Source organism: Apteryx rowi, unplaced genomic scaffold, assembly GCF_003343035.1.
Source record: "Apteryx rowi isolate R43461 unplaced genomic scaffold, aptRow1 scaffold_74, whole genome shotgun sequence".
Classification (NCBI taxonomy): Eukaryota; Metazoa; Chordata; class Aves; order Apterygiformes; family Apterygidae; genus Apteryx; species Apteryx rowi.
This window is the reverse complement of record NW_020451027.1, coordinates 2,336,308-2,471,744: the sequence shown is the minus strand read 5'-3', so window position 1 is coordinate 2,471,744 and position 135,437 is coordinate 2,336,308. Positions and strand designations below refer to the sequence as shown.

Below are 135,437 nucleotides of genomic sequence, written 5' to 3'. Positions count from 1 at the left end.
TTCCAAGTTTTGGTCACCATAAAGCCCTTCTAGCTATTTCATGTAGTAAATAAAGAGCTTAGTACAGATACTTAATGTAAGACTGTGGAAACAGATACTGGTCACGCTTTTAGGAATAACTGTGAATGTTTCTCAAATAAGAGGACACTTAGGCCTAAATTTTCATCTTATGTAAGTCTGAGGACACACATACTCTTACTCCTTAAAAAGTGGTTCCGTATTCTTTTAAGTTCCTGCAACACCTCGGCTGTAAAAATCTAGAGGATTTTATTTTCCTTGAATTGTTTCCTAGAGTGACTTTAATGTTCTCTTGACTATGTATTTTTTAAGAAGTGCATGTCAGGTTGACAGCTGTTTTGTGTACACATTTTCAAACAAAAATTCTGAACTGTATTAAATTTTGCCTAATGCCCATCTCCACCATTAGCCTAATCAGAGAAACAGAGCCTTACATTAAAACTCTGCTCAGGTGCCTAGTGTAAACCACTTTTGGAGTGATGTCCCTTATAGTCACAAAGGGATAAGCTGAGCTCTTGGTTTTTGATTATTTTCAAATTAAATAACACTTTGTCCAATTAAATCTCATTAAATCCCTGTGTGACAATTTAGGGAGTCTGCCTTAACACAGTCTAGAAATTCTGACTGCTTTGGGGAACTCCCTAGCGTAGCCGGGTAGCGGGGAGTTTTTGCCTTCTCTATTGTCATTTGAATGTCAAAAAATCCGAGAGGTGCTGACGCAGGGTTTGTAGCAAAGGGACAGGGGAGCGGGTTTGGAGGAGGGACGGCGGTGTGCTGTGGGGCCAGGGGTGGGAAGGGAGGGGAGAAGGAGCCGCCGAGCGCCGCTCGCCGCTCCCGCTAACGGCCGGCTAACGGCCGCCGCCGTGTGGAGAAGGCGGCGGGGGGAGGGGCGCGGAGCAACAAAACGGGAAACCTAATCGAAATCGAAGCACAAGCGTCGCTGGATAGCGAGCCTGTGACTGAGAAGTAAAATATTAACAATGTGAAGCATTTGTCTGTTTGGGAAAGCAAGGAATGTAAGCGTGAATAGTGGCTCAAGACAAGAGTTTTGTTTAAGCTGGAAGCTATAGCCTTTAAATATTCCTCAGGAAAACTCTCCAGTAGCAATGCTTATCTTTTAGACAAGGCAGCTTGCGTTTGTACAGGCCCAAATTTTTCAACTTTGAACATTCTCCAGATCACCTCTAAAATAGTACCTGCAATTCCCTGGGGGCTCCCTACAGCTATACTACAGCTATTTTTCCATACGTAAAAACAACTGTTTTGCCAAGAACCAGGAGGCTCTATTTTAGGCCAGGGAAAACCAAACTGGAAGAAAAGGAGCAGTTCAGTTACAGGGTACAGCGCATTTCTATATGCATCAGGTCTACTTCAGAAAAATGGTAAGTGTCTGAAGAAGAATGGGCTGCAATATATTTTAAAGACACAGCAAAGTAGCTAAAGCAAACTAAAAAGATTTATAACAGCCGTATAAGTCAATCTTTCATTTCAATGCAATTGAAGATAATTGCAAAAGTACTAAGCAAGTTTATACTAAAAGATCTCTTTATTAGGTTGAAAAAAATAACTGTTTAGGGAGGAAACTTGATATAAAAAGGTATTGTAAGGTAATAGCCTCATTGTATTAACCCTAATACAACAGGGTGTTACTAGGTAATTATGTATTCAGATTCAGAATCATTAGCATCAGCAATACATCATGTTAGTGGATTTGTGAAACTAACAGGATAAACATTTTTCAGAGGAATAGGCAGATAACTGTTTACAGCTGGGTTGTCTCTTGAATCCTACAGGTGCACACTAGTTTGGCTTGTGGTGCTAATGTAGTCCTAAGCATGACTGTCTAATATGCAGAGAAAAATACAAAGTTTAATTTGGACTATTTTAGAATTTTTAGCAGTCGGGGGCTCAAGTTCTTCTTTTTGGAGACCAAACTTTAAGATATCCTGACCCTGCCTGGAAGTTTACTGAGATCCCAGCGCCACCCAAACTTGCCCTGGTCGATTGCAGTCCGTGGGAGACTTGGTGTATTTGCACAGTTTACCCGCCAGGCTGTGCTGAGACTCTTCAGATACCTTCATTCTTTTCAGAGCCACACTGCAATGCGTTCGGCTGGCTCCATTTATGTAACGTGGAGCCATCAGCGGTGAGGAGGATGACATTTGTTTTTACAACACTGCACAGATCGTGTCTATAACTATCCAAGACCAAGCACTCGTCTGTCTGTCTGTGTGTATTTTAGCCAAACTATACATATTTAGCATTAATAGTTTATTTGTGTGCATCATTCATAGTCCTAACCCTGAACTCACATTCCCAGCCCTAAATCGATGGATCCTTGACTTGGCAGGTGCCAAGGATAAAAATATAGGGGGAAAAAAGGGATGAAGTGAAGTGCCCATGCTGACTTTTCTGTGAGGCAATACAGCATTGAAACAATGCTGACTTGTGTGGCTGATGGGCTTTCTAAGAGGTGGTTTTCAAAAATGAATTTGCAAAAAATAAACTGCAGATGAGGTACAGTAGATTGCATACAATGCAGGGTGCCTGTGTTGTCACAGAATAAATCAGTGCTGGCATCAGTGTCTACTAGAAAGTTGTTTGTCAGCTCTCCTTCTGCTGCAATAAAAATCAGTGTTGATGTTCTTCAACTGCAGAGAAAGATGGTAAAAAAGTGACAACACAAAGTTATCACTGGAAAATGCAGTTTTGTCCAAATGCAGACATTTGGTAAGAAGTGTCAGTTTTGATTTTTTTTGTTTTAAAATAAAAGATGACTCACTTTTCGCTGTCTTTTGCTAATATTAATGCAACATTCTGAGAAGGTAACACTGTCTAGTTCTAAGTTTAGCACTGCATTTATTTTTATTTCTGTTCTTTTATGAAATATTTAAATACTGCATATTTTTTAATATTGTTTTGTCATTGACACCACTTCAAAACTGAACCAATTCAATATCATTAACAGTATTTCCTTTTTCCATACTGTTTTTTAAATAATTTCTGTTCAGCAATAAAATGAAATTCTGATTTCATTTATTGATTTAGCGTAAATAAATGAATTCTTACAGAACAGGAATTCAGTTTCTTAAATGACACTAATAAATTATTCCATAAAGAGTTAGGTCTCCCCAAAAGAAAGCCAGAGATTTCCACTATCAAATAATACTTTGCCCCTGTTCCAGTCGCAATGGAAGGACACTTTCTGATGGCATGAAAGGCAGGCAAAGTTCGCATCTCTCTCCCCAGCAAATAGCCCTAGTCTCATCTCCACAGTCCAAACAGTGGAAGTCTCAGCTTTTTTCTTTTGCTGCTCTTGCCTCAGTTACTGAATGGTGGCCTCTTCCTACTTGAATAGTTGTAACAACTTTCTAAATTTTCTCCCTGTTTTGGATATCAGCATTTCATTGACTTGAACAGCTCTGTCTGCTTTCTGCTGGTGGTGTCGTCCTCTCTCACCCACCATGCACAATGGGTGTCAGGGAGCAGCAAGTTTGGACTGCCCTGCAAGTGAAGGGGAGCCTGGACCGCAACGCACGCAGGGCAGGAACATGACTGACATGGGCGCAGGCCCACAGCACCCAAATAAGGTGAACAGAGCAGGTCTGGTGACAGTAACCAGTGTCAGACAACAGTCCAATTCTTGCCAGGCAAAGTGATGAGGCAGGTTTGAGGTCAAGCCAAGAAGTTGAGCTGGTGAGCCAGGAGCAGCCAGGAATGAGGCCAGGTGTAGGCAGGCCGACTGCACAGCACAACAAGTCTAGGCAATGCTCATTACCTAAATGCCTCTAGTTTCCCAGAAACTGGAGAAATATGTCAAGAAACATGTTTCTGTTAGGTCTTCACTTCTGATGGTCTTAGGCCATTCTGGAGTCACTAGTTGTGCAAAGTGCACATGCCACTTGGCTAGACATTGTGTGTGTGTGTGGGGGGGGGTCGATTACTTGTCATAACATGGCATTTGTTGGAGCCTGTGAAGTGTGGACTCAGCAAAGCCACTTACCTGATTAGTTTTGGGGCATTCTGACCTTTGACTGTTAAGCCATCACACTATCAATTACTGGCCCAATTCAGAGAATAATATGCTCTAATGTTACATATGACATCGGTTTGTCAGGTTTCTGTTTTCAGCACCTCTATGGAGCTGACACCACCACACGGTTTGGTAAAGTAGGAGATGTCAGCACTATACCTCAGCAGCTGAGCTGTTGTATCATGGTGCACAATTCCTTGGTATCTGTTTTAGCATTTCTGAAGGTTGCTGAGATTTTAGGTTTTACATGTTTAGCTGATGGGAAAACCACTGACTCTTGTAAAATCAATGCTTCAGGCAGAGTGCTGACTGAATGTTTTTCCTAAAACTTGAAACTTATTGATAAAAAAGGATTAGTTTGTCATGATCTAAAGAAAATCTAGAGTTAAGAGTTAACCATATAGTAATGAGAGGAAAAAAAAAAAAGCTGAATTCATTGACATATAGAATGCTCATACAGATTTTCATTCATGCCCCATATCTACTCTGAGTTGCATCTGCATTCTGGATGAATCCTCCCATCACCTGGCTGTTGAGATTTTATTTTAAAAATTCCTAGTGTTCTCCTCACCTTAGAACAGATATGAAAGAAATTGCCACAAACTAGGTATCTTGTTCTCAACATTTCTGTGTTGCAGGAATAGCTTCTTGAACCCCTGTTTTGTAAGAGTCACAGTTTCAAAAGTGCTGGTTTGGACTTCCTAATTCAGTTCTCCTTAAAATCATGAGTTATGGGTTTTGCGTTGCTACGCAGAAGTTAAACTACAAGTCTATTAAAAATCATCACATCTCATTTTCTGTTCTCTTGTCAAGGGACAAAGCTATATAATGTTGTATAAAATTGCCATTGCTTTCTGTGAGAGAGAAATCTCTCTTCTTTTTTTTTTAACAAGTGAGAGAGCTGGGATACTACTTACTTGTTTTTCTCTCACCTTCGACAAAACAAGGAGGAAAAGGTTCCCCCCAATAGATTTAYGTATCCAGACAACATCAGAACTCACAACAGGCTGTGGTACAAATTAGCATTTACATTTTGATTACAAATGTTATTGTTTGGTCTTAGCCATTTTAAGCCTTGGTTACTGTTCCAGTCTAATACAAAGATGATTATGAAATGATGGTGTTTGGGAAATGATGGCCTCAGTCCCATTCATACTGCAAAAGTCTGTTTCACTGTTATGGCTATAGCAGTGCTCTCTGAATTAAATTGTTTGCCATAAATGCAAACGGACAAAATGAATGTAGATGGGCTTCAAGAATATTGGGGCTCATTGAGTACGTTTCACACCCTGTACAAATCTCCTTTGGTGCATTGTCAATAGTCTTCCATTAGGCTCCTCTTCAGGGTGAGGAGTTTTGTTAAGTATAGGCATAGTATAGGCATGGAGGCAGCAGTGGCGCTAGCTGCATGGCAGGGGGATTGTAGCAGGACGCACGCTGTTGGAGGAGTGAGGAAGCTTGAACTGGGATTGCCCTGCAGCCATTTGCTCTTTAGACAAAGAAYTGCTCGGGCGTCACCAAATGGATGTCCCTCAATAGCCAGTTCAATCTTTTCTCCCTTCTCTCCTTCAAAGCTCTCAGATGGGACAGGTGGGTATGTTTTCCCTCATACCTATGGAATTTTCTCTTGCTTTGGTTCCCTACTGTATTGCATTTTTTTTTTTAATTGCATCTAGCACTCTGTTCCTTAACTTCAAGCTTTTGCTTGCAGATAAAAATATGAATAAATCAAGAGTTTGTTTAGTTTAATTCCTGGTGCTACAATTTCTTTTTCATCCTGTCATTATGAATTAGTCATTTCTTTGCTCAAAATCATCAAACACAACAGCATCCAAGATAAATACTTCAATAAATCAAATTCAATAAATTATATCGTTATAACTTCAAATATCTAAGATAAATAGGAAGGGGAGAATATTTTTGCAAGGTTTATTCAGGTTTCTTTGGCAAGAGCTTGATGTACGGTAGACATCCCAGCCAGTACTTCCCCCCTGCAATCTGACACTCTCGGCTCAGAGACATCAAAAACACCAATGAGTGACCGTGTGATGGCAACTGCTCTGAACAGCCATAGCTGTGTGCTGATGGGGCTCCTCTGAAGTGGCTCCCAGGCCAAGATCATGTATAAAAGGCTGCTAGAAGGCAGCATGAGTTACGCAGCACAGCAGCTACAACAGGATGTGCCTCCACGTCAAGGAAGTTGGCTGTGTGCAAGAAATAAATGCAGGTGTCTTGCTGTTCTGCTGGACTTCTATATGGGAAATGGGTGTACCAGATTTAGTGACACAGAGTTTTTAGCTAATTATCTCATTCTATGGCAGCATTTAAGGGAAAAATTGCAGAGTGCATTAACCATCTTGAGGGCAAAGTGAGTAACATCATGTGATAGGAAGGAACTCATTCACTCCCTTAGCCCTCTGGTACTGGTTTCCTAATTGTTGTCCTGTAAATCTGAAGCACGCATAGCCTGTAAGGCTGCTTCTTGACCCTCAGAGGATGAAAGCAGCTTCCTCACAGAGGACTGAACTGATACCCTGAGTTGCAGGGGTAGCAGTACATGCTGTAATAAATGCCTGAATATCTATTGTTTATCAAAGGCTAGGGAGAGCAAAATATACTATTCAAGCAGAAAAGACCAAATTTTCCTGCTGTGATTAGTTTGAGGTAAAGGATGAACTCAAAGTGTCAGAGTCCAGCACTGGAAAGGAGAGATCTGGAAACTGAGGACTCCTTTTTCTCAAGACTGTCCAAAGCGGTGGGGTTCTTTGACGGTGTGTCACCCTGGTCTTCTGTTAGGGAGCATTTCTGATGATGCTAACCAGACTTTGGAGGGCAGCTGTTATGAAGCACAGCTTAAGAAACTGTGCTGCCTCAAGACCCTAGAGCAGCCTTTTTACTTTTATGTCTTGGCTAATGAATAGACTGCCCTTTGGCATCTGTTACATAAGCCAAGAGCTTTTTAAGCCCAATGCATTTCACATGCTCTTGAAAAAACAAAATTTTTGACCTGATAGGATAATGCATAAGCAATTCCTTGAGTTACAGCCTTCCCTGAGTTTTCCCAGTCTGCGTTTTTGCTCCACAAAGCATATTATGTGCATGGGGGGAAGCAGTTCCATGGACAAACTGCTTTTGCAATGTTGCTTAAAATTGTCCACTGATGTCACCATGATCACACTATTTGGCTGAGCCAGGACTCTGTCCTGTATCAACTAAAATTAGTGGGATTTTTTCCAATGATTTTCCTGTGCAGGAAGTTGGGGCTTAAATTTGAGAAACAAGTATAAATGGATTACATTCAACTTTTTTTTGTGTCCTAAGGTACCAGAGACACTAATACTCACAAATACTGTCTCTATGCAGAAAGTTTCCCTCCTGTAATAAGCTTGCTCTTCTCCCCCTCCAAAACAAGGGGAAAACAGAGGTCAACTACATAAAGTACGCATTTGGCACACCACTGTGCCTTGAAACAATTCATTTCTTGGATCCTGCTGCCCTGAAAGTGGAGATCAGCATCAGGCAGGTTTGTGGTGGACTCTGGATGTTAACCTTAAAAAGGTACAATTAAGAATCAATATTAAGTTTTATCTATAGACCACTGTTAAATTGGTCCCCAGCCAAGGGCAATGTGAGAGTAAGCTTTCATGCTAATTTGGTTCAGTGATAAGATCCCTGCTAGCACTACGATAGTGGGGAAACTGTGTGTGGTTAGCCTTGATTTCTTGGCAAACAGGCACAGAATTTGAACAGCAAGAGGGAAATTCCTGTTGACCTGGTTATACTGTTGTTTGGAGTCTCACACCTGTTTCTTTTGCAAAGCCTGTCTTCCTTTGCATCAGTTTTTCTGTGTGAAAGATCAAAGCAGGAGGCATCAGAAATTTGCTTCTTGAAGTGGCTTCTGTTATATCAAAATTCAGCCCAATAGACTAAAAATCAGCATTTAATAAAAAATATAATCCGTCATCACTGATATTGTTTCTGGCACCTCATGGTTTATTTTTGGATATGGCCAATTACATGAACATAGTTGGAGGATACACGAGAACCTGTTGCAGTCTTGGAGTTAAGCAAGGGGGAAGTGTAATTAAATGTGCTGTTCTGGTGGGCTTGAAATGTATTTACAATCAAGCAAACCACTGAGCTTTTCAGCAGATTTGGCACGCTCCCCTCAGAAGAGGTCCAATACTGGGACAGCAGCCATGTTTCACTGCTACTCCTGACTGAGGTGCATTGATGGAGAAGTGTGGGAGTTTACACAGGGTCCGTCTGCACCAAAACTTGATCTAGCCAGGATTAATCTCTCACTTTTATGAGCACTAAATTTCACCAACATTTACCCCCAAATTTAAAAACTAACAAAACTATATTACTAAAGCAAATAAACTTTGTTTTTTTGCATAAATAAAGCAGAGTCTTATTTAATCTTTGTTGCCTTGGATGAGAAGAACATGGTATTAGGTGCCAAACCCTTCACAACCTCCTGGATATACCTGAAATTAACTCTTTGAGAGGAAAGTGGAAGTGACAAGTCACATGTTTGTTTGCAGTTTCTTTTTATTTCCCATATAACTAGAGCAAAATTGTCCAAAGCTTGAACTTTGTTAGAGGCTAACTGTAAAGGTTGTTTGCTGAAGCTCTGGTAGCTGAAGGTGTCATACAGTGGAGCGCACTGTAGGGATTCCTCAGCTAATGGTGAACCAGTGAGCTTGGAGCCGCGAACCCGATGCAGTGTAGCAGTGCTATTCCAGCACTCTCGTCAGAATTAACTAGCCTGGCCAAGAGGCAGGACAGATTTGCTTGAGCAGACTGCAGAGATAGAGCAGCTATAGTGCTCGGTACCTCAGTGAGTTTATTCGGAGCGAAATGTAAGTGCTGAGAAAACTGTCAGGCTGACCACTGACTTACATAGGTGCCAGATCACACTGTCTATTAGATCGGTTATCTCAAAGACACATGCACAAGACTATATTTAAAACAAATAGTTTTCCTCCTGTGCTTTTTCTTTTTGGTATAACTTCAAGAGAAGCAATAGGTTCTCTTGTTTGCTTGAAAAGCTGAAGCCAGAAAAAGGGTTAACTTGTAGTGAAATAGTTCCCTTTCCCATGCAAGTACAAATATTAAGAAAGGAAATTAAAGTAGGAACACATCAGTGTATATCAAAATAGACATCTCTAAGACTGATCTTTACACTCACCACTGTAGAATAATTAGATTTTACTTTAGCATAATCCTTTAAATGAAYATTTGGCAAATAGTGTGTCTGTATTTTAAGTCCAAATAGCTAAGTAATAGTTAGGTATATAAACCCCCATGCATTAGTTTCCAGGAGAGAGGAATTTGCGAACACAGGCTAATCTCCAGACCTTTCTAGATAATTGGAGCCTTTCATCTAATGGGGTTCCCTTGGATCAGAGCTGTTATTGCAAGGCACAGTAACTCTGGCTTTGAGGAAAGAAGACTAACCTAGAGAGGTGGATACCAGCCATGGTAAACTGACTGAGATATAACTCCTTCCTCTGCCATAGTCTTCCTGTGTGATTCTGGGAAAGTCACTGTGGGAAATAGACACAAAGGCTATTTGCAAAGTGAGGAATATAGTACTTTATAATAGTGATAAGTTATTGTCAGATAAAAAGCATTAAAAGACTCTGAAGTGATCTTCAGTAATGGGAGATGAAAATACCTGAATATCTATTGTTTAGAAACATTTGGCATTTTAGAAAAAAAAATCTATTGTTACATGGCTTGTTTTGATAAAAATCAAAGATGAAGTAGGAGAAAAATGTGAGGAAGAGAGAATGCTTTATACACACATATCTTGAACTGATGGAACCAATAAGAGGTGTTACTGCGGTGGGCTAATCCCTGCTCACATCCTTCATCTTGTATAGTTACATCCTGATCCTGCAACAAACTGTGCTTCATAGGTGAGGCTTCAGTGTAGTTGTATAATATGCAGCTACTTTAGAGTGAAACATAACTGCTGCTCTATAAAGTATGCTAGTGCTAGATACCATAGTAGTTTGGAAAACTGAGGTCAGAATAGGAATTAGGATCTTCAGAGTTAGCTATTGAATTTACATGTCCATTTCAGTTCAGTTAATGGACTTAAAATTCAAGGCTTTGAAGATCTGAGCCAGGAATCTCTGGGGAAATAAAAGGTAAGATTTAGGTAGCCCTATATTTTGCCCTATCTGCAGAATATAGCAGATAATGCCCATATTTTTTGTCCAATGCCATTCTGAAAATAAGTGAGAAAGAATTCAGGAGAAACTTTTATACAGGAATAATTAAACTTCAGTTTGTCTAGGGATATCATGTCTTTTCCCATCTTTGCTGTTTTTGTGTGCTGAATGTCTGTCTAAATTATATGCTAAAGCTCAAAAAGAAGCTTAAGAGTTTGAGAAGAAATTACTAGGGGATGTTCTGTAGCTTGCTGTGCAGGAGGTCAGACTAGAAAAATGTGTGTTTTTTTATGGCTTTAAAAGCATGGAGCCTGAATATCATTTTCCATATGAATGATGGTTCTTTTACTTTACAATTCATGTTCATTATGAATTGTATGTTCATTATGGATGTTCATTACTATGCGCTTTGTCATGAAATAGAATCTTACCCTGTTTTATCTGTATGAATTGGTTTTGTCTTGTGAAGACAGGAACATCCCTTAGAACCTAATAATTGTAATTCTATGAAAAAAAACCCAAACACTTTTATGAGAAGTAACACTAAGGGGGGACATGTTAACAGGAGYGCTGATTCATATCATTAATGCAGACAGGCAGGAACTGTGGAGAATGAAAGAGCTGTTGGAACATGCCTTTTTTGAGAGCACACCTAAATTAAGAGGCTGTCAGACACATGTGTTTCATAATGTTGGCAACCCAGGTGTAACAAATTTCCAAGACAACTATTAGTGAGTACTACCAGCTAAAAAAACCATTTCTAATTTCTTGCAGAATATGGAGGCCTACATGTCAAGTGGGATAGGGAACTGTGAGTGCAAGTGAGGGTCAGTTGGGATATGTGAGCAAAGTAATGCCCATTAGCAGGGAAAACATCCATACATGAAAGGGTTCAAATCAACTGGTTTGATTTAAGAAAAAGAACCAGGGATTGAGGGAATGGAAAGATCATCTCATGCTTTCCTAGTGCAGAATTTTTTTGCCTTCCCTGTCATGCTTTTTGTCTCGGACAGTGGATCTTGGATCTGGTTTGGCATGGCAATACCTATCTTCCTGTATTTGCTTTTCTGTTGATACATTTTAGAATAAGGTTTACTGCACTGGGAAAAAACATTCTCCTTCCATTATTTTTCTTTTCTGAGTGCTACATTATTTTTGACTCACAGATCAGTTTCTTATTGTAATGAAACCAAAGAGATAATAAGATTTTCACTTTCCTGGATGTGATTGATAACTGCCTGGAAAAATTAATTTTTCTTTCAATGGAGCTACTTTGCAGGACGGAAGCAGGAATTAAGCATGACTTCAAAGAATTTTTTTTCAACTTTACTACTCTGCTCCTCTCAGATAGTGGCCAATGATCCACAAGGGTAGAAAGTCTGGGCACATGACGTAAAGCAAGCTAGATGTTTGTGTATTTCTTATATTTTTTAAGTATCTTGCTATTAAAATGTTCGTCTGTTTCACATATGATTTTTTTCTCATTTTTTTCATCTGGAAGGTATCTCTGAATTTTAAATAAGGGTTGAAGAGAAGAGGTAGAACTTTTGATGCTAAAACATTTTGACAGGCTCGGAGGATCTGTATTTTATCTGTGCACTTGTTAGTGACTGTTAATTATGAAAAAGTTAAAATGACCCTCAGTTTCAGCACTTTCTTTTCAACAGTCAGACCCACTGCACCTCCAGCTACGGCAGTTTAAAGATGTGAAGATTCATGCTATTGATTTTGAAAAATATTTTCTTGCACATTAAAGTTTTGATGCTGATAATTATTAAGTGCTGGCCCTTTCACAAAGCAGGGCTGGCAGTGGGCTAGATCTTGCATTCACTGAATCAATGGGAACTTCAAGGCCAGTGAAAATGGTGATATTCAGACCTCAGAAATGGAAGGTCCCCAAATCAYATCTGAAATGCTTGAGGTGTTTTATCCAGAAAATGCTCTGTAAATCATATATGCTGGTACCAGAACTCTGGCCAGTCAGGCAGATCAGATAATGATGGCTATCTGTAAGTCTTGTACTCAGGCTTGAACACTGGCTTTTTACAATCATTGTGTACTTCACACATATAATTCTGCAAGTTTTATTGATTTATGAATCTGATTCATAGTGTTAATTAAAATTGTGCCTAGGAACACTTTGGAAGTGCATGTTATTTAGGCCCTGTGTGAAAACACTGAGGGACAAAGGAATGTTCATTCCCATGAATTTTCCACCTCTTTCAGATCATGGCCTGCAATGTGCAGTGAGTTTCAGTAAGTAGTTGAGCTGTACTTGGAATCTGCATCTGTGGTGTTTTCTGGAGAAGAGGTGGTACCGGAAATGAAATTATGATCTACTATGTGTCTCTGACCACTTAAATAAAAAGCATTTGCAAATATCGTCTCAGCTAGACAGACGGTAGAGGCCCTCTGAGTCCTAATCGTTCCTCTAATATACATTATAGATAATGCTTGTCATGTGTGACCATTTCAGGTGTCCATTCCAGGCTGGTTATTTCTTTGGGAGATGAATGCACAAATCATGGTGTGACCTTGTTTTCTGTGTTAGAGTGGAACCCTAGGATATAGTTTTAGGCTGTGCCTGCCCTGCCCATCTCACAGCAGTTCTCTTCAAACCAAATACCTTTGCTGTTTGTGATGTGTTCAGCTTGAACTGCCTTCAGGCACAATGAGAGTAACCTAACTGGAAAATGAGGGAAAAGGCAGGCAGAGTTTGTAATAGCTGCACTGTGTCCTCTCAAGCAGCCTGGACAGCMCAGAACGAAGGAGAGTCCTCACCCGCTTGTGAGTAAGGAAAACAGAATTACATGTCCCTAGACTAAAGTAAAAGCTTTTCACTTTTGGCAGGAAGTTTATATCCCTTGACATCTGTGTTTTGTCTGTTGACTGTTTGCCCTAGGGCCTTAGCTGCAGGATTCATCCTCCACACGCCATACCAGCCACTGCAGTGCTCCCACTGCTACAGCACAGGAGATTCTGGGAGGGGACTGGCAGCTCCAGGACGTGCAGGCCCTGTCTTCCCCCAGCCCTTGTTCCTGGGCTGAAAGGGATCAGCAGGACACATGAAGAGTCAGGCAGGGGTCAGGAGATGAGTCAGGATCAGGTCAAAGACTAGAAAAACCTTATGCAGGCTGACTGTGGTGCGAACACATGCCCGATGTTCCCAGTGTGGATGAGTTTAGGAGGTCTTAAGGCTCTTGAATCAAAGTATTTTATGTATGGATATAGTGCTTTATGAAGCTATTTATAATACTTGCATGTCAGGAGCTTGGGGTATTATTTTAATCAATGCTRTTATAGAAGTAGCCTTTTCTTCTCCAGTCTTGTGTTTTTATGGCAGATGGATGACATGGGGTAGTCATTCTACTATTTTAAGTTGTCATGTTCTATTAAAAATGGTCAGGAGCTACACTGGAATGACTCAGCTGAGTCCAGCAGAGCTAGCACACATTTACACTAGCATTTCTGAGAGTGGAAAACGGCCGTTTTTGAACATTAACATTTTTCTGGACAAAGGCATATGTTGCATCTTCAATAAGGATTCATAACCCCTCATTAATGGGATTTATGGAACTTGAAGAGTSAAAGGACCATTAGGCAACAACTTTGTTCTTTGCAATCTGTTACAGCTAGTGATGCATACCCTGTATATTTAATAACAAAATGCCTGTCTTTTTTACACTTTTGGTGGTGTGTGCATTGTGTCACAAGTATTTTATTTCTATTTATGTGAGAGAACTATGCTGTTTATATTATAGTATGTTATACATGAACAGTTTTTACAGTGCTTAGAAAAGTTTTGTCTCCCTAAAATTGGATTTTAGAATTCTTAAGTAGGGCATTCTTTGCAATAACTTTCCATCATCTGTTCCAACATTCTTTGTCTTTTTTGAAAATCACATCTGATTAAAAGTCTAATGCAACAGCTGTTTATGATCATATGATTGATATGTTTTGTAGACAGATGCTGAGTATTAGAAGCAGAACCATTCTGAATTCTTTGCAGGGCTCAGAAACTTTTAAATTGGTATTTTTTAAAGTCACATTAGGACAGAGCTGCCAGGCAAAGCAAATTCTTTACATATTTAATTAAGAATTGGTGCAACTCAAAAGACTGATCATACAACACACACACACACACACTCACACACAAAACTTATACATGACTTCAGGAGGTGAAATTCCGTTTGTGTGCATAAATCAAAAAGTACTCTGAAAACTTTTACCTGCTCACTATACTCCTAGAATACTGTGGTTTCTTTTTTTTTTTTTTTTTTTTTGGCTACTTAATATTTGAAGTGAAGTCCCCTTGTGGTAAAGCATACTCATTAGTTTATATTAGTATGTAACAGCTAGGGCTAACAGCTGAAGGGTGTTGAAGCCAACAGAAGTTCAGGAAGAATGCAGGTAGGGACAAGGCATTTAGGCAATTTGCAGTATGGAAGATGCTAGGTTTTGTAATCACTCTTAAAAAATGAAAACCCTTGAGGTCAATCAAGGGCAGAAACATTCCTGATGTGTGTTTTATCTGATTTCTGAAAAGCAAGACTAGAAACGCAGAGCACTACTCCCCTCCCTTCAGTGATCCTTTCCTAGTTACATAACATGAACAAATTTTTCCGGAAGGTTGAATGAACAAGCAGCTTGTTCTTAGGCCTATTCTAGACATTTCCAGAAAGGCTCCTGTGAGAATTACTCAGCAAGTATAAGCAAGAGGTGGATTTTAAGCAGAGCACAAAGAATACCCATGTGCTGGGGTAAAAAAAACCCAAAAAACTCCGTACAGTTGTTAATCAGACAGGTTCATTCATTGGAATGCCATTTTACTAAAATGGGTAACTGCYACTTGATAGCACACGCCTACATGTATGAATGCTTCTTAAATACTTTGGGCTGTGGCTATCTCTTTGGTCAATGCCTACAGGATGATCAGGTATGTGATGCCAATGGCTGCTTTGTTTTGAGCTGATACCGCATTGATGGAATATGCTTATTCTGTTTTCTTGGAAAAGAAACATGACATAAACATATTAAAGCATGTTTATTCAGTTTGAATCTATCCAAACTCCTGCAAATATTCAACACTTGCTAATTGTACTCTGAGATTTACACAGACAACAGCAGTATCCTTCCCATACTGAAACACATCGTATTCTATAATCACACTCACATGTACAACTTTGTGAATATCCTGACTGTGATGACTTTATTTTTCTTTTCATTTGTTTGGTAAGGTGTGGGAAGCCTGCCCTTTGAATGGTGGTAACACACTGAAATAAAGAAGCCAGGATGCTGCAGAATCTGCAGGCTTCCCTTGGGTGCAGGAAGGGTTGAGAGCTGCAGGTGAGGACTGGCTGCTCCAGCAGACTTCGATTGATGGGGTATTGCCTCCCTGTTGGACTGGGGCATCTCCCTGGTGAGTAAACCACTAGCTATGACCACCTTTTCCGAGAGGTCAGTGTTTTGAGCAGTCACCTAGGTTTTGAGAAGACTGTATCCCTGCCACCCCAGGTGGAGGTAGTAACCACCATTTTAGGGGACAGTTAAGGTGAAGGGGGGATAAGCTACATTTCTGCTGAAGCTGTTCCATTTTCCATGAAGAGATGAGAGTGTGTTGATATGACTCTTGCTGTTAGGGAGAAGATGAACCAGGGGGTGAGGGCTTGGGGCTCCCTCAGGCCTCTTGGCAGAAGAGGAGCCCTGCCACCTCTGCTGCTGAGGCTCAGCTTCTGCTGGCCCTCTCGGAGGGGAACAGTCATGTCCCTGTGCAGGGCACACACTGATGGATGCCTAGGTCACAGCACCTTGTAGGATGTAAGCGCCTGGGTGTCTGCTTTTCCTCAGTGTTCCTTACTGCCCTTCCCAGTGAGGTTTTTGATCCTAGTGGCTGTCTATTTAGGAGCCGGTTTGCCAAACTGGTGCTGAGGATTCTTTTAGACACTTCAGATTTAGGCACTTGAGGCAAATTGCTTAATTCCACTTTCTGTATTCCATCTTGGCAACAGCCCCTTGGCCAGGTGCTGATGATTGATCTCCCAGCAGCTGCTGGGGGGGAGGGAAGGGGTTAACGAGACAGGCTCTGGCTGCCTGTTGCTTTGATTGCTCTGGGCTGGGGGAGCATTTCAGTGCACAGATCCTCMTCCAAACCCACACCTGTAGCTGAGCACTGAGGGACTCCCCACTGCTGAGAGCAATGCCTTAGAGACTCCAGAATAACACTGACCAAGCAGCCTTGTTTTGACTTCTGTTCACACTTCTACAAGTTTTCTTCTTCACTCATGGGACACTCTGGGTGGCCCCATGGTATAGTTTACACATCATCTGAGGCTCACAGAATAATTCCCTGGAGTCCTTATCATAAATGCTAGAAAGCCAGAGAAGTAGTTTTAGCAAAGGTTCCCACTGCTGTGTGGCCGTGAAGGGGCAGCTGCTCTGGGGGCCTCCAGCATGGTGTGGGCTGAGGGACAGCAGCTGTACTTCTGGGCCTGGCCTGGGCAGCCCCTTCCCCTCAGCAGAAGCTATAAGGGCTGGGCTCCTGCTGTGGTGGGAAGTGAAGTGCTATATGGGTGATGCTTGGGCTGCAACTGGGGAAGGTGCTCAGGAGTTCAGGTGAGTATGTTCCATTAAAATCAGCTTACAGTTCAGATAGATGTTACTGGGTGTATATAATAGCTGTGTGATGGGAAGTGAAGGGAAACAAAGTTTTGCTTGTTGTCCAGAGGTGACTTTGGTTCTGAGTTTTTAAAGGATTGCACTTCACATTTATGGTATGGTTGCTGTCACCACAGTCTTGTGTATGTGAAAGCTTAAATATGTAAATGTGTTATTTGCTTTGTTGTTCCCAGGCTCTGTATTTCACCTAGTCTCCCTTGTAGTTTCAGGATGCCTGAACACTTGTGTGGCTATGCATGTGTACCACAATATAGATGGAAGGCTTGGACCTGCAAATGATGTGTATAGGGCAGTTAGTGAATGTCTTTGATGAAGTATTGCTCTAATGGCACTGTGATATGATTTCTAACAAATATTAGTAAGGGAGGCTTAGGATGGTGTCCTTATCTCTTATATGTGCTGTTGGAGTCTCTGGCTGTCTTGCAAGAGCTTGTTTTTTTAGCACTGTCAGATCTCCTGGGGATATCATGAGCCTGGATCAGATGTTCTTTCTATATCAAACTGGCTTCAGAAATGTGGCTGAAGGTATTTAATGCTTTTAGGGAGGAGAAATCTTCAGCAGCACTRCTTTTGTTCTAGAAGAAATATGTTGACAGTCAGACTGCGTATACAATTTGTCTTTCTTGGTACTAGGAAGGCTTTCCTTTTTCTTTCCTCACTGGTAGAAACAGGAGTTCTACTTGTATTACAAAATTGTTATCATTTACCACTATAGAATAGCTGAAAAAGTGTAAAGGAAGCTATGAAAGCTGTTCCTTAGGTCATTTTTTTAGCAATTGCTTTGGATTAAAAGAAAAGAGAGGGAATGGCAAATTTATTCCATTTTGTGCAGTTAAATTCTATCTTTATGTTAACCTCATGTTTTGGCCTACAAAATTGCTAAAAGAGAAGTTTGGGATCCCAGTCTTACAAGTAATCATAAACTTAAAGTGGTGTTTAAAATGAAGGGTGTTTGGGGGTGTTTTTTATTTTTAAATAGAACTTGAAGTCAATCTCTGTTAGTGAGGATCCACTTGGTGGTGGTGGTGTGGGACCCAGTTTGGCAGTGATGGCTCTGGAAGTCTGACTCAAATGCAAAAATAGATTGATTCATTTGCTGTTTAGGAGAAATTAAAGGAAGAGAACAGGAGCTAGCCCAAGGAGAGGAATAAAAAAGGGCCCTGAGGAAAGGAGGGGACAGAAGTCATAATTAATTCAATCTACATATTTGTTTTTTTTTTATCTTCTGTTTGCACAGGCGTGCTTTTGGGACAGGAAGGGTTGTTTCTTCCGCAAATAATGCATGTTTTCCTTCAGCTAGACATTGGATATAAATGCAAACATACAAAATCTGTGGTGATAAAACAGCATGCATAAAGCTTGTCTCAGTGTTACAGCGTTCCTCCATTATAGTAAAGGAGGGTCAAAAACACTTATCCAGGAAATCGAATGAATATATGTAGAATACAGAAATATCCTAAACCAAATACAAATTAGACATGTCATATTTTCATTTCCTACAAAGGAAAGCAGTAGACTTGGGCTGATTCAAATGATCCCAACTACAAGCTAGTAAGTGTGTATGGACTCCTCAAATACTTGTATCAACTGACTCTTGCTATATCTGATTTTTAAGTAGCCTATTTCATTATACAGAGAGGAAGTACTTGTATAGATTCCTAACCTACAAAATGTTCTTAAACTTGGGATTAAGTGATGTCTTAATGGAAGTACTTGCAGTAAACCTAAGTGTATGCATTTAAGATTTGTCTGGTTGATCTTTCTTTTTTGGATTTTTTTGAGGTATTTCTATACACATTAATAGAGATAACATGCCACAGCTGTCACTTCATGGTATCACGCACTTAGTTTGCCTTTAATTCCGTTCCGTAAAGTCCATTTTCTTCCTTCCTGCTATGTGACCTGAATAAGATCACTGAATTCAGGCTGTGTGCCTAGAATAACATGYAATATGCAATTATAGTCCCTGTAAAGCCAACAGTGCTGCCTTGCTTGGTGTCAAGAAACCTCTTTGGAAAGAGAAGGCCAAGCTGTTTAGTAGCTTACATAAAGGATAGCTTCTCTGAAAGAGTTTCAATAGCTTTGCTTTACAGTTTGCTGGCTTCTTCTATGCTTCTGAGCTTCTTCTATGCTCCATCAGGATAATTTATTTTATTGCAGTTGGAAGAATAATCATTGAAGAAACTTAGGTCTTTTAACAGCCTTAAGATTTACTATAGATTGGTGGAACTACTGTGGATAGATGAAATACAAAAAAATTTGGGGGGTTGTTTTTCATGTGGAGTATCCATTAATTGTAAAATTCTTGTAACACAATCAGGGTTGATTAGCTGGTTGATTACTTATCTTTTAAAGGAGTGTTAATGTAAACATCTGGGGAAACAGGTGGTGCCTCTCTTGAACGCCATCTGCAAGAAGTGGAAAGCTGTGTTGAATATCTGCCCTGCTTGAATCCAGAGACTTTGTCTTTGACTGCCCGTTAGTGTTTTCCCAGTCCCAGCTTGTAGCTCAAATGGGAATGTGCGCATATCTGGCACTGTAACTATTTAATATGCCACCCGCATTCCTGGTTCCGTGGTAAAAGCGCCAAATGGTTAGGGCACAAAAGGCTTCTTCCATAGAGCATTCCGGGCTCCTAGTGGATTGGATTCAAAACAATTTAAAACAGATACAGACCTTAAACATGATAAAGCTTAAAGGAAATGAGAGGTTCACAGCTATTTTCCCATAGATGAGATAACTAAATTGATATGAAATTTAACGTGGTATCACAGGACATCCTTGTAAATATGCATTTACAGCAGTCTATAATTTATATATGTATATTCTGGTAATAAGGGTACAAATGTAGTTTGCCACATAGCTTTCTTTATTAAGCAGATGTATTTTTTGAGGGAGAGTTAACATTATGTTGATAAAGACAGCTTTGCTATAAAGCTGACTCTGGGAATTCAAGGCATATGTTTGTTTATTAACGGTGTACTTTGTACTATGTATCGAAAGAAAGACCATCAAAAAGTCCATTTCTGATTTGTAACTTGAAATCCAGGTCTTTATTAAAGTTTGTTTCTGTGCCAAATATTTTCCCATAAAGATATATGGGTTTGTGTGCAGCTTAGATATTCTGAGATTAAACTGGTGAAAAAAGGCAAGCTTGACTGCTTTGTTTATTAATAGACAAAGGCACTGTCTGAAAATTTTACAGTAGAAGAGTAGTTTTAGACAGACAGGCACCACTGTGGGAGCTGATTGCTCATTATATTTATAGATAAGCATAGAAGCAGTGTGTGAAAGATTGCTTTAAGGGGTGAGGTTTTCTAGTATATGATATGAAATACCAGTTGCTGTTTCTGAGAGCTGTTGAGAATACTGATTTGGAAATGGGACCTTGTCTTTAGCAGCTGCTTAAAGATACCAAGTGAGAATTCTTTCTTTTAAAGACATTTTTTGAAGCTGTAACAGCTCTTGTTGCGTGAGTGAGGACTTTCTTAATTAGCACCTAACTCTGCATGCCTGATGAGTGATGAGGAACTTCTGAGTCCTTGAGTAAAGGTTTATAGGAGTATTGCATAATCTAATATCTGGAGTTGATAATCCTCACCAGTACTTTGACTTAAAATGGACATGGTTTAGATTAAATCAAAGAATAAGTCAGGTTAAGCCTGGTGAACAATTCAGTAAAAAACTGGCTTCCCAAACAACCAGGCCAAGCCACCGCATATTTAGATAATACTTTAAAGTTGAGTGATCAGTATTATACCTGTGTTTTAGCAGGGTTGACTTCTGCACTTGAAGTTCTCTGACTTACCAGAGTAGTAACTTTATTTTTAAGATATGTGTAGTAGTATGATTTTGAGACTTCAGACTTTAATTTGCATGCTCTAGTGAACCTAGCATTATAGTTAATTCAACTTAAATTTTTTTCTGAATCTTGCAGAGGATTAAAATCACTGTAGCTGATACTAAAAGACTTTTTTTCTTTCTTTTTTTTTTTCCTTCTTGTCTTCTCTCTTATTGACTTTGCTTCATGTGTGCATTTTCCAGCCATTTTTGCAGGGAAAGTTTATGCAGGAATCTTTCTCCTCCAGTAACGCATTAAAATATAAAGGCTTAGGAATAGTATATGGCACAGTCACTTTGTTTCTCAGATTAACATTCTGAATTTGATATTTGTTTTTTTCAATACATCTGCTTTATGTCTATGAAGTTAGTAACAGTATTGTCTGTGTTAAGAGGTTGTCTTGTATGTAAAAATAGCTTTGAGATTCTCTCTGGAAATGCAAGCTGGTAGCTTGCATCACTTTTTACAGTTTGTTAGCTGACTGTAGAACTGGCAAACCTGAATGTGTTCAATGCTAGTAGTATTACTGATGGACAGGAATGGAGGTCTTTCAGCAGTGAATCTGAGCAACCCTTTCCTGCTGTCACTTCGGACTGTGATGAATGTAACAAAAAGGATGCCAGTCAGTAGCAATATCAGGTTCTTTTGATCTCCACTTTCATAAAGTCACCTCTTGCTGTGGTTTGCTAGTGTCCTCCCCCCCAACCCTTGCAATTTAAATAAGTTTAACATGGAGAAGAGGGCTTCAACTGCAAACTCATGTCCTTAACTTTCCTGAATGCCCAGGGTGTTGGGTGCTGGCTTGCTTGGATGCTAAGGGCAAACTTCCAGGTGATGCCATCAGTTCCACTGAAACCAGTACAGACATGCTCACTTGTACCGGGGCCACCCTTACACCTCAGCAATGAATAAAAACAATGTTGTAAGATAATAATCTCATTCTGTGCAAGTTTGGAGAACTTTACAGCTACTGTAGTGTGATAATACACATGGAAGCATGCATGATAAATTACACATTGCAACCCAAGATCCAGAAAATCTTCTAATACCTGACTTTTGTCAGTTCTTACACACCTTCTTTTCAGAATGTCCAGGTTTCTCTCACCAGTCCATGCTCTCTTCTGTTTTCTGCTAGGCAGATCTATGTTCCTATGCACTATCGCTGTGGCGTTTTCATATCAAAAGCGTTTAGGTGGAATACTGAGTTGGATATTGCACATTGGGGGGAGGGGGCTGGGGGGGAAGCATTTTCCAGAAGCAGTGATGAAAAGAAGTACTACTGGTTTCATTTCAGTTTCCATTTTTAGAGTAAGGGTAATAGCTCTGGAATGAGACTGAATAGGGTTTTTGCTTTATAATGGAAAGCAAGCAGGTCACCTTGCCAGGAATACCTGAGCAATTACCTGGGTGGAACAAAGCAAATAGTGGATCCTCTGAGCTAGAATAATGGATTGCATTTATCTGCAAATTATGCCTTTTTTGCATGTAATCAGTGCTTTATTATTTGATTTTCAAAGGTGACTGTTAACCATATATTCAGTTTTCCTTCTGAGAAATATTGAAGATTCCAGCCTAGAAAGTAACTGGACAAACTAACAGCAAGTTTTCTGTGTCTCATGGAGACCACCATGGTAAATGAAGCTGTTATCCTGTAAACTATTTCTTAACTTTTCCACCTTAATTAACACACCTGGCTACTAATTTGATTTCATTCCTTATCTGAAACAATTTAAATGTACTGTAGAACCCTGATTGCCTGCAGATGTTTTCATGACAGAGCCTGTGAATGATAACAAGTTAGCTCACTCCTATAAGGGCTTGCTTTTTCTAACTTTTAAAAACTATTAAACTCAGGAATCCAATTGATTTTAGACAAGCCACCCTCACACTATGCCCATCAAACTTTTTTTTAACTTAAAAAAAAAAATTAAGTGAATAATCATGCTGCTSTATTCCACGTATGCTCTGCCATCTCCCCTCTCCCTTCAAAATTCACATTTAGCATGCACTCTATAGTTTGAACAGGCTCCTCTTAGATTTTGAATAAAGATTTGTGCAGGAAGAAGAGACATCTTTCTCAAAAGGCTAGGCAATTCTTTGGAAAGGAAAAGGAAAGAGTGGTAGTGGGAGGTTATTCATTTTAAGAGTGCCATATTTTATCATTATTTCTTCACATTCTGGTTGCCATTGCCTTCCYTGCACATTTTTATTGGACTCTATTATAAATAAATACTCTCTGTGTGTGTACACCAAAACCACACAAATTCTAGTAATGTCTCAGTAGGAAGGGAAAATAGAAACACTGTAGGAAATTCTCCCTGCATTGGCATCATCTTTTGCTCATGCTTTTGTGTTAATAGATGTAATGGTTGTATATGTTTATAAAGCAAGTGGTAATCTAGTGCTTGTAGCCTTTGGGTCCAGTGAAATAGCTTTTGCTATAAAATGTTTAAATGGTCTAGGTAAGAACAGTTCTGCCTTTAACATGGATCTTGCTTCTGATGCTTTTAGAGGTACTGTACTTCCCTTTGGGGTGAAACAGAGAATTTGGGGCCTAGAAGTTTTTTGGTGACAGTGAGGGTCCTTTCCTGACAGTGGCAGTAAAGCCTACTGGAGTGGAAGTGGTGTAAAGGGAGTAAGAAGGTGACTCAGTTTTGCACAAATTTTATTGTGCAGCAGGCTCCTCAGCGAGTGATGATTCCTCCATTGCCAAATTTGCTCTTTAGTGGTGCCCAGAGAAAATCAGTATGGATTCCCTGGCTGATCAGTTCAGTGTATGATCTGTGGCCACCTCTAAAAGAAAATGTAACAAATTTAAAGCTGTTCCTTGCAGTGTAGTTAAATACTGCTTAGCAAAAGGCTATTGCAATCTTCCAGTTATGATATATGTGCATCAAAGCACAGATGTTAAGTAAAGCTGGACTTGTTCAGTGACTAAATTAATGCGTTTGAAAGGAAGAGAGGGGAAATGGTTTCAGGACAAATCAAACCAGATGGGAGAAAGTGGGGGTTAAATTTTTCAGTTTCTTTTGGGTTAACCCACATATTTGGTCTAAATAAGTGTTTTAAGTTAGAAATTATTAAATATTTGTTTTTTACCCTGTGTTAAAAGAGAGGTTAATTTCATCAAAGAAAAGTGTTCTGTGTTTTTGTTTGGAAATGCTGAAACAAGCCACTCAGACCCCCCAGTTATTCCTCCTGCTTTGGTTGATACTGATCACTGAATTTGACTGGAGATCGGAAAAGCCTTCCATGAAAATGTATTTTATGGTTAATTATTTGACGGGGGGGTGGGAGGAAGTCCAGTTGTCATATTAAATGTTTTGGCTGTTTATTTTATATTTGACTTCTGCTTATGTGCCTCAAGCCTGAGACCTGAGAGAACTGTTTCTGAGTTCATATGAGTTGCACTGAATGTCAGATCTGTCCATATCAAATGATACAAGAAATGAACCTGTCATACATCCTTATTTTAATTTTCCCTAATGTCTCATTGGTGGGAATTGGCTTTTTGCCTCAATATTCTTAAATTTATTGAGATACCAAATTACTGTCTCTTCCTACATTGTGTACAGTAATACTAGATTTGGAAGCATTCATTTTTTATTTCAAATAGAATTTTTGATGAGAAAAGAGATGTTAAATCTTTCAGATCAGCAGAAATACCCACTCTAATTCTAATTCTGGAAAATCTCTTGGTTAGATGATAAAGGCAATATTCACACATGCTAGTGAAGGAGCTATTTTGATCCCACACTCATAAGTCTCCACAGACTGCTATATATTACTCCTTTTACCTAGAGGATGATGCCTATGGACAGTTGCAAGGGCTAATACAGTGGTTTCTGTACTGAATTTTGTAAGGGACTCTGCAAACAGGGATGTAAAAGAGCTACACAGATTGTTTCAAATAGCAATACTGTGGTTTTGGCTGAGCACATTTATGCCTTTCTAGATGAAAGTGGAACATAAGTTTGCTGGAAGCCAGAAGTTCTTTTCGATGAACTCCAACAATCTGGAGAGGAAAAAAATTGGCTCAAAGAAAAGGAGAAAAAAAATCGACTTCTCTGGAGAACAGTTTTAGCCACTTGTGAGAATATCACACATGCCTTCGTGGTTCATGTGTTCCCACGTCTTGCTAAGTTTTCAAGTTGAAAATAACAGTAATCAGGGACTTGTGATGTCATAGCACAAACTAACTACAAAATAATATTTCAAGATGCTGAAAGAATTTAGCCAGGTATTGCTGCCACTTATTGTCTAAAGCCAATGGGGTTTCACAGGCTATACTTTTTGAATGTGGTTGATCCTCTAGTATTTCTAAAAGCATCACAAAGTTAAGAGTTGCTAGAAGTCTTTAATATGTGAACATCAATAACTACTGCAGTCATAGTCCAAAAGAGATATTTATTTCTTAAAAGAAGCGAGAACATATTGATTAACCAAATCGAGGAGAAAAAACCTGGGTATTGGTCCTACAGTTACATGTGGCAGTGCAAACAATTGCACCGTGAGACTTTGAAGCACCAGCTGGGCATGGGCATACCTGTCCAACCATGCTGGCAGAAATGGGATGCTGATCTTCAAAAATCCACCCAGAAACAAAACATTACAATAAATAGAAAGAACAATGAAATGTTTAAGGATTTTCATCTTGGGTCTGGCTTCAGAAGGACTAGTATTTATTTGCCAGGATTCACAATGCACTTCTGAGACACTGTTTTCCTTCAAAACAAATAAATCCTTCAATCTGAAAAAGACCCACAAAGTGGAAGAAACAGTGGTTATCCAAGCAAGCTTTAATTGTATTTGTGACTTTTCTAACTCACAATTCCTACTGCAATATTAGAAATAGTAAAGCTTATTTTGAAAGTGAGCTAGCAAAGATTCTTCCATGAAAGAATACCTCTCTCATGGTGCACTCTTTTTTTTTTTGAATACTTTTTATAGAACCTCCCCAAATTCTTCCTCACTTGAGCTTGTCTACCAAGCACTCTTCTTTCTGATCGTGCCTCCTCCTTTTACCATTGCTACCTGATCTAATCCCCACTGTCATCCAACATCCTGAGATACTCTGTCATCTCCGTGCTGTCCCTATGCAGGGCTACCTAGGATCCCACAACAATGCCTTCCCCATAGCTTGCATGATCCTTAACTTCACTTACTCAATTTTAACCATTGGGCTGTAGTGAGGACTTGAGTTGTATATTTTTGTCTACAAGTTTTGCCTTAATGCTGGTATATTTTTGCTTGAATAACTTATCTCCTTTATCACCAAGTGTACTATGCTTATGGTGTCAATCATCTGCAAAACACCTTGGTTTCCCTCCCAAAATTTTTCCTATGCCTGCAAGTTGTGCTTCCAAGGGAGGATCTAAAACTTACAGCTTTGTGGGGGACAGATGGGGTAAGAGGAGACGCATAATTTTAGGTTTACTGGCTCAAGTTAAAGTCCTGAATAAATACTGGAACAAATGTTCCAACTTCTTGTAARTTCTTCAAATATGAGGAGAATAAGAGTCACCATAGATTTGTAAGGAGCTAATTATGTCAAATTAATTTCTTTTATAATAGGATAACAGAGGAGCAATAACTGTTCTCTTTGTGTTAGTAAGATTGAAGGTAACTGTCAGTTCACTGCCAAAGGAAGAACTACTGAATGGTGTTATGCAAGGGTCCGAGTCCAGTACTATTCAACAGCTTCCCTAACAACCTGGTGTTGGACTTGAGAGTTCCTTCACTAGTTTTACAAATACCGTTTAAGTTGGGAAGGGGGAGCTGCAAGTATACTGGGGAAATTGAGGAAATGGTGTCAAAATTTTCCTGCTATATTCAGCAGTGGCAAAGCATCATCTCAATTACTGGATAAAATATTGGGTGTGCTGCTTTCAAAACATGGCCTCATTGTAGGCAGATCCTAAAGAGATCAATAAAAATGATCAGATATCTAGACTAAAAGATTTGTAGTGCTTTGGTCTAAGACAAGGAGACTGAGGGGAATGTCTTCAGATGTGTAAAATCTCTAAACAAGAAGAGAAAAATTTGTTGTCCTTGCCTGAGCAGTCAGAAGAAGAAATAATGAGCTTAATTATAGCATGAACAATTTAGTTTAGATGCTGGGTAGATGGCCAAAGAAGGCAGGGTAGACAATGAAGTCTGTGGACTTTCAGCACTGTAGGCCTTTAAGAAGACCCTGGGCAAATGTCTGTCAGATGTGACTCGCTTATAGCTGATTCTGCCTGGGAGCAGGTAGATGGACTTAATGTGACCTCTCAAATTCCTTCCTGGCCTTGTGGTTTCATAATTCCATATGCTATTAAAGTGTAGGGAAAAGCTATTTTAGATGAAAATAAAGTTTTATATATATATGCAGAATAAAGCAGGAGAAAATGCAATCTTTTTTGTTGCTGATATTATCATATTGGACCACCTTGTCAACACTGTTGAACCCGTGTGAATTAGGAGTCTACATCTAGGTATTGTAGATGGTGATCTGCAGTTTAGAGGTTTTAGGCAAATGGCTTTGTCAGGCAGCTGAATCCATGTTTTAAGTACCCTCCCATCCTCATGTTCTAATGTAGCATCCTGAGGTTTTGTGGCTCTGAAAAGAGAAGTTAACTGTATAGTTGCAATCTCTCTCTTTTCCACTGAAAAAAAATACATGCTTACATATTCTAACAGAGGTGGATCAATCCAAACCTGAAGTTTGAATACCTCCAAAGTTTGGAGTGGAACAGCAAACTGTTATGGTTTTCCTTATTGTTCATGGGCTAACATTAAAGCCTTTTGAACTTTCAGATGCATATTTAAACTTGTAATTCTATCTTGGGCCAATCCCATGCAATTAAACATCATAAATCTGATGCTGCTGACTTATGCGTCATATAACTATAACCATTTCATTTCATATTACTGTAAAATGAATACAACTAAAGATGATTATTCCTTCATATGAGCCCATGAAGATCTGCTAGTTTTAATTACCCTGAACTAATATTATCTTAATACTATAATGGTATTTTTTTCTCTGAAGTTAACACAAGAAACATCCTAAAGAGCAATGAGGTGATGTAGTTGTTAAAGACATAGCATAAGAAGAATTGATACTAGTGCTTGTCCCAACAGAAGTACATTTCACATCTGTTATTTATGATGTGCGGTGTCATTGGGGACTGATTCAATAACTATGTACATAGTAATATCTTTAATTAGACTAAGAATAAATATTGCACACAGGCTTTAGGGATCTCATAAAAGCTTTACCCCGGTGAAGAGGAAATTGGTGCAATTGGAGAGTGATAACTCCAACAAGAACTGTAAACTGGGAAAATCAATACCTCCTAACTTCTCTTGCGCGTTGATTCTTGCAGCATTTATGGATAAACTTATGATTCCTCTCTGACCTTTTAGGAAAAACCTTCATGTGAACTCAGAAAACTTAAGTATAAAACTTACTTGTCAGTCAAATGACAAATGTCAGATGACCTTCTGTTATTACTGTGCCTATACCAGGATTTTTTTTTTTTTTTTAATTCTCATCTCTTTTGTAAATACTGCAGAGATTACGTTACTGGAGCAGAAAATACCTTTACTTGGGGTGCTGCTGCCTCTTTCCTGGTCTGCACTGCCTGAGGTGCAGAGCTGAAGCTGGGGGTATGCGGGCTTTGAAGTTAAAGCATAACAGCCTCTTTGTTTTCTCCGTTTTCCTTGCCGTAAAGAGCACGCAACCGAAGCGGTAGAATTCAGTGAATAGAAGCTTTAGGTGGTTGCCCACTGCAACACCTGCTGGCAGCTGTGTGTGACACAACTGCAGACCTCTACCCCATGGCACAGGAACAGCCACTGAAACCTCTTTTTCAACTTCGTGTTTTATAATAGTGAGAAATATACATAGTCTGAGTTGCATTTTCCTCATTCCTGAAACCAGTTTTTCCTTGTATTTCAGCCAAAGCAATACCTGCAAAAGCTGAGGCTTGTTTTCCAGCTCAGCACTTTACAAATGACTATGACAATACTACAATCATAGCATGTCTTCTCTAGTAGAGCTGGTTTCCACATCTTTGCAGTGGTCTGGAGGTATGGTTAGATGGACAGGATGTTTTAATAATCTATTGCTGTTGATTTTTGCCTTCTTGCTCATTACTAGCTTTAAATAAAAGGGCAACAGGTCAGGCTCCAGAAGAAAAGACAAAATGAGGTTTTAACACTGGACATTTTTGCATTGCTATCACAAAATGAAGACTTCCTCTTGTATGCTGCTTGTGTGCAAAGTGAGGGGAATTAACCAAAAAAACCCAACCCTGAGCTGAACCTTGTGGGCAGGCTGAAGAAAGTGCACCCTGAATTGTGGAACCCTAATAACTTCAGCTGGGAAACTGCTTGCATGTCTTCTACTTACCAGACTATAGCTTGTTAAGTTGGGATAAATTCTTTCTGTGCCCTGTTATCACTTCCATGCCTTGATCCATCAACATCACTCCTTAAACACACAGAATGAAGACCAAGTGATTTCCCCCCCCGCCCCCGAACCTTTCTAAAGTGCGTAGGTGGTTGTTGTTGTTGTTGTTTTAGTCTGGCTTACTTCTCCCTTGAAGAGTTACCAAAAAACCCTGCTCTTCTAAAGAATGATAGTACTTACCAGATTTCTTTTCCTGATTGTTTTCTTAATGTTCATTTCTAATGCAAGGCTTGAAAAATTAACTAACCTAAAACTTGAATTTTAAAAACTACATTTCATAGCAAACATGGCTCTACTGTGTAGAAAGTTATAAGCCTTGTCTTGAGACTTAATATCTTAGTGTATCCACAACAGATTCTTAGAGTGAAGTGGAAATTTGTATCTTTGTTTTGCTGTCAAAAGTGATTTGAAACAGCACTAGTGGCTGTTTGCATGAGATGCAGGCCAAAATCTCATTAAAAATGAAAGCTGAGCACCCATTGCAGTATTTTGTTCTTTATGATTTGTTTTTATTAATATTTGCATGAGCGTTCTTGGTAAGAACAATTATTTTGGTAATTGTAAGAAAAAAATTCTATACGTGTATCAATAAAGCTTGACTATAGGGAAGAACTGATGAAAAGTAGGTCAGTCCTTCAGTCTGGCTTTTAGCTACATCTTAAAGATTTTTCTCTGCAGTGATTTGCTGATCCACTTATTCTTAATATCATAATCCTAAAATTTATAATCCTCAATGACAATTGATGATTGCTAATGTGTAACTTTCCTCATCCAGTGTCAACAGCATCAGTGATATACTTGGTCATGTGTTTTTAAATGGCTGTCTGTTTCAGAATCTGGTTATTTAAAGTGTATCTAATTTAATTACCAAACAGTGAATATACTGTCTGTAAAAGTCACTGACCTAGAATGTTGCCTTTAAGCTTTCTAGTGTGGTTGATAGTGAAATGATGTAAAATGACATGAAAGCCGAAGACATAATTGCTCATTGTGAATCTTTTTTTTTTTTTGGTAGCTAATATTATTCTAAAAATGAAAAGTAACAGTTATATACTTTTGGCATCCTTTCCCTGTAGGAAAGGAACAGGCAACCTACTTATTTTTGCTGCTGCTAGGGCTGACTCAAATTATATTCTTAAAAAGTTTATTTACTAACATTATGGACTGAATTTTCAAAGTGGTCTCTTCCCAAGTACTAATTTAGGGCTCCTATAGTCTAGGTAGTTCATGCAAAATGAGCTGTTAGAGGTTTATCCGCAAAATATCACAAGAGTTATTTCTAGGAGCAAATGCTGTGTTTTGGGAGTGTCCAAAATCAAAAATAGTTAAGCATCCAAAATTCAGAGGCTGCTTCTGAATATTTGGCTCCACAAGACTCAGATGCCATCTGGTGACAGTTTTACCTTTTATGCAACTCCCATCAGATTGTGTGTGTGTGTTCCCATTGCTTGTAAATTTACACTTGTAGCTGAAGGAAATGTTGCATATGTGAAGGCTTGGAAAGCAGCTAGTGAGCAACCGTCTTTTAAAAAGAGCTGATTAAAATGTATCAGATTTCTTAAAGGGAACAAAAAGCCTATTGGTGCTTTTAAGCACATATTGCAATATTATGTGGTTTTAAGCATATAGGCTCTGTGTTCACTTTAAGATTGTTGGCTGCTACRTTTTTCTAATAATAATGAAGCTGTATAAACTGAAACCAGCTCAGGAACCTACCAGTGTCATCTGTGTGCAGTGCAGAGATACCCACATTATTGCCCAACAAGCTAGGAGGGCCTGTTACAGCTGTGACCATTCCTGTTGAAGGAGGATAGTTGCAGCAGTGCACTATGAGCCCAAGCACAACAGGGTGTTAATGTGGCATTACTGATTTTTGGGACCTGAGTCAGAATCTGATGGCTGACCTGTGACATCTGCTAGTTCTTTTGTGGAAGAAAGATGGCAAAAGAATGATCTATGTATGTTTATTTAATGTTAATAACTACTAAAAGTACTCAAAATATGGTTTGTTATTTTTGGACCCCTTATTAGTTTACCTTTCAGTTTCAGCAAAAGCTAGTCTTTATCCTCCTGGCAAATAATGTTATCACTGGTATTCTGACACTGTCAGATTAGCTACTTGTATAAACTGAAGAACAAAGATAGATTTTTTCCCTTTTAGGAAAATATAGCTTGGATACCTCATCTGAGTAGAGAGGAACCACCGCAGCTAGACATTACTACTTGTCAAAACCAGCTACAAAGCTATGCATGTAGATTCTAGCCAAAAATATCTCTGCAGGTATGCATGTCTTTAGACTAGGATTATTCCTGAGCAACTGCTCCTGACTCATTAGCATTAGAGGCAGTAGTGCCCCAAAAATATCAATAAAAGATCTAAAGCAGAAGTGATGTTCCCACACAGCTAACAGGCTTTCAGGGAGGAAGGAACCCTAACTTATTATTATTATTTTTTTCCTTTAATTATGGAGTGTCTTAGGTGCCTGTCTGCACACAATAAAGATACCAATGGGACTGGTGGTGTAAGGTTTCCTCTGGAGCCTTAACAAGGGTAGAATATATTGAAGGAAGACTGTTCCTTATAGGCTTACAAACCAAAGCGGTTGGAAAGGAAGAGGATGGTTCAGTATTGTTCAATATTAAGTGGTGTGGGTTGTGTGTGTGTGTTTTTCTTGTTTGTTTGTTTGGTTTTTTTTTTTTTTTTGAGAATTGACTCCTAACAGTCAGTTTGTGGTATTCACTTTGAACAGACCTGTGGTTTGGTTGTCTTAATCTTGATGCATGTTATCTGATTCCAGAAGGCACTTCCAGTCAGCAGTTTGAAGTCTTTGTATGTGTACCTGCAATGCTGGAAATTTTGCTGCACATAAATCATCTCTTGTAAAGACCAATACAAAGCTTAAGTCAGTGAAAAAGATTGTAATGACTTCAACAGTACTTAGTTCCAGGTCAGAGAAGGGTGCTGGAAGGCATCCTGAATTAAGAAGCTCCTGTGTATTCTTACAGAAGGCATTTTAAAGACCCAGGTGATGAAGTTTGGCTTTATTTATTTATTTAGCTCAAGTATACCAAATGAATAACTTATTTGTACACAAAACTAAAAATTAATGGAAAATGATGTGAAATAAGCAATGTGAGGGGAGAGAGAGGAAACAAACTGCGATCATTTCAAGTATGTGCACTGGTGCTGTGGGAGCCATTGTCAGGCATAAATGTGCTGTGAGCTCTTTCCCACCCACGTACCTCCATCTTCATAAAGCTGGAGAGACTGTCATGTGGTGATGAAGACCAGATTATCATAATGTGGGTGTAAAGTTTCTACCCCAAAATACTCTCCTGCTTGTTGTGTTCTGAAGCTACTTATGGGTACCTGCAAAGCAGTAATCTGTATAGAGTAGTTAGGCGTCCAAGTACTGTGCATCCAGGGCCACCCACAACTTGTCTGTGGGCAGAAATGCTCTCTCTGTAGTTGGGAACGTGTTTTTCAGAGTACACATTCTTTTGCCCCCTCCTCCCCCTGCCCAAGAGTGACGTCTACCTCTGAATGCATTTTTATTTAGTGTAGGGTGTGCAGGACCATGTTTCTTTTACATTTGTTTTGTGTGTTGGCTTGCCAAGTCCTCAGCTTGTATAAATTGGCATAATTCCACTGAATTCAATAAAATTATGTTGACTAAACCCAGCAGAGAATCTGAATTCATTAGTTAGCAGATCATCATCCACTTGAACTTCTGGAATGATCTCCTGTGATTGTTTTGGGGATACACAGAGATCTTTCTGGAGGGGCTATGAAGTCCTTCTTACTGATATTCTCCAGACTGCAACTGGCTGCTGTCTTTAAAGTACTATTTTTTTTTTTCCTGTCTTCTATAGTTATATCCTGAATATCTGTCATAAAATTAGTTCTGTTATCTCTGCAGCAGTTCATGGCCTTTGTAGTCTGAGGGAGGGAAAGGGCAGCAGACACAGAAATTTCACCGTGTCTGTCAGTATGGTAACCGGCAGTGTATTGATACTGAGACACTTAAACTGGATGGCATTTAAATGTAAATCTATCGCCATGAACTCTAGGCTTTTCATGGCTCATTATTTTGAGGCAAATACAGTAATTAGTACGGGGTGTACTTTATGATAATTAGGAATGTTTTACACATCAGATGGTGATGTTGACTTTTGAGGGCAACCACCTGGACTCAACTCTTGCTAGCTAATGTTAATATTTTGTATTTCTTTTTGTTTCAATGGTACAAAATGCCTATGATAGAATATTTTAACTGTTTAACCACTAAATAATAGAGCCATGTAGTCAAATAGCTTAACAGCATGATTTTTGGTATAACTTGCTGTCACCCATATGTCATACTGCAGTTTGTTATACTGCAGTTTCTGCAGTCTAGATATAAAGTGTATGTATATAGTTGCTTATCCTGAGTGCAAAATGGACTATCATAATGTCTAGGTGAATGTTACTTTTCAGCCTCTTTTCCTGACTTAATCTGAACACTGGTATCCTAGAATTGTGATATTTGTCCATTTTAGATTTGTCTTTCCTCATGAAGACCTAGAGTGAAATTTTTAATAATGAGAATCATTAAACAAGCAAACAAAAAACCTTATACCTTCAGGTCTTGCGATGCTCTATTTACAAGTTTATGATAGGTTAAAGTGTTTTTGTTTTAAAAAAAAAAAAAATCAAAAATCAAAATTTTTAGTGCCAGCTTGCATGCAGCTGTATCTTATGAAACAAAATCAGAAAAGATCAGCATGTGTATCCTTGCTGTATATTCTAGCTGCAGAGCTAGGGGCTTGTTTCTGATTGCTTTGCAGTTTATGACAAAGTTCTGTTGTAATCTGTGGCTTGTGCAGATTAGAGTTCCTATATTTGAAGTTTTCTCTGAATTTTTGGTATCATTTCTGTTCCATACCTGGAGGAGGAGACTATTTGATATTCCAGTGACAATATGAAGGCAATCTCTTAATCAACAGATGTTGTAGAAGTGGTACTATTTTCTATCAGTTTTCTGATAAGAGCCATATTTGAAAGTAGTGCAACTTGAATATTGGTCCTGTTTTCTCCTCAGGAAAATACTTCTTAATCTCAAACATAAGCCTCATCATACATATATTCATGCTAAGCATATCTGTATTTTCAATTTGTGATTAGCAGTTGTTATGAAGTGAAGAATCTAATACTGCACTGAAAAATACTGGGCTTGTAAATACATTTTCAATGCAGACTACAGAATGGGTTTTATAAGAAAATGATCTTGCAGTGACATAAACTTGTCATTCATCTTAGAGGAGCAGTTATCCATTAGGCCTACTGCATGAACAAAGAATGAGGCTGCAATAATATGAAATAGTTCTACCTCTTTACATTTAATAAACTTCTTATTGGACAGTTGCTAACTTTTTTATAATTCTAAAAAATCTTTACTTAAGTTATAATAAGACAGCATCTGTAGTATTGCCTAACTGTGTGTGTGTGTTTAAAAAAAAAAATGTTTTAAGAGTTCTCTTATGTCTGTGCACCTTGAAAACACACCTCACTTATGTATGGGATGGAACTTTTCTTTAGCTTATGAAAAACTTGCTGGTTTTGTGTTCATTCTTTCCATTGCCCTTTTTGTAGTCTTTTATTTTAATTAAAGTATAAAAAGGGGGGGGGGAGGAAAAAAGAAAATGAAACACAATGTCAAGCTTAAATATTTTTTTACCAAATTATGAGACACTTCTGCTTATATTCAAAGTTCATGCCTACTAATACATGCTGTGATGGATTTTAAGTTTCCAAACCTTAGCGAAATGTATGTTTTATTTTTGGGATAAACTATATTTTGTAGTAATTGCTCTATGATCAATAAATGGCAAGTGCTGCTTTTCAGGGGGATGAAATATTGGATGAAATATTTCAAACTAGGAAAGAACTTGTGGACACCCATATATCTATGGAATAATGTTAGATAAATTTAAATGTGTTAATTGTGTGGTGTCATTACAAATGCTATTTTTGGTTCAAAAGGATCAGTACTTGCCTGTAAAATAAGGAGACATCAGACTGTTTCAGCTAGCCTTGGCTGGACTGCATGGAATGCAGTCTGCATTTCTTGCGTTTGCACTTAAGGAGGATGCAAAGGAAGACTAGAAAAATGAAAAGTTAGACAAAATTATACAACGTTTTAAAAGGATGGGCAAGATGTACAAATTAACCTGAAGAAAAAATGCTATAATTTAGTGGATGTCATTGTATAAATCCTTAAATTGAGTCTGCTCAGTAATTCTGGAAAGTAACAAAGATAGACATCAAATACAACAGAAAAAAGGGGATGGTCTGCAAGAAAAAAATTGTGGTGGTCACATGAGGGGAAAAGTCTGGATTACAAGTTTATCCATTTTTTTCCAGAAAGACACATGATTGGGATGCAAGCTCTAGATACTGCTTCCAGTTTAACTATAGGCTGTTTCTGTATTTTACTCTTACCGAGTATCACTTCACCATCTGTAAAGCAAGAAATGTTAGTGCTTTTTTTCCCGCTTGGAGGTGCGAGACTATACCAAAAAGCGAGTTTAACGTATTCTTCATACCATGATCCTGTATATCACAGACAATTTCTGTTGTAGAGATCCTTATGATTTGTAGTTTTAAAGGCAGGACCAGGTGTCTTTATACTTCCTAAACAGAAGTTATAGGCTTGATGCAGAAAGTGTTGGGTTATATGCTTTGAATTTTGTCGTATTCCAGAAGTTGAGGAAGAATGCATGAACGCTTATAGGTAACTAAAAGAGCCCCCAAACTTTATAGCAGCCCCTTAGTACCACCTGTCCTGTTTTCAAGCACAGGGGTGGGGCCACTTCCTGGGGAAGAGCAGCTGTGCTCTCATGTATGGCAAGTGTATTCCTTCTCCCCCTCCTCCACTGCTGTAAAACTGGTGCTTTTGTTGTGTCAAGGTCCATTGCATTCACTAACTTTGATGTGCTTGACCTGAAAATATTGTTGTGAGTGAATTATTTACAATGACACTGAGGGCAATTTTATGGAATGTCTCTCTGGCCCATACGTATGTATACTACTAACAAAAAATATCAAAATGATCATGAAACCTCTCCTTAGTATTTCACAGCCATGATTACTTAATGGGGATCATACTGTGGCCTTATAGTGTAAGGAAAGGCATGTGCAAGGCAGTGCCCGCTGTGGGGTGTAGAATAACAGTGTCTTGTTCTGCAAATGAGCACTCTGTCTGGAGAAGCAGACTTCTAGGTATTAAGCTGTATGAAGTGTGCTAAGCAGATCCTAGTTCTCTATCTTGATATGAAAAGATGGTGTCACTAAAAATTACTAAAAAATTTTATACGAGGCATGTTAAAATTTCAGATACCATTTCAACTGAGAGCCTGTTCTTTAGGAATGCATTAAAAACTTACAGTCCAGGTGAAAATACTTGTTTTATCTGTGCAATGGGTGTGGACTGATTATTTGTGCCCAGGTTGGTGCTGATGGAGGCTCCTGTGCCTCTCTCTACTAGGTTTTGAATTGTTGCTATTTAATATTTAGTGAGTGTAGGAAACAAATTAAGATGGAAATCCTTTAACAGGGAAAACACTTGTGTATTCTGAGAAGTATTATCTTAGGAAAGGATATAACCAACTTTATTTATTTTTCCCCCTGCACTGGAATTGGTATGTCTATGCCAATTCTCATCATTCAGCTATTCTCAGTTACAGCTGGAATGGTTTTTGTTGTCCCCCCTGTGCCTGAAGGTGATCATGTGCCAGGATGCTGGTTCTTTCCTGTGTTGTCAAATTCCAGAATCTTGTATTTTGATAAGCCTCTTGTCTGTTATAAATGCATAACACATCTATAACTAGCATTAACAAATGCATTGCAGAAACAGAATTTGATCTATTTTAGCTTGTAACATCCAATCTTGATGAATGCTCTTGTCAGAACATCCTAGCTACAACTTAATTTGAAAGTTACTCCTAAATAGAATACAAAACTTTGAGTCCTGCTTTTAATATGGGCTTTATCTATTTGCAATATGCATTTCAGTAGTAATCCCAGTCCCCATTTCTGTAGAAATGAGTAAACATAAAGATACAGGCTTATCTCTGAACAGTGTTGCTGGGAATTCATACATCCATAACGCCCTTCCTGTTAATATTTAACTCTGCCCCCTCTGACAGCAGTAGTACCCTGCAAGCAAYAGAACCCTGTGGGTTCTTTTCTAGAAAACTTTGGAGTAAAAAAATCTTCCCARTCATGAATTTTAAATAATGTCCAAAAACTTACAGGATTAATTCAATTTCTTGTTAGTGTGGTTATCTCTTTGAGGAACTGATCTCCYTTTCCTCCCCCTCCTCCCCAACCCCAAATAAATATCAGTCTCGTGTGGTATTCAGGGGAGAGCTCTGTCATGACTGAAATATTTTTGTCATTTAATTAAACTGTTAATACAAAGTTGAAGAAGCAAATATGGGTGTATCTTTCTGTGATAGACTTGATGTTTGTATGCCTGTTTAGTTGCTACATGGACAAAACCTGGATAAAACAAGCAAGTACAGTGAGTAAGAGAACCATTGCGTAACTGAGAAAAGTCTGAAAATCTCATATAAATAATCAAAATAGATTATTGCTGATGGACCTCCCTATTATGAGGAGAAACAATAAGAATGACATGTGGTTACTTAGCTTTTGGAAGTAGTGCCTACTCCAGAATATTTGACTTACAACTAAGCCTAAAAGCTGAACTTACCTTGGAGAACTGCATGATGTTAGAAACTTAGAATTGCCCTTGTATGTGTGTGTGATCAGGTCATAAGGAAATCGGGACAGAGTTGTGTGCTTTACTTAAACTTTTATTTTCATATTACTATCAAAAATTCTGAGAATGTGACATAGGTACCCAAAGCTTACAGTAAGTTTTACAACTTAACTACTGTTCAATTACTGTTACTACCAAATAGACAGCTCTTTATTCCTGGTTTATCTTGGAACAAAAAGAGGAGGCAAGTCCGATAAGGTTTGTTGTTTGATAGTGTTTATTAGGTGCTTAAAATAAGCTTAATGTAAAACTAATCCCTTACTTGATGTAATATTTTATCCATATCTTTGAATTCTGGCTCCCATTTGTACTTTTGTCTTGACAAGTACAGCAGAGTTTTTTGTGTACTAAGCTGTAATCTTAGTTAAGATGAGGCTTAAATATCTTTCCTTCCTGTGCTCAGTCTTTAGGAGCGCGCATACACAAAAAGTTCCCCATACTAGCATTTATTTCCATGTACTTACTGAATATGAATTCTTATGGCTTGAATGAGTCTGAACTCTGAGGAGGACACTGTTCCAGAAAAACAGTGGTGTGTGGGGTGTGTGTGTGGCTTTTTTTTTTTTTTTCTTCCTCCATCCCCCAGTCAGTTGACTTAAGCACACTTAAAAACAACAGGCAAAAAAGTGAATATCCTCAACTACTTTTTAACCAGAAAATCTTAGGATATAAGAAGAACTTGCTTCTTGCTACCGCTTTCAGAGATGATGTTCCTCTTAACAGCAACTGTAAAATGTGGGGCCACAGTTGCATTCATTGTTCAGTGAGCTTGTCCACATAGTTAAACCCACCGACAGCAATGAATGTTGATTGTGACCTTTTTTGTAAAGCTTGGCAGGGTGGGGGAGAAACCTGGTGTGCTGGTTAGGTTGCTATCTTCGGTGCTAAGGCCTGAAAGCATGAAGTAAGGAGGAGGATGGTTAGCTGGAGGGTACAATCAACGGTCGATGGTTTTCACTTTAATTCCAAACTCACCGACAGCGTTGAATGTTCACTGAAGCAACCACTACAAGAGATCTCCATTGACTTGGCAGCATCCTTAAATGTCTGAAAGGAGGGAGGAAAATCAAAATTGACACAGTGATTTTAATCATACAGATGATGCAATTTCTATCATTGTTCTCTTACCGACACCAATACCCTTCTCTGCCCATCCTATTTCAATCTTCAGGCAAGGAGCTGGCAGTTTTCCAAGCTTCTTTTCTATGAAAAGAAAGGTATTTCATTTATTCAGGTTTTAACTGTATAGGTTGGGCATTCTGGCAGAAATGGATGAATGTGGTCTGTTATATCAGAACTGAATTTCTTGGCAAATCAAAACACAAAATCCCCTAATTTATGAAAGTTGGCTAAGAATTTTATGAATTGATGTTGCCAATTATAGATTGCCCAATTGAGTAAAATGTCTTTTGCTGACATGGTTCAATTGGATTTAAGCTTGTTTAGGATTGATGAAAAACTACATTTGCTTTTAACACTTATTTTCTTAATAARCTTCTTAAAGACAGAAGACCTTTATTGTCTTACAAATTGTCACACATGCAGGACCTGTTACAATAGTTTTCAGAAGGGAGAAAGATGAATTTATGTCAAGGTTTGACATAAATTTATTTTCATTATTTTCATTATTTCATTCTTTCATTTTAAGTGGCAGCTGTTTATATCAAGAAATTGATCATCACAAAGTAAAGTGCTCATTCTTAAACTTCCACAATAGCACAACACACATTTCTAATTTTTTGAACTTTCCAATTAATTTGCCCTTTTCTAAAAGGGGAAGAAAAAAAAAAAGTAGATGTAGTGCTGTAGTTCTCATGTTATAGAGAGGATGTCTCTTTGGGGGGGGGGGGGATTTTAGAGGACAGATCAGAGCAGGTGTGGTAACCTGGGAACTTTACCTTCCTGATTATGTGCAATCATGAGCTGACTTCTCTCACAGATGATCAGTCTCTTGAAGCCAGTTGGTCTGAACGCTTTTCCTTGGGGCCATGCATAGCTTGCTGCACTGAAACTGACTGATTCATTGGCTTCTGTGAATTGCTGTTTATTAAATATTTTTACCAAAGGACAAGGTAGTTTTATACTCTGTTTTTTATTAATGTGTGATTATTTTAAAAATATTTATGCTCTTTGTTAAAGAGCATAAAAGGAACCAGCACCAAAAGACTGCAATTCATAACTGTGCTGCCTGCATAAGTTCTGTAAAGAAATGCCATGACAAGCACTTTCACCTAGCTGTTTCTTTCAACTAATTGCTCTGCCTGTACAGGCTTTTATTGCTCTTTATCATTTAACTCAACTGTATTTTCTGTCAAATGAATCTAAAGGACAGCAAGTCATTAATAAATCCTGCTGGAGAACTAGACATGAATGGGACAAAACACATCTCTCCTTTATGGTAGATTAGACATATTTTGTTTAGGAATGCCACTGTGATTATGAATGTATCGGACTTCAAAGCAATGTGGCAGTGAACCCCTTTTTGCTAACACAGCAGCATGGGATATCTGCTGCCGATGAATACTTTAGCCCTGAAGCTGGATTTTCCATTTGTTTGTACTGGCTTTATCACAGTAACTCCATGGATGTTAGGGAAGGAGTTCTGGTTTACACCAGCATGAGCAATGAGAGAACAAGGCTTTTCAGCTCAATAGTCTTTTGTACTTATCTGCATGTGTTCAACATTGTTCTAGCCAAATGAATAGACTTTATGGTTTAAGGTCACTCATGTTTACCATCCTCCCTGTTATGAACTTGCTTTTTGTATGACATTTCTTTCAGTATTTATTCCTATGTTCTTATTCCCTGCTTCCCTCTGTCACCTAATACTTCAATATTAGGTCTTGCCTGTCTGAAACCTGGCACTTAGGATGGGGTGTAGGGAAGGAGAGGAGCTATGTAGATGTTATGTTTGGGTAAAACGCATTAAAAGTTATTTTCACTGTTTACTGCTATGTTCCCGTCCCCTTGCTCCTAGTGGAAAAACCTCAGTACTTCTTGGTTACCTAGCCTATATTGAAGAGGACTAAGACTTGTTCAAAGTACAAAATAAGTAACCCTGTGTTTACAGCCCTGATGCCCGATGTGTGCAGGTTATGCAGGGTAAAAATGCTTTCACCTTCTGTCATCTGGTTTTCATTTTTTTTATCCCCTACTGGGCTTTGCTAGCTGTGTTACAAATGCCAGCTTTATTTTAAGTTTTATTTCAGATCTGCAGGCTTATGAGAACATTCAGACTGGAGATTTTACACACACACACACACACACACACACACACACACAAAAAAAAACCCACCACCTTTATTTAAGGTTAGTAGGTCCTAAATAAACCAGAGCACTTCCAGGAACCTAATGTGAATTGACAGAGGTACATGAGGAAATAGTTCATTGTTGTTGCAAAGGCCATAGGGATTTGGACTGCTGGAGTTGCATGTCTTAGGAATAGATGAGATACCTTGTCTGATGACCTGTACCTAATTTAAGTGACTGCCTTTGCCAGCCCTTCCAGAGGGCAACTGTGTGAAACGGAGCATCTTGTCTGCAGTCCTTTTCCTCTTCTTGATGGCCTGACCTGAGTTGAAGGTATGGATGTTGTTCTGCACAAACAAACAATTACCTCAATACTATGTGAGCTGCATCTTTAGTTCTAATTAACTAGCTCTTGCACTTTGATTTTTATATCTTGAATCAAAAGGCAAATGTTCAACTTCATTATACTGGTTAATACTGGCAACTAGATTTTGTCATATGGTGCACTCATGTTTAACAGCTGCTGTATGTAAAACAATAATAACAGCTCCCTTTCCCTACTTACAGATGGTGGCTGGAGCCATAAGGCACTACTCTGCCCTGTGTATTGCCCCACTTCTTCCTTCCTTCTCTCTCCCTTCCCCACACGAGTGCTCACAGAAATATAGATGACAGATGTCACACAGGTCTGGCTTTGCTCGTTGTGTCAAGCTGTGTGTGTCTGTTAACCAATCTTGCTAATTCTCCAGCAGTGAGATCCTTTGGGAACAAATCTTTAGGTGAATAAACAAATCTTAGACTGGGGTTTCTTAAAAGTTGTAAACTTCAGATAATTTCCCAATGATGCATTAAAAACTGTACAAATTGTACATTGATTAGAACAGTATTTTAGCATACTTCTGTGGTAGGTGCTCTGCATGACTTGCAACATCTTTTTCCTTTGTTGGCATTACATTTTTACGGGGAGGTGGAGTAAGACTTTTTGAAGGCAAATGCTTTTTTCTAAAAGAAAGAAATGACAGAACAATAGTATTAATACTCATATTGCCAAGATATCTTGGGGATAGAGTTCTAGGCTACTTCCATTAATTCCATCTCCCACTTGCCCTCTCCCACAGTCTGTTGGCAGGCTTCCAGTTATACACTTGGGGCAGGAAGAAATGCAATGAGGTTGGATGTATTTTTAATTTTTCCACAAAAGTGAATTCCAGTGGCAGTGTCTAAAAATGGCACTAACACACTTGGGATCAGATTCTCAGCTAGTGTAAACTGACACAGCTCCACTGACATCAGTGGAATCTGCATTTACACCAGCTGGCACCTGGAGATTCATCTAGAAAAAAGTGAAGTAGAATGATCAGTCATTAGTTGTTTTAGTACCTTTTCTATTTTTTTCCCACCTTTTTGATTATTCTCAAATGCCAAATCTTCATGTACCTGCAGTAAATCAACAGCAATAATAAGTCTCGTTAAGCACTGACATTGTGTTGTGCTTCCACTAAAAGGAATTAAATCCAGCTGACTGTTGTTAGAGCTTCAACTTATTCTTGCATGTCTGAGTTATATGCTGAAAGTAGAACTTCTGTGCAGCCGTGGAGAGGAAGGCCTTTCTCTGACAGAATGAAGAGTGTTCACTTTTCAGTGAATGCTTGGCGGTAGTGGTGGTAGAAATTGCAAGAACAGAATACTGTTCTTGCAGGGCTGCCTGCACCGTGATCTGAGACTCCCTGTGTTCCACAAACACTAACTCCAGTCGTTTGTGCAGTGTAGTGGAGTACAGGATCGACTCCTAGTTACTAATGCGGTAATTCTAAGACCAATGTTTCTAGAGAAACCAACTAGACGAATCACAATGTTTCATCTTGCCTACAACCTGTGGAAACATGGTAACATCTTTGTAAACCTCTGCTGGAAAAAAGATACATTAGGGAATATTTCACCATTTACTGGAGTACAGCCATCTCTGGAGAAGAGTAGCAGCTGTGTAACATCTTGAAGTGCTAGTGCATGCCAGCCTGAGACAGGAGGGGAAAATTGTGATTGCCTTGTTTAAATTCTGCATTCTGCTGGGTTGCTTTTTCTTACATTGTGGTGTGAAGAAATCTAAAGTTATGCAGAATTATTTTCATTATTGCTAATGAAAGAAGACTGGGAAATATCTTGGCATACCAGAAAAGCATTTTGAAGTGAAACAGTAAYCACAAGATCATTTTTAAACCAAATCAAAACTTGGGTGACATGCATGCGTATCACAATCTGCAATTTGTTGAGTCTTCTCAAAGTTCTGCTTGCCCAAAACCAAGCACATCCCCAAATGCCAAATGTGCTAGTTCGTATGTTTGTAGCCTTTGACAGCAGACTTGCTCAAAAACTTTGTCAAAAAATTGACTGTGCTTTTGAAACTAAACCCATCAGATAATGTTACATGCCTATAACACAGTCAAAGAGACGGGATGCTGATTAGGCGAGCTAATTTAGGAGCAGTGCAAATGTAAGGAGTAGCAGTGATATCAATTCAATCAAATATTTGATTGCACCTCCAAAAATAATTTAATTGCAGAGTTTGAAGGTATGCTTTGCCCATTAGAATTTTACCTGGCTAGTGTGTTCTTAAATTTTGATATTAAAGACACTTCCAAAACAAAACTTAAAGTAAAAATACCCAAGGTAGTACTGGCTTTTTGCTTACTGCGTTAAACTTATTGTGCCTCATTCAGTATAAATTATTACTTTTATTTAACAAATCACAATTGCTTTTTTTAAGCAGACTTGTATCTGAGCTATTGTGCCTGACTGTGCAATTTGTGTATTACTTCATGTTGTTAGTCCTGCTTGAAATTGTAAGGGCTTTTCCAGTATACAGGATTGTAGCACTGGACCTGTAAACTTTGTCCTTTTATTTAAAGACAAGAAATTGAAAAATAAATTCTAATACTGCCTGCAGTTTCCCAGCCTTTTTGGACTACGGTTCCACTTTTTGTTACTGGAACACATTACTATTTATGGAAGATATGCACATATTTCAGTGTCCATAAATCATATGCAAACATCTGTTCTTTAGATCAGTAGATGGAGTATGGTAACTGCTTTTTACATTAATATCCATGAAGCAATGCTCACCTACTGACATTATGCTTAGAATTTAATATTTTAGCAAACATTTTGGTAATCTAACTTTTCAGGCAATGGAAGTCAAAATAGTAGAAACTGCAAACAGTCTGGCATGTAGTTCTGTGTGGCCTGTACCCAGAAAAGGTCTAATGGATGTTATGCAACAGCCAGGGTGACTATTAAGAGCACCATGACCAACTTGGCTAAAGCACAAGAGGTTCTGTTAGTAATTCTCTGTAGTCGTTACTTCCTTTGAAGGTAATTTCTTACCCTCCCCTTTCTTGTGATAGCCTTAAACAGGCACCCTTTCCTTATTTGATGAACCTGGATTATGTGTGGAGATCTGCATTTTTGTCTTAGTGCTGCCCTGTTTCCTGTGCGATCATGTGGATTTTAAGGCCAATAACTGTAAAACATATTCCTTGGTATGCAATTTGTTTAGCTTTTATTTCAAGCTTGTATTTGGCTGTCCTACGTACCAAGACTGTTGGTTGTCTTTCAATATCTGCTCCTTTGTCTTATAAATCTTATTTGAAAAATATGACTAAATGTTSATCTCATGGAAAGGGAGACTTAATATTTTGAGGCTGGATTATAAATGTTAGCAAAACACCTGAATTTTGATGGGATGGAAGTCAGCATAAAAATGGAAAGAAAAATATTCTTTATGACTAAGAGGTATTAGTTTGAATTCTACCATAATCAGATCTTAGACAATAGTTTGCGGTTCTTTAGCTGCAGAAAAGGGGATGATTACTTTTGACTTGCCTGGTCTTTGGCACCTGCTAATCCTCTTGGTTTAAAATAAAACAAACAAAAAAAACTTTTAAAACTATTATTTCAGAATAAATGAATGAGGTTCTCCATCTTATTTGGGACCTGTGGACTATTTCCATATAGTTTGTATGTTCTTTGTGCTTTGAGACCTGATGGCAGAGCACAGTGCAGTAACAACTGGCTTTAATATCCTATCCTCCCCTTTCTGAGACACCATAGGAATGGACTGCAAGAATTACCAAATTCAAATAATTATGGTCTTGCCACACACAGTTACTTTTGATTAATGGCAAGTCATTTCACCCTGAAGTTTAGTGGGTAATACTTATAGCCTCGTAAAAGTGTGGTGATGGCTGATATCTCAGATAGTGCTTTGAACATGTGAAGTGCTATATAAACAATATAGGGCTATTGCACACAACTCAAGCTATTAGCATCTGAGGTGCACTGCCCCAGGTCCTCAAAGGGGAGGCATGTTTTCACGGGAAAGGAGGTGATGCTTGAGCTCTGTGTCTCTGTTTCCAGGTTAAGCATCAAGAACTTGTATCTACATGCTACCTAGAAAGATGGGGGGTGGGGGAGGGCAGGGGGAGGAAGGCATTTGAAATGCTGTTTATTACATAGTGCTGGATACCAACTAAAGGCAGACTGCATTCAGTTAGAATTGATTTCTGAAGACTTAAGGAGGTAAATCACTGTTTGATCACATTGTCTCCTTTGTGAGTGCATTTTGGTATTCCTGCATTTTCTTTCCTCTGTGAAAATTCTGCATACAAAACTATCATGCATACAAATCTATGACAGTCACTAACAAATACTTGGTAATTCTCATGTGTAGTTTGACATAGATGAGAGATTGTGCTGCTGCTTTATTCCTAAAAATATCACTATTACTTTACAGAAGTTGCACAAATGCAATTTGAAAATATGTTGAGCATTTCATGGCTGTCTGTGTAAATGTTGGGTGAAGTAGTCTTAAGTATTAGTATTAGTAGTTTAAAGTTAAGAAGGTAGTAGGGGGGCACTTGCTAAACAGCAAGTGTAACAGCTCCCTAGTAGAGCTGAAAGTACTGCTCAAATGAGAATAAGGTTTTCATAGGGACTGGTGGAATTGCCTAATTTGCCTCATTCCTGCTATCTGTCACACTCTCCATGCTCTGATAAATAAAGGCTATTGCTTAGGACTCGCAAGACATGCCTATCTTACAATCACTATAGCATGCAGTCTGGGGCAGTCGAAAGGCTCATGGCTGCCTTCAGGGAGAAGATGAAATTCCCTGAAACCCTTTTATGCCTGTCACTGCTCCAGGCTAAAAATAAAATTGTTTTTGGTTCAGAGTTGGCAAAGCATTCTTTTTGCCTTCTGATAGTGTAACTTCTTATTTTCAAAAATAGAGATCATTCTTAAATATTTTATGCTTGTTTTTTTTATTGTTGTTGTTATTTTTAGTGTCTTCAGCTAAGCCTTTAGGCATGTTAAATGATGTAAACAGAAGTTTTGGATTTTTGTTACTGTTATCTGGGAACAACCACTCAGAACAAATATGCCATTGACCCAACCCTATAAAGCTCTGAACACAGCATAAACTGAGACTTTGAAGAATTGGGTACATGGTTTAAATGTTTAGTATAGCAAAAACCATTCTAGTACAAAGTTACTTGTACTGGATCTAATGATTTACAGTGCAGGCTAAGCATAATCCCATGTGCTCATAGAGCAAATGCCTAGTTCATTTAATACTTACGTTTAAAACAAAACAAACGAACAAAAAAACCCCAAAACCACACACATGCAAAATACCCTTGCAAGGGTATTTGTAAGTAGTATGTATTTGTCTTAAAAAAAAACAAAACTCACAACAAAGAGGATTGCAGAAAAAGTTATAAAAGCCTTATCTTTATTGTTGAAAATAGATGCACCCTTGATGTTTTTAATCTGTCTGTACTCTCTCGGCTGTCCCAACATCCTCCTCGTTGTCCCTGTTGAGCTTAGCTGCCCTTTGAAAAGCACTTTGTGCTCCAGTGACCACTTTAAACTCTCTATGATAAAATTAAACTGGACTCCTAATTTATTTTTCCAGCAGAAAGTGCAAGTTGAAAGTGGTCATCAGCCCACAAACTTGTGGTGAGAGCAAAGATGATTTTAGTGGGAAAGGGGGAGTGAGGTTTAGTCTCCTTTTCTGTCCTTCTCAATCCCGTTCTCCTGCAAATTTCTTATATTCCTTTTGCTTTCTCCCCCTTCTGAGTCCCAGGAAATTGCAGTTAAGTTCCTACATCCCTTTCTCCAGCTTCCCTCTAAGTCATACTTTGGCTTAGATTGTGCTCAGCTGTCTCTCTAGCCCAGCAGCAGTGAGGCTTCCCTTCTTGCAGCCATTTGCTGCAGTAAGGAAGGGTAGGTCAGAGTATAAACCAATGTCTGGGACATCAAATGAAACTGGTTTAAAAATCCAGATCCTGTCCCTTAAAACCATAGGAGATGGACTAGGAGTTTGGCAAAGAAGTAAATGAGTAAATGGGCTGAGAGAGAGAATATGTAGCCACTGCAAGCAGGGCTGAAGGAAAGAATGCGTAGCCACTGAAAGCAGGGTTTATTAAGCTGCTCCCCTTCCTTTGCATATGCTTATGTATATTTTAAAAATACGATAAACATGTGCACACTATTTAATGTAATGGAAGAAAGGGAAATCTCTCTTACTCTTGGTATTTTAAGGACCAGATATTATACATCTGAAGCATCTAAAAAGCTCATCAAAATCAAAATTTATTTCTAGACAACTGGGTTTTACTCTTCTGCAGTAACTAKTGTGTTTAAACTCGTCGCCCGTAATGAACGAACCCTTTTTAGAATGAGCGGGTGACATTTTCTGCAACTAGCACCTTTAAAAACGTTTCTGGTTGAGAGATCAGCTATTGCCATCTCAGTAACCACTCTTAATCACCACAACATAACCTAAACCCTGATAGGGGAGACAGGTTGTTCTGAGAAGCTTTGTTTCTGAGGAGTTCTGCTTCTGCTTCAAGACCTTTGGGATTTCTGAAACCTTTCCTACTCACCTACAAATTTTATTGCTGATGGTAACTGGGAATTTGTGGTTCACAGATTCAGATTCCTGTGTTGCTTAAAGGTGTTTTATTGGTATTTTTCTTTAGAGAAATTCCCTTTAGTGAGAGGGCTGCACCGCTTAAGTCTTGTATAAACTCTATACTGTTGAACACCTAATGCAAAGACATTATGTTGGCTTTCAGCAGATAGGGTGAATTTCATTCTTAGTGAATATGACCCAGGTGCTAAAAAGCTGTAGCTGAAAGTGCCAGGTTAAAAGCACAAGTCAGCTAGGTACATAAATATTACATGGCTACATCTTTAATGGGTTCCTGTCGTAGACTTGCTTTGTTTAAATATTTCCATAACCCTGCTGATTTATTGCGTCTTTCCTAGGAGTATGCCGTTAGCAGGAAACTCAGTTGAAGCACTTTCAATCATGTTGGAGGATCATTATACTTTTACTTGAATAACTAATTAGTTGCAAGAAATTAACCACTGCTGTTTAGCACAAAAACACTTCTAAGAAGGCTTTCATTTTTGTTGTGGAAAATGACCTCAGGCGCTTGAGGAGGGGGCAGAAAGGAGAAATAATGATCCTGCTGTCTCTTAATATAACTTTTGTTTTCAATTCAACCTGATAACTAGCAGGCAGCAAAGCTGTCTAAATAGGGCTCTGCACTTGGGCTCAGGATAAATACATTTTAATCTTGCCTGTCCCATGGATCTGATGGCTGACCTCATTCTATTGACTGGAACTGGCTTAAGATTCCAAATTCAGTCCCTTAAGGCTATAGGAGGCAGAGTATGAGACTGACAAAGAAGTGAATTAGTGAATGGGATGGAGGGACAGGTATAACCAAAGAAAAGATGTCACCAGTCTGTTTGTCTCTGGTCTTATTTTTCCTGTTGTAAAGTGTGGATCATGCTTAGCTGAAACAGGGGGGTCTTGAGTATATTGCTCAAGAGCTCAGTATTATTGTCATATGCCATTAGCAGCACCATTAATGTAAGACAGTGAAGTGAGGAAGGAGAACAAAGAATAGCCACAATATTTAGCAATCTACCCCTCTTCTAGCAAAAAAAATTGAAGGGAAATTGAGGACAAATGGCTTCCAAGATCTAGACTCTTCTCTAATATATAAAAACAGCTTAACAGGGCTGAGTGTGAAATCCTGGTCACTGGTTTTTCTGGAGCTGCAATTTCATCCCAACTATTTGAGAAATATATGTATTTTTCTAAACTTATAAATACGTTGTAACCAAAGTATATAAAAGTCAGTCTTCTCATCTTCTTTCAGTTTTCTCCTCTCTCTTGCAGAGGAAGTGAATTCCTCAAATATTTGGAGAGGAAGGGAGAGAAGTATTATGCAGTAATGTAAGGGCAAAGAGGTTGTGAAGTTTATTGGTATTTCTTGTTCTCCCCTTCCTTCTGCTTACCCCCACTTACAAGGTTAGAAAGCTAAATCTTCAATATGTGTACATCAGCTGCAGTGACACAGAAATGCTGGGAATTATTCAGCGTAAAAAGGCTTCTGTGGTCATGACAAACTCCTGCTGAATATCAAAAATAAGGAGCTGGAGCCAAAGGGTTTTAAAACACACAGTACCCCATTCCTTTAATACCTTTATCACTTCTCCCCTTCCTCTTCCTTTGCCTTTCTTCCAGTGCTTGCTCTTGAGCACCTGTTTTGGGGAGTGTACCTGAAGGTTAGGATCAGAATCCCATTCAGGTCTTTATGATTATATTGGAATAACTGCATAATGTAAGTACCTTCTGAAAATATTGACATACATCTTTTTTTTTAATTTTGCTTAATTGCAAAATTGCAGCTTTATTGGCACATGGGAATACAGTAGAGAGGAAGGTCAGGGCTAACTTTTTGTGTGGGGAGGTTTGATGTATGTGTCAGGAAATCTAACTTAATGTGGAAGTAACCAGCAGAGCTGCCTTCTGGAAAAATGACACAACAGCTTCATTCAAACCCATGATAGCATTTTTCTTGAAGAGCTATGGAGCAAGCAATTCCAGACTGGCCACACTGCACTAACACAAACTGGCACAAACACAGGCAGCCAAGGGTGTGTGTGTGTGTGCTTGCACATGCAAGGCACTCTGTTTCAGGAGCATGTCTGTACACAGCAGCTCATTGGGAAAAAGAAAGGGGAAAGGGACTAGTGAAAGTTCTTCTCTGCTGAAAATCACCTATTGGTCTCTTAAAACTCTGTATTACCCTGAAACTGCATGCTCCCTTGACACTCAGTGGAATTTCCAGACCTTTTTTTGTTTCACTGAAAAGCACACTCTGAGTGCAAGAATAGCACAGAAATTTGTTAAATTCACTGCAATGTCTCTTTCAAATAATGAATGTTATAAAACAGAGTAATGTAAAATTCTTTAGTTCTAGTACCTGTGACTCGCTTAAACTGTGTAGACATGCCTTGCAGTAATTACAACTGAATAATGTACTGAATAACATTGAATATAAAATCATTAACAAACATCCAAGTTATAGGCTGTTGACAGATGCCTCAGCTTTCCTTTCCCCTTATGAAGATGTTCTGATTTGCTTCCATCACCTCTTTTAGTTTCAGCTGCTCCTTCATTTTGATCTGTGACTGCCCGATGAGCTTAATGTGTCTTCAAATTACAGGTACTGCATACAAGAGCAGCTTCGAGCTCCACTTTGGACTTCTGCCTGTGGTTCAGATTGGGTTCATTTATGAAATATGAATGCCTAATCGGATCTAAATCTTGAAGCTCCTTCCTACTCTAATTCATGCCAGACTCCAGTTATTGACTTGCTAATGTTCAGATATCAGCTGTCTCTCTGCTGTGAAAATCCACGGTCCTTTGTAATCTTGCATATTCAAAAGAGGTAGAGAACGTGTAGTCTAAAAAGAAGTATCTTGGGAGAAGAGAATGCAAGACTGCTTTAAGAGGAACTTTGAAATACAATTAAAACATAGGCAACTAAGTTTGCTTTACATTCAAACTTTGGTAATTGGATGAAATCATGAAATGTGGATCACTTGTTTAGATAGTGTTGTGCAGCTTTCACAAATGAGTCAATAGCAGAGCAAACCCTAGACCTCTTTACTGAGAAAATGCATTTATATGGGCTGCGTGCACTGGGCCAAGATATTGATGAGGGACAGGCAGAGAAATATCATCTTAAGTGGATTATAGGAAAAAGCATGTAATTATGTTCATTCTTTTCATTAGGAAAACTCATTTGTATTAGTTGCATGTAAACATAGCTAATTTTCTATTTCATTAGCTATGCATGCATGCAGTGAAAAAGACCAAGTAAATGAGAAGGTGGGTTAGTCGCACATTTGAGACTCTGCCCTACACTTGGGCCTGTGCTGTGTAGATCAGATATGAAGGAATTAGCTAGAAGAGCGTAATCCAGACACTTGATTACTTCAGAGAAATGGAAAGAAAGGTTCACTGTGCAAACTGAAAGAGGCTCTGAATTAGAGAAAGAATGGTTGCTTACCTGGTATGTGTGTCCAGTCTGAATCTTGTCCTCTTTCTTCACCCTTCTCCGCCCCCTGAGGACATTGAACCAACCTTATTTGTCTTCCTTTCCAGTCTTCGCAAGCTGTAGGTCTATAAACATGGTTTTATGTGTATGATTAAAAATTTCTCTAATGTTTCAGATGCGCAAGTGTTTCAAGCTTTTATGTCTTACCAATTAATTCCACTTTCACATTCAGCAACAAAACATGGCCACTTTTTTCAAACAGTAACTGATTTCCACACACACTTGGTGGTAGTGAGTTGRGGGTTCTGTAGTTCAAAACTCCTTGTAAGTGTAGTGGATGCATATGAATTCACCATCTTTATAATTGCAAAGACTTGCTGGAGTATTATACCTCGGAATAATTTTTTTTTTTAACGGAATGGAAATAGGGATAGTTTTATTGGTCAAAAATAAGAACAAAATCTGGACTTTGTAGCATATGCTCTGTCTCATGAAAATTAAGGAAAGAGCTAGCAGTCTGTCTTGGCTTATGGCTTCTTTGTGCCTAAAATGTTTGATTATAAGTTATAGATTTTTGTCAAAGGTACACAGAAGCTGGACAATGCATTTGGTCAACATTGCCTTGGCTTTGGCATTCAGCCCAGGATTTCTTTTTCCCCCCTGCCCCGTCTTTCAAAAAAAAAAAAAAAAAATTAATGGAGTCTAGGGGCTTAGGACCAACTCTCTCATGCTTTCCTTTTTGAGTCTTTGTGTAATACTAGTATCAACTATTCAATCAGCATCTTTGAAAAGAACCTACCAGGTTGCCAGATTCATGATGCGGAGAAGCTAAATGGTGCCAGAAATCAGTCACTTCGTGCTAAATATGGCTGCTGGCTCCTTTCCCTGTCTGTCAGAGCCTGTAAAAAGTCTAATGCTCTGCTTTTCAGTGAAAAGAGGGTAGTATTTAAAGAAAATGACATCTGAAGTTGCTGTTATGTAATACTCTTCTGGCCAGCCTGTATGGTTAAGGAGTAAAACTGGCCTCAAATGATAGCAAGGTCCTATATAGATTCCTTTTTTGTATCTTATATTGCATGGGATGCATTTATGTTCAGCTGCTGTATTTGCCATTGAGCTCTTCACTTGCCATGAGTTGTGTTTAGGAATTTTTAAAATTCTTCTATTTTAAACAAACTTTAAAACTTAATTTTGAAAATGCAAGCCAGTTGTACTTTGTTCTGTTTGAAGACAACCTTAAAACAGTGGTTTAGAATGAATGAAAAGGAATAGATTCATTCACCACAATGGATCACTTTGGTTCTTTTATTAAGAAAAGGTGGGGGGAAAATTTTTTTCAACTATTTTGCTGCCAAACTGCCTTGCACATGCACAGAACTTCAGCCAGCAGAATACCTATAAAGCTGTTCAGCTACCCTCTTTTTTCATCAACCAGATGATGTCTATACGGACTTGGCATGCTGAAAGCTAAAATGGTGTAATGTTAAAATTAAAATGAAAAAAGTAATGCTGAATCTACAATGCAAACAAATCTTTTTCATCATTAACTATAAATGCCATTAGAGGGGAGGAAAAAAAAAACTTAATTCCAGTTTTTGTAGAATCCAGGGACCTTCCCAAAAATACTGATAGCCAGTTTCTTTTATGAGACACAATAGAGTGAATTTTTTTCATTCACGTTAAGTGTATTTAGTCTTTATATATAAAAATATAAAAATATTTTAAATAAATATTTATTTATATATACATAAAATATATAAATAAATATTTATTGCTCACCTAGCTTAGGTGCTTAACCATCATCAAGTGCATAAACCCCAAACTGAAATCCTCAACCCCCCTATTCAGCGGTTGTCCCTCTATGGAGGTGCCCAAAGCCGTTAGCCACGGACCTATCTGCTGGCAGAACTGGTCATTGCCTAGGCCTGGGCCTTGCCAAGGAGATGCGTACCGAGCGTCCCGCTGCAGGAGCAGCCTGCGGGGCTTGCTCCAGCACCTCTGTGCTGGTCCTGGGATGAAAGGTGGGCGAGTGTGGGGTCCCCTGCTCATAGGAGCAGAATGTGAAACGCAAGGTCTCTCCCTCAGAGGTTGGTGTCTCGGCTAATGAGCTGTAGCTTAACATACTCTCTGTAGCCAGCTGAATATTTAAGTGCTCCTTGCAAAGTGTAAAAGCTTATTGAGGAGGTGTTTGAGAGCACTCCTCACATCAGAACACCTGGTATCAGGGTAGGGGAAGATTTGGGTCACGATCATGTTGACAAAGCTGGAATTTGAATCCAGGCCCTCCATGCCTGGATGTTCCTGGAGAGGGAGGCAGCAAAGCACCTCTCCCTAGTCAGCTGCAAAAGGAGTGTTTGGAGTGCCAAACTCCAGAGGGAGGTCCTGGGATTGTTGCTGTAATGGCAGGAGGGAGCAGCATGAAATCCAGAGTTTCAAGGCTGCAGTTTTAGACTCATGACTCTCCTCATTATTCCCCTGCCTAATTTAGGAGCTCTTTTCACTGCGCTGACTTCTGAGAGTCCTTTTACATACAGAGTTCTCTGAGCACTATATATAGTTGACTAGATCTCTACAGGTATTTTCAGGATAGATGTTTGAAATATAACTGCAACATTTATCACCTCTGTAACTCTAATTCTTTTTGTTGATCTGATCTATCTTTTGGAGGTTTTCTTTCTTCTTTTTCTTTTTTCTCTCCTCCCCTCCTTCCCACCCCCSCAATTAAAAAATGGGTTTAAATAATTGTGGTTTTGGTTGACTCTACTTGCCCTCAACTAAAAGGCTAATATTTCTTTGCTGGATATTCTGTTTTCTTCCTAGGCCTAACTTGATATCAGCCCTTATCACTCAGGAGCTCTCCCTTCAGCATGTATGACACAACACAGTCAAGCAATCTGCACTCGGGATACATCTTCTCCAGCTGGATTGTCYTCCAGGAAGAGGTTTAGCAGGTAAATTGGAGCCACCAAGAGCATACTTTTAAAACTGATTTGTTATGAAAACTTTACACTGATATTTTTGGCACTTTCCACTCCTTCAAAAGATCTAGTCATCAAAAACAATCTAGTTACTCCTCTCCAGATGCCTTTGGGGATACTTGGGAATACGGATTKTAAAAATGTGTGCAAATAATATGAGCCTTGCTGCCTCTTGTTTGATTTCTTATTTGTTAATTTGAGACAATRAAGGAGAACATATGTTGCTTATGTAAAATGAGACTGAGTGCACAAACATGGAAAACGTGTCTGTTCTTGTGAGAGGTGTGGTGTGCAGTAGCTAATGATGAGGCACAGTTGAAGAGTTATTTTGACTAAAGTGGATGCTCTCTGCAGCAGTTCTGGTAGAGCTACTCCTTCAGACTGTGCGGTTCTTCCCTCCACCTTCCATGCCTCTTTTCTTCCCATCACCACAGTGCTGTGTCCTGCATTTTCTCTTCATGGCGGGAGAAGAGGGTTTATGGGGGAATGCTGCCTGACAATAAGCATGTACTTCCAGCTGGGGTCTAATGATAAAATTCAGAAATACATTGCAAAAATACACAGCAAGATGGGTAGAGGGGAAATAATACCTCAGGAGCTATCCTTCTGTTGTGAACTGTGGCGATATAGATTGCAGTGCAAGGTGTTACGTGTCTGTGGCTCATGACAAGTTGGTAATTATACACTGAAGACAATTCAATGCACCGTTTACAAGTTAGTGGTGAACTTGTCATGGATACTCACTTGAGACCTGATTATATTTAGGTTTGTTTGGCTTTTTCATCATACAATATTCACATCTTTTTCTGATTTTTCTTGTATGACGGGGAGGGGTGGGGAGAACAAAACAAAAACCTAGAAAGCTTGTCCTAGGTTGGGCAATAGGGGCATTAAGTTATGGAGCAGAATGCAGACAGATGTTTCTATGGGTTTTGATTCTCTTTTGGATCATGTTAATTCACTTTCACTCTAGTGAACATTTATGGCAAATGTCTGATTATAAAAGTAATTATTGATCAGGAGACTCCTACTGTGGTAGCTTAAATAGTTTTATTTTAACTTGTATAATTTTTGTAACATTAAATCTACTTTTTTTTTTTTTTTTTTTTTTTTTTTTTTTTAAAGCATAGCAACAGCATCCCTTCCATAACTTTCTTCACAGCCCCGTGCATCTGAGTGGTGGTAATCAGTGAAAAATCCAGAATGGACAGATTGTTTCTATTTCATTGTCCCATTGAGTCCCACCACAGATCTCTGAATATAGGTATTTGCTACTTGATTATGCAAGTCAAATAAATTAAAAACTATATTAAAACTAAATTCTGCATTGCTGGATTTAATAATATACAAATTAGGTGTTGCAGACAGTTGCGCTACTGTTGTGTGTTAGTTTAAAAGATGGAAGAAAGCAAAATGCTTGTTTAGAGAAGACAGCCACACCTGTCTTAGGTACCTAAAGCAAATTAACACATAGAGGTATTTATCAGATAATTCAAAATTTGGTCATTGTGAACATGACTGAATGTAAACAGGTCTGAATAAAGGGAGATCTCAGATGCTAGCAAAATAGACTTTCTTTTCTTTTTGCCAGTAAAGAGTGAAGAATTCTTACTATATGTCGAATCTTGTTGTCTATTTGATGGAACTGCCAGGGCAGGTCTATGCAGCTGAGAAGCGAAGCAAAATTTATTTTTGCATTGGTTTTTGTAAAGGCCTGTTTCCATTAACATTCTACAACCAAAACCTTCCTGAAAATGGACCAATTTAAGCATTTAATTGTGTGTCTTCCTATATGAATATAGAAGAATAGATTTATTGGAAAAGTAGTATATCTGTTTTATTTTGATACATTCAAATTGAATAATACACTTTTTTTACTATATTTAGAAAGGAAGAAGATATGAAAATAATTATATAACACGATATAAATGGAATGTATTTAATTTCCTGAGAATCATGGAAATATGTAGTCTAACTTGAGACTTCTTGTCTGTTCTTAAGGGGATTCCAAGGGGAGTTTGTTTTTCAAGAAAGGAGCAAAAAATCAGCATCTACAACAGTAGATCAGAATAAAATGAAGATATATATTTTAAGTCATAATAAATAAAGTTTGCAAGAAAGCATTGAAAGTTGTGTTTGTCATATCATCATGACTGTTCATGAAGAACATAATTACTTTAATTCCAATTGTGCACAAATGTGGAAATGATGGTCAGGTGCTTTCAGTAGAAGACTGAAATGGAACAAATACATATTATTCTCATTTGGTTTTGCTTCTTGTTTAAATGCAGTCCTCTCCTGTAGCATTCTTCTGCTACAATAATCGGTGAAGCTCTTTGAGGTCAGCAGGACCATATCAGTAAATTCAAAAATGGACTAGAGATACAGGGAAAGGTATTCTAGTATCCATTTCCCCCCCCAGCTGTTTCATTTTACCCCTGAAACACAAATTACATCCAGTTATGGTCAAACATGAATTAAATTCCTGTGCTTTTTCTTTAGTATATAATACCACTTTTTCTCAAGCAAATGTCTGAAGAGACTATGTAGTATTTTTATCATTACTTGAAGGCTAGCAATCCACACCTTTATCAAACCAACTGAAGGAGGCAAACTCTATGCAGAAGATCTCCAGTGGTAAGAAATCAAACCTAGTATCTTTTAATAGATACTTCTCAGAGTCTGTCATATTCACTTAAAAGCAGTGAATTGTTCCAGGGGTAGCTTTGGGCTAAACAGTAAGTCTTTGGAGTAAGTTTTTCAGAAGGGCCTATTGTTACTTTACTTTGCTCTCAATGAAGTTAAGTGAGAATTTTATGCTGACTTTTAATTAGAGTTGAATTTAGGGAAGGCTAATTACTTCTCTGCAAGGAGGATTTTTTTTCAGATCAAATCATCAGAACAAACCATCAGTACTTGGAATGAATCCAGCCCAGGCTGACTGCACCAACTTCTGAATAGCCTTTTAAACAGTTCTAATGAATGACATTAATTTAAAAGAAACTAAATATTATTAAGGCGTTGATGAATGTGGTCAGATTAAAATGATGAAATACTAAAAGTATCTTCAAAGAATCGTTCGTGGCTAGATTCAGTGACTGTTAGTAAGTCATTTAATACACTGTTAACATAGTGGTCTCGACTAAATTTAGAGCATTTACTGGCAGTTGCCACAGGATAGTATCTGGCATACCACAGTTATTTCTTAGTACAAAGACAAGTAAATAATGTACAGAAATTAAATGCTATAGCTAAAATGTAGATATTCTCAACTTTAGTCATTGGCTGATGATGCAGGCTTCTGTATAGACTTGACTACGTTTACTACATGTTTAAAGTTTGTCTCACAATATTATTGACATGCCAGCAGAGGCTGAAGGAGACAGAGAAAATAAGGGGGGGGACTAACAGTGCTGTTCAACAACCTAATGAAGGGGTTATAGAAAAGACGGAGCCAGACTCTTCTCAGAGGTGCACAGTGAAATTATAAAATGGGGAAACAAGTTACAGCAAGGGAAATTCTGACTAGGTATAAGAAAAAAGTGAGGTGGCAAAGCACAAGAATATGCCCAAAGAGATGTTGGTAATTATACACTGAAGATGCTTAAAAATCAATTGGACAAGGCCCTGCACAGGGTAATGCCAAAGCTAGCTCTGGTTTGAGCAGGACATTAGACTAGATAAGCTCTTGAGGTCCCTTCCAACCTCAGTTATTCCAGGAGTCTCTTTGCCAGTCATGTTGGGTGTACATMGGGGAGGCTTGATGGAACTGTCCAGAGACACTTTTGTTAGTGAAAATGTTTCAGACTTTGGTACATAAACCCTTAAATAAAGGTACAATATTTAAGGATTCACTTTGTCCCAGGAGTAGTAATGGCTATATTTCCAAAGTTTATCTGTATGGAACCACTGACAGCTGTTTGCAATCTAATGTAAAAGCTGATACTGAAACAAAGGGGGTATGCAAGTGGCCATCTATCTAACTGCTAGCTGTATTTTGCTTACCACTCGGAAAAATATTAAGTATTCCTGACCTTTTTTGCTTCAAATTCCTTTTCTGGTCTAATAATGGATTTTTGATATGCTCTAGAGAGCAATAAACCTCACAAGACTTTAAAAAGCAGATATATTTCTACATGTTTTGTCTGTCAGCTGCTTGACAAAAACTTGTATCTGAAGGACACTAAGCTTTCTGTTCTAAAGGTCGGGAGTAATAAATGTATCTTTTTGACTATTGACACTTTAAATTTTCAAGAGAACCTTATATTATTTGGGCTTTTCATATGTGTGGATAACTTCAGTGCCTGTTTAATGTTTTGTTTGAATGGTGAGGAGGACTGAGTGAATGGCTGAGGGTTTTTTTGTTTTGCTTTTATACTTGGCTATCCAATGCCAAATCATTGTAGTTCTAGATGAAGTTTAAAATAGAATGCTTCACCATTAGATTGCAGGAGAAAAAATAAACAAGCTAGGTCACTTTTGAAAGTATAAAATACAATTTTGTTTGCAATGGAAAGCATACGTTTTTCATTTTGGACAAAAATGAAGACAATATTGCAATGCTTGCGGGGGGAAGTTGCATGCTAATTTTTTTGGTGGAAACAATTTTAAAAGTTGAGTTGAACTGTTGAATATATTCTGTTGCTTTAGATAATCTTGGTAGCTTTAGTGTTTGCTCTAAAGCTTCGTGGATTTCTGATATTTAGCTTTTCTGAGTTGAGACTATGCCTTTAATAAGCAAAAATCATTAGTACTTTGTATATGATCTTAGAAATAAGCCAGTATTGAAAAAGCTGGCTTACTGTAGTTTAATAAACGTTTTTTCTTAGTGTGAATATTATGAAACACTAGTTTGAGGTCTTAGCGTTCAGAGTGATGAACATAACCTTCTTTAAATTATACAGAATCCTAATCTGAAAATAAGAAGCGTCATGAAAATTTGAAAATTCTTCTTTAGATAAATAAACCTTTTTCAACTTAAGTACAGCTGGCTGTTTGAGGGCTTCCAGCAGCACACCAGCTTTTAGGAACAGACCTCCCCCCAAATCACTTTTGTGACCTTGAAACAGCTTGCTTTTAGGTTTTGATTGGGGGAGGGGGGATTAAACCCAGACCAAAAACCTGGATTTGTTACCTAGCTTTGTTAATGACTTTATATGACCAGAGGTTCCTGCTATTTAACTTCTCAGGATCATCTAGGGAAAAAAAAAAAAAACCTCAGATCTTTGTCATATAATAGTTTAGAAATTGAATGTATTCTTGTTTGAGATGCTGTCAAAGTACAAAGTGCTATTTGATCAGTATTTGTTACTGTGAATAACTTTTTGTTATTGTGAATAATATGTGCAAGTAAATGTCTGACTCCAGAAAACAGTGTTTCAGTATATCTGGGATATATTACTGAAACTGGAAACAAAAAACCCTGTAACATTAAATTAAACTAAACTAGATCAGGTATATATTTTTAATTATGCTAACTTCTATCTATGACTTCCTAACCATATCCTGTATTTTCAGTTTAAATTCTCACATGATGTTTTCTCTTGGGCCCTGTATTATTTGTACCTCTAAAATTTCATTAATGTAAATGGGAGTCTTGGCTACATGATGAATGAACTATTACGGCTGTCTGTGTAAGAAGTTTGTGGCATCTAAAGATAGAATTGTCTCTCATGCCTATTCATTGGCAGAGAAAGAGGGTGATTGACAACAAGTGGTACAGTATATGAAAGAACAGTTAAAGCACAGACACGCTGGCATTATAATACAGTGCCTCATTGGGTGATGTGGTGTTTTGACTACATGGCTGCCGCAGGTCTGTAATTTAAATGCCATTAATGGCACAGAAAAGCAATAGGGTGGCGGCTGGAACGCTGTAAAATTTCTGGGTCTGTAGCTGCAGTGCAGATAAACTGGCCCTTTGAGCTTGTGGTGCCAAATGTCTAAAGCTGCTGTCCTTCCATGAGGACAGCAGGTTTTGGTTTTGTGGGCTTTTCTTCTTTTCCTTCTTGTAGCACAGGCAAACACTTTCTATTTAGATTGCTTGGCTCATATCATTACGAAGATCTAAGGTGAAGGGAGGCTGCTTATATTTTTGACTAACGCATGGCCAGTTCACAATAACTATTCACACATTCAGTATAGAATTTGCTATGACTGTTTTCTTTGTGCTTGTGGCCTTTTGAATATGCTGCTTTATACTTTCATTAAAGTAGCACACAGAACTAATTTTACCAGAACCTATTGGTGTTTAGCTGTAACAGAGTTACGCATAGTCCTGTGACTGCATCCCAGTTATAATATATCATTTGTTTCTAACAGGCTGTTGTAATGTTCTGTTTTTTAGGCTTGTTGTCTTTTCCCTCACTCGTGCGTGCTCTCGTGCGCTTGCTTGCGTGCGTGCTCTCTCTCTCTTTTTATATGTTTTTTTTTTTAAGTTATAACTGACTGCTTAGCTTATTGGACTTAACCGTGGGTAAGCACGTTTCCTTACCCGTGCAGAAGCCAGACACTTAACGCACCTTAGCATAATGTATGCTGTAATTGTTTGCCGAATTTGGAGCAAGTCTTTCCAGAAACAGTTCCTGATCTCTGAGAACCTTGYAAAATGTGAATGGTGTTAATTATGAAGCTTTTTAAGTATGTATTTCAAAGCAGGAGAAGAAGAAATGCTGTGCAAGTGAAACTTGTTTAAAGTGCACCAGCATTTCTAGCAGGAGATTTTGGTAATAGATGTATTATTCTTCATACTGTTAGAATCCAAACAAAAGAATGGGGTCTTTGTAAGCTGTACTAAATCATATGGGTCGTTCCCCCCCCCCCCCCCCAGCCTTTTTTCTTTTCCTTCCCCCTCTTTACACTAATTCACTGTATACAGGTCTGGTACTAGGTATATGCTAGTTGTTACCAATTTTGGTTAAGCCCATGTACTTTTTTCAAAATATTCAGTGCTAACAGCTTTTAAATCCAGCTTCTGTTCTGTGAATATGTTGAAACTAAACATTAATAGCTGTTAAAGAGATAAGTGGCTTCAGAAAAGAAAAGCTATTTTTATTAGAAAAAAACCTCAAATTCGGAGTGTGATAAGTGTGTGCATATATGTATGCCTTTCTCCTCTCGCTTAAAAATAAATGACAAATTCAAAGCATATTTTTCTGCTGGAAAAAAATATATGAAATAGGTCTACTTTATACCTAAGGTAAAGAGAAGCGAAGAAAAATAAGGCTGTTATATTAATCCCAAAACTTTGGCTCTTAGAAGGAGTTGCTTAGAGAGATTTGTTTTATCTGGTATGTATCAGTCATCTGTAGCTACCTCTTCTAAGCAGAGCCTTTGAAACATAGGATAAGCTGACTATCACAATGGCTTTTTATTTATCCTGTGCACACATTTATATAACAGCTCAAGTTCTTTCAGAATCTAGTACTAGAATGTGCATAAAAAGCATCTCATGACTGCTTTGGTTTTGTAAAGAATCTTGATCAGTAGTCAGTAAAATACAAAGAGTCCACCGGCCAAATGAAAGCAGCTGTCTGTGCTTTTCCCCTTCTGAATATTAGTGAAGAAAGATCTCTGCTAAAGAAAGATCTCATCATGCACAACTACTTTCTAGCTTTTTTTTTTTTTTTTCCTTTCAAATAAATGTTTAGTGGCTTTAAATAAGGTCTATTTGTCAGGAAGTCCAAAAAACTTTACCTAGAAAGTAATAAATCTGGGAAGTTTCAACTTTGGTATAAAGGTCTAACAGCAAATGCAAATTAACTGGTATAAGCTTGGAACATGTTGGGGAACTGCACTGCTTCTGTCTTGTGGAGGTCATTGTTTTCTTTGTCATCATTTTTCAGAACTGTCATGAGTAAATATCCACATTTCGGCTCTTTGGGTGCAAGTATTGAGAAAATCTTTTTTTCCCCTTCCTTTCCCTTCCCTATATTTTTTCAAATTTTTTCTTTTACTGCCCTACCAATGTTCTTATACCTCACTTTTATTACAGTATGTCTTTCTGCTTGATTATGCAAGAGAAGTCATAATACAAGCAAGTGAGTTTTCCTGTACTCTTAGTTCCTACTGTAGATTTTTTTTTTTTCTTGCTATCTCATAGGAATCATTACTTATGAAACCTTTGGTTCAGCGTGATTGCGCTTTCTTACTCTGGCTAGTCACAGTGATTAAAACAGCCTGTTGCATACTTAGTACTGAAAAATCTAGTATCTCGAATTATTAGATCAGCTGATTTTTTGCATACTGAACTTCCCAAATTCTGTATTTTGCAAATACATGCAAGTGTAATGTAGTTTACAGTTCACCATATATTACATACATAGGTGTGCAATCTGTGGATGTGAAATTTCAGTAATTATTTGCTTGTTTAATTTCTATGACTTGTATTTCATGTAAGATTAAAAATGAGCTGAAGCACATTTACAGTAAAGGTAGAATTTACATATGCCACATGTGGAAAATAGTCAAAGGGGACTATGGACTGTCAAAATTCTTGCAATTTACTGTGACTTCTGGAAAAAAGGATATGATTTCTTCCATAAAGCCCTTGTTGTCACAAAAGGCTTGGCTGGCAGGCTGGTAATTCCTTACTCTTTCTTGAAACTCATGGAAAACTAGAATTTACCTAGAGCTTAATCACCTATGCTAGCATCTTGTTCAAGTTAGTGGAAGTGTTTGCAAGAATAGTAGAGTCTGGAAGAGCTTACGGATATTGTAACAGATGTTCTCAAACCAAATTGCTAATACCTGTGAGGGGTCACAGACTTTCAGAGAAGTCCAGTTTGAAGAGAAATAAGTGTTTTTTGTTTTGTTTGTTTTTTTCCTTGTGTTTGCTGCCACGAAGCCTCTGTCCTTTGGTTTCATGTTATTCCTCACAACTCGAAAGAAGTAATGGCTAGTATTTTCCCAAGCTGTTTTTTAATTTCATGAAATTTTAATTCCATGACTTTATACTGGACCTGTTGGAATAACTTCTGAAATGGAAGGAAGCTATTCTTCATTCTTAAGTCAATTTAAATATAGAGTGAATGTGCACAATGTTTCCATGTTATACAAGCGTCTCATGCACTTACATAACTTTATTAAGAAGTGTTTTGTACACGAGTAATTTTTTCAGTAACTAGAACAGTTGTTACTTTTCTGCTAAGAGCCCTGAGTGCGTTCTGTAACAATTAAAACCCTGAGGAGAGCACAGTTCACTTCCTGATTTAGCAGCACAGTCCCAGCTGCTAGCGGGATAGTAGAATTCCAGATGTTAATTTTCTGCCATATGGAATGAACGGGGCTGCAATTGTTAGGAAGCAGGGATATGATTTGGCTATCTAATAACCCTGTATGCCTTGAAATCCCTTCGATGTGGCTGCGGTGATGTGGATATAGAATATTCAACAAACTATATTATGGGGCACAGTCTTTCAAAGGCCTTCATACTGCTCAAGTGCAAACTGCTTAGGTTGGAGGACATAATAATGGAATCTTTAATTTCATGTAAGGGGGAAATTAGCTAGTGCTTAAAGCAGCATARAAGATAACATATCCAGTGATCAAAAGCTTCTATTCATTACTTTACTGGCTATCTTAGCATGAGCTGTAATTGCAGTGTGAATACAGAGGGAAAGAAGGAAACCTGTCTGTGGAAGTATTTCTAGATGTTCAACACCAGTGTTCCTCTCACTGCTAAGTGGGGCTATTCTTACAGCACACTAAAAGCTTAAAGCTTGGATTCAGTAAAAGCAAAGAACATGAGAGCAACTTTAGTCCTTGATATTCCTGGCTTTTTGCTTATTTCAGAATATATTCTACCATGATTCAATGCACATGTGCTCAAATTCCTTTAACATGTTCATGACAGGATTGGGGGCTGACCCTGGATTCCTTCCACACCTAATTATTCTAGTAAATGCTATGGATGTTCTGGTTGTGGGTTCTTTTGTTTTATATTATCTCTGCAGATCATCTAAATAATTTAAATGTGCTAGTAGGCAGCTGATCAAGGGCAGAAAGTTTCTCAGGTGCTAGCTAATCATCACTTATGACAGAAGAGGAACACTGAACACTAATTTTCTACAGGACTGCTAATTGCTAATAACATGTAGATGAAGAGTAGCTTCCTATGACCTGCCTGTGGACCCACAACTCCAAATGGGGGGGAAAAATTAGCCCTAACTTTCTCTCAAGGAGTCACCTGTGATATTGTTAGCAGTGCTGCGTGCAGGAAACTGAACATTATTGCTGCGAAAGGAAGCTTTACCTTACTTTTAATGAAATATTTGCAACACTTTCTATTTACTGCTTAGTGAGCCATAATAGTGTTGCATGAGGCTCCAGCTTTTGTTGGCCAACCCAACATGCTGTTGGCATGTTGTTCAAAAAGTTCAAGTTGTGGTTGGAGTATGCATGTGTGGAGGAGAGGGGGGACAACCTCTCCAATAGAAGTGTTTCTAGAAAATCCACCTAAAAGGTCTGGCTGCAGGTGTTTTATTTGTATCCCACAAATAGTACAGTCACTATAGTGTAGTTAACATACAAAGATTGCATGAAACTCAGCATGGATAAATTACTTGAGAACTGAATCTGCAGTTTTTATTGTAGTTCATGCTCTGTTGGTACCTGAAGGAGCTAGCTTAAAGGCTGGAACTGCACACTGAGGAGACAGCCTTAGATCTTCTCTTTACCCCTTTTCTTTAAAGGTGAATAATAAGAGTTACACTTCTTTATTTTCATTTTATGTACATACAGCAAGCAAAGCTTCAGAATGGCTGTACTGCTAGGCTAATAAAATTTCCGTCTGCCTCTCCCTTGAGGAGAAATGTCTAATATGTAAACAAACACTTTTTTTAAACTTAATAGCTTAAAGGCAGGAGGAAGAGGCATCCATATACTTATGTTCCCCAAGCTCAGCCTTTTAAATTCAGTGTTGTCAGTTCCTCCCACTTCATGCTGGTTGCACATAATCTTCCAGTGTAGAGCAATCATCATACTGTACAGGAAACATGGCTAGGGCTTACTCACCTGGGACTCAAACTTTTTTTTTCCTGCTCCTAAACTCTGTGGCTATTTCTCTTTTACCTTCCTAACCTGCTTAGCCTGAAAATTTCAAAAAAAAAAAAAAAAAAAAAAAAAAAAAAAAAAGGGGGGGGGGGTGCCTAGAAAGGCAGGACCTTGATTTTGGCTGATGATGCTAATATAGTATTTAATAGAAATTTGTAAATAAGATGATAGTTGGTATCTGTCAACAGTATACAGCTTGGCTGTCAGGAAAGAAAAATCAAGATGGTGGTTCTCAAATTCCTGGAAGCATACTTTGTTTCACAGAGGTAGAGGCTGGTACAGGGTTAGGAGTAGGGAGAAAAGCATCTTCTCTCCCTTCTGGGTCTGTGGAATTGGACATCCCCTCTGTCTGTGGTCTAGGCTTATTAGTAAATGTTCAAGCAAACCTGGAGGCATCTCCTAGATGAAGCTGCATCTGTGTAGCTTTTAAACTCAATTAGCCCTCTCTGTTTTTTTTGCATCCTGCAGCAATTATAGTGGAGTTTAAGTGGCTGTGTGAGAAACAGAAGATGTCGGGGTCCCCATAACCAGTCCTCTTTCTCCCTCTTGTGCAGTGGACTACAGCTGCATTTTATGTGGCTCTTTTGCAGCAGGTATCTTTTCAGAATATTAAGAYGTAAATGACACTATAAGAGAGGATGCTGAAAAAGTCACTCAGCAGCAAAGAAATAAGTGATTTAGCTTTCACTACCTGACATGAAACTCCTTTAAAGTACGAAGAATGTCCAATTGTGCTGTGCTTTGTGTAATATTGACATGATTGTGTGGCTGAAATACCTGCTGGGCAAAACTGATCTTCTGAGGTTTGTGGTCTTCTGTAAAATGCAAACTTGTGATTGCTTTTTCTCTCAACTATTACTAATGCAAAGAAAAAGTGGCCTAACAAAATCCCTATATCCTTTTTTTTCTTTTTCTTTTTTTTTAAAAAAACCCCCTAATATCTGCCTTAAAGAAGAAAGCTTTGTTAGGGTTCAAGCACAAGAAAATACTTGGCATGGTTTGAACGGCAGTATTTTTATACTCTATAATATGCTTTTGTTGGATCAAAATCTTCACTCCTTCTCCTGTTTGATCTAAAGGTCCAACTGTGTTACATTGATTTGTTAAGTTAACGCATTATGCTTGTAATATGATTAAAGGCGGTATTAGAACTTTGTAGAAGGTATGTTTTTCTCATTCTGTTAGTATTTCCTTGCATTTCCAGAAGTATGCAAAGCTAACTACATCTGGTTGACAATTTATTCCCCCTCCCTGCCCCCCTCCCCCCCAAGGGGGGAAAACCTTAGATGTTTTTAAGAAATATATTTTTCCATGGACACTCTTCTGGGGAGGCTTTTTGCATGAGGAGAAGAAAAAAGCCCCTTGCTGCCCCAGAGTGGTTGATAGCCTGGTGTTTATGGTGTGCCTCCGGAATGTCAGAGTTCTGTTTGTTTTGGAGTAGGGCCTGGAAACCTGGGTTTCCAATATTCTGTGTGAACGTCTTAACTGTCAGACTACTATCCATCTGGGAAGAGATCAGGCTGCTAGGTTTTCTATTTCACCCTTTCTTTTGCCATGACCTCCTTTGCCCAAAAGAAAAATAAAATAATTTAGAAGTACCTCTTTTYAATCTGATGCAAAACAAAAACTTTTCAAACTTCTCTATCATTCTGTGAAATAGAAATTTTCCTTTCTAATCAGCCCTAACAGTAATACACAGCTCTGTTGCTTATGGTGTCTTGTAAAGAACAGACCTGGACCTGGACTTTTCTCTTAGCAATGAAGTGATGCAGTGGTCTATGTGCAGAGAGGAAGGCATTGTAGTTGTGGCTGAAGAGCTCTGTTTGGAGCAGTGGAAAATTCTTGCACTTATTGCATTGAGTCTTGCATAAAAGCATCATCTTGCTGTCCTGCACACTTAAATGTATACTTGATATTTTGCTCTTTTTGCACATAGTGAACACTAGAATTAATGTTGTCAACATGAAAGCTGCTCTGAAAAAAACAAAAACCGCAGTATAAGGGAAAAATTCCTGTTTGTAAGGCCAAAGTGACCCTTTCTGGAGGAGAAAAAATATTCAATATGACATGTCTAAATCCTTCCTCTTAATTCATACAAAAATATACAAAGCCTTAATTTTATTATTGAATATTACATCATCTCTCCAAGTAGAAATTCTGAATGGAATTGGTGAGGTCTATTCCAAAAGGTGCAGCATGCATGCTAGGACATTAGATAACTTTTTTTTAAATGTACTTGAGCACAGGTATGTCTGATTTCTGTAAAGCTTGTGTCAGTGTGCAAGAAGGCTTATGGTTGGATTATGCTCTGTTAGGATGCCCCTGTCTTTTAATGTTTTTCTTCTCAACACTTATCAGTAAAATATGTCTTCATGGATTTCTGAATAATTACATTGCAAAAAGAAATGGACTCTGTCATCCAACTCGAGGGATTTCCACCTAGTTTAAAGACTGGTGCTTTTTTTCTTTTATTCTTTAGAACAGATCACTTCTTAATTAGATCCTACCTACTTTCCACATAAGCTGTTCTTCATTTTTAATTCAGAGGAACAAGAGGATGTAGCATTAGATATATTTGATCTTTTAAAAAATTTCAGTCTGTCTTTAAATACTCACAGCACTGAAACTTTCCCTTGAAAGGCTGCTGTGACATTCAGATGTTTGTTTGGCTGGACTTGAAAGTGTGCTTTGGATACTGTTTAGAAAAATCTAGTGCCCCATAAGTGCAATACACAATAAAAGGAAATAATGTTCAAGACCTATTGTGTGTGGATTGCAGCAGACTGCTTTTCTCTTAATGCTTTCAGCTTGCTGGAGAACAGATTGTTTTCAAGGTCTGTTCGAGTTACCTATGTGAAAGTCTTCATTTTGGGTGGTTCTTGGTTTTGCTTTGACCTGTTTTTACAGTTCTTAGTGTTGCTTGCCTAACATGTGCAATGAACAGCTGCACCACCAGGTTCCTGCAGATGGTGTGAGCTGGTATGATTTTTTTATAACTGCCTAGTCTATGATGTGCAATCATAGACGCTTGATTTAGGAAGAAAGAATCATATTCAACCATGCATGTCTTCAAATGTCTTAACCTAGACCTAGGAAAGAAACCTGGCATGGTATTTTCTGACATACTCTGTACTGAGCCACCTAGGATGGCTTTCTCTGGGGCTCCTGAGAACATCAGAAAGTTCAGAGCCTTTGAATAATTGCACATTCCAAGTTCCTTGTAACATCTACAGCAATTCTGTTAGTGTTACCCCTTTTAGGGCTCTTTGGTAGTAAACATCATCAGATAAAAGGCTACATACTCTGGATTTCTATTCTATGAAAGTCCATTATATGCACAGAGTGGTGCCAACTGACTGACTTTTGAGCCCAGCTTCTCACTGAAGTTTGTGGCCTGTTAACTACACTACTTCTCGCTCCCTGATTTTTGGGGGAATTTTGTTCATTAGATCACTTCTGTCTCTCTCATTTTCCTGATTTCTTCATGTATGAACTTGTTTTATAGGAAATATATTTCTAACTTTTTTTTGCTTAGGCGTTCAAAATAACTGTTGAAATAGTAGCCATGACACCACTGTACTGTATCTGCATTTTGGTATCTGCACTTTCATATATTTAAAATTCATAACTGAGTTTCTTTTCAAGATAAAAATTTCAGAAAGACAAAAGAAACTTTAAACAGACCTGTATCAGTATGCTTATTTGTGAACAGAGTTAGATATCAGGACTGTAACATAGTGTGTATGGGTGGCTGTCTGCTTTTTTTCCCTCTCTCTTCCCCCTTCTCCCCCCCCCCCCCTTTAAACTGTAGCTCTTACTTGGCAGTGTTTGTGGACACAGTATGCAGTTGTTTGCAGGATTTGATACCTTAGTTTGCTTAGATTTCAGTTTGGTTTGTTCTCCTTGCTCTGTGAGAGTGAAGTGTTTTGTGATGTCCTCCGGGAGCTCTCCTCCTCATTTCTCCTGTCTTTGCTGTCAAACGACCGTATCATGGGTATATATGCAGGACTGTGTGTGCGCGCTCGTGGCATTTGCTAAAGAAACACCGCCAAGTTTGTCGAGTCATAAATGTAATCATCACTCTAAACTGCATTCTTTAGAGATTGAGATTGAAAGGGAAAACAACAAAATCAGTGCTGCTACTCTTGAGTTGCRGCAAAGTGTTGTCCAGTGACCAGGCTGCTAAGAGTAAAGCTAGGACTCCTGGGTCCTCTTCTTGATCCTGGTGCACCAAATTGTCCTCTTGTCCCATGCTTATGCCCCACCACAAAACCTTGGCTGCAGCCCCCTCCAATTTGGGGGAAGTAGAAATATAAAGATATAATCTCCACTCTTAAAGAGTAAATTTCTAGCCCTTTTCCTTGTTAAGATAGAATGGAAAACATAAACTAACGATAAATGTCAGCTAACCGCTAGACTTGAAAGAACCAGCAGCTGGCTTCTGCTTACGAAGCAGAGCAACTGTGTGGGAGGAGATGTAAAGAACCACCTCAAATACCCACTCTTGCTGTTAAAAAAGGACTACACTGAATATGGGGTTTAACCTTCAGAATTCTTTTGCTGTTCTCTCATATTCTTAATTTAAACTTGTATGAAAATGCAAAATGGCAATTGATTAGTTTCAGGCAAAAGCTTCAGACAGAGGCCCATGTGCCCACCTAAAATGATAACTTCTACTAATTCCTTGCATGAAACAGGGCACTTAATTTTTCTAGATCAGTTTTGTATCTGTTAAACAGTTATATGCATCTCCTTAAGATTTGTGAAACTTCTTTAGAGAAGCATTGTTTGCAGAGATTGAGAGCTCCTCAAATCAGATGCAATGTTTCAATGCAGCAACATTATTAACAACACTGTTAGAGAAGTATTGAAATAGCAGCACTTAAAATGCATCAGCAGCAAACCTGAGCTGATAGTTTTGCTTTGACTACAAATACACACAAAGAAATGATCGGGTGATGCGCATTCATGATGCATAATCTGAGATCAGAAATAGTCCACAGGTTTATAATAATGCAAACTGAGGGAAATTCTAGGTTGGTAACACCAGTTGACCTAAAAGCTGTCCAAGCAAGGTAACAAAGGTTTCTACTAATTGTGAGAAGTCCATACCTAGTGTGGAAGAAAGGGTTAAGGCTGAAGTAATTTTTTTAGTGTTTTCCATTTGTTTTGTTGCACTAGTTCATAGAACCTCCATCACTTTCAGACATAGAAAGTAATACACAGTCCCATTAGTTCATGGCACAGAGTGTCCCCCCCATTCCCCCCCCCCCCCCAAAAAAAAATCCTATGGAAACTGGATCAACAAGCAGAAAAAGGTCCTGTTTTTTGTCAAAACATAGTCAAATAAAAGATTCACTTAACCAATGTATCTGAAAAATGGGGTAGTGATTTTCTTTATCTGAAAACTTAAAAATTCTTTTATCTACGCACCGAATGTATCAGGCAGATGACACTGCTCTCATCAAGTCTGGTAAATATTGTTCAGTATGGGAAGTTTGTTTTTTACATGTTTGAACAACTTGCATATGCAAAGAAGAGCTGAATTGAAACTCTGTTATTTCACCTGCTCTTCTTTTAGAAGTGTCCTTTTTTGTTTGCTGACAACTCCCACTCTGGAACAGTTGTCCAAAGATCCAGGAATTACTATTAACTCACCAAGATGGGGTTAGGAAACTAGAACTGGTGAGCAAGGGCTGGAAGGGTACCTGGAGGGTATTTGTGACAGATAAGAGTAATAGAGAGAGAGAGGGCAAAAGAAATGATCAGCACTTCTGGCTTTTTAAAAAGTGGGGTGCAGATGACTTGCTGTTATGTTTTGCAATGTCTTGTTCCCGGACTGCGGGCTTAGACAGCCACATCTTTAATTTGCCTGGTCTGTAACAGCTGCTTCTGCTGCTACCACAGAAAGAAAAATTATAGTTTCCAAGCCTTCATTTCATCCTTCTTACCTATAATCCTCTAGTTCCAGTCTGTCTGACCACTTGACAAGGCTTTTTTAATTAGCAGATCCTTTTGGGGGCCCTTAAATATGCTTTGCATATACAGAAATACTAAACAGCATTGGAAACTTTTGATGAGATGGAAAAACATCCTGCTGGAAATATAAAATGGCACAAGTGCCTAAAAATAATGATTTCTATAATTGAGATTTTCATGTGCTTTATTAGAAGGCATCATTTACCTGTGGTCCTGATCTAACAACAAAAACATAGCCTTTTAAAAACTCTAGTCTGTTATTTCAGTCTCTACACTGTTTTGTTAATTCCCCTGAAAAAGGCTTACAAGCTTGGGTTGGAACAAAAACAAAAAAAGACCCTAAGATGAAAACTTTCATTCAGATACTCTTGTGTGTTYTGTGACATGGATGTGCTTGCTTTATTTGCCCAGATGAGACAGGTGGGGTTGTTAACCATCGCTTCCCTTACAGCTGAGACCACTGTACTGCCTGATCATTTGGCTGAGGTGACACATTGTTAATGAAACGCTAGTAAACAACATCAGTTAGGGAAGATGCGCTCCACTGCAGAGGGTAATAGCTCTCACTACTGCAAGTATTTTAATGTAATCAAAGAAAACAGCTTGTTTTAATCACTTACTAATTGTATAGCAGAACCAACTAATCTCTAGGACATACCTTGGAGACCTGATAACATGCTTTGACTGCTGGGGAACTGACACAGAAGACATTGGTCAAATTGCCCTCACTTAGCTTCGTTTGCTGGTCTGCAGCTTTGTTGTGATGCCTCTAGAAGACAAAGAAATAAAAGATTTTTGTTTGATAGCTCAGGATATGCTCAACAGATCAGCCAATAATTGGTCTTCCCTTGGATTACCCAAGGGAAAGTCTGTCAGTGGTTTTGTACTAATTCTTTTCTTTGGAATTTCAAGTAAAGTATACTGTGCTTCAAGTTTGCTCTGAATGAAATTGGATTCTTCAGAATATTAAACTGAGAGACAATATTGTGGGGGGAAAAAGAAACCTTGTTTTCCCTACCTTTAAAAATCACAAGTAGGGCTGTGGTATTTTGTTTCTTGCTCTTCTGGTTTGCTGTTCTGGTGAGATTATTCAGACATGCAAAACAAAGAATTCTCCAGAAAGGAAGCTGTAGGCTTACTTTTCAGTAAGTGTTATTACTTATCAGTGCTGTAGATAATGGTATTAATAATCCTCTGAAAAATCAAGTATTGAACCTGTAAACACAGTTCTCTTACCATAGTGCAGCTTTCAGTTTATTTTGTCTTAAAACATGCACACACGCATGTGTGTGTGCACACACACCCCAACTCCACCTCCCCCCCCCCCTTACTTAGATACTCTAAATACTCAGAAGTCTTGTTCGGAAAGAAATACAGCTCTAGGTAATAGTCTGATCTTTATTGGTACCATGCACTAATCCTGCTGAAATCTGCCCTGGAAAAAAAAACCCAAACCCACCACCCTGCAGGTTTTCAATAGCTCTGCAAATTGGTCTATCCTTGGCTGCGACATTCAAAGGCCATGGGGGACTACATAATCGACTGTCCCCTTTACCCTGAAGTACAAAGCATTAGGTGATGGGGTCCCTAAGGCCTTCTAGTCCCTGGCATTCAGGGTTGAAAATGCCAGCACCCCCCTAACAAATGCTTGAGTTTCTTTATTAAAGTTGCTTTGTTAAACCGGATTTGTGAATTAAGTCTAGTATCAAGCAAGTATGGTATGTTAAATCTAAAAAGACATTTTTTCAAATCTATTTTTTTCAGTGGTCCTGTGATGACACTTTGAAGAGTTTGTGGTCTGCAGAATATTATAATTACAAAGCATATGCTTAATAAGACTGTTCTGTGGAGTTAATCTTCATGCAGATTCATAGGAGACATTTTGAGATTTTCAGATCCATCTTGTAAGTGCAGCTACACCTTCTCCATTACAAGTAATGGAGGAACATGAAAGGCTGAATTCTCTGGATAGCCTTGAAAATCTCACATTAGTTATTTCTCTATTTTATAGGACATAGGGGGAAAAAGCCCTCAGGAATTAAATCACCCTAAACATCAATGCTTAAATGATGTTAAAACTGAATGTTCATTGCAAGGCACGGTGCTTTAATTACATAATGGCCATTAATGCTAATAAATTTTATGCTAAATACCTACACTGTACCAAAGCCAAATAAAACACAAGCCTCCTTGCTTTTCACACTCTGTGCCACATATTGCCAGGACACGTGGTCATTAAAATGAACTCAGTTGCAATGATGGGCATTAGATGAAGAGGCAAGATTTTGTTTTGGCTTTTGTAGGTTGAAATAATTCTAGGATTTGATCTTCCTCAAGTAATCTTTAAAAGTATTCAAATAGAAATGGTGTTAGCAGAGCGAGGGAAGAGGCAGGTATTTATGTGAATTTAAGTGATAGTATTTTTCAACTGCTGTAGTGTTTCTACAATCTGATGCTACTTTTCCTCACCAGAAGACTCTTTTGGTAGTCTGTAGAATGAGTTTACCAGCTGTATTAAAGCATGTTTGTTACTCCCTGTTCATAAACCTGGTCTTGTTTCTTATTTCATTCTCTGTTCTGTGTCTTTCACCTGGTCAATAACTGCAGCCCTTACTCTTTTTTTTTTTCTTTTTAAATATAGTTCTGCTCTTAGTATTCCTTCCAGAGCTTGTCCACAGAGCTAAGTCTCCTTCTCTTGCAATACTTCAGGAAATCAGGCAATCAAATCACTTCCTCTTTTTAATCTATGTGTTTAAGTGGAGCAGTTCTCCTTTCTCTGGGTGGAGGACAGGAGGAGGTTGGGATCAGCTTTATGAAAATATGAAAGAAAAAAAAAACACCCCCCAAAACTGTGGCAGTAAGAGGATCAAAATGATAGATGCAGCTTCCTTCTTATGCYTCTGCAATGGGTCAAGAGCTTGGATCCCCACTGCTGTGGGAGGCTCCCCGCTGCTCGGTGTGGCCTGACTGCGGTGCCGGGGCACGGGCACGGCCCCGGCCGGGGCCTCGCAGCCCCGTGTCCCGCAGCTGCGGCAGGCGCGAGGGAAGGAGCCGCTTGGCTGCCTGGGCCATGGCGCCAGCACACAGCTCCCTGGCTCTTGCCGATGTTGTCACAAAGCTTTACGGACAGGGTTTGGAGCATGTTGGGGGTAGCATGGCAGTGTCCGAGCCTCTCCCCCCAGGATGGAGAGGAGGGCGCCCGCCTGAGGGGGCGAAGGCCGCTAGCCGCGAGAGGGAGCGTCTCATTAGGGGAAGCAGGTAGCCGGGTGGGGAGACGAGCGCATCGCATTCGTTTGATCTGGCGGAGAGTGGAGACCAAATGGAGGGAGGGTGGAAGCGGTGCCTTTGTTGTGGAATGGTTGCGCCTGGGGAGGATGGCACTTCTCAGAGCAGATGAGAGGACTTTGCGGTGGTGGGAGCGTGACTTGAGGAGGGGCTAAGTGACGGCTGGATGGCAAGTTGCACAGAAACAACAAATAACGCTTAGATACTGTCTGGCTAYGACGATTTAGAAAATGCCTGGATTTTCTAAGTGGGAGGATGGTGGGATCAGCCAAAGGACTGTGAAGAAATTTTTAATTAAAAATAAATAAAATGTAAGCTTGTAGCTAAATTAACATTCAGTGTTCAGGGTTTGTTCTTGTGTCCCCAGCCCTTCACCTCATATGGGATGAGGAAAGTATGGTTGTTTCTCAGTACAATCTTTGGGTGTGTTTGTGTGGTGTTTTTTTTTTTAAATATTGTTCTTGACTAGTTTTCCTCAAACCCTGTATAATGATCAGTGTAGATAACTTGGAGTTGTTTTGCTTGCTAGCAAAAAATTACTGGCCCGTCATTGGAGCAGGGAGGGCGAGGGTGGGCACCGAGGGAGAACGGCCCTGGCCCCGCGGCGGGTCCAGGCAGGCAGAGGAGAGGCTGCCATGCTGAGCGGGGAGAAAGCAGGGCTCCTCCGCACAGCGCCAGCGGCCCGGGGACCCCTGGGACTGCCACAGCGCGAACAGGCCAGGGCAGCACCAGCGCGCGCCCTTCCCAGGGACGTTCCTGGTGTAGCGCGGCTGTGTAACGCCTGCTACGTTGGGCTCTCAGCAGCTGTATTTTATCCTCAATTGCAAAACCTGTCTTCTGCTAATACCAGGGAGTGAAGGGGAGGGCGGGTCATGTCTTTAAAGAGTTTTTCAAATAAATTTAAAAATTGGGGCATTTAATTATGGTTTTTAGCCTTTTTATAATTAATCTTTCCTATGTTCTGCTTATCTTAGGTTAATGTTTCTGCTGAAAGACTTGAAGACTTTGGTTGAATTTGGGTGGTTCTGTTGCTTGTCGCCAGATATGCAGAGGCAGCCTCACGTAAAAGAAAAGGGCTATTATAAGCAGAGGCTTTGTAAAAATGCTATATGTTGATGAGCAGTAATTACCAGAGCTGTGAGCGTTTTGAAAACCTTACTGATTAGTAAGCCCTCATTTTTATGTCTTTGCTTCCAAAATTCCCAGTCTGGGAGCTTGTATTATTGTTAAAAGCAGCTACTTTGCTATTAAGTCCTAATAGATTGGAATCACTTCTATCCATGCCTAAAATAATTGATAGCTTTTAGTTTTTCATACTGTTGTTGTAAACATYCTTTTTATGTTTAAATTGAGAAGCTCAAACAGTCTTGAATTTTCCCATTGTCAGTTGTGCTTTATCCCAACTTCCTGATTAACTAATTTCAAGGAGAAAATCACGTTCTGCCTTTCTCTTCCCCTCTGCTTGTCTGTGTTCACCTCCGTGCTGATCTCACAGCTCAGCAGCAGACCCGTTCCAGCTTGGTGATGAGTGCCAGTCACGACAGCATTACAGGCCAAAAGTGGTAAACTTGCTATGAAAAGCTTGCAAACTTGGAAGTGCTTAGGTGCCAGGGTTTTAAACTCATTGCAACTTTTTAAATGACACCCTGGGGGAAGACTTTTAATAGTAAACACATTCAAACACACTTGATTTAAAGCTGGTTTTGCTTTGTTTTGGTTGCATGTGTACTACAGCATTATCGGGAGATGATTTAGAGCAAGAGCAGTGAACTCTCAACTTGGATCTTGCTGAACCTAAGGTYTTCATGACTGAAACTGCTTTTCAGACTTCATGGAAGCTCCCCCTCCCACCCATCACAACGCTTTGCAGTTTAAAATGAGCTATGGGTTAAACAGCGCTTGTAGAGCTTACTGAATAATCAAATATAATTTCAAATTTTCTTGAAATATTCATTCCTGCTTTTGCTTTTGAAACGATATGTGCCATTGTGCTGCTTTTTTCACTGGTGGTTTCTACACAGTCTCTTTTCCCTGAGAAAATGGGATCTGCGTGCCTTTGTCTGGGGCTGGCTCGCAGGCGTGTTTTGGCAGGAGCGCGGACTGTCGAGGCACTCGAGAGGAGGGGCCGCGCACTCCCTCGTCAGCTCCTCGGGCAGCTGTAATTTTTGTCCACTCAGCAGTACTGCAGGGGCTTAGAAAAGGGGGAGAGCTCATAGCTGTTGAAAGTCAAACTCTTAAAATARTTGCCAAACTCTAACAGTTTTGAGGAAGGTGCATGTGGAGAATCTACAAATGTTTTAGCTAGAAAGAGATATAGATTTAAGGTTTTAGAAAATATCCATTTCATGTAATTGCATACCTTTTCCCTGTGTATCTGTACAGGTACTGTTACTGTGTTTATAGGCTTGATTATTGTGTGTTGATAAACTGGATTTTTTTTAACCCTGATGAAAATTATTTCTTTAGTATTTGAGATCTGRTTCTTTCCAACAAACAGATTGATTTAAAACATTGAAAATCTTCTCTAACTTTTCTTTTAATCCTCCACTACAATCTTCCTTCCCAGGCTGTATGCTTTCAGCCACCATGTGATGTAGCCAAACAAAAATTAGTTAATTTTTTTTTTTTTTTTTACAATAGATGACAGATCCCCTCATATTAGAGAAAGCATTTTTCCTCTTCAGCATTTTATGGAATATTAATGTTGATCTCTCTTCCTCATTTCAGTAGGCTATTTAAGCTCAGGGCTCATACTGTGAGCTGTTAATTAATCAGTGTGACAGATGAAGCAAGTATCCAACTATGAAAGAAAACCTTACTTCAGTGCCTAACAATACGGATGTGAGTGTGACAGATTTAAAGGATTTTTTTTTTTTTTTGTGAATATGTGATAAGGAGTCTTAAGCTGTGTGAGGTAGCGATGTTTTTTCACAGTTTGYGTCTCTGCACAAACATTAAAGGGCTCATCAGTATTTTGCCTTGAAAAGTCTAGACAGGAGTTAAGAGCCCCTCCTACAGTTTGAAGAGATCCTGTTTCCCATAATTAATAACAGGAAGCAAGTAAATAAGGCTTTACTTACAAATGAAACTGCAACAGTAACATGTACCCAGAAACATTAGCTCCTAGCTGAGAAATGTAGCTGAGGTCTGTCAGTATTAGTGTACAAGAAAAGATTACTGAGCAAGCACATTAAAGCTTTGCTCAAGTCTAACTCAATTATGTGATATCAAACTAAAAAGTCCAAGAGTAAAGATAATGCATTTTAATTATTGATAGTGATTCCTGACCTTTGTTTACATCTGTATCATAGTCCAAGAACTCTTCCCTCTGTCATTATGTGAAACTCTTTGAGTTCAAAAGGAGATTTTCATGTTTATTTAAAAGCTACCAGAAGGCATTTCAGACATTTCCTGGAACAAACTGTATATATGTATTTTAGGAAGATAAGAAATGAGAGGAAATTGAGGAAAAGCTTTTAATTTTCTTTCTTTTTGAAGACAGTGTTGTCCCTTCAAAGATATCTTTCTATAAAGTAGTGTGTGGGGGGGTGTGTCTCAAGAACCCCCCCAACCCCAAATTCCTCTCGTTAGAATCATGTAAACAACAAAAGGAGAGTAATTCTCAACTCCCCTGTACCACTGTAAAACCAGAGCAGTGCTATTCATCTGACTGAGCTATTAAGATCAATTAGRTAATTCCACATTGCAGTGCTAAAAATGCAATCTCGCCCTCACCTGATGTGCTTATAACTTTGGAGGCAAAGGAGGGGCTTGTGGGGGGTGGGATGTTTTTTGTTTTCCTGGGGAGCAGCAGTGACTTAATGTGATATTCAGAAGCGCTAGAAAGCAGGTTTAACTCGGCGTTTGTGCTGGAACTTAAGCCTGAGCTGGTTGAATTACAGGTTCATCATCTGACGTGTCTACTATATGATACAATTGTATGATACAGACTGTATGTTATCTTAGCGCTGACCTTGAGAAGAGCAGTGAAGGTTTCACTGATTCTTAGACATACTAGGCTGTAAATTCCTACTTTAGCTGTTTAATTTACAGTTAACTACTAGAACTAAATTGTTTTTTTCCCCTGTGGAAAACTCAACAGCAGATCCAGTAAAAATGACAAGATAGGCAAAAATAAGCCTGTTTGTGCAGCTAATATGTCTTTCCTTTTCTTCACGTTTTAGAAGATTAACAGCCGTTGCTGTACAGGAACATGGTGATGAATACTAAATAGTCAGTCCATAAGGCATTTTGGAAGGAATTCAGTAAATTCAAAGAAGATATCCCAGCACCGTAACCCGTAATTTTATTTAATTTTGCCACTATTTACTTAGTATAGTTGTAGTTAATACTATGCAAGAAACAGACTATACCCAAGTAAAAGATTTTACATTGTATTTACATTGCTGCTGCCACTATCTGGCCACGTTAAGATGTTTACTGACAGATATTCTATTATTGTTGACCGATTCAATGAGATATTTGAGCACGTATACCTAACTTTATGCATAGGCGTTTCCCATTCAACCGAATGAGATTATATATTTCCACAGTTTGTAGTTGGACTTCTGTTATTTTCTAAATGCATTTTCTCCCCAGTTAAGTACTGAGTTCTGCCACCTTTAATCATATGTATCCAGGTAGATTAACTGCTTTTAAATGAGACAACTTATGGAATATGGTGCTATTTGACACAAGTGCTTGGGTTCTTAATGGAAATAAATATCTCAAGTGTCACTTCAAATGACTATTGTAATGGGAAAAATTTAAAAAAAAAAAAAAAACTTCTTGGTTGCAGGTGCACTTTTAGGATGATTGTAAGCTGTCCCATGCAGATTTTTTTCTTACCTCAGAACTGTAATAATTGATGCAATGAAGTGGAAAAGATGTATTTTCTTTACCACAAAAAGTTACTTTACACAGCAAAACTCTGAAGAAAATTGTGCAAATTTATTGCATTTGGGGACCTTCAAAAATCAGGTATTTACATACTGCACATAATAAATCTAGGGTTAGAAAATGCTCTAATTACAGAACAAACAATTTACAAACTCCTTTAATAAAGAATTTCAGTATCTGACTTGCATGTTCCAGAGAGAATTTTCAAATTGAGCATAATCTTTGTATTCGGTTGTCGATGTGCATTTTTCATGAATAAGGAGGGAATTTTCATGGTTAGGGTGTTTCTTTTAGGAAGTAACACTTTGATTTGTGTTCTTCCAGCACTGGACTGCTTTGATTCTTCAAGCTGGAGGATTAGAGTCCAGTTCAGCACCATATTACTGGTGCTTTGGGTAGTGGCACCTGTAGATTGATTAAATCTCTATTTCAGAGAGATTAAGGAGCACAGTAAATAATAAGATGATGTAAAATAGTTTTCCATATATAGTCCTGGTTTAATCTAAAAGATGCTAATATGCAGAAAGTACAGTGCTAACAGGACTGACTACTGGTAGCAGAATTCTATTATCTGAAACCTCCAGATATGCACAGTATCCAAGTGAAGCTCTCTTGAGAACTAGTAGTTTCCAAGATATTTTCTAGTTTTATTTTATGGTAGGATTTATGGTTTATTTTATTTTAGTTTGGTTTATTGTAAGCTCTATCTTGTGCTGTAGYGTTCTTTTCCCAAAAGGATGAAGGCAGTTTTTTGTAGGATATTATCCAAAGCCCTCACTGGTAAAATAGCAAGGTTCAAAGTAATTATAGGTAACCCGATTATACCACAGCTTTTAACTGTATTTCATTTTGCCCTCTAGGATTTTTAATTACTTTGTGCATATTCTTTTTTCTGTGTGTGACCTGACCTGATTCATTCCTGCCTCAACATTCTTAAATGTTTTTGATTGTCTAATTTACTTCAGGGGAAAGAGGATGTTTATTTTTGATTCAGTGATAGACTACTTATAAGAAACCTAACTAGAATAAAGTTGAAGTAAAAATGCATTTAAGTTCAACTTCAAATATTAAAGTTTTTAGTTGCATTCCAGTCTCTTATTTAAGTACTTACTTTAAGGGTTTATTTTTATAGCTCTCCATATTAGAGTGGGAATTGTTTGGAAAAAACATCTCTTTAATCCACAGAAGTTGGGAAACTCTACTTATTTCTTTTAAGCAATAACCTAGTTTTGGCACACAATTTAGAGAAGATATTCCTATTCATCCTCCTTTTAAATGAAATAATGATTGTACAGATGTCACTAGTATACAGTTATTGTGAGCATGTGAAAGTAGATTCAGGCAGGTGGAGTATGCCTTGAATTTGCCTGAAGCTTTACTTTTACTGTTGGCCTGTTCTGGGGAAGTTGGTCCTGTTGTGTGCAGGAGCTCTCCAGGCTGCCAGTAAGCAGTACAAAGAAAAAAACGTTCTGGGATACCAGCAGATAATAAAAAGTATGGATTGCCAATAGGATGGGTGAATTCAGACATTTAACTTTCAAAAGTGTTCATTTTAGGCACTTAAGTGCTTTAAACTTCTGGATTCTTGTCAGTAAAATATGGAGCAGAAGACACCTGCTAACATAAGATGACTGGTTATTTTCTGTAAAGGGGCAGACACTTAAGGCTGCATATACTTCAACAGAAAGAGCTGGCTGCTGCCAGAGTGGGGAAGGCTCCTGCCTCTCTGAAGTCTCCTCTTGTGCCATGGGAGTGATGAGGGCGAGGGCAATGCCTGGGGGGCCCCACTGCAGGGCCACCACTGTGAAAGACAAGGGAAATGTAGGCTATGGTAGAGAGGGGAAAGAAAAAGAAAAAAGATAAAAAATAAAAAAAATAAAAATCAACATATGGGGAATGCCTGAACTAGAAGTACAGATACTGGAAGGAAAGGCTGGTTTTGTTTTATGTGCGAAGATAAGCTTAAAAARGAGAGGAGRAAAAAAAAAAGTACCTTCCTGAGACTCATTTCAACCATTGGAGACACAAACTCACCTGTACCACTGCCAGTCAGAGGAAGAAGAATGAAGCACAGTAAAGAGTTGCATCTTCTCTTGATAGCAGAGGTTTAAGGGAATACCTGCTCCTTTTATTACTTCTTGATGTCCTAGTTTAAGCTCAGGCTTACCAAATTAATGTGTGCCTTGCCTGATTTCAGTGATGTTCTTACTGTAAACACAACCACCTGTATTCCTTGGGAAAGCCAGGAGGGGGGAATATGTGATGATGAGACTGGACTCTTGTTTATTTGCCTGAAAGTTTTTATAACTACCTTGGTGTGCTTCTTTCCAGTAAYGTTATTTCTCACAGATAATCTGAATATAATATGATTGGAAGATTTGCTGAGTAAGTGGGGTTTTTGTTTGTTTTTATAGTAAAGGATCTAGGGAGAAAGAATAAAGATCAAGGTTGACTTCCTCTACCACCATTTTTTTTTTTCCTGAATGGGGGAAAAATTTCCACAATCACAAACAGCATGTTCTATTCTCTTCTGTAAGTAGCCAGCACTTTTTTCTTTTTTGGCAAGTTCTCATCCTTCACTAGCTTGTATACTTGACATAGGTGTAGTAGAAGCCTTCATTTATGATGCAGGAAGGGAGTTTTTGTTAAATAAGAAAACCATAGACTCTACACTTTTATTTTTGGCAAGCTCTGTACAGTACTTCTTCCTTGAGTAAACTTAGTATAGGAACTGGGACTGATGCAGCCAAACCTGTTTCATGAGTACATAAATCATACCATTCAACAAGAAGCTTTTTCGTAAATCATTCTCTTCACAGCATGTTGAATAATATTTTGGTGCATGCAGTTAGTCATGCTTTTTGAACAGTATGGTATATAATACCTTCATTTTACTAATTAAATTAGCATATATAAATGTTAAGATGTTAATGCTATATACCTTCAAGTTAAGACTTGAAATATTTTTCAGTGATTCTTGTCCATCTTGTTTTACTTCCAGAACTTAAATCTGTTCTTCACCTGCAATAAGGTCATAGCTGGCACGAAAGCACTACAGGGGCATGTATTGCTGTTGTATGCCAAGGCTTAGTTGGTTGAAAGAATTTGGCCTTTGGCCCTGTCCCTCCCTCACAAGTCCCTCCATAACTGTGGCACAGCAGTGTGCACCCTGACAAGCCTTACTGCTTCTGGAGGTACTACAGCCTACTGTAGTGACAGGTTGGTTTGTTAGAAAGAATTGTTAAAACCTCTTGAACAACTCTGTTTACAGAAGAAGCTGTATCTCATGGCATTTAGTGGGTTCTGATGCTAGAGAAGCTCACTGTGACTCTTACTCTCCTTTGCCCACTTCTGAACAAAACCTCTTTGGAAGTGCAAGCAGTTCTCCAAGAACTGAGACCTGCTCTGCATACTTGTTGCTGTTTGATTTGATTTGACTCTTGATAGCATTTTCATTTTTAAATATAGTATATATCTTTTCAGATTCTGATTATGCATAGGATGGCTATATAGGATGGCTAGCAAAAGTGTCCCACAAAATGTCCATTCAGTTCTATCTGTTGGTTGTTAATTATGTATAATTATGTATATTTTGGGAATATTTGCTAAAAGCAACTTTGAGGTACTTCTGGCAGATGAGATTAAACACCAAGTTACTTAATGGGAGGCCACATTGTTGTTGTTACGCCTGTATAAGGGTGGGATAAAGTAACATGACTCAGTATGTTGAATACATGGGACCACTGAATGCTAGATTCTGATTTATGAGGTCCTTCTCATACTGAAATGAATCACTGTATACCATTCATTGCTATTTTTTAACTGGGAAACTGATAAATATTTTATGACCACAGCTAAGCAGAAAACTCAATTTTTCCATCCCACAAAACTTTTTAAGTTTAAAACCAGTTCTGTTCTGCATTAAATTTCAGTGAAATTTAGATAGAATGAGGAGATCTGTCTAAAATGACACTAAAATGTTGAGATGATACTGGACAGGAAAACAATTCTGAAGATGGGAGACTTAGCTATTTTGGAGTCAGTGTGTCTGTTTTTGGCAATGGATTCTCTTTTAATCTTTAGAAATGTTTCCAATGGCGTTTTCTTTAAAAATGGCACAACCTCACATGAAGTTTATCTTCATGAATCATCATTTTCCAGCTGGACAGAAACCTTGATATTCAAAGGCTGCACTGCTTGTGAATTAGGGAATCAAACATGAAGTGAAATCTTACGTTTTTGGTGAGAAGTGGCACTTGATCCTTGAGGCAAACAACTTCACTTCAACCTACATGACACATCACATTACTAACAAGTGCATCAGCAAGGCTATAAGATGAAGTGCCACTTTCTCTTAAATTAAAAGTAGGACACTTTCCCTTTTCTGAAAGCTCTATCACTTCATATAGTTGCTTTTGCAAATGAAAAATGGCAATGGTTCTGTGCAGAAGTGGTATATGAATTACAGAAAAGCAGCTTATGTTGAGCTGRGTGGCACGAGAAGATGCCAAGCCTTTTATGAGGAGAGACTGCAGGACAGTCATGCTGAGATTACAGAACCTGTAAAATTTGTTTATGCTAAGTCTCYCATTGTGAACTAGGGAGGAGGAAGAATAAAATGCATTTATGGTTGTATTTTTATTTGAGCAGGCTCAACAAATATGGTGATCTAGTAAAGACACAAGATACTTGAAGCACCTGTACAGAAAGTACAGAGATCTAGTACACAGGTTTTCTAGTTTAATTTCATATGCTTTCCTCAGTATCCTGATCTACATTACTACCTCCAGTTTTTGAGGGAGATATACAATTGTATGTGTATGATATACCATATACAATTGTCTAGATTTCTATTTTATTCTCTGCTTGGATAGTTCAACATATTGACAATTTGCTTTGCTCTACACTGGAGTGAGTAAAGGGAAAAAGTATGTCACCCCACAGCCTGGCAGTTCGGGAATGAGCAGTGTGGAGTTTCCCATCTCAGATCATTCTGAACCTGGAACAACAGGAGCCTTGATAAACCTGGGTCTCCTGCTGTCTCCACCACTAACTTGCCCTTTCCCTCCCCAAGAAGTGCTTCAGCTTTGAAAATGAAGTTTTATATAAATGCTTAAATCAATGCTAATATGCTTTGTTTATAACACATTTTAATTCTGGTGTTTATTTTGTGATTGTGTTCTAGATAGGGATAAAAGCAACTAAAAGGCTCACCCATAGAGGTAAAGAAATGAATTGAGAGAACTTGTGTTCTGTATGTAGTTTGGTATGTTGCCTTGTTATAATCATTTTTTTTGTTTTAATGTCTTTGACACAAATTTTATTTTCAGGGGTTTGAATCAGTGGAAGAAAAAAAAAAATAAAGTAAGACTTACATTCCTCACTGCAATTTTTTTTTTTTTAACTCTCATTCACAGAAGCTTTAGCTTATAATAATAAAGACTGGAGTTGTAATTAGCTTTTCTGGAGTATTTTTCACTCCAGCTGCACTAGACAATACTCTGACTTGTAGTTATACATACAGATATATCTACTTATTTTACTTTGCATTGCAGCATGTGCATCCCTAATTGGCAGTTTGCCGTTTATATGTGGAAAATGGGATTGTATTAACAAGAGGGAGAGACTGAGATGTTTCAAATGTCTGCAGTGCACAAATGTCTTAGTTATATTAATGAAGGGAGAAGAGTTTTAAATTTGAAGGAAGAAGAGCTTTTAATTTGAATTCAGTTATTTGGATTATAATGCACTAAGAGCCTCCATATGTCTAGCTGTAAGTTACAAATAATCAAAGCACAACTCAGACTGCCCTTGGAAGACTTTATATTAGGACAACCTTTTAGTTTCATTTAATGGTAGCTCTGTGTAGATATCCAGCAAGAGTAAATACATTCAATAAAGCCAATCATTTTTATCTTAATACTGAAACTTATATTAGAAACTGTTAAGATATCCTCTTTAATGCAGAATAAAAAAGTGGAGGCATTCTATTTTTTATGAAGTTAAACATCACAGGTATAAGTAGCAAGATACTTGTATACAATGCTCCAGAAAATAAATACTCCTTACTCTCTTCCACAACCAAAAAATTACCATTAACATCCCACATTTTCTAGCAAATCAGAAAATACCTAAGGTAGTTACAAGAGTGCTATCAGACACTGAATTACTGTGCTCTTAAATGGAGGTGATTGGCAGTCCCCTGGAGCACCTTCTGGGACCAAGTTTGTATTCTGCTAAATGCTTAAATGGAAACAACAAGGTAATTCCTAGATTTTTTTTTTTTAAGTTCTATTCATCAAGGACCATACATGCTTTTTCTGTCTCTTCAATGCCATAAAAATATAAAATCTTTTAAAAGTGCTTTCAGGCAGATTCTGTTTAGGGCTTTGRTTCTGTTCTCCCTTTCTCTGTTTAGTGCATAGTGAGTACTTCTAGTAATTCAGGTGCTACAGATGATAGAGGGACTTTCTATGTTAATAATTACAGACAGAAAAGTATTGTGTATTTTGGAGACTCTGTGCCTGCCAACATAAGGAACTGTATGAGTAGTTCTGAGCGCTCTAAAGCTGTGCCTTCCTAGACAGAGTGCTTGAACTAGACAAATTCATAGGCTCTGAAGACTTTCTGAAACAGGCTGTTTGCTATAGCTTGCATAAATCTGTGCTGAATGAGTACTCAACCAGAATTATTTGAAAAGAGTTGATAGAAATATGGCCAAGTGAGCCAAACTGTTCTCTTTACTTCTGTAATACCAAGCTGGTCATCAATAAGCTTATTCACTAATATATTCATGATTTATTCATTAGAGATGATCTGAACAGTGAGTCAATATATTAAAAATCACAAAGTTTGATCATTTCTAGATCTCATGATGAAATAGGGAGTTCAGTAACTTCCCCACTGCAATCAGCTAGAGGCGACATTGTTGAATTCTTATAAACCATTTGCTTTAAGCATGATCTCTGTTAAAGAAAATCCCCAACTGATGCTGCTAAACTTCAACCCAGCATTGCTGTGAACTTATCCAGCACCTCCCACAAGTCACTGACTTCCATAAAGTGAAATGGAACACATTTTCTCCTCCTTTTCCCTTTCATTTCCAAATACAGGGGTCTGGTCCTCTAGATAGGTTTCATCAACTGAGACAACACAGAGGGCAAACAAATTTCCCAGACAACACAAACTGATATTCTAAGCATTATCATCATCAATAGCCTCTTAAATATTTCTGATTTAGATGCTGGGGCAACTCTAGCCTTCACATCTGGCTTCAAGAGAAGTATGAAAATCATGATGTCTTGTGGTTTCCCCCTTGTTTTGTAGCACCCACATTTATTTAGCTCTCTACACCATGTGAACTGCATGGTAATTAAGGTGACACTAAAGAAAGGATATATTTCAGCAGAGTTTAGAAAAAGTTGGATGTAATTTAATCATCGTTAATCAGCCTCCACCTAATCCCATTTATGTCTTTTCCCATCAGCCAAATCTGTAATGTTTTACCGTACAGCTCTGATTCTGGCTTCAGAGTTTTGAGCTAGTCACTTTTCCTGGTCTAGTTCCATTTGATTTTTAATGAGAAACGAAATCTTTTAGAAGCCTACCTCCAAAAAGTAAAATGAGTTGAGATTCTGCAATATGACTTAAATGACACAATCACATGCTTTATGTCAAGTTTCAAACATGTTTGCCTTGCTTTGTTCTCCTAAAAATATGTTTCTCTTCCAATCTCTACATCTGCTTTCCCATCCTCTTGCCCCAATGGGTAAAAGCCATTCACTTTCTCAAGTGTTCAGATGAAGCAATCTATTTTTATCTGACTGATTAAAGGATGGCTAGTAAATATTTAAATACTTTGTGGCACCTGAATCTCTCTGAATCTCTTTCAATCTGAGAATTAATTCTATTAACTTTTCATAACAAGCCATTTGTTGTATGCCTGTTTCCAGTGGGGATCCTTTAATCAGTAGAGAAAATACCTGTTAAAGTCAGTGATACAGAACCATGGGTCAATCATTATTACGAAGAAACAAATGCAAAGAAAAAATACTTGAAAAAGAAATGCTATTAATTGGTGTGTTTGTGTGGTGGTTTTTTTTTTTTTTTTTTTTTTTTTTTTTTTTTTTTTTTTTAATTCAAGAGAAGAGACAAATGAGACATGTTCTTTCAGCATCATTGAGACAGGCTAGTACTGGCCTGTTGAAGAACATGCTTAATCACCATTGGCTTTGGAGTGAGGCTTTGTAGGTTTTGTTAATCTCAGTAAAAGGTGGAATTGCCACCTGTGGAAGGCAAAGGTGTCCAACTTCCATTTGCCTCATGGCAAATTTCAGTATTCATTTTTTGAGCAATCTGGAAGTAATTTGAGGATGAAAATGAGAAGAACTCTGCTGAAGTTATGTGCAAGCCTGTCTTAATATTGCTTTTCACCACCAAGTTCAGGAAACATGTTCTTGATTTATCAGGATAGGTAACATGATGGGTAAGAATGAGTATGACACACTAGGAGTGAGTCATCTTCTGCTCATCATTCATAGAAAGATAAATCCAAGACTTTTCTGAGGTGATGGGAAATAAGCTTTTGGTATATGAAATGTTTTGACTTTTAACTAAAAGGTTGAATTCCACAGTGCCACCGTCTTTTAAAGATGAAATCCATATGGCACTATATGGAATACAATATCCATTGTTCATACTTCTTGAATGACTTGGAATATTGTGTTAACATGATGAAACCAGATGATGGGATGTTCAAACATTAAACTCCATTCAGTGCTATTCAGATGTCTTCCTGGAGGATGGGGGAGGGATTCTCCAAATAACAATTTCAGAAAAGATATTAACTGTCAAGGCTAGAGCATCTGATTCAAGTGATGAATATGCTATATCAATTATTCAGTAATTGCTTATCTGCATTTAGGTAAGCTTGATCCGATTTCAGCTCTTGGATTCAGATGTGAATGTATGATCTAATCCAAAATGTTTACCCCCCCCCACACACGCTTAACTGAATAAGTAAAACAATGTAAAATTAATCTGGCAAGTACATTGGGTGATATGGGTTTTGCTTTTGTTGCTCAACTAACATCTTACAAAGGAAAAAAAAATCAGAAGGAGAGGGCAATAGAGAAAAACTAGGTAATTCAAAAGCAAGCTACATTAAAAAAATGCTAAGTAGTTAACAGTCACTCAGAGAGGTTGTATCTCTGAATTAGAATAACAAATGCTTCTAAAGTGAGCTAGCTATATGCATAGCTAGGTTTGCAGAAAATGTATATCAATCTTCTCYGTGTCTTAAAAAACAAACCAAAACAAAAACTCTTCAGTTATGCTACCTTTGACCCTTAGAGACATTTCACTACAGTGGGCTCAAAGCAGAGTGCAGAGAGACTGTAAATATGTTTAGACAGCTGGTACAGTCTGAGGCCTTCTTAAGGAAATGGAAAACAATACAGCAGGTCTTCATTCAGAAATGTGCTCGTATCATGAGGGATGCCCAGCATCTCTCAATGTAGGTAGAATGATTATTTTTTTCAGTGAATCGCATTGCTTGGCATGAAATAAAGTATGGATTTTCAAACAGAACAATTGAAAAGTAGTTCTTCTCCCCCACACTTCTCTTTCATGCTATGGTAACCTCACTTATTTCATATTTATGCAGTAAAAGAAATGTCAGCCAAATTATGTTTCTAAATTTAAAAACACTGGATGATAAATCTGTGGAAAGAAGGGTTTCACAGTTCTAGTTTTCTTCATGCTAGCCACCTCCTGTTGTAGAAAGCTAAGAAAAAAAGCAGCAGGAAGCTCACTGAGATCGTGCAGCCATAGGCTACTAGCTCCTCTCCCATAAAGACTTCAAATTTTCTTGACTTTCTCTGCTTGCTCCTAGCAATATTAGGCAGTGAATCCTGAGGGAATCCAGCAGGAAATCATTGCTGTCTGTTCTGTGTAAATCACTCAGAAGGGAAGAAAAGGAGAGGACATAGGTGCAATACATTACACAGCAGAGTGGTGCTGGAGAAGGACAGACTAGAGATCTGGCCCTTACTAAAATACAGTTTGTCACTTCAGCGGGAGTTCCCTCTGGTGATTTCAGTGGCCTTGAGGGTGTCTCAGCCTGYGCCTGCAGGTTTCAGAGCACCAGTCTCTTTCTACCAGGGGTGCTCATGTGTTTGGTGGAAAACCTGGTTGGAGTCCTAACCCCAGAGGAGGCAAGGAGGATTACCCACCCCTAAATGTCAACTGGGTTTCCCCACCCTGGTGCAGTTGCTACAGAACAACCTGCCTTGGGAACAGGTACATTATGYATCTCTCGGCAAACAGACTCAGTTATGTGACTAAGAAATATTTTCATGAACTTGATGCATATTCAGGGCTAGTTCTTGTTTCCTTTGACCTGTTTCTGTCTTAAAGTTCAGATTTTAGACTTGTATAGTGTTAAACCTGTCATTCAACAAATAACTCCTTAATTCAACTCTTTGACAAGGGGCATGAACTTCATCAGCTTTTCATGTAGCTCAGATTCTTTTCTTCGTTAACATGACCAATAGATTTTTTCATGGCAAAGATCTTAATTAAGTTACCAAAATTTTGCTACTGAGCCTGAGAAGTTCGGTGAGAATATTGGTACTAATAGGTTAGTCATGGTGAATTATGACTTCTCTAAATGAAGTAATGTAAACTTTAATTATTCCCTGAGCATAAATACAAAACTGGCATGGGATATTGGTTAAAGAGATCATGTTTCTTTTTCCTTTTTTTTTTTTTTTTGAGGACAGGATTTATAAGATTGAAATGTGAATTTAACCACAAAATAAAATAGTAAAAGTTTTTTGTTTTTTTTTTTTAAAAAGTACATGAGTTGCAAATGAGGGGAGGAAAGAGGAAGCTTGGATTTTGAAACAAAATGCTGACAGATGAATCCCACAGATTGAAGTAACAATGTCTCATACTTTGACTCACTGAAATTTCATGAGACTAAATGCTCACTTTACCATATTATTCTGTGCTTTGAGGAAACTTGTCTCTAATTTTGGAAGTAGGATAAATAAAGACAGACAATTCAGATTGTAACTTGGTGATTTATTTGCTGTTTCCATTAATGAAATTGTAGATTTGAAACCCTAATCTTTCTTGGGTGAGTCTAATAAATTTATATATGTATCTCTGTGAATGAACTTCCCCATACAGAGGCACTATTTTACTTGCATTTATGCTTTTAAGTAAAAACAAAACCAAAAAAATTCCATCCTCTCTAGAGTGAGTTTTTCCATTTTCTTATGGCAAATATCAGTAGATCCAATTCTTACTTCTTGAGTGCATGCTCTTTGCATGGGAATTCAGTGATTTTGGTGCAGAGCAGAGTGGTTTAAGAAGTGGGTTGGATGGGATAGAAGAGATGGGTGAGGTGCAGCTCAGCAGCATGGGGATTGTACAGGAGAAGCTGCCTCCTTGCTAGACTTTTGTGAGCTGACGCTCTGGAGCGCATCTGAGTTCTGATCCTGACGATGCACTTCTATTCTTTTTTCTTCTATTCCATGTCTTTGATATATTATGGAGTTGTTTACTGAAAGAAAATCTCTTTAAAAGAAATGTTGAACAAGACTGAAGTATTATATAAAAATTACAGAAGGAGACACCTACTTTCTTCGTCATGGCTTGTGTTAATGAATGTGGAAAAGAGCCTAAAAAAAAGCACAACTCAGATGCTTTGTTCTGATTTCCTTTCTTCAGATAAAATTTGTACTGAAGGCAATAGGAATCACTGTAAGTTAGAGGAGGAGGGACGTGTGTATTCACAGCAAAAAGCAGGTTCAATGGACAGTTTCCTATATTTTAGGTGGACTTCTTTTATAGCATACCTCTGTTAGAAGGGACTGATCATTCATTATGGCAAATGAATCAAGCCATATGAATACTGTCCTATTTCTACCATGCTATTTTTGCTGCAGAATTAGTATAGAATATAACAATTGTAACAAATTGGTTTAGAATTTACAGAGAATAAGCTTTACATCACTCTTTTTACAAGCTAAGCTTTGAGAGACATATTTTTGATATTCCAGAAGAGCAGAGGACTAAATGCATTTGTATTCTTGGTTATCTAATTTTTTCTGTACTTAGAATATAAACTTGACTAATTTAAGTTTTATTTGATTGTATACTTGCAAATCACTGTCAAATCAGTCCTTTACAAACATTACAAGAACTTCATCCAGAATTGCAATCTTGAAAAAGATTCATAGATAGTATCTAGCTAAAGAAATTTTAGTTTAAAAAAGAAAAAATCATTAAAATGACCTAGAGCTCTTTACTCCTCAGGTAGGTTCAGGCTGTGTAAAGACTGTTTTTTCCACTTCAGGGGTGAATGGCAGATATTCTTGATTTCACTGCTGGCCTTTATAAAAGACAAGCTGATGCTATGGGGATGAAGTGATACCTCTGAAAGACTGCAGGCATTCCTGGAAGCACCAATGCATATTCACAAGAACTAGAAAGAGGTGACAAAATATTTGAAAAATTAGAAATTGTGCTGCAAAAAACCCTAAGGTATCAAGAATGAAACAAACCGCTTAAAAACAAAATTAAGAAGAAACACTTTTCCGGACTAAGAATTCTGAAGTTCTCCAAGTTTAGTATCCACAAGGGTGTTACCACTGATATGCAGCAACCTCAAAACTGGTGCTCCTGATGAGATACTAAGTGAACTGTGTGAAATATTACCGCATTCTGTTTATTCCAAGACCAGCTCTTTGGTGCTGTTTCCTTCACAGAAACAATGTCTGTCTGTTTTCAGTCTACAGAAGTAGTTGAATTCTCAGCTGTGCAAAAAATACAATTATGACAAGTACACTTGACCTTCAGTGAAATTAAGGACAGTACCACCTGCACTAAATATGTGCTTTGTAAATAATGTCAGGAGCAAAGAGATACAGTCTGGATAGAAATCAAATCCAGTTGCCTGGTTTACTACAATAATAACATTTCAGGTTGCTTTAATGTTTTGACTTCTAATTGTAACCTACTCTTAAACGAGGAGTGTTGATGAGTAGTTAGCAGCTGCACTGTGAACAGGAGCACTCTTTGTGCTAAGATGAAGCTGCCCAGCTCTAGAAATAGTCTGTCATGCAGTAAACAACTTTTCATTTTTTTTTCTTGATTSCCTTGTAGTCCAAATGTAACAAATGAAATAAAGAGCCATAACAGAAAGCTGCCTCAGGACATTTCCCAGAATTTTTGGATTTTTTTGACTTTGCCTAATTCTAGAATAAACTAGTATGATCATAAAGTTTTCTTATAAAAAAAAAAAAAAAAAAAAAAAAGCAAGTCCTGAACCCTTTAAAAATACCTGGAAAATGAAGTTGGCCTAATTTAATTTGCATATAGTTGTCATGGAAAACCATGAAATACTCTTTTAGAAAGATACAGTATACCACAGCCTGCTTGTCACATGTGGAAAGACACTTCAGATAAAATGTTTAACTAGTCCAGAGCAAAAAACATCTCTATCAGGAAAGTTCTCTAAATGTAAACCCTCCTCAGACTTCTTTTTACACAGTGCTTTGCAGTACCACAGTGCCTGGGAGGTGTGTTAACCTGGGTTATCTGGGCTAGAGAGTTGTGAAGAGCTGTGCTTCTCCATAAAGAATATGCTGCCACTAGCTGCCTCTCTTAAATCAATCCCATTCCTCTTTTCTTTTCCTCCACCTTAATGACCTTTTTGCAATATAGCTCAGAGAAGAATGAATGTGGGGGAAGTTGGTTAGTTGTTAAAAGCTTTAAACATCTAAACCCTAACTTCTAAATTTTTCCTAGGTATAGTTGGCTAGTATAGATCACAAAGCGCTGGAAACCTGCTTCAGTGTCCTGGACAGTTCTGTATTTCTAGTAAACTTCATGCTGTAGTCCTGCAGAGTGCATTTTAGTAAATGGTATCATAAGGTGAAAAAGCTACAGATCTTAATTGCCAGGTCCACATCTGAAGAAGCAGTCACTGTCTTGCAGCGCTATGTGAACGGAGAAAATAGCTTTCTGCAGTGGCAGAACTACCACTGTAGTTTTTCTAGAAATATCATGAAATCTTTAATGGCTTCAAAAATGATGGTACTCAGCTTACACTCTTTCCCCTGGCAAAGTCCAATTGCAAGTCCTCCAAAATCTTAGTAATCTATTAATGTTAATTCATCTATGCCTTAAATTTACATGCATGTGCCATCTTTTGTATTATATGCATCACTGACAATTTCAGAATATATAGCCTCTTGTATTTATACACAGTTACTATACTCCTTTCTTATTTCTGTAAATCAAAGTTGGAAGACTTTGTGCAATTTAGGTCCTTTTATCACTAGACTGTAAAACTGTTAGGGTTTTTCTTTAAAGTTTATCAGGCTGGGTATAATTAATAACAGTACAAAAAATCAATTTGTTTTTGAGGAAAAGCAGCTAAGTGCCATGGCTGTTTTGTAGCAATGAGTTCTCTTGTTTTTGTATTTCCCATTTCCATAGCAAAGAGAATTAATTTAAGAGAGATCAGTAGTGTCACTGGCATATGTTGCATACCCATGCTATAATTCACAGTGCTGGGGAATGCGCAACACTAGTTTAAACTTAATCTTGCATCTTGCTATTTAGAATTATGCAAATAACATGCTCTTTCAAAGAAGCTTTTGTTTTTATTAATTTAATGCAGTAGTGACTAATAGTGGAAAATGCATAAAATCACTGTGTGTACTTACGAAAGAAAAAATTTGCTAAGCCTCGAYATTGCATGTCTCTGTGTAATGGATGTTGTTGTGTAAAGCCCTCTGTGCACTTTGCAGCATGTGAAACCTGCACAAACTTTCTAATAATGTTAAAACGCTTGCAAAAATGTTGCACCTGGAGCAGGGAGGAGTGAAGAGGGCAAAGGTCAGCATTAGGCATTAAGACACTGACTAAACAGACCTTACACTCGGTGAAAAGTCCAGACAACCCCTGCAGTGTCATCTTACAACTCTGGTTTTCTTCTTTTCAGGACATAGTAATCCATAAATACACTCAAGTCACCAGCAGCTTAGCTCTTTCCCCTCCCTCTCCCCCTTTTTAACTCTCCTTTCATTTTTGATTCTTACATAAAGATCTGAAATATTAACCCTTTCTATGTCTCTTAATCAACCTTGGGAGCTGCTTTTCTCCTTCACCGTTGTCATTCATTAGACTTCTCATCTTTTTAAATCCTCCCTTTTGCAAATTATTCTCTTAGAAAAGTGGTTTCAGACCAAACTAAATATATTGTTTGAAAACAAAAGCACAAACTCAGCATATGGATAAGATATTCTGGGAAATTATCAGATTTTTGCACAAAAAAAGGCAATTATCAGACTCTGCAAACAAGTTGAATGAATCCTTTTTCTGAAAAGTTTCTGAACTAGAAACTTAAAGTATTTCATGGGAAGTAGTGTAACATTTTTGCAACTTCTTTTGAAGTTATTTGTTTGGCTAGAAGAAACCAGTTTCAACTGGGACACTGCAAGAAAACAGTCGTCTTGTTTGTCATTGTTGCTTTCTTTAATCAGACAAAAACCACTCAAACTATTTCTCTAAATTGGAAGAATGTAGAGGTAAATCATAAAGCAGTGCTTGTACTTTTATCATATGATAAAGTCTTTCATTTTTGCATCTGCTACATTTACTAGCTGAAATCATGAGACCAAACTTTTAATCATTTTATCCAATCCCATTATCCACATCCCATGGCTTAAGGGACTGGGTAAACTGCTAATATAGTCTGGAGCCTTGACAGGAAAAATAGGCTGGTGAAATACAGCCCATTAATTGCATGTAACCTTACATATTTTGCTTACTTCCTCTTTTTATTCAGAGCCTGGCATGAGGCTCCCCCAGGAGATTTCCCTGTGGCCCCTTCCCTGCTACCCCACCCCGAGACAAGCAGCAGCCTGGCCACATTGCCATTTTCTTAATGATTTTTTATAACTCTTGAACAGCACTGACAAAAGAGAGTTGAAAGTCTGAGTGTTTCTTTCATACTGTGCATGAATATTAATACAAACATTCAGCAGAAAATTATTTTTTTTTCTCTTGCACAAAAATTGGCCCTATTTGCACATTGGGGACAAACACGTTTTTCCCCTGTTCCGTGCATGGGCACGGTGAGTCCAGTGAGTCACAAAATGGCGGCCTGACAAAATGCACTGTGAAGTCTCCTGATCGTCTTCAGGCCCTCTGGTTTCTAGTCCTGCCTCTGCCCAAGGGTTTATAACACAATCTATTTAGCTGTGAAATCAAAGGATTGTCAAAAGAAACAGAARGGTGAACCTGCGAGCACAACTTAACCAATGCAGTGCTGCGTCTGCTAACAGAGCATTTACTTCTCATGGTTGCAAAGGCTACTGTAGAAATTAAAGACATATTTCAGCAAGATACTTAAAACATATGCTTAACTTTGAGCATGAAAGTGGTCATCTGGATGCCTTCAGGCTTTAAAAGTAAGCACGTGCTTAACTGCATTACATAAGCAGGGCCTCAGTGCACAGCGACTGAAGGTAAATATCCAGGGCTGGGGGCTGGCGCTCCTCTTCACCCCATGCAGCGTTTTAGCCTGCAGTTAGTCTCCCTGGAGCAGGCTGCTAAATAAGCCATTCCTCTATAAGAGTTGGCATTTCAGAGTTAGGCCTTGCATGGCAGCCCTTTACGCTAAACATAGCCTGTCTGTACAGATGAAGCTGTGTCTTCCGTTTATCCTAAATTCTGATGTTTTGTTGCTTGTTAGTAAAAACATAAATAAATTTGAATGTTCAACCACATGAAAAACTTAAGAAAATTCAACTAAATCTGAGTATTGTACCCCCTCAGACACAGATTTTCTATCTTGTCTAGCTAAAGAAACACCACACCAAAAATGACCTGGCTGAAAAACCAACCAACCAACCAAACTGTATTGTTCTGTCTGGAGCTTTAGCCCCTTTCTTCTCAAACATCTTAGGTGCCTCAGTACCTTCACTGTCATATCTCAGTAGAGGCCTCACAATAACCACACATTCGATGCTTGAATTCAGCTCATGTGATGTAGATGAGAAGCCAGGCAGTTAAATGATTTGCCCAAGGCTACAAAGCTGCTTGCTGGGGAGCTGAAACTAGACCTTTTAGCAAGTCTGCGGGGCCAGTCCCAAAGTCTGTGCTTTGTTTTATGTTCTCGGGCATGTTTCTTCATGCACGTGTTATTTTGACTGCATGCTTGACGTATAGCAATGGCCATGCTGCCCGCTGCATTTTCTTCTGTTTCTTTCACCTTACATCTAACAAGTGATTGGGGTTTTAATGGAAACCTGATTAAATTGAGGAAAAGGAGGCTTATCGAAACTATTTTCATAATTATTTTTTGGAAATGATTTTCCAGAGCTGCTTGATTGCTTCTTGATTCAAGCTTATAGTGATAATCTAAAACCCACTATAATGCTAAACCAAACTGTGAATGGTAGAGGGAATTTGTACTAAATGGTACAGTAAAAATAAATCTGTAGCCAAATTTTATGTTTGTGTAAAAGTGCTTGCTCTGTATTGCCTTCAACTGGTCTCTCTTTTTTTTTTTTTTTTTCCTTCTAAAGGATTCATTCTACTCACTTACCTAATCTGTAGATTAAGTAAACATATAGGTAGGACCTCGTGTGTCTTTTGCACACTCTACTTGCTAAATCTCAATAAATGTAGTTATATTAGTCCACAAATGATATATTACTAAATCCAAATAAAATAGCAGGTAAGATTCTTATGATATAATCTATATGCATGTTTCTATAGGTAATATTTGTGCATGATATGTACAGTACTTACGATCTGTACTTTATAYGTATATCACTTAGACACAAACAAACCTGTGATCTAAAACCCGTTTAGTGTGGGTGGGGTGTGTGTGTAAAATCTATGTAGGCAAATTATAGCAATTAAAGATTTCAGGTGTTTTAATGGTGGGTATTTTGGACAGTGAATATTTTATTTTTCTATCATTTTTAAATGCTAGCTTTCTTTTTTATTTGGGAAGTACCATATCATTTACATTTTTGACTTCATGAAAAAAGGGAAAGCAGTTCATCAAGCCTTAGTTCACCCACACCTTTCCTTTGCTTTTATTCGCTCTTTGTTTTGAAGGGTTTTCTTTCTTTTTCTTAAACATTTGGCAATGAAATGATGCTGAGTACCTGTCTGTCTTGTGTGTGATACACACATGTATTGCTTGTTGCACGCATTTGTAGAAAAGGAACTTGGAATGATTTTTGCCTGAATGCAGCTAGATTTGCTGCTGTACAACTCATATAAATTAAATATTCTTAATTATTGTAGCTCATGCTAGAAAAGATTCGGGACAAAGGGGAGATTGATGCAGTGTGCCTTACAATGGCCCTACTGATTTCTCTACTGGCCCTTCCTCTGCACATGGTCAATTAGAATTGAAAATCCTGTGCTGATTTCAGTCGCTGGAATTTTTAAGCAGGTCAGGAAGAAAGATGTTATTGAAAGGAAAAGTCTCATCTAAATAAGAAAAGAACACGTGGCCATCTGGTCTAACTGTACCATGCCGAAAGTCATTTTGGCTCAGCCGTAGTTAGGTCTTTGCAACAGTTTGCCAAAATATCAAACAGAAATCTGTTTACATTAAAACACTCTGTGCTTTTTAACTATAAAAATGCAATGCACAACTCTCTTCCTATCTGTAATGCATGAGCTCATTTGACCTCATTACCTTAGTGAGACTGACTGCATTTCTGGTAGGCTCTCAAGTTACTTCTGCTGCATAAAGGTATCGTTGGAACAACCAATCTTTTGAAAGTTTTGGAAGTAATCCGGAGCAGTTTATTCTTATGATTGGAATTTGCACTTCTGCTTGAACAGCGAAAGGCTTAAGCAAGCAGATGCAAAAGGGGAAGCGAGGGAGGGAGAGTATTTAAAAAAGAAATTAGAACTTGAAGTTTCTKTGAGTAGCACCAAGGAGTTTGCACAACCAACTGGAGGCCGTAGGCTAAGAGATCATGTGTAATAGCCATCAAACTTGTAAGGAATGGAGTCATAAATAYGCATGAACTTCTACGATTGCTTTGTTTCAACATCAGCAACTATTTAGAAGTTTAAAGAAGTCACTGAAAAACACAGGTCAGAATTTTCAAATTTGGGTAAATAAACTCTTTGGGATAAAGCTAAATCACATAGCTCCAAATCTCAGGTCCCTGGGCAACAGCAGCTTGAGGCTAATGCCGTATTTGCAAAGATGCTGGGTATTTTTATCTCCTGCCTGCTTTAGTCAGAGTTCCTGAATACCCAGCACTTAAATCAAGTGACCTTACTGGGGAGAAGGGGAGGATGTTGAACTAAACGTGGATCCAAGGCCTTATATTTACATGCCCACATTTAATACTAAACTTTTTTGTGAATGAAAAAGTAATGACTAATCACAAACTGAATATATAAATTGCTGGTTGAAATATCCCTTCTATTGTAAGGTGGTGTATAAATCGCTTCCAAAGTTTAGGCAAATTGATTTGCGTAGCATTTCAGTCTTTAGGAAATGGATAAAAACATGCCTGCTTATTGTCATTCACTCAAGAAAATTAAAGTCATAGCTTCAAAATGTAGCTGCAATCATTATTTTGAAATACATTTGTGAAAGAGAAGTGACGAATTTTATTTTTCAAGCATAATATGCCAGAAAAAGTAGAAGGGGAATTAGCATATTAATACAACTGAAATTGCAAATATATCCAAGTTACAGGTATCTACTTCTCTTGTACGATCATTGTGTTGCGTTAACTACTGGTATTTCATACAAGGTATATCTAATATTCCTTCAGGAAGGTGTAAAATCACTTGTTTTAAAATTACAGGAATACAAATTTGAATAGCATTCTCARTTCTTTCCCTTCACTTCTTTGAAATACATTTTCTAGACTCTTGACTTTGCCTGTGGATATTGTTGTCACTAGATGCAACCTTTATTTGTATGTCTCTGCTGCTGTTTGCAAAGGAAGTTGTATCTGTTTCTTGGGCCTTTTCATTTTTGCTTTGTTTTCCTAAGACTAAATTTATGTGATATCTATGCTGAGTTCTTTTTTTAATAGTTCTTATTAGTAATATTAAAGAAAATCACTAAAAATATACTTTCTTTCTATTTAAAGATGTCTGGTAGTGTGACCAAAGTGTACTTTCTTAAACCTTTTCAGGGAGTAAATTAAGAACAGGATATGTGTGTGTGTATGCGCATACATAAAAACATATTTTCCTTCATGTCTTGTTCTCACAAAGTTCATATTGAAAAGGAAAAATTAATCACCATTTGTACCATACAAGAGCTTGTACAAGAAGACAATGCAATTCAAAATAATTTTTACAAATGGGTCCACACTGCATACATTTAAAAATTGAAAAAGAAATCTTTGAATCTCCCTTTCTTTCCCTTGGGTGTCTCTGTTAATCCCACCCCTGGCCTCACCAAACAGAGAGCAACTGTTTTGGGGAGTATCGCGTTCAGAAGACCAACTTTCTGGAGTGAGGACGCTCGCTCGGCCAGGCGGTGGTTCTCTGTGCGGTGGCAACCGAGAGGCCAGCTAAATATTCCCCCGCCACGCTCCCCTTCTTCACTTTGTAGATGACCTACCCACAAAGCATATGCGTACGGCAGGCTTAAAACTGCCACAAATTTATCTAGGAGGTCTTGCTAATCTCTAAAACCAAATATGTTTATTTCAGTATTTCTGCCTTTCAGATACAGGTCTCTGTACACTATCTGTATATCTTTTTTTATGCATATACAGCATCTTTTATAATCTTTACATAATGTACATGAGCTACGTGGGCAGTTATCTAAGTGATGCATGAACTTAGCATAAAATATTGCATTAATTGTAAAACTAGAGCAGAAATTATTATAAAATGAGAAATAAGGGACGCCCCTAGTTACACTGTACAGAAAGTGCATGCACATATATGCATGTTTTATATAACAATGCACGTATATATTTACAAAGTTAAGTATTTCATATTATCCTAGAATTACAAAGTTGAAACCGAGCCTGGCTGACAGAAGGAGAAAAGGTTTGTGTTTAATCTTTGTGCAGCAGGGCTCAGACTGCTGTCTGATCCGCACATAGCAGAGCACGGGGCTGGCCGTGCATTGCGTGCAGGCTCCGCAATTGTGGCAGGGAAAAAAATCTGGCTGGACTCCAGGCGGGCGAGCGCAGCGCTCTGTTGATCATTATGTCTAGCCTTCAGGTGTCTCGGCTCACAGTGGGCGGTGGTTGGGGGAGGGGGAGATAACAGGAGGGCAGACAAAGAATAAAATGGTGTATTAAAAAAAAAAAAAGTGAAAATTCACATCAAATCCTCTGTCTTAAAAAATGCTTCTTTTAATGTTCCTTTCCCTGCAGTGGGAGCATGCAAACATCTGTCCAGGAAGATTTATTTAAGCCATAATTAGTAGCGTCTGGAGTCTTTCAACAATTTCTCCTTATTGCACTTATTTTTTTCTTTTTAAAAGAAGTCTGCTCATCTTTCACTCAGAAACTGTTTTCACTTCATGCTTTATTAGAGATCCAGTGCAGCTAGGACCGAGCCAGATTTCTATTGTCTTTGCTTTTTCCCCTTCTGAATGTAGTTTTCAGAATCTAACTTTTGGTAGGGGAGGGTGAGGGTGGGAAGGAGTGTGTGTGTGTATATCTTATTAAAGATCTTACGTAGATTTTAAAAAATATAAACAAAATATGAATTAGTGTTTCTTATTATACAGTTAGCCATTTGGATTCAATTTCTTTCCCGGAGAAGAAGAAGAAAAGCTCTGCTTTGTCTGTTGCTTCTGTTTGAGAACTCTCATAAATCTTGCCCAGAAAGCAACTTAGACGTAATGAGATTTGGCAAGCACAGATTTGGGAAGCAATTGCAATGTATGTTGCTATGAATATTCCCTTTTTTCTGCCCCCTCGCCCTCCTTGCCCCTGCGCCCCTCCACCCTGACCCCCTGATGCTGTGCTGTGAGCCCCACTCCCTTTCCCACCCCACCAGAGTGCATGGAAGTTGCAGCCTTGCAATAGTTAAAGTTTCTTATCAAAAAGCCTCTCTGCACGCTGAACAAGTCCAGATATACGGCTCGTGGGTTTTTTTAGTACAGCCATAACCCTTTTCCTAACGCTGGCTCCTTGTGCTCTGCTCTGCCCCTCCCGCCGTGGAAGGGGTGGGATGGGAACCTCGAGCGGCTTCATTGTTCYAAATGTAAGAGCTATTTGCCCCAAAGTGTCTTTGCTGTCTTTCATAGCTAATTATAATAACTGTCAGATGTCTGGAAAGCCTGGGCTGTCCTCGCTGGCAGAGTTAAAGTTTGCCTTTATTTTCTCCCCTTGGGGACAGATCAGGCCTGATTAGACACAGAGTGCAAATAAAAGTGAACAACATACATGTGTACAGCTTTTTGTCTTTGTTTTTCTTCATGAACAAAGCAGCACGCTGGCTATGTCAGGGAGCGGTGTGGCATGCAGTATGTATGCAGGCACTGCCCTGAAGGATAACTCTTTTCTTTTTTTCTTTTATTGAAGCACGCAAGAAATAATTCTGAATTTGAATAGCACTTTAGATACTTGTTCATCTCATAAGAAAAAGTAACCACTAATTTGGTGCACATAGCATTTGGACAATTTTAAGGGGTTTCTTTTACAGCTAAAAATAAAAATAAATAGACCCTATACTCACAGTTTTGTCTTGCTGCGCTGCGCAGGTCGCGCTGCCTCCTTCCGCAGAGACAAGGTGGGCGGATGGCAAGGGGCACAATTCCAGGGTAGGTCAGGAGAAGCGTACAGCCGGGCTTGGCGGAGGYGCTCGGAAGTCAGCCCCTCATGCTCAGACATCCCATTGCTGCCGTGCAGGCTATACTATCTGCAGTTCTGAATTGAACTAAATGCTGCCCATGTGAAAGACAGGGGAAACACAGTCATGTGGGACACACGCACCCACTCGATTGGCTCGGCAGGCACAACTTCGGCAGTCTCGCGTTTCCACCATTGGTTAACAGTTCAAGCTGCAAGAGTCTAGGTCCTCCTAGTGAGTCCGTTTTCCCTTTATGTGTGGAAGAATGACTGTAGGATTTTACAGTGACAGGATTAGTTAAGAAAGGGGCTGGAKTCCTCCTTTGACTGAAGCTGGTGGGTGGGGATTGGAAGCTGTGCTTTTCTCAAGTCTACGTTCTTCCTTTTTCTGCCTCTGTTCTGTATGCCAGGAAATGCTTGCAGTTAACTTAGGAAGCAGAGAGAAGCTGAAGTGACTTTCTTGTTCAGGTTCAAGGGTAGAGATTTCGCTTTAGAGCAAGACAGCATTATGGGCTGTACAATGATTTCAGTGGACTAACTACCATTTATTCTGGCTGACTAAAGAGGGTGGTTATTTTTCCATTTCTAGATTTTTTTTTTTTTTTTTTAGCTCAGAAGGGACTGTATCAGGATCATCTGACCTGACCTTTTGGGTCACACAAGCCAGATAAATGGATCCAGCAGTCCCAAAACCTTGACTAGAAATTTGAGTTGAAATAGAAAATAATTTTTTCAAAACTATTGGATTTCTCAGAAATATTAGGTCATAATGATATTTAGTAAGGAGCAACAGATTTCATAAAATCTGTAATTGCTGATGTTTGGTAATATTGAGAATAATGACCTTATGGAGATTAAATAGGAGGGAAGAAGACCGACTCCTATTTTGGTGTTCTGTCATTTGCCTAATTTAGTTATGCTAGCATGAGCAGTAATTTGAAACGATACTCAGTCGTGTGTGACTTACTTTTCCAACTAACCCTTATTAACAAGACCTTTCTCAAGTCCCATATGCATGTTTTTCTAGAACCACAGAACACAGAGGTATGGCAAATTTCTCAGGGTTTTTTGCCCATCCTCCTTTCTGCGTAGGTTTTTCTCTCGTATGTTTCAAGTGCTTTGCTGAGTTTAGCTCTAATGCCCTGAACACTGTGGCTCATGTTGGTGGACTACTGAACTTAAGGTCCTGATTTAGCTGTTGAAGGGCTTAGCTAGACTTGGAAAGTGACCAGACTAATTATTTTGGAATTGCTAATTTAGTATACACTCGTGGGGTGGACACTAGTCCAAGCACAGACATCCTGCAGGTGCTGGTGCTTGCACTGCGCACAAGCCACTGTTCAGTAGTTACGCCCAGGTCTGCATGTCAGGACAGCTTTTTGTTTCTACCAGTCAAGCTTGTTCAGACTACCTTAAAACAATGTTTCTTACTCCTTGGAGTTCACCCTCTTAAACTATTTATAGACTTTTATCATCGCCTCGCTGACCACCCTTGTCATCACTTAGCTGAACACCATATTCCAGGTGTAGCTGCAAAGGAACCGTGCAGGACAGGGGAATGTTCCCCCTCAGCCTGTGACCTGATATCGCTGCAGCAAATCAATACATGTTTGTGAAATATGTGAGCAGCAAAAATACATATTTAAAAAATCTACTTACACACCTGACAAGGAGAATTTCAGGGAAGATGAATAGGGTGCATGTTCTACAGTGATTTCTCTCCTGGGAGAAAACCTTTTCTAAGGCCTTCTTTGCTTGTAAGAAGAAGAGGCAGAGCATTTAGTTTTCTTCTTCAGGTTCACTTACAAATAATGCTTAGCAATAATGTGAAAGAAAATAGGATTTTTTTTTTTAATTTTTATTTTTTTCCTGACAGAAAGGTAACTGTCTGGTTTGGATAAAATAAGGCTATAGCAGTAGCATCAAAACTTTCTCTCCTCCCTCCAAAAATGTTTTCAGCTCCACTGGGCTTTCCACATCTGGACTCCAGAACACTGAGGAGAGAGAACTGAAAACCCTGGGAGACATTTTCTTTTTTTGCAGTGCTGGTGGTCTTCATGATTTTGGTTACTTTTTTTGTTGTTGTTTAATTCAATTAAAGTGGGAAGAAATACTATTAAAAGAAACCTTACTCCAGAGAGCAGTAAACTCTTTGGTTTTAAGCATAGTACATGGTCTTGTCTTAAAGGCATCTTTTTCATGAATGTCAGTTTCTGGTTTTAAAATGTTGAAAAGCTATTTAAAGAGAGCATATAAGCATCTGAATTTGGTTAGTATTGTTTTGCTCTTTCCTCAAACAAATCATGGGTGAATTTCAGGGAAGTTTAGGACTCTGAAGCAATGATTATTTACCTGCGCTTCTTGAGCCATGAGGCAAAGGCTTAGGAGGTAAAAGCAGACATTTTGTGTATGTTATTAGTATTTCTGAGAAAAAATTAATACTAGTATCAATATTGTCTGCGGAGGAAGAAGTAGTGTCTCTGTGCATACATTTCAATGGAGACGTTATTTTCCAAATCATTTCCATCTGAAAGAAATCACATTGAGAGCTGGAACATCAGTTTCACTCTCCTTGAATAGTATTAACTGCTTCTTCACCCATGATGGGTTACTAGGAAAAAATTCAGAAGTGTAAGAGCCCAAAAAATGGGATCATCATAAAATTACCAYAGAGTGGAAAATAGCGTTATTTTGCAAATGCTGTCATTGTGATGATGCTTGAGACCTGAGACAAAATGTCATTGTATGAACAGGGCTGTAAGGTTCAGGATACCATACTGCTCCTGCTCTGTGGTCCTCTGTGGCTCCATTTGTTGATAAAATGGGTTTTTATTTCTGATTTTGGTTGGGGTTTTTTTGGCCCTCACCTGGCAAAGATTGATGAAGGTACTTAATTAAGCCAATGTTTAAATCCTATTGAATCAGTGAGATGTAAGTATAGGCTAAACTCCTGCCTGAATAGAGATCATGTTTCCAAGTATTTTCACTGTCCCCTGTTTGGGAAATCTAGGAAAGAAAAGGGTAGACTGAAGTTAGAAATGGCAGTCAGTAAAGTAGCTCTTTTCAGTTCATTGGTATTATTAAAGAGCATATGGTATGAGGGGAGAAAATAGGATGGCCTTGATCCTCTCAAACAGGGTGCATTCCCAAATAAATTTTCAAATCGGGTAGTGATTTTTCTTGTGTAAATCTAAGCACAATGACTATTGTGGGGGAGGAGATTTGCCCCCGGCTTCTTTATAGCAACATGTGCTATATGTTGAAAGGCAGAAATCAAAACATCAGATAAATTTCCTTCAGAAATGCTTAGAATAAAGGCACTTTTGTAGTTTGCAAGTTGGTGTGCTGTATTATATAACTGGATTCATCTGAAAACATTTTAACTGTTTCTTTAGAAAATCAAGTGCAATTCTATTGTATATATGATGTGGATTTCATCTTGCCCAATGCTTTTAAGGCTTTTCATTTTTCTTTCTGTAGCAAATGATTGAACATTACTGTATAGACTGTGTATTTGCTTGCAACTTTGCCAGAGAATACTTGCTGTTCTACACACCTTTGCTTGTTATGATTCAGCAGTAGGTGGTATCTGCTAAAGTTTAAATCTTGCATTAGTCACTGCTAGTAAAATCCCTCACTATGTTGGTAACACATAGGAAGAAAGCAATCAAAAAGGACAGGTGATACTGGAGAAGCTGGAAAAGGCAAAGAAGCAGCAAAGTTCCTGAAAGCCTCTGTGAGGGCAGGCAGGTGGACAGAAGGCATCCAAAAGCCGTCTCAGTAGCGAGGAACTACCGGAGCCTGGAAACACGTGCGCATCGCTTGCAGTGTGTGCATGTATTCCCAAAAGTGTTTTGCCCCATGGTTAAGAATAGCCCTGAGCTGACACGAGGGGAGTTTCCACTGGAGCTGACGCAGCAGAGTGCTGAGGGAAGGTTCGTTCTCATCTCCGACACCGGGAAGGTGCAGCTCGCTGACATGCTGCCTGAGCAAGCGAGCCATGCTGCTGTGCGTGACCCGGCTGCTCATGCTGCAGAACTTAGCGTTTACATAAAGCACAATCACCAGCAAAGCTGTTAATACCATCACTGATTTTTTGTGGGCTTTTCTTTTCTCAAATGATTCCCTTCTGCTTCCTCTCTCTCCCCCAGCTCTGTATGTAGGTAGTCAGGAAAGTAAATGAACCCCCATGAGACACAGGGAAGTTTTTCAGCAGGTGAAGGGGGAGCTGGTATCATACCGCTAGTGAAAGTCGGGGAACTTATTCCTCTTTCCTCCGTAGGCTTGCTTTCTACTTAGGGTCGAGCCTTGGTGAATAGATTGGATAGTTTGGCTGCAATTCGACCACCACCAAAACTACCTCATATTCTGTAGGTTCTTGACCTGCATATACTGAAATTCATGTTTGTGGCATTTTAATTCCAAATGCTTACTTAGAGCTATTAGATGTTATTTCACATTTTTAAATCTGATTTTGGTTATAGGAATCTTGGTGAGCAATTCAGATCTCCTCAACATCTCACTTAGCTGAACCATTAGCATTAGGAAAAAAATCAGGACTTTCAGATAATGCATTCTAAATTTTTAAAGCATTTTACAAGTTTTATACAGGTGAAAATTAAAATAATCTGATAAAAACTGTATTTGCAGAGAGAAATTTCTAGATATAACAGCACCTTCTGTAAATAATGGGTTGGTAACTGCAGTATTATTCAGATGAAATTGAGGGATATAAATGTTTGAGAGCTTGGCTGTATTTAGAGTCCCACAGAATTATGATCTCCAGTTAGACAATTGATCARCAAAGCTAAGCTAGCTATGCTTTTAAGCATATGTAAAATTCACMGTAGCCATTAAAGTAGCATTGCAATGAAAGATACCCAAACAATTTTTATATCGCATCTGCCGATTCTAGAAAATCTGGTGATTTTTWAAARAAAATGATGCTTTTTGGGGGGAGCTTTTCTGAATTTTGGGCAATCCTCCCATTTTTATCCCTTTTCTCCAGTCACTTCTTCCCATAGCTCCTTTCAGTAAAAAGGAATTCTTTATCTTTTCCCTAAAACACACAGGCCCAAAGCTGACAGTCCAATCTTCATTAAGAAGGAGGGAGTTTGTACGGCCAGCCTCACCTGATGAACCTAACAGGTCCTTTTTTCCTCYGACTTCTAACTGCTTATGTATCTCTTTCTCCTTTCAGGTAAATCACTTTCAGGTTTCTGTTTGATCCCCATGTAATCAATAATTATATGTTATTATATATATTTAAAAATATAAATATTATTTATTAAACTGCCATTTCCTTATGCAGGTCTGGAACTGGCACTTTCTATTTCTAATTTCCTTCCTCCGTAAGATATTATACTGGCTTCAAAATCTGAAATGTGCCAAAATTTTGTGCAATCCACTGTTTAGTATAAAAAGGATATTACTTAGCAGTTCACATTTAAAACGTATGTCTTTAGATGTAAGTCTCATGTGGCCTATTTCCTAGTTTGTTAATTTAGTTTATCCTTACCTGGGATAAATCATTTCTCTTTTCACAGAGGATGAATGTTTACATATTTCACACTGTATGTAAAATAATTAAACAAAACTTTTCCTCCCTTGTCCCAACCCCAACAGCACTGTCTGGAATAGAAGTGCAGTACCATTGGTGAGATTAAAACATCACAGGGAAACAATTCACTAACAGTTGCAATGTCTTTTTCAGTAAATATGTGTTAAAATATACGGCAATTTGCTCCAAAAGAATCGAATATATTGGGGACCARTATAATCTTGGGGCTAATTTTTCTTCATTTTTTTAATGAGTTGGATCCAAAGAGATCTCCCATTTTTAGATTTGTTCTTGTCTGACATCTCAGTCTTTCAGAGATTAAGGTATGTAGTTTGCCCCATTTCTGTTCCAATTTTGGGTGGCCCTAAACCGAGATAGTTACAAAAGGAATGTTTTTTATGCCATCTGCCCCGCACATTTTACTCCTTAATGAAATAATTTACTTTGTGCTTTTCTTAGGGGAAGYTAATACTGCGTAAAGGCAATGCCAACACTGTCATTTTCCTTGCAAGAAGTCAAGCCTGATACTTTAAGGATGTGCATTTTTCCTCTGGTAGCTTATGAAAATTTAAATTAAAAGGATTCAATAATTTAAGCAGCATAGTCTAGTGACTGAACATTGAAGARCAGAGAAGTTTGAAATAGCTAGCAAAACACTAGACACTTTGGAGAATATAGCTTGATGTTTTACTGCCCTAAGGCACTGATTCTTGCTAGGTGCACGCAGGGTAGAGATGTTTTCAGAAATAGGTTATAATGTAGTTGAATAGAACTGCTGTTTAGTAATGAAATTCTATCCTTAATTATATATCATATTATACATTTTTGTATTGATTAATGAATTTCTTATACACTAAATGCCAAAGAATCCTTCACCAAGAGGATTTAGATCTTSGGTAAAGAACAAGGTGGAGGCAGGGAGGAGGAAAGCAGAGGAAAAAATTCTGTGTAAACTGCACTTGTTCAAATAATTACCGTCACCAAGTATGTTCACATATTTGTCTGATCCTTGCAGGGGAATAAAATTCTGCCCTGAGCCCTCCTAAAATGCTCTCCTACTTTAAGTAATCTCTGTCATGTTTTTATAGAACCATCATGATGGTATCTAAATATCTAATTACTATGCTCTTGCTCCACTTCTCCTTTTCCTTCCCACTGTTTAATTATTGACCTCATTTGTGGCATGTCTCAGATCTAAGCTGACGGTTTCTTGCTGTAGGGACCTTGACTGAGATCCTGACCTTAGTGAAATCAAGGAGAGCGGATTTCAGTGTCTCAAGTGGGAGCAGGATTTCACCCTGCCTTTATTCAGGACACCTCTGGACAAAGGCAACAAGCAAGAAGGAAGAGCTTGAGTAATAAGCCAATTATTTCTTTTAATTAGGACAGTATAGAGAACTCTCAAACTGAAGAAAGGGCGAAATCTGCTGAATAAATTATTCACAGTAAATAGTCCACCCAGTTCTGGTTCTGGCAGAGATAAAGCTGCAGTGGCATCAAAGTGTCTGCTTTTATGGGGTGTTGCTCTGACACAGATGTCAACTGACAAATCAACACGAGGTGAACAGATGAGTCTTAGTCCCTGCCTTGCTCAGCTGGAAAGATCACTAAGGGTGGTCAAAGACTCTCATAAGATGCTCTTAGAGCATTCTTTAACTGTAAAAGATAAATAAAACTGGCTAGGAGGTAACTTCTGTAATCCTTAAATCTGCTTTGCAGATATTGCAAAGGCTTGGGAGCTATTCACCGCARCCCTGGCCACGGGGAAGCATCGTAAGACCTTGTGGCCGCCTGCCTGGAGATTGAGAAGTGATCTGAAAATGTACAGTGTTTTTTCTGCTGGCGAAATGGGTGCTGCTAACAAGGGATTCAAAGTAGCAGTGGTCCATTTCATCAGCGCTGAATTTATCTCCGTATGCTTTGCTGGTCTCCACTGTGATTTCTTTCAGACTAGGTAACAGTGATGGCAATTAGTGAAGATGTCATCAATAAATAGTAATTCAAGCCCAGTTTTGGGGAGGGTGTGCCGAATGTTCATACTTTTGCAAAATACCATGGAAATCACTTAGTGTTTTCTTTGGGTTCTTGTTATCCTGTACAATTTGTGCACCACCTTCTAAGCAGCTCTGTTGTCTTAGCCAAGAGATCATTCATATGTTTTAAATGACATAAAATTACCAAAGGCTAATTTTGGCAGCACCAAATTTTACTTTGAATAATAAAACAGATTGTTAGAAAAAACATAGATTATTTTACCCTTTACTTAAAGCAAATACAAAAATGATCTCCATTACTTTTTCCTGCTTTTTGTTCCTCCTTCTATTAGACTGCACTACTTTTACAGTCTTTTTCCTGAATGTGACATTTCAGGCCATAATTTAAAATCAATGTACTTTGCATCACATTTATGGAATTCTCTTAATGCTTTTTGGAAATTCCATATAATGATGATAAATTGCAGTTTATGGTCCTCTGCCATACTGAAATTCCTTACTTTACCGTGTCATGTTTTCATGGAGTAATGATGACAGTTAATGTATATGAGATCTTGGTTAAATTTCTGCAGCTTTTTAATACGTGCTATTCTACCATGCTAAAATTTCTGTAAATGAGTATATTCCACAAAAGCAGAACTCTACTGAAGATGAATTTTATCTTACTGTTAAAAACAGTACATCATAGACAAACAATTCATGTAGAAATATGTGCTTGTTCCTTTGAGAGAGGTGAACAGATAAACTGTCCAAGGTACAGGGAAATAGAGCATGGATAATGCAGGTTTGAGATATTCTGTTGCTTAAGTGATGCATTAAATCAATATTCTGCAAAGCTTTTTCTTGTTAAGTTATTTACTTGGCTGCTGTCACAATTCACCATTTAGGTCATCATCTTTAAAAATATATATATTTCTTTGTGGCCTAATTTAACTTTATCTAAATACTTCAATGCCTCAAGTAATGCAACTTCTTCAAATACTAAAAATATAGCATTGTTTTAATGCTAATATTTACACTAAAATTCCTTCCTTGGATAATAGGCTAGGGCTTTCAAATGAATTACTAGTTTATCTGCGTTAACATCTATTACTACAAATGAATAATGGTAGGAATAAAAATGATGTTAATAAACTAATAAAAAGTAGAAATACTTTATTAAAGTTATGAAAAGAGAATACTGAAAAGAAAATAAAGGCCAGTGTTCGTTCTTCATTTATTTTGATTTTAATGTATATCTGCATAAATTGAATCTCAAAAGCGGCTTCTTCTGAACAGTCAAAATAACCATTCAGAAATAATTATGGAGCTAATCAGTGCCTTGTTTTAACAGGAGCTGAAGGTGTGCCCTCAGTACCAATGTAATGATACCTCAGGGAAGCCTTCATCCTCCCATCACTGAAATGGCCGAGTAAGTGCCACAGAAGTTTGGCACCCGAGAGGTATCTAGTTTGTCAAAACATATAGACGTATCCTTGATCATGAATCACCTCTGCTGTGCTAAGATTTTACTGAGTTTAAGATAACAAAGTCATTTTAAAACATGCAATTTATACTATTAATATTTCCTTTAATCAAGTTTTAAAAGGGTAATATCACTCACTTCCTATTGTAAACTGTCTTAATGGTCTACCATCTACACGGGACTGTCTGAGATACCATTTACATAACGTGTAATTAGTCACAGTGTCTACATATGCATGTGGCTAAGTCTAAGTCTGCACTTCAGTTTCAGAAGGTTTTTTTTTTTTTAGAATTTTTTAAGGAGTTAAAATTGCAAGTGACAGCTACAGATCTGTGTGTTGTTGTGGGGGGGGGTTAATACTTTTTTGTAATTTTCAGCTAGACTTAGGAAAAGTATTTTCAAAGAGAATTTCCTCATCTTTCTTAGGGTATTTTAGCAATATGAGTGTTCAAATAGTGATGGAAACAGTCAAGTCAATTAAGAGGTTTGGGTGAAGGAGATTGCAAAGATTAGAATTAATTATTTAAGAAAGCAGAAGAATAAAACAGGTCATGAGGGGAAAAAAAAAAAGCAAAGTACTGAAGCTTATAAAGGAGAGAGAATGGGAACACCTGTTTTCCTTGACAGTAACGCAAGGGAGGAGAGGGGTCTTCAACCTAATTTGGAGGTAGAAAAATCAAAACCAAGAAAGGAAGTGCTTTTTCACACAATGTGTGATTAAACTGTAGAACTCCCTGGCAAGGTTGTTAAGGCTACAACTGTTTCCTAATTTCTATGTGGATTTGGACTATTTTGATACCCTTCCACATTTTCTTCTCTCTCTCTCTCTCTCTCTCTGTTTGTAGTCAAAGTTTTATTAATTTACTTTTGTAATGCTTTTTCTAATACACCTTTTCAGTTTGTGGGAACTGAATACAAAACAAGACATTTGCTATCTGTTTTTTTTGCAAATTGCAGAAGCTTTTTTTAGAAAATACACAGATAGGGCAGCACGATTCCTTCTCACCAGTACTGTCATGTGGTCATTCAGAACGTAAGCAAAGTTCACAGAGATACTATGAAAAATAAGGTGGGTCTTGTTCATGCTGCTTAGATAAGAACATTTTCATTGTGTATTGGTTTTTCAGAGAAAGCCACCATTTTCTTATCCTCAGTATCAGAAGAAAAGAGAAACAAACAAATCAGTTTTTGAAATCTGATTAATAGAATTTCAATTATGTAAAGCCATTGAACTCAGCAAAGGTAATGGTGAAAGAAATGAAAACTGTCTGCAGTTAAGTGGGTTTTCCGATTGCTAAGGTAATGGAGAAATATTTATGTACCTTTTTGAATAATAAATGCACAGAAGGCAAGACCTTCTTCAAAAAACACTTTTTGTACCAGCAGTAAAAATACTGATTTTGTTATCCTCCTCTGTTACCTATTAATGAGTTTACAGAAGTATTTTATTATATTTGAGTAATGCTGTGGGCAATGAAACCTGTAGTGCAATTGTCGAAAATAGTATAATGTCCATTTCTGAATTAGACAAAACATCTAAAGTGCATGAAGCAATAGCCTTTGCAATCAAAGCAGTTGTAGAGTAGGTAGTATAGTTACTTGAAAAATGCGAGCAGACTGTATCCCATATCAAATCAAAAGGCAGATGCTGTTAGCCTGTTCTTAGTGGGCTAAGAGCATGCAAGGATGCTATTGCTGAGACAAAATAAAGTTCACGAAGAAAAAAATGATGGAACAGCCTAACCGATGAAAACAAGAAGTTCCAATGAACCAAAAATTCACTAAATCCAAAGATATAAAGTGCTGACCCCTGCTGACCTCAACAAGTTGTTAATTAGCAGAGGATTAGCACCCTTTTCATGTGATGGCAATCACTAGAAAATAACGTCCATGCATCAAAGAACTTTAGGGTCTAACAAAAGATTAAACACAAAGATTCTGTGGGTTATAAAAGTGGAGTCTGAAAGGGACACTCTACTGTCCAGTTCTCAATTTTGAACAACTGACCAATACATTGAAAAACAAATATTTTGTCAGGGAGCTCAACTGAAATAGAAATATCTTCTTGTTTAAAAATACTATTTCTATCGTGTCTTTAATGTTAATGCTTTAAGCAGCAGTTATTAGGGAAAAATCTGGATGCATTTGAAATTATTGCCAATGAGACAGTAAGGAGATATTTTTCTTAAGTTCCCAGAAGGGCTTTAGAAAGCTTGGTTCCTGTTTTTAATGCCTATGGCCACCCAGGTGATTCAGGAATCTTTACATAAAAGGCGTGACCTGAGATAAACACTGTAAAAAACCAAAGGCGGCCTTCTCTTCTTTTTGCTGTGACACTGGTGTGAGGCAGCARAGGCTGCCGAGGGCTTAGCAGGGGTTGAGAGCGCCGGCCCCGCGAGGGGCAGCAGCAGCCGCTGGCGCGTGGGTGCTTTGGGGCATCTCGGAGCGGGGTGGCGCTGCRACCGGCGGCCGTAGCTGGTTCGGGAGCCCCCAGCAGCCGCATCGGGCTGGCTGCCCACAGGCCCTGCGCAGCGCCCGAGTGGCCCCCATGTGCCCTGCCACCCTCCGGCCCCTGGCACCAGCAGGCGATGGGCCCGCAGTGTCCGAGGCGAGAAGTTGCAGCCCTGGCTGGGCTGGTTTCTGGATCCCAACAGTTGAAAGCTTAAATCACCAAGCCTTTCTGCTTTGACTGACAAGGATCAAAACCGCTCTAGCAGGCTTTTTCAACCACCACAACTCTGTAAATGTGTTTCTAATAGTTTTGAATGCAACACAATTTCAATCAAGGATGTATTGCTTTCTCTAAAGGGCAGGTTGTTTCTTAATTCTGGAAATGTGGCTATATTCTGAATGTACCTACTGGAAAACAGAATTGATTTCCTTTCAAGACATGCACAATACTTGGTAATTTACTTCTGTAGTAGGTTTCTAACTTTTACTCTGACGTGGACTCCTGAAGCGGCGGTTGCTAGAGAGCAGYGTGACTGCGGTGCTGGTGGGGGCAAGCGAGGGCATGGGGCCGGCGGGCCAGGCGCCCCCGGGCTGCTGGGTGTCGCAGCCCATGCTGGAAGCGAAGCTGCGCCCCTCAGCTAAGCGAGGAGGTGCAGGAACCGAAACCGTGCAAGTGCAGCCAGGCAGCGTGTGGCTTTCGCCGCTCCCATGATTGCCGGCGTAAGAAACCTCCGTGAGCTGTCCACTGGGGGAATTTAGGCRCCACCCTGCCCTCACCCAAGCTAGTGATTTATGGCACAGCAGGTTGATGAGCATATTTGTTTGTAAAGCCCTTTAATTTCACTAGCCAGACAAATGTCTAAGCCATTAAACAAATGAAACCCTTGATTTGTCTAATTGCTTGTAGATAGGTAGTTCTGCAGACGAGTTACATTGTAAAAGTGACTCTCCCTGTAACGAAAAGAGGTTACTTTTGTAAAGTTTGTTTCCTTTCAGTTTTATCAAAGTGCAGTATTTCTGTTTTAAGGGATGCCTATTACAGCATTTGCTATTGTTTCTTTTTCATTCACTCATGCCTGGTTTTCTTATTGAAGTCCTTTTTCTTCCTTTTGAAGATACCTTTGACMTATCTAAGGTATCATGATGGACAGAGTATGCAATAATTTATATCATGAAAGGGGAGTAATCTTGATTCCAGCTGTGATTTTCAGTCTTGCATTCATAGTTGCACTCATCAGAGAGAGACCAGTTTTTGACTTTCAGATTTAAGGTCAGTCTGGCAGGGCTGACAACTGAGAAAAATATTTTTCAGGTAAACTGAGTGAATCTGACCTGGAAGTTTCTGAAAGATAATAAACAGGAAACTCTGCAATTTTTAGACTCATTTCTCAATAGAGCCACAACTGAAGCATAAAGATCTCTCTGTTGTGAATGTGATCTCCTCCTACTTATGGTGGATTCTATATGTTCAAAATGATCTTACAGTATTAACTATGCTCCAATGTAAATGAGCATGTGTTCTAATAGTATGTTTCGTTTGGTTTTGTCTCACCTCTTCAAGTATTGAACAAATATTTGAAGTCTCCTGTGCTTACACAGGTCTGCAAGAATATGCTATTTAATGTTGCCCAGTTAATCCCCTGATCTGAAAACAACCTGAATCAGCCTCAGGCTTCATATTTTAGTATTTCAAAAGAAAATGAAAACAACAACCATCTTCTCAAATAGAGGAAATTAGCCTACTCAGTCATGATGGGCTCTAATCATGTGTAACCATATATGAAAAAAAGCCATTGGTAGCCTAAGTAACCAATAAGTAGGCACTAACTTAACTCTTTTTTTCAGATAATAGGAAGTTCAATTCAGAAAGAGTTGATATTAGTCAACCAAAAGCGTGACTGCATTTAATTCTCTATTACAGTTCTTTCAGCATTCTGATGAAATACTGCCTGTCAGTTATCTCCCTCCCTAATTAGATAAACATTTCAACTGAAATTCTTGGAGGACCAGATTTAAGTTATGCTCATGTATGCAACTTTGACATTTGCTTTCTGCAAATGATCATGCCAGCAGAGTGGCAGCTATTTGAATACTGTTGAAAAGCAAGTAAATTCAAATGAGTATTCRTGGAAGGTGAACTAAACCTTGGGTTAGATCTTCACCTGCACAGCTGTAAATGTTTCCAGCAAAATCTGTGTTACTGTATACTAGATTAAGCCTTTCTCTTTTTGTATAAGACTGTGGTTTCACAAACAGTGTAAACTACTCTAAATTGTGCATTGTCCTTTCCAGCAGAAATATGTAACTGGGGATGGGAGAGCTGGGACTTCTCCTTTTGGTAGCATGGTTTTAGATTGGTTTAAACCAACCATGAACCCATGCTAATGTATGCTACAGAAAAGAGAGAAAAAGAGGGAAAAGACAAAAACACAACCATATTCTTTTCCATATGATTTTTCTACCACTTGAAATCCTTACATTGAGATTAACGTTTAATCAGAGTTCTCATAACTTTCTCAAGCCTTGATATAATTAGATTGTTTTCACTGTTCAGAGGTCACAAACAGCATCTTTTATTGATGATAGCTAAAACACAGAAATGCTGTCTAAAAATACTCAAAGTCAGTGTAAGAATTTTGAAAAGATTCACATTCCTGGAACTCACTCAAAATGCCTATTTTAGTATTTACTGTTTGTTTTGATTCCTTTCTGTTAACAAACTCAAATTTACTGCAACAACTAAAATCCACAGGTACTGAGGCATGCGCTACTTGGAATTGCTTAGAGTGAAGAAGGTGATCACCGATGTACTCGTTAGGTTCTGCTGCCTTTCTGTTTTTTCTGAAAGTTAGATTTGATAGGGTAGTCGTCTGTCTGAAATAGCATGTGCAGAAGACATGTGAAATGCTTTCTATATTCAATAAGATCACAAAGTGTAAAAGCATAAATAAGTGTATGGTAAATGACTCAACAATATCCCAAGGCTGACTTGCAAAACTGTCCTGAAGAGTTCAACAGTGAAGTCGCGATGAAATGTAGATTCAGTTCAATTACAGGACTAAGTGAATCAGTCTTAGGTTTTTCAGGGAGGGACTGGCTTTGACAATTACACTTTCTCTTTCCCTGTAAAGGAGTTTGGAGGAAGTGAAGGAGCTGGTTTTCCTGCTTGTCTGAAGTTGAGTTTGTCATGGAAAGCTCAGCAAATCAACAGGACCTTCCACAGAAATAAGTGTGGTGGAGACTTTGGCATAATAGCCCCTGCATATTGCGTGGTGGGAGCTATTTTCATTATTATTCTCCTTAATGCTATTCATTTTCAAAGTTAGTTTAGCACTGTACATCCCATTTATCACAAACTTATCTACTCAGAATGGAAGAGCCATATGGTGATCAAGGCTGGGAATTATGCCCTAAGTTTCACACTAAATGCACTTATATGGTCTTATGGCTACTTACACTTGGTGCCCATCTGTTAGGATGGCAGGGGGCCCACTGCAAAGTTGTCCAGACAACTGCCCTTGAGGATAGTTGCCAGACAATGTTTGAGCTTCAGTGGACATCACAGCAATGGAAACACCTTGTTTCTGCTAGAACTCCCTCCTTATACCAACAATGGCTTCTTATATTTCCTTGTAATTTCTATTTCACATAGAAAATATATGAAATAAAAATGTGACAGCTGTGATTTCTTCTGTCCTTTCCACTGCTGCAGATTATATTGCAGCCAGCAGATGTAAAAATCATCAAGAATTATTTCAAGTCAGAGAGACTGCAATAGTTAAAATTATGGCTATTCTGTGTACAGGACTTTTCATATCAAATAGGGAACTAGGAAACAAATGGATTATAATATATTTGTGGCAAAACTGAAGATGTAAGTGCCAAATGTCCTTCAGGAATTCAACACTCAGCTTCTGAAAGAAAAGACTACATGGTTCAAGCTGGTAAACACCATTCAGGAGGTAGGATGAACGAATACCTTTGCTAATTTCAAAATACTAGAAATATTTTGCTTTATTATAAAGTTAGAGAGTTAAAGTATTACTTTGGAAAAATATTTCCTTAAAGCTCTACAATCTAAAAAAATGAAGACAATGTACAAAAATAAAGGTAGGGAGAAAAAGATAAGATAATAAGAATAAAGTTAATGAGTGTACATTATATAGCAAATGAACATGAGATGATTTGCAAGGAATTAAAATAGAGATTAAGCTAAAAGAAGAGGAACAAGGATTGGGCACCACAGAAAGRAGGTGTCAGTAGCAGAGAAAAGCACAAAACCAGGCAGGTTTGCTTATTTTCATTAATCAACAACGTAGTAAAGGTCTTGGGTAGAGACTAGGGAATCGCTATGTTGCCGATAAAAGCAGACAGTCGTGTCTGCAGGAAGGAGAGACAAAACATAAGCAGGAAAAAGCTTTCAGGATAGGAAAGAAAAAGAAGCCTTTGCAAGAAGGGGAGTTGGGGAAAGACAAGAAATGAAAAGCAGGTGGTGGCAACTGCAGCTCAGTTCTTCTGCTGATGTGCGCGGACCAGGCCGTAGCAGGGCTCTGGTCTGACTAAGCACAGGAGTCCTTAACGATGCAGTGGGACGAAAGGATGTCTGCTGGTCTCAGAAAGCCCTCTCTGGGGCTGCATAGCTCTCTTACAGCTATAAGGTCTGCTCTGTCAGAATGTTATCTTCACCTATAGTGATAATTTATTGCTTTAATAGCACCACTTTCTGTATCTGTATGTTCCTAAGGGTCTTTAAACGTTGTTTTCTTGTTTCACAAATAGCTTGAGACAGAAATATTTTTGTTACTGAAAGAGATCAATTACTTGAAATTAAAACTCACAGGAGTGTAACTGTTTTGATGGAGATTGTATGGGAAAAGGTCATCTTGTCCAGAYGGGCAAAACTAACTAGGAACGCAGTTTGGTGATCAGAACGACTGCTGGTGACTGAGCAAGTTGTGTGCCAGGCCTTGGTGTCCCACTTCATGCCAGAAAGCACTGGGTTCCCCTGTGCCGGGGAGTGCCCTGGCTTCCCGCACTCCCTGGAGGAAATGGGCACCTTCTCCACTGTCTTGTTTTCATCTTGACACTGGAAAGGAATATTTAAAAAAAAAAAATCTGAGAACTTCAAGGTCACAGATGAAGGAGCTGTTTTCTGTCAAGCTTTAATAAGGAACAAGTGACTACTGGCTCTAGGATGCGGTGGTCCTCCCCAGAGGGCCCCGTGGGTGAAACTGGTTGTAGTTCCTTTGTCAAAACTCCCATAGGATAACAAGTAGGAAGGCCTAATCTCTGCTGTGAAGATGTTAGAACTTGACTGTCTACAGTTTGAGAGTAGAGAAATGCTATAAGCAGAATGTTTACCAGTGAATCTGATCATTTTTCAGCCCTATTTCTAACTTTCATTTCATAAATAGTTATTTTCTAAAATAATCACACAGGGCACCCTCTCAGCATTGTATGCTCCAGGAGATTAGGTCAAACATGCTAAATGATAATGGAACCACTGATGCAAAACAGTAATTTTGCTTCAAGTCATATTTTTCTAAGGACCCTTCACTCTGTAAATAAGTTTGGTTGTTTTTATATTGGCTTTACGGCGTTCTGTAGAAATCATATAACAAGATTAATATGTAAAAAATGAGGTTCCATATTCTTTAGTATGTTCTTTGGCTGTGTAACATTCATAAAGAGAAATTATTTAGATTCATACTGAGTTTGTAGGAGGCTTTTCAGATGTGAACAGAAAATGTGAACTTAATTTTAAGCTTGGCCCAACATTTAAGATAAAACACAAGAAAACACAGAGTTGTGCAGTTCGTACTGGACTTGAACTCCAGCAGAAAAACTTCTATCATCTAAGGTCCCCTGAAATAATTGAAACATAGTACCTATTAGTAACCGGATGTAATTTAAGCAAAATACATTCCGTTTTTACAGATGGGCCTTTCAAAACCAACTMTATAAAACTAGTTTATTTTGAATGTTTTGTTCCTGGAGGGACAGCATTTTATTTAATCATCATAGCTCTTATTTGCATATTGTGTCTCATTTGTTTCATGACCACATTAATTAGAAGAAAAGACTGTCTTGCTGTAAATGACATTTCAGTTTCTGAATGAACGAGGACATGAGCTTCAGGCAAGTTGCATTAATTTGGTCTGTACAGAAATTAGTAACAAGTGTGCTCCAAACTTTCCCTGCAAAAATAATAATTTGAATATTTATGCATTAGAAAAGGCCATTCCTGACCTATGGCCAAGAGATTATTTAGTTGTCTTATCTATGGGAAAATATTTTATGTTGAAGATACGTTACATAAATGATTTTTGAAATATTGAGAGCTTACTGTTCTTACAAAGACTCGATGAATTTGCTTCCTATATGCTTGATCATGACCTGAGAGGCTAATCTTGATCTGGGAATGGAAATGTGAAATATCTGTTTCTAGAGAAGTTCTAGACTTAATAAATATACCTTCTAATGAAAATCCAAGATAACAGATTGTGGATCATGTAATGATCAGCAGAAAAGATGTTAAGGAAGAATGTTGATGTACTTCATGAGTTCTGAGTCCAGAAGAACTATAGCACATTTAATCCAGTTCATTGCAGCCTAAAATACTCCCAAAACTATGTTTCGGGAAGCCATCCAGTCCTGAAGTGATGATTTGATGAGGGAGAGGATTCATTTGATCAGTTGTTGTTTTGGTGGTGAATTCCTCTTGCTTTTAGGAGTGAATGGCTTGTCTGAGCCACCCAGCTTCAAGCCCCAGCCTTTTCACTGTCTCTGACGCTTACCGTCATCTAGAGCTCTAACTCAAAACATGCATGAGGACAGGTAATTAACATTAAACTCGCATTAGCACTAAAGTCACAAGTCACTCTCTTATAATTACTACACTAGAAAAGTACAAAATTATAGGGAGAAGTGCACTTACAGGGAGAGTATGGCACTCAAATGTTTTTCAGTGCCATCCTCGAAGAGGAAGTTCAGACTGGTTGTAGACTTGAGCTGAAAAAAAATTCTGCTTGGAAGTTGCAGAAAAACTTCATCACATTCACATAAATTCTGGGAGGTGGACTTTTAAATCTTAGCAGTTTTATTAGACCCTCTTGATAAGCGAAGCATGCTCAGAGAGCATAGCTTCAACGAGAAGCCTCAAGTAGCCTGTAAAGCAGCGTTGACATAAAACATTTTTCTTTGAAGATTTTGCAGTCTCATGGGTTCCACTGGAGAGAGGAGATACATTTTCCACTCCACCATGCCTTCAGTCTTTCCTGTGCTTTATATTTGCAGACTGCATACCTTTTAAGATCAAGGAGAACTATGGTTGTCCTTTTACCAGTGGCTTTCTGAATGTTTGCCTGGAACCGGGACCAAATATCCTACTGTAAACTTTATGAGGATGCTCATTCTTAGGAGCTTTACGTTAAAAAAAAAACTCGTCTTGAAAGTCATTGCAATTAGTGCATACAAATAAATAAAAACTTGTTTGTTTTTAGAAGCTAGTTTTTTTTCCTTTACAGTTCTGATTTTGGCATGGGGAAATTTTGTATATCTGTCTCTCTATGCTTTTGTTTTACATATAGTATCTTCTTTTTACCATTCAGTTTTACAGGACTTTACCTCAAGAAAATTAACCATACTCTTACAATGACGATGTCACTCTCAGAACCACCTAAGAAACAATGATTTTATTTTGTCTTTGACTTTTCATTTCCATTTTTCATTTTTTCCTGTGTTTTGCTTCAGTCTTATTTTCTTACTAGTTCAGTAACTCTGGTCCTGTTTCCTACTGAACCTGAATTTTTTTGACTTTCAGGTGGATTGCAAGGGAGATATAGTCTCCTAGACTCTTAGAGAATGAACTGCAGTACAGGGAAAAGGGCAAACAAGCTTTTTTACAYCCCTCAGTGTACCTTATTCTTATCTTTAATCTGAAATTAAAAGATCCAAAAACATTGATCACAGTAATGAAAAGAAAACATGGTCATATTCCTTTTCATGTTCATTTAAACCATAATTGCTCAAAATAAACAAGACGAATCCTGCAAAGCAGTAGAGATTAAGTTTATTTGGCAACAATGGTCCCYCTTATACACTTGATTTTACCTACACAATCAGAAGGAAGGACGTCAGGTTAGGGCAGCTCAAATTAAGGGCAGAGTGTGATCTGTGGCCTGGAGTATTTTCCTGAGCAACCCACTGAGAAGCCTCGGCTCTGATGCAGTGGTCTACTTCAGCACTGAAGTCAGTGGTATTGTATCTACTTCTACAACAGTTGCATATATTCCATTCATTTTACATATGTGTTAAAGATTTTTTTTTTCCAAACCTTCCAATACATCTCTCACAGATAATTAAATAGCTTGCAAGTCTAGTCTAATAAAATAATTATATCAGGTTTTGCTTCTAGTCCATCTATGTTCCTTTTAATCTTCAAAAATGAAATATATTGCAGTAGCCATTATGGCTTTGATGCAAGCAAATAATGTTTAAGGGAGCTGGGTGTCTCAGCAAATCCCCCTTTATTCTGCAGCAGCTCTTTTCTTGCTTGCATTTTGTTAATTTTTGAGTGCTGTTCGGGAAGCCAGGAAAGCAGTAAAGTCTTTGAAAAGCATGAAATAAATTCTGTTCACTGAGTGGGTAATTGTTCAAGGTCATCTGTTCGTTGTCTTTGTCTTGATTGTTTGAATTAGTAGCTAATAATGGGGCTGAACCGTGAATGAATTATTATCCATAGGGCATATTTTGGGGAGTGTCAGGAAATATTACAGGGTAATTAAGGTTATCCAATAGCAAGGCTGTGTTACCAGCAGATGTCTAGTAATTACTATGTTTAAAAAGTGTGGGGATTAAACTAAGATTATAGCTTTTATATTGTCTGCCTTTACAAGTCATATTTGGAATTTATTCAGTTTATTCTGCTGCCCTTTTCCTTTTGTTCTGAATCTGTCACTTAAATTCCAACTTAAACACAGGCCTTTCCTGGTGAATTAAAATAAACATCAGCAGATGGTATGCACTGCATGTGTATACAAAATAGGAATGTGGTTATTGAGGACTATAAAGATGACTACATTGATAAATACTTACTGCTACTATTTATTTGTTAACAAGTTTTTGATTCCATTCTAGGGCTTGAACATCAGCCATCTTAGATCTGAAAGTAGGCCCAAGATGAGTTCTGGGAAATATTTTTCAACAGCGTAATTGTGTTTATTAATGATAGGAGAGCTCATTTGCTGATTTTATTACAATTTGTTGAGTTGGGTATCTTCCGGCAAAACCAAATGTCCTGAGTTCAAAGTTCTGCTGCTATTACTGACCCTAAGCTGGCTTAGTGCTACCAGAGGCCAGGSAAGGGGAAGCATTTGTTTATTCCCCGATCCAGCAAATTTGATTTTAGCAGATGGGCTGAAGGGAAATAATGGAATGGACAAGGATGTGTGGCATCTGGAAGGTCTGCATTTAGCACAGTTGAATGGTGGGGGACAACTGCGCAGAAACAGTGTGTGCAAGGAGGGAGCCTGAGAGAGGAGGTAACAGAAAGCCTCTCTGTACAAAAAGGTGGTAACGAGGAAGAAAAAGTGAGGACCTTGAGGGTTTACAGCCATAGAAGAGGAAAGTTGGGAAGCCTGAAAAATGGAGGAGAGGTACAAAATGCATATGAACAGGAAGAAGAATCTGGAGAACAGTGGGTGAATGCCCTTGAGCAAGTGATCTCACACGTTAATATCTATTCTATGTGCAAAATAATCCTATAACATGAATGGTGTTTATGTGCTTTCTGGTGCCTCGTGTAAGAGGAGCATACTGGGACCTTTTTTTTCTTAGCAGTAATTTAAAAACCCAAATAAGTAAAATAAAAAAGTTCACTTTGCAAATTTCTGGTAATTTTCTTAAGAGAAACTGCTCTAGAGCATTTTCATTCTGCCTTTCCACCCCCTTGCACCCTTTCTCATCTGACTAGCGTTAAACATTATTGATTTATCTGGCGGACTGGWAACACTGCAAGGGGAGAGTATATAGTCACTACACAGAAGCATTAAGGGTTGGAAAATCTAGTTACTATGTTCATGGTTCTTGCTGGTATGTGGATAGCAGCAGCTGAATTAGTCTATTGGAAGTATGGGTAGCTGTTGTAATCCCAGCCTCTGCTCACTTGAGTTGTCTTCTGTAGTCCTCTCATGCCAATCACAGTGATATCAGTTAATGCACATTTAATAATTTTAGAAATCGCTTTAGCCAAATTAGAAGGCAATCATTAACACTGGGATTTTATTAAAGTCAAAGGGATTGTTCRTGATCTAAAACTAGGCACAAGCTCAAGCTTTTTGCTTGATTAAAACCTTCTCACAGAATTCTTACTTGAAGAAATTCAAGATCAAAACTAAAATATGCTCCAAATCATTGCTAGATCTTTTGATTTTTAAAACTCAAATATCCTATTGGAGTTAATTTTCAGGAAAAGAAGTTATGAATTTTCATTTTTTTTAACCTCTATTGGAATAAAATCTTGACTTTCGGTGTAGAAGAGAAGCTGAGAACATGGAAAGGAAAGGGAGGGGAAGGGCAGTTGCCGCAGACAGAAAGRTTGGTTCTTGTGCAGTTAATCATAAAGGAGAAATATGAGGCGCAAATGCACCTCTAAGAGCATTGTCTATGTTTGCAATTGTTTCGAGTTTAAGTTTATATTCATGCCTATACATTGCAATTGGATTTTTATCTCCTTAGGTCTCCTGAGTTTAAAAAAGGCAGGCCCCTCATCAAATCAATTGAGAACTTCAATAGCAATTAGTCCTTTCAGTGAAATACTGTAATGCCTCTTGTTTGTATTCCAAGTCATTGATATCCATACATTAACATGATAAATGGTAAAAGCTGATGTAAAATGCTCCTAGCTTTACAAAAGACATCCATTTTTTGTTGGCTGTCCAATTATTACCATACAAATGCCTGATCCAGAGCCTGTTTAAACTTAATGAGAGTATTTTTACTGGCTTCATTGTGCTTTGGATCAAATTTGAAAACTACTAAASTTCTGTTTTAGCAAGTTATGAGTTTTCTTTAAAGAAAGTAAGGCTGACTTTTTGTTTGATGTGTTAGTTAGGAATACAGGAGTGGGGAAAGGCAAAGTTCAAACATTCACTCTCACTTTTGATCTGATTGTAAATTAACAGCCACTGAATTAGCAAAAACCTTTATAGCTTTTATAGCATCATTTTTTTATAGTTGGAAAAGCTCTAGTTTACCCTAAAGCTTTTCTTTTGCTACACTTTGTAATAAAAAAAAACCAAACTGATGATTATGTTTTCCCAATGCTGACCGAGTTTACTATTGCAGTAATCATGCTCCTACTAAAAACTCAAAACTACCAAACATGATCAAAGTCAATAAGTGCACTGGGCACTGCATTACTCCCTTGAGTATGCCAGTAATGACATTGGTTACCTGCAAGATCAGGAGCTTTCCTTATCCAAGAAAGTACATAAAACCAGAACATTATGGTTGCAGGATAAATACCGAAGGAATGACCAACATAGTGAAGATCTGTCATGTGTGAGATCTAGACAGATCCARTAAGGGTGGAAAGCATAACCTCGTTCATGGTCTGATTTTAAGACAGTTGCAGATTTCCTTAACCTTAATCAACATGTGACAAAGCCACGCTTTTGCTTATTTTTGGAAAATTTTTGTTGTACTTTACTAGAAGAAAAAAAAAAGGAAAGCAGCCTCCTATCCACTCTGGTGAGGAGAGATCTTGTTAACACCTCAGAAATGGATCAAGACACTATTAAAGCAGGCTTAATATTAAAAGTTAGGTGAACTAGTGAGGTACATTAGGGACTGTGCAGAACATTACTGTTTTAATATGTATGCATGTATTTGCACTAGTGTGAGACAACTTACCTTTCATATTGATCCTTGTATGCTGAAGCTGTTGATGGCAGGGTTTTTTTGAGCTTTTATTGACCTTTTTTCAACAAAAGAAGGGAATAAAGAGTACAGAAAGAAAGATTTGTGTGTGCATGAAGGGTCAATACTTTGCCTTATGGTTTAGCGAGGAAGAATAGCTCCTTGTTTTTTCCCACCAAATATATGGGACTTAAGTGTAGTCAATTTTCAGTATAAAACAGATATAAAAAATGACAGTTAGAAATTAGCAGTGCTTGTAGACTAAAATTACTTTTGAAGATGATTATTTTTACAGTATCGATCAGAATTAAGAAATGGCAAAACTTTGAACACTTTGTGTTTTACTTTTAATCCGCAGGAAATAAATATTTTAAAGCTGCAATTTTTTGTGATGATTACTAATGATATTCTTTGATTGAAACCTTAAATGTTTATGGAATTATCTGGACAGTTATAAAATTACATGTGGATGAAAATCAGTGAAACAGGATCTGTGCACACTTACTTTTGGAAATAATTAGGATTATTCTTGTATATGAGGCTAAATAGGCTTTGGCATGTTTGTATGATCAAAGTTGTAGAGATAGGGACTTTTTGCTGCAGTCCTGAGCTTGTTTTATAGGATTACATGAGATGTCTTTTCTGGATGAGCATCAGTCCTAAGTCAATGTTTGCAGACTGAGCCATGTGCCGCAGGCCAGCCCCCACCGTGGCGAGTGCGGCCGKTTCCCTTGCAGCTGAGCCCGCCCAGGCAGGCGGTGTGTTACACAGCTGTCTTCAAGCAAGCTGGCAGCTCCCTGGAGCCATCGTGAGTGATCAGGAGCCTGCTGAAGGCTTCTGTGTCTAGAAAATGTGACCTTCAGGTTCATAAAAAGGCTTTCATGGGAGAGGGGTACATGCGAGCTATCTCAGACCTTGGAGTAAAATTTTAATATGTTAGTTTAACTGCACAGACTGCTGTAAAGCTTCCAGACCCATGGCGTGAAGGTTGGCCATACCTGACTAAGGGATGTACTCTGAGCAAGGAGCTCAAACTCCCTGCTAGGAGCTAAAGCGATGGCCTTTAGCCTCAAGGGAGGTGGTCCCTGGACTCCAGTGTGCTCGGTAGTTCTCTGCAGCCCACATTGACTCTCATCAGGTACCTAAGCTGATGCAAAAAAACCCTCCAGTGTGGCTTTTTCTCTAGTCACTCAAAGATGACAGGATTTAGACCTCTAAATCATTTGAGACATGCTACTTTTAGAATGATTTTGAAAATGGATGAAATTAAGAGCATTCTTAATGACCTGTGAATAGGAATAAGATGGATGAAGAGGTATCCTGACTTCACTGGCCCATTGTGTAAGAGTAGCTAATTCATTGTAAGAAAACAATGATCTTTTTGGAAAAGTAAAAAGTTCTGACTTCTAGCTTCAAAAACTCATTTTTAATTTGAAACTGTCCATAATGAAAATGAAGGTGATTCATGATTGTTTTAAAATTTTTAGTTTGGCCACTTAACTGAGAAATCCATTTTTCACACAGTTCCGTTCTTGATCTCATTGAGTGGAATTTGAGGTTGTAACTTTTCCTCTGAGATCAGAATTGTGAAAAATGGACAGCATATGTGGCAATTTCTGATCTGACTCTAAAACCATGTGAAATCCAAGGTAAAATATCTTGGTGTGAAAGCCTGTAACTTTAACTGGTGTTTTTTTGTGTGGTTTTTTTTTTTTACTTTCAACACCTTTCAGATTACTGGAGCTCAAATCTGAGGTATATTAAGCATTCTTCTGGACATTTGTTTTTTATCAGTCAAGAATGTGTGCTCAAACACAAAATCTTAAAAGTAGGGGAAATAGTTCACTGCAATTTCTTCAAATCCCTTTTTCTRCTTTTGTGTACATCTTTAAAACTACCCAGCCTAAATATTACCTTCTTTAGTAACTTCAAATGTAAGTTGTTATAGCAGAGGGATGAATTAATTTGATATAGATTTTATTTTTGTTCTCACAACAGCCTCATCTGGCTCTGGCTTTAACAAGAAGGATGGCTGGTGTTTATTTTTAACATATTAAATCAGAAAGGAAATACAAATGGTCATTTCTTGAAACATGATTTGCTGAAGTCCTAAAAGCAAAGGGTAATTTAGAAGGGTATCCTGTGACAGGAAATGACAAGCTGCCTTCAGCAGAGCATCGGCTGGGCTGTGGTGGCTGGATCCCTACACTGCTGTTGACTTGGGGGAGAGACACTTGCGCAGAAAAAGCAGTACTTTGTTCAAGTCACCGGACAGTCTGAGGATTTGGGGAGGAGATAGGGAGGGGTTGAGGGCCTACACTGAAAAGGCCAGAGTCATCAAACTCGAAAATAGCATGTGTGGCCTTGTTTAGTGAAAATAGAGAGTAACGTGGCTATAAAAAGCAAAGTAAACTAGCAGTTGACTGCCTCTTTTATGCCATACACATCTTTGAAGGTTAAACTTGTTATTTTAGAAAAACATATGGTAGGTCTGAAAAGAAAACCCAGGTTGTTTGGCTTCAGTATTTTCTTATGTTAACTGAAAAGTCTTGCTCTGAAGAAGCAAAAAATCGCCACGTTTAACATAGTTACATTACTGACTAATGTGCTACCTTTTAAAATTCCATTGATAACATTGTTTGGTATCTAACATTACAGTGCATTTTGTAAGCATAAATGTAACTGTCATATTAACATAACTATATAAAGGAACTTCACTGGTTATGGTACAAAAGTGCAAAGAGCTAGATTTCCATACTGCAGACCTGACTAGCTGTGGAAATATTCTCTTATACATCCAGTTTTCAAATCAGTGCCACTTATTTTTTGTTTATTARTATTTTTCATAAGTAATGTTCAAAACATAAGTAATGTTCAAAATCAGCAGTGGCCATTTCATTTTGTTGGATTGTTGAAGGAAAATGAAAGAAAAATTTCTTCATAAATATAAATAAATATAAATTTTCAAGAATTTTATAGGAAAATGAAAGTAGGCATTTCATCCTCAACATGTGTACTGTAATACCTGCAATGAAAGAAGAGTCTCATATAAACTAGAAAGACCTCTGAATTTCCTGGAACAGTAATGCTTAAAATGCAGTCATCTCATTTTACTAACTTTTTTGGCACTTTCTGCACCCTAACTTTCTAACCCTTTATCCAAATTGTATTTAACAAGAAGAGGCTTCTTTGTTTTTCCTCCTGTCTTAGCATCAGTGGAGCTCAGATGTGCAAAGACAGAATTATTAAAATATTAACTCAGTATATATTAGAAATCAGATTTAGAAATGGGCAAAATCCAGGAATATTGTAAAGCATTTTTTAAAGATCCCTCTAATATGGAAAGCACGTTTGTTATTCTAATTTAGGTTAACTGAAGTCTATGAAGTTATTTACAAACATCAGGACTTCAGCTCTTTCTTTTCTCAGAATGACCCAGTTGGAAACTGGTTTTCTTTGGAAATACATTTCTTTGAGTTCTTTTGATATATCAACTGTTCATTTGGACCTCTAATGAGCTTTCACAGTTAGGGGTAGTAACCAATATTCTTTAAGTTATGCAATTTATTTATCTTGGGTTTTCCTTTATTTTAAAGGGATCTAAATTATTAGAGATATCATTATTTTGTACATGCAAAATTATTTTACTGTTAAAATCATAAATTATTATTGCAGGTCCAGGCATTTGATACTGTCATGGGTTTTCCCCTTTCTATGCTCCTGTCCCCTTCTCAACGTAGTAAAAATTACAATTTAAGGGCTTCATTATCCATCAGCTTTCCTTTACTACAGTTCAACTACAACCCCCCTTCTAAGGAACATCCTACCTACCAAAAGTGTTTTCTAATGCCCAGAGATTTATTTGCCAAGACATATTCATTATTTGAGAGCATTAGACTTCTTTGGGAGCAACATCTTTTCTCTCTGAATTAACCATCAAAAGCTCTATGCAATTGATTGGTGTGTGCGTTTGGGATTAGGATGGTCAGCTAATCTTCTTGGTGATGTTTCTGTTCTTCAAGTGGATAAGTAGTCCTGTTGCAAACATTTGTGCCTAAACCTGAATACTTTATTTGAATACTTCCATGTGTGCCTTTGAACTTGCCTTCCATAAATATTTGTGTTCATAAGGCTTGAAGAGTTTTGCATGGAACTGATTGCCAAGGAGACATGGACATAGTCTAGGTAGATTAATTAAAAGAATCAAGCATATGATCATTGGAAACAGGTGAATTCATTTCTTTTGAGTCATATCTAAAGTGACTAGGTGAAAAGGGTGGTTAAAATTAATTTATATAGTTGAGACACTGTTGGGTATATTCATTCTTTTCATCTATATAATTTGCTGGCTACTCTTAACCTCTGCTCTTCTCTTTTACAAACTTGCTTTTTTATCTCAGGCATTTTTTTTATTCCTTTGTAGGAAAAAAATGAAAAATACAAATCAATTTTAATAACAACTGACAGCTTTTAATGATTTACTGAATGCACACTGTGAAAAGGCGACTGAGTCATTGTCATGATATAAAAACATTTGCATGATCTTACTTTTCAATGTCTTTGTGGGGCTGAGTTCTTTCAGAGATTAGAAAGTTTACTTAATTATGGGATCTTTTCTGCTAAAAATATTTTTAATCATAGTACTGTCATAGTATTTTCTGATTATGTTATTGTGAGTTTTTCTGTTTCAAAGAATATGTAGTTTAAAAAAGTCTTATTGATGGTGGTGTAATATAACTTGCAAAACACGCTCTTCTGAAGAATGTAGCCTAAGAGGTGGGGAGATGATATAAAAATGCAAGAATGAGAGAGACTGCTTTTTTTAGAGTCTGCAGCAATGGGAAATTCAACACTCCTAAGGTTATTTCATGAAACAGCATTTGAGTATTGGTACAGTTCAGTACAGTGTGATAACCTGAACAGTTCATATGTGAGGAAATGTATACATCTGTTGTTTAGTTTACAACATCTGCCTTATGGCATCAAATCAATTATGCTAAACATCTCATCTAGGAAGCTGGTGAATAAACATACAGGTGTTCCTTGCAGCACACAGATTCCTAAGAACACATTCTCTTATTATTTAGAGTCCAGTTCTGGTGTCTTTGACTGTGACATAAGATAGTGAGTTATATTTCAAAGACTGCAGGTGTGAAGGTTTTTCTCCTTGTCTTGGCATTTGGAAGTGGAGAGCATGGGCTATGCGAGGTCCCTGGAGAGGGAGGGGAATGCAGCTAGGGCAGCCTTGCACGTGCACGAGGTACCGAGTCTGGGGTGACAATATCTCTGAACCTGGGCTGCCCGGCAGAGAGCAGAGGCAGCAGTCCTAGAGCCAGGGGAGAGAGGGGGGAGCTGACCCAGGCAATAGAATATTGTCAACCATTTCAAATGGGGCTAGCTGACAAAAACAGCTGAGACCTGCTGAATCACAGTAGTTTGTGTCTTACATATTTTGGTATAGTCATATTGAGTGCCTATTTATTGCTGAATAAAGGTCAGGCCAATATGAGGGCATAATCCAACTTTTGGTGATGATCTGGGGTATCTATCTGCACAGTTTCAAAAAATCAAACTGGAATGTCTTATTTTCTGCATGCGAGTGGTCTGTGGTGGTTTTTTTCTGCCTCCTCCTACTGTTACTAAAGAAGAGGGAACAGAAGTTTTTAGAGATCTATAAGCTACTAATTGTCTGATTATTGCAAGCTAGAAGAGTATATCAGAAAAAATCACTGTGTGACTGCCTGGCACTTATACTCTTTGCTAGCATCTGTTGATGGCCATTGCTAGCGACAGGCCTGATAATAGGATACTTTGGCTTCTTCCAGAAGGGTAATTTTACCTGCTTATAAATAGACCTGGCCCAGATAAAAATGAGATGGCTAGTGTGTTAAGGAAGTTGTTTTCTCCAGCTTAGTACTAGAAGGGATCTTCCGGGTCACAGTATTTAGCCAGTTGCTGTTCCAGGTGCCAAGGTTCAGCAATAGCTGAACAGGAGGACAAGAAGTCTGTACGCTGGGTGGGTTCACCATAGAGCAGGAAACTGAAGAGGAGAGGGAAAAATGATGTCKTCCCCGAGTTCTCAGTGGAGATGGTTTTCACTGCAGGGCTGGGCAAGCAAGTGGACAAAACAAGAGGGAGAAAAAGCCAAGCTCACCACCAGCAGAACCCCAAAAGCCCCCATATTTCAGTAAGGAATGCAGCAAGGTTTCTGTCCTTCCAGAGGTCATTCCCAGCAACAGGGATGCTGAGGCAGGCAATGTGTATCATGCTTTCTTTTTTTCCTGGGCCAGTGCCTCTCCTGTTTCAGAAACCTTTGTGAAACCTGTGTCTCTCTGCTCTCATAATTTCATGTACCTGAAGAGGTGTCTCTAAACCCAGACAGCCCCAGCCCTGGAGCACTGGAAGTGCCTGCAGAGTGCTGAAGCCCGTGTCTGACACAGGGCACCACACTTTGCTTAGAGAGCGCACCAGAGAGGGGACCAAGGAGGGCGAGCTGCTGCCTGGTCACACCAAGGGAAGATGGGGAGGGTACAGGGTGTCAGAAATGCACCCCAGCCCAGTAGGGTGATAAGTGTCCAGTGGGCCGCTCTCTACTATGGCTGCATGACAAAAGAAAACAACCTGGTATTTGTTAGGCAAGGTGGGCTCTGTGGTTCACCAAATGTGATGCCACAAATGGTGAATCATAGATGATGTGTGCATTTTGACATTTTGTCACCTACAAAAACTATCCTTACATTACAAGACAGAAACATAGCTTTATTCTAACAGTAGAGGGTCCTTTCTGGCTTTATGGTCTGCCCTACAGACTCAATAAGCTCTCCCTCAAGACCCTGTGAGAAGATAGTAGCCAATAGTGATAACATCAAAGGTGCTTCATTGAGCATGATCAGGGAACCTCTATTGTCAATACAAGGGGTGCTCTTTTTGCAGCTGCTTGGCAGCCAGCCAGTTACCATGCAGTTATGGAGCTCCTTAAAGTTGAAGTGGCTTTAGAAGGGTGATGAAAAAGATTGATGGAAGACCTACAGCTCTAGACTGTACAGGAAAGGGATTGCTTTCATAATACAAAGGTAATATTTTTGGTCCATGTTTAAAAAGAAAAAAAAAGGAAAGAAAGGAAAGGAAAAAAATTATGTATTTTGTCAGCTGTGTATGTCAACCTGGTGACTAGTGTGAATTAGTTAAGTGAAATGGTACCGGTGGTCTCTTGTCTCGCCAAAGGTCTATAAATTATCTGAGGTACAAAATTTGATGTAAAATATACAGTAGAGTAGCAGAAACTCTTGTGACCCTCCTTACTAGGGATTTCATACCTCTGGATCTGAGACCTTCTAGTGGTGGCAGGCAGTAACATGAGACATTTCAGTCCTGACTTGATTCATTCAGTGTGGGCCGAAAGTAGCAGCTGCTAGCTTCAATGACCGAAGGTTGAATAGCTCAACTGTAAATTATACTTTCAAAGGAAGCTTAATGGCCAGTTATTTTGTGACTTGCCACATTTATATCCTAGCAGAGACCAGACTCTGCTGCACATTAGCACCCGTACCCTGGGGCAGCTGCACACCTTGACTGTGGATCTCCATTCTGGTACCGTTTGGACAAATCACCTTAAAACTACAGTGGTGTTACTAGGCATCTTCTAGTGGTGTTGGAGGTACGGAGCCGTCTGCAGACTGTTTTGCTGAAACAATTGGAAGACAAGCAGTAAAGTCATCTTTCTGCCATGAGATTTTGGAGAAGTGCTACAGCTGACAGGGTATCAGCCATCTACAGAAAGACCAGATACAGATGGGGACGTAGAATATCTACAGTATAGACAGATTATTTTTACTCTGTTCTGTGTGTCAGCAGATGCTTTTCAAGTTAGTGTGGTGTCTCCTTGAATAATGTATGTTAATTTTTTACTTTCAGAAAAATGCGTGCATCTCAGTCTCTGCTAATGCTCTGTCACCTATATGAAAGAAAGCATGTGAATAGTAAAATCCGTTCTTCCCTCCATCCTGCTTGCTCAGTCCAATACCAAAAAAACAGTTAAGGCTTTAAGCTACCCCAAGATGAATGAACTAAAACTCCTTTGGTTTGGCACATTATCAACTGATGCTATTGTTACTCATGAAAGTAGGCATAAATTGTGAATAACGCAGTGCCAGGAAGCAGAGAATGAGGCCTGAAAGGAGTGTGAGTGAGTGTCCTCATCTTATTGCAGTTGCTGGCAAAGAAATGAGAAGAGACTAATTTACATTCCTGTAATCTTAACTTTTACATAGGAATATTATTTCCAACATGCAAACTCTACCTTAATATTACAGAATGAGTTTACGCAGAGTCTGGAAGTAGCCAGATTCATTGTTTGAACAACGTACATGGTTGCATGTGGTTGGAGAGCTGGACAGAGGGACAGGTTGTATCTGCTCCCACGCAACATTCTCTTACGGAGAGAGCTAACAAGCTGGTATTTAGTGTTCACACTGACAGATATGTACGTATGTATGTAGTGAGAGATTTCCAGACAGGCTCTTATCATGTATAAGAATAAATAAATACCTATTGTCTGATAAATGCATATATTTTACATATGATGTTGGATATGCAAGTTGAAGCCTGATTCTCGTTTGTTACAACCATCTGGTTTCTACAATGAAACTATATGCTATTTCTAATTTTAATGTTTTATAAGTTCTTTTGTTTTAAAARTGAAACTAAAATATATAAACTAGCTGTTTCCTTACAAATCTAGTTACATGCACRGTTTAAAATGTCTTTATGATCCTTTAAAAGTGGGAAATATTCTCATTAACTGAAAATACAGATTATAACATTAAATTTCTAATTAAAACCAAAAGATTTAAGTAAGTTCTCAGTGTCTGAAGTAAAGCTTAAAATGTAATTTGAATTTAGGTCTTAGTCATAACTTTAGATGATATAAAAGCCAAGTATAAAACTGGCAAATACAGAAGAAGAATTTTTCTGTTTTTTGTGAGGCAGAAAAAATCAGACAGATTTTTGCAATAGAAAGATGCCATAACATTTTTACTAAACATCCAATTTAAGAATTTCTTGCATAAAAAGAGTAAATGAGTTTTATGAATTCAGAAAAGGAAAAGAAAATTTAAACAATGGGATCAAGTTGTCTGGTGTTTTCATACAAGCATTACAGTAGCTGAACAAGTAGCCTAGGTTCTTGACATTCTACTACACAAATGATAATTAGGCAGTGGAAGTAGGGGTTAGAGGTATTTTCACTAAATACTAAACAAAAACATTGCTGATAACAGTCTTCAGATTTTTGTGTGCTAAAAATCCTA

General features: G+C 38.3%; 1 long non-coding RNA gene across 1 annotated transcript; it reads right to left on the bottom strand.

Moving 5' to 3' along the window:
* Positions 1-39,163: 39,163 nt before the first annotated feature.
* Positions 39,164-102,799, bottom strand: LOC112976540. The gene is made up of 4 exons (XR_003257075.1): positions 102,628-102,799; positions 72,374-72,484; positions 51,719-51,831; positions 39,164-39,238 (listed from the first exon to the last, which is right to left on the bottom strand). It is a non-coding gene; the product is annotated as an uncharacterized LOC112976540 (long non-coding RNA).
* Between the last annotated feature and the right edge of the window lie 32,638 nt (positions 102,800-135,437).